The following is a 144,179-nucleotide window of genomic DNA, read 5'->3' on the forward strand; positions in this document are numbered from 1 at the left end:
GTGTCATTCGCAGCATGTTGAAAAATGAACAGCCATGAAGAGGCATTGAGCATGGCATCTGTGTAGCATGTGATGTATTGTCACACTGGTACCGAGAAACAAAATAAAATAAAATTAAATACAGAAAGCTATATTCAGTGACATGAACAATTATTTTAACCCAAGAACATTCAGAGTTTAGGCTGATGCTCTGTTTGTATATTGATCCACTATATAGTGCAGTGGTCCCCAAATTTTTACCTTGCACCCCTCCTTACCCCTGTTTGTGCCCATTCCTACCCCCACGGTTGGGTACCAGGAGCAGGCGGGGGGGGGCGGCTGCAGCTGGGAGAAGGGCCATGGTCAGGGCTGGGGGTAGGTTGCCAACTTTCTAACTGCACAAAACCGAACACCCTTGCCCTGCCCCTTTCCTGAGGCCCACCCCCTGCCCAGCCCCTTCTCCTAGGCTCTACCCCCTCACTCCATCCTCCCTCCCTCTGTCACTCGCTCTCCCCCACCCTCACTCACTCATTCATTTTCACTGGGCTGGGGCACAGGAAGGGGTGAGGGGGTTAGCTGGGGGTGCTGGCTCTGGGGTGGGGCTGAGGATGAGGGGTTTGGAGTGTGGGAGGAGGCTCCGGGCTGAGGCAGGGGGTTGGGGTTCAGGAGGGGGTGAGGGCTCTGGCTGGGTGTGCGAGCTCTGGGGTGGGGCCAGGATGAGGGGCTGGGGTGCAGGAGCGGGATCCAGGTTGAGGCTGAGAGGTTTGGAGTGCAGGAGGGGTTCTGAGCTGGGGCAGGGGCACAGGAGAGGGTTTGGGGAGCGGGCTCCAGGAGGGAGTTTGGGTGCAGGAGGGTGCTCCAGGATGGGGATTGGGTTGCAGGAATGGGTGAGAACTGCGGGCTCTGGGACAGAGTTTGGGTGTGGGAAGGGGCTCAGAGCTGGGGCAGGGGGTTGGGCCTAAGGAGGGGGTGAGGGGTGCGGGCTCTGGGAGAGAGTTTGGGTGCAGGAGGGGGGTCAGGGCAGAGTATTGGGGCATGGGAAGGGGTCCAAGGAGGGGCCTCAGGGTGGGGGAGGGGGTGTGGGCTCGGGAGGAAGTTTAGATGTGGGAGGGGGCTCAGGGATGGGGCAATGGATTGGGGTATGGGAGGGGTTTTGGGGTGCAGGTTCCAGGCAGTGCTCACCTCAGGTGACTGCCCACAAGTAGCGACATGTCTCTTGGCTGCTAGGTGGAGGTGCGGCCAAGCGGCTCTGCGCACTGCTTCCGCCCTCAGGCACTGCCCCTGCAGCTCCCATTGACCACAGTTCCTAGACAATGGGACCTGCAGAGCTGGCAGTTGGGGGCAGGTAGGGGGCAGCACACAGAGCAACCATGGCCATCCCTCTGCCTAGGAGCCGAGGGACTTGTCGCCGCTTCTGGGGAGCCATGTGGAGCCAGGTAGGGAGCCTGCTGGCCCTGCACTAACTGGACTTTTAGCGGCCCGGTCAGCGGTACTTACTGGAGCCGCCAGGGTCTCTTTTCGACTAGACGTTCCTGGCAACTCTAGCTGGGGGCTGAGGCTGGGGCTGCAGTGGCGGCTGGGCTGGGAGCCAGGGGCCACGGTTGGGGGCAGGTCTGTGGCCGGGGCCAGGGCCAGAGGCGGTGCCATGGCTTGGGGCCGAAGCTGGAGGCAGGGCTGGGGCTGGTCTGGGGTTGGGGGTTGGGGGCGGGGCTGGGGCAATGGCCAGGAGCAGAGCCGCTGGGAGCGGGGTTGGGGCTGTGGCCAGGGTTGCAGCTGGAGGCAGGGCCAGAAGCAGAGCCATGGCCAGAAGTGGGGCTGGGTTGGGCTCCCTCCCCCCACCAGGTGGGCTGACCCAGGCCCCCCCGAACTTTCCTCTGTGCCCCCCAAGGGGGACATGCCCCATCTTTGGGGGACCACTGCTATAGTGGCTAGGTGTAAACAGATTTTAAGAAACACTAAGAATTTTCCTGTCACTCTTGTAGCCTTTCTTTCCCACTTGCCCTCACTGGCTTAAGTGACAAGAACAGAATTGGATAATGGCTTCTATCTGGCCTCATCTCTTAGGAAATGTGGGTTATTCACTGTGCCACTGAGAAGTGTGCCTAACTGACTCTTCTCCCCCATTCCCCTTCCCAGGTTTCACACACCGCCTTCTGCCCTCTGTGTTTTCTCTCCCTGCATATTGGTTGCTTTCTCCTTCAGCATTGTTTCATTTCCCCCCCACTCCCCTCCCACAACATGTTATAACTCACTTCTCTGTGATGTTTCTCTTCCCCTTATAGTGTGATGTTAGTTGCATGAAGTAAATAACCTTCTGAGTTATTAAATGGGAAGCAAATGTTAGTATATGCATGCATATGTTTCACATGCATGTGTGTACACACACAGGGATGGAGGATGTTGAAGGCTGCATAGGACCCAGTTAGAGACAACAGCAAAGCTTTTGCATGTAAACATGCAATGGAAGCAGCATTAGCTAAAGGTAATTTAAAATAAAAAGGTAGAATGGGAGAGAGATGGTAAGGATATAAGCTGAATTAGCTTGAGGTTTTTAATCTCATGTCAGGGTGTGGGTTTGTGTAGGTGCAAGCTGGATGCATTTTTAAAGCCAAAAGGAAGGTGACACGCTGGCTGCTCTCCTTCCCCTTTGTCTTTTTTTCCCTCTCCCCTCAAACTCTGTCCAGTGGTTTGTCCTTCACTCTTACTTCCTCTGAAACTGCAGTCATCACTTCTTGAGCCACATCCTCTTTTTGAGCCTAAGAAGCGCCGCTGTTTTTCAGGATAGATTTTCCTTCTTCGTTCTTCTGTTGTTTCTTCCTCTCTTCCTCTGATATCTGTCACCTCTCCTTCTCTTCTATCCATTTCTTTCACTGCTGTTGTCTTTTTTTCCCTCTCTCACTTTCATCTTCCCTTTCTCCCATGTTTTTGCTGTTTTCTCCCCTTTTCTTTTCTCCCCGCTCCCAACCCTGCTCTTGTCCTCTTCCATTTGTGCCCCTGTCAATATTTCACCTCCAAGAAGTGCCTTTTGTTTCCTAGCAATGCTGGGAGCTTGCTTCTTTGAGGTCTCCTCCTCAGACTGTTGCTTTACCTCTGTCCTGCAGCTCTATCATTATGATACAAATATTAGTCTGTAGAATCACTTTTAAACCAATGGGGTTTGTCATGGTATCCATACTATAGGTACAATTAGCTTCCCCAAAATTTTCTTGATGCAGGTTTAAGGTTGCCTGGTGGTGCCTCTTGACCTTCCAGAATGCTGAGTTCACCTATGCTCAAACGTGTGAAAACCAGAATATGAAGAGTTACAATAAAGCAAACTTAAACTTCTGAAAACCAGGAAATAGGGAGCTAAGGTTCACCCCTCCTCCACAATGCAACTTGGCAGTAGCCACTGGGAATGGGTCAGTAAGAGTGATGCCATAAGTAGGCATGAAGAATAACTAAGAATATGCCATAGTTTGTGTTCCACAAGTTTGAATTCCAATATTTATCTGATTGCACTCCAGCTGCATTCACTGTGTTCTGGGGAGCTGTGCTGAGTGGTGGAGAGATTAGTTGGAGCAGGTTGGCAGAATTGTCACTGTGATATGAGAAGTCTGCCTCCTTTCAGCACTGAGTTGTGTAGGTTGTTAGTATGTGTGAAAGGGAGGATTGTCAGCAGTGTAGTGGCATACATGTGATCTTGAGGAGTAAGTGAAGGCAGTGTCTCAGAAGGAATCCTCAGGGCAAGGGAGAAGGGATGGCAATGCTTTGCAAGTCTGTAATGGGCTGGGAGTCTAGGCCATGTGTAGGTAGGTAACCCCTACACCTCACTGCAATTTAGATGGTCCAACACCTGTGGTTAACTCTGACCAGCCTTCATAAAGCAAAATACATTTATTCTTAAAGGAAAAGCATTACAAAGAAAACATATCAAAACAATAAAAGAACCTATACACATGCTAAAAGCTTACCAGATGTCAACTCTAACTCCAACACAGGGCGCTGGTAGGTGTCAATCTTTCAAATACTACAGCCACGTTTGCCCCTTGGTTACAAGTTCATGTCCATTTTTAGATCAGGAACCAGATACCAACTGGACAGTTCAGTCATACAGTTCAGGCCTTTGATTTCCAGTCTCCTGGAACAGGTAATCACCAGTCAGTGACCCTCCCTCAGGGGATAGCTTCAGAAGTCTGGGTTTTTGCATAACTGGGGTTTTCGAAATTGTATTAACCACTCCCGAGGGATTCCCCTAGAAACCCATTCAAAACTTATTGTTAGGGTGACTACCAATTGAAATTTATTAAATATTTTGGATGTTTTTCTACATTTTCATATATATTGTGTATTCTGTGTTTGTAATTGAAATCAAAGTGTATATTTTGATTACAAATATTTGCACTGTAAAAATGATAAACAGAAGAAATAGTATTTTTGAATTCACCTCATACAAGCACTGTCGTGCAATCTCTTTATCATGAAAGTGCAACTTACAAATGTAGATTTTGTTTTTTGTTACATAACTGCACTCAAAAACAAAACATTGTAAAACTTCAGCGGCTACAAGTCCACTCAGTCCTCCTTCTTGTTCAGCCAATCGTTAAGACAAACAAGTTTGTTTACATTTACAGGAGATAATGCTGTCCTCTTCTTATTTACAATGTCACCAGAGAGTGAGAACAAGCATTTGCATGGCACTTCTGTAGTCAGCATTGCAAGGGTATTTACATGCCAGATATGCTAAACATTTGTATGCTCCTTCATGCTTCGGTCACCATTCCAGAGAACATGCTTCCATGCTCATGATGCTCGTTTAAAAAAAATGCATTAATTAAATTTGTGACTGAACTCCTGGGAGGGGAGGAGAATTCTATGTCTCCTGCTCTGTTTTACCCACATTCTCCCATAAATTTCGTGTTATAGCAGTCTCGGATGATGACCCAGCACATATTGTTCATTTTAAGAACACTTTCACCGCAGATTTCACAAAACAAAGAAGATACCATTGTGAGATTTCTAAAGATAGCTATAGCACTCGACCCAAGATTTAACAATCTGAAATGCCTTCCAAAATCTGAGAGGGACAAGGTTGGGAGCATGCTTTCAGAAGTCTTAAAAGAGCAACACTCTAATGCGGAAACTACAGAACCTGAACCACCAAAAAAGAAAATCAACTTTCTGCTGGTGGCATCTGACTCAGATAATGAAAATGAACATGTGTCAGTCCTCACTGCTTTGGATGGTATTCGAGCCGAACCCGTCATCAACATGGACGCATGTCTCTCAGAATGGTGGTTAAAGCATGCTTATCTGGCATGTAAATATCTTGTGACACCCACTACAACAGGGCCATGAAAACACCTGTTCTCACTTTCAGGTGACATTGTAAACAAGAAGTGGGCAGCATTATCTCCTGCAAATGTAAACAAACTTGTTTGTCTGAGCAATTGGCTGAACAAGAAGTAGGACTGAGTGGACTCGCAAGCTCTAAAATTTTACAGTGTTTTATTTTTGAATGCAGTATTTTTGTACATAATTCTATATTTGTAAGTTCAACTTTCATGATAAAGAGATTGCATTAGAGTACTTGTATTAGGTGAATTGAAAAATACTATTTCTTCTATTTTTTCACAGTGCAAACACTTCTAATAAAAATAACTATAAAGTGAGCACTGTACATTTTGTATTCTGTGTTGTAATTGAAATCAATATATTTGAAAATGTAGAAAATATCCAACAATATTTAAATAAATGGTATTCTATTATTGTTTAACTGTGCGATTAAGCGCGATAAAAAAATTTTAATTGCTTGACAGCCCTATATTGTACTGAAGTTCCAATTCTTAACCAGCCACAAGGGCTGCTGCAGTGTAGAGTGCTCTGCAGTTCTCCTAGAGACCTTACAAATAAGGAAACCCTATAAGACCCTTTGCTGTAGAATTGTTGCTAGGTCCTAATATAATTTACAGTGGAGGCCTGTGGGCAAATAAGCTTTATTTCAAATATATATATATATATATATATATATCACTTTTCGTATGAATGGCTTATTATTATTGAAGTGTATGTATCCAGACCAACCAGAATGTCACTTAAATGTAGGATTACAGTCCATTACTATATACATAGTAATAACTTTTATAACATGTAATAGCATTGAGAAAACAAAAAGCTTTTTCAAGAAAATATCTCATTCTAAAGCAAACTATGGCCCTGATGCTGCACTGACTTATGTACATGGTTAACTTTATGCACTGGGAACAGTCTCATTGACTTCAGTGGGACTAGTTGTGATATGTAAGTCTTTGAAGGATCTGGTCCTATATTAAACATTATTAAACATTATATATTACATTAGACCCTCACTTTAACACCCTTCATAATTGTGAACCTTGGACTATAGTGAATGTGGTCCCTGCATCCACACTCAGTGGTGGAGGGGCTGAGAGCTCCTCCTTCGGCTCTCAGGGGGTGAACAGGTCCGCTGGTCTGGGGCTGCAGTGGGGACAAAGTGCTCCTCTGGACCCAGGGCCTTGGCTGGGGCAGAGGCAGGGATCTCCTCTGGCCCTGGAGCCATGGAAGGGAAAAAGTACTCCTCCAGTTCTGGGGACACGGCGGGGGAGCAGAAGAGTGTTCCTCCAACCCCAGTGCAGCAGTGGGGAAGAGGTGGGAGATCTCTGCCCCCTGCCATGGTCTCGGGGCCGGAGTAGTACTTTGTCCATGGCTGGAGGAGATCTCTGCCCTGGCCCCTGCTGGAGGAGCTACCCCCTCACATCGCTATAACGAACCTCTGGCTATACTGAACAATGGCTTAGATCCCCAGGAGTTTGTTATAGTGAGGGTGTACTGTCTATACATACTCCTAGACAAAAATTTACATTAAAAAAACATTGTTAAAGCTGCGAAGTCAAGCAGCCCAAAGTTACCAAGTACTCATGCAAACTTCATTTAGCCCCCTTCAACAGATGCATTATGATATGGTCTTTAAATACATGAACGGAGGCAACAAAAAGGTACTTTATTAAAACACATACGGTTGGATTCACAAGGGTGATTAGGTGCCTAACTGCCATTGTAGGTAACTAAGTCAAAAGTAAATGCTCAAATCCCTCACTCAGCTGCCACCTAATCCTGTGGGGAGTTTGGGTACCTAAACTGCCACTGGTAAGGTCCCCCAGGTGAATACATTTTTACTGATGGGCATATACACCTGACACCACCAGACAGCAAGGTGTGTAACTCATGCCTAAACTCCAGAAGCATTCACAAACTAAGCATTCTGCTGCCCTTGCCTGCACGGCTCAATCCAGTAGACATGCTCCAAGGCAGTCTCTGAGCATGTCTAGCAGATCAGGCCACATACAAAGCACAATCCATGGAGAAGCTGCTGCCTCCCCCACCCCCTGCTTTGTGCCCAATAGACCAATGGTTAGAGCACTGACCCAGAATGTGTGAGATAGTGGAGTAGAGACTTGGGTATCCCACATCCCAGGTACATGCCCTAATCACTGGGCTAGATTTTTTTCCTCTCTCTCTCTGGTCCAATTACTAGTTAATTACTTATCCAGAATGAAACAGTTTCAACAGCAGAGATTGACAGAGACCCACCCCAGAATACCCCAGGGCACTCTCTTGGGAGACCTGCATTCAAGTCCTTGCTCCACATCAGGGAGAGTGAGGATTTGAACCCAGCTGTCCTGTATACTGGGTGAGTTCTCTAACGACTGGGCTATTGGGTAACATGGGCCCACTACCATTTTTCTTGAAAGAGGCCTAGCTTAGGCACCTAATTTCAGGAAAGAATTCACAGCTGTGAATCCTGAGTGGCGAGAGGTGCCTCCCACTAACCCAGAGTTAGGCACCTAACTCTCTTAGAAGGGCAGGGCATAGACTCTTAGATTGGCACTGATGCATCCCCAGAATACAGGACACCATCCATTCAGTTGTCCCTGCCCCCTGCCTGTATGACCCTGATTACATACACTGCCACATGGAAGGGGTACCATTTTGCAGAGTGCACTGGCCTGCCCTCGCGACCTCGGACGCATAGTTTGTGCGAGGTCACGCTGGCAGAGGTGGCGTGACATGCTCTGTAAAATAGCATCCTCTGTGCATGACACCAGCCAAAACCATGTCTGGCTTTATACAAGTGTAATGCTGACAGACACCGATTGTCAGAATCGAACCTATGGTCTCTGGAGCTAAATGCATGAGCCTCTACTGTATGAGCTAAAAACCAACTAGCTATTATCTAACTGGAGAAAGCTAGCTCGCTCACGCACTTTCCCTCCCCCCGCCCTGGGACAAAATACCACACCCTGGAGGTGTGTGGTTACATAAGCACCATTCAGGGGACAAACCATTCAAAAACTGTACTGTCCAGCTTAAAATTAGATGACTGGCCTGCCTATACATCCCTTTCATCAGCGTTGCCTACTGCCTACCCTAGGCAGCTCCCCACTCAGCTTGCTGGCTCCTGTGAATCTGTTTTTTAGGCACCTAACACTTCCTATTCATTGTATAGGGAGCATGAATGCCTAACCTGAGCTTGTGAATTCTACATGGCAGCACGCAGCCTAAAAGTTAGGCACAGCAATCCTCAACCTGCCCTGTGAATCTCACCCATAGGATTCTATGCAGGATCCTATAGTATGTGAAACAATACGCAAAGCCTTATGTGTTAGTCTAGATATTAATGGTTTGATTTTTTTAAAATCTGCTATTCACTTGTCATTCCCATTTTCTGCAGTGGGAACTGGGTTGCTCAGCACCTCTACAAATTAGGTCTTGTGTCTTGTATTAGACCCTGTACTTTTGGAAGGGAATTGGCTTATACAACAGACTGCTTTCACCTCAGGGTCCAGTACCACCAAATTAAGGAAAAAAATGTTATTATAAGATCTGTAATGTAATCAAACAGTGAAGAAAATGGCTTAGCCTGAGTCTGCTCTTAAATCCTTTATGGCTATTACAGTAGTATTCAGATTAAACTAAAAATAATATTCCCAGCTGTCAAAAGAAAAATAAACCAACTTGAAAATAACCTAGCTTCTTCCTTGCTGGGGTTTTATGCAAATAAGGCACCAAGAGAAGGAGGTTCCAATCCATTTTGGCACAGCTGTGGACATTTAAAGCCCCTTGTCAAGCACTTTCATTGGCTGCTAACGTCCGTTCTGCATGGGGGTTTTTAATACAGTTGCAGAATATCTTCCATAATCAACCTGGAAGTGGGAAGAGAACATGGAAGCTATTTTGTTATAATAAACTAGGTTCAGCAGCAGCTGTTAGCCAAGGTATGGCAGTTAATGTCTGCACAGTATTCCAACCTGCTTCTAGCACTCGCTGAGTTTTTCTGCATGTTACACACAGTCAGCTAATTATTTACTCTTGTCTCCTCACAAACAAAAAAGGACCAGCCTCCAACACTTTTGGCTTTATTAACCCAGCAGGTGTATGTAATTAGGGCACCTATTTCACATCATGGTAACTAGCTTTTGTTTGGCAGATCGTAGCAACTCACACACAGCTGATAAAAATTGAACAGCTAAGGTCCTAGTCAGGGCCATCCTTATCCATATGCAATTTGGGGCACCAAATTTCCCGGTGCCCTGCGCAACTATATGCTGCTCCAGCCCCTGCTCCGCCTCTTTCCAGTGGCCCCCACCCCTGCTCTGCCCCAGCCCCGCCTCTTCCCACCCCTTCCCCAAAGCCTTCGCCCCAGCCTTATCCCTTCCTGCCCCTGCTGTGCCGCAGGCCCACCTCCACTCCACCCCTTCCCCAAAGTCTCCACCCCACCTCTTCCCGCCCCTGCTCTGCCCCAGCCCTGCCCCCACTCCCCTGAGGACTCTGCAGCAGGGCTGGGCCTGCATTCACCGGCGGTGGGAAGCGCAGTGGCCTGGCCCCAGCCGCGCCACTGGTGAGTGCTGGGGGATGGTTCCCTCAAGCCAGCCCCCCCCCGGAGGCCTGCCCCCCACCCCAACAGCGGGGCTGCATAGTGCCCCAGAATAGCTAGGAACGGCCCTGGTCCTAGTCCCGCAAACATGTATGCACATGCTTAACTTTAAGCACATGAGCAGTCCCACTGACTTTAATAGTGTGTTGAAAATTAAGCACATGTTGTTTGCAGAACTGTGTGGAAAGAAAGGACCTGTAATCAAGTATTAAAGAACTAAATAAACAATAGCCAATAAAAAGATTCGTATTAAATATGAAAAGGAAAAATATATAACAATAAAATGCAAACAGTTTCTCCTGTACCACTTTAACAACCTTGTTAAGAAAGAGCAAGAAAGAATTAGACCTCTGAAAGCAGTGGCAGATTTAGAGTTAGTGGGGCCCGGTGTGCAGGCTCATTTTTGGGGACCCAGCCAAGAAAAAGAACATTCTCTCTTATCTCCCCACCCTCATTTTTCATTCTTTTTTTCTTCATCCACCTACTATATTATAAGTAATAGGAAGTAATTGAAAATAAAGTGAGGTACCTTGATTGGGGCAGGGGGTTGGGGTACAGGAGGGAGTGAGGGGTGCGGTCTGTGGGAGGAAGTTTGGGTGCTGGGTGCGGGCTCTGGGCTGGGGCAGGGGGTTAGGGTGCGGGAGGAGGTCAGGGGGTAGTGCTCACCTCAGGTGGTGTGACTCCCAAAGTGACCAGCACACACCCCCACTCTAGCCGCGGCTCCTAGGTGCGCACGGGGTCTCCACACACCGCTGCCCATGAGCACCACCCCCGCAGCTCCTATTGGTCGTAGTTCCCGGCCAATAGGAGCTGCGGAGTTGACACTCGGGGCTGAGGCCACACACGGAGACACCCCCAGACACGGGAGTGGCACAGCGCGGGGGGAGGGATGAAGAGCAGGCAGGGAGCTGCCTTAGCCCTGCTGCGCTGCTGCTGGCCCTTGGGGGGGGGGAGCAGCAGGTCTCTGTGCGAGAGATAAGGATGGATATGGTTACAAAACCAAACCAAACACGCTTTCTAGTGAGTAAAACTTAGTTTCAGCTAGTTACAATCTTTGTCTAAGCATGTTTTTCACTTACATCAAGTTTCCAGTAGCTCTTGGTTTTCAGAGCAAGAGGGTGAAGCTTTCAGAGGCTCATAGGATGCTGGACTGTATTGTCCCGTCAGTGATGGGTAACTAAAATGTCTTTTTTTCCACCCTTACATTACCCAAAGTGTATTGTCTCTGTTTCAGGAGGCAGAAAGCTTCCTGGAATGCAGATTCTGTCCCCTGGCATGATTGTCTCCCCTGCTCATTTAGCCTGATTGTGTTGTTTACCTTATATATAAATGACAGGTTTCAGAGTAACAGCCGTGTTAGTCTGTATTCGCAAAAAGAAAAGGAGTACTTGTGGCACCTTAGAGACTAACCAGTTTATTTGAGCATGAGCTCAACTGGTTAGTCTCTAAGGTGCCACAAGTACTCCTTTTCTTTTTATATATAAATGTATTTCCATTGTCCTCTGTCTGTAACCAAGCCAGTCAGAGAGGTAAATACACATTCCTTTGTCTAGTGCAAGCTTTTGCTTTGTCTCCCAGACACTTTTTAAGAATATATTTCCAACACACATCTGTAACTTTTTGCATACAACCCTACATACATCACACAATGATTTTGGGGACCAGTGTGTCACCAGTTTACATAGGATACCTCACACAACGCCTTTGAAATATACATTGTGACAAAGTGGTTTAGGGCAATGAATATAGCAAGCCTGTTGTGAGTTTCAGTATGGGAGGGGCCTCTGTCAGTTGGCACTGAGGAGTTTCTGGGCTCACAAGGTCTACAGCATAAAACTTTCAATCCAGGTCTCCCCCTGGATTCAACAATTCCCCATGGAATATTTACCATTCTCTAACAACCTCCATGTATAGGATGCCACTTGCAAGATTCCAGACTTGGCCTAGAAATCAGCAAGGAGGTAAGGACCTTAAAGGATAGGCTCCCTTCACATAGAATATATTAACTTTTGGTCTCAGAAGTCCCCACCATCCCAAGATGTAGAGAGCAGTCAGCTAGCCTCAATCTACCCTAGACTGCTATAAAAATTACCCGTAACAGTATGTAAATGCAATGGTTCAGTTTCACAGCAATAATACATTGAACTTGTTTGGTGTCTCCCATTCAAGTGTCTCAAAGCATTTGATAAATATTTATCTTCACAAGATCTCTGTGAGGTAGGTTTTCAGGTACAGATAGGTTTTAAGGCATTGAGCAAGTAACTGATAGGAATACTGCTTCAACTCCCAGTCTCCAGTGTAGTGGAATACTGTTTATAATAATGTTTGTTCCATTATGGCTATGTGGAGAATACCTGGGGGTTTTTTTAAAAAGAAAAAATACTTTATTTTAAAATGTCCCCTCTAATTTTACCTTTCTAAAACCTTTCTGCTTTTTGAGTCACTCCTTTGTTAAAATTAATTCAGACTATGGCACGGTATAGGGTTAGAATAGAGCTTACTCTGGAGTCTGCTGCTTCTTTCTATAAGACCCACCTCATGCAGAGTCCTAGTATTCCCAAGAGGCTGGTTATTTGGATGAGTATCTGCTGTTTAAAACTTAACCCAGATGAGATAGAGGTGATGTTGGTTGGCTGGTGTGTGGCATCTGTCCCAGTATTGAGGGGTGTGTTCCTATGCTTTGTCAATGAGGTATGCTATTTAGGAGTCCTCCTTGACCTGTATTTGCTAAGAGTTCCAAGTGGTTTTGATAGCTAAAAGTGCATTTTCCTATCTGTGCTTGATGTGACTGCAATCTTTTTCTCTGATTCAAATGTTGCCAGAATCATCCAGGACTTTCTGACCTCCAGACTGGATTACAGTGATGTGCTCTGTGTGGGGCTACGTTTGAAGACTGCTCACAAGTTTCAGATGGTGCCTGAACAGTTGGTAAAGCTGTATGTATGGAGCACATTACATCACTAATTTAAAAACCACACTGGCTTCCTATTTGCTTCCTAGTGCAATTCAGAATGTTGATTTTGATTTGTAAAGCCTTACATGATCTAGTTCCTATAATTACATGAAGGTGCCTTTCTTCCTCTCCCGCACTGCAGTAGTTGAGATCAACTGATGCTCTTATGCTAATATATCTAGATTTGATCAGCCTTGTCAATAAGTTCTTGACGGTGGGTTCTTGTCTCTGAAATTTGCTTCCTCTGTTGTAAGCTATGTCTGCACTACATCTTTTAGCGACATGGCTGTGTTGCCGCAGCCATGCCACTAAAAGTCACGCAGTATAGCCGCTGTTTGCCTGCTCTCCTGCCGACAAGAAACTTCTACCCACAACAAGGGGCGTTTGTATTGTCGGCAGGAGAGAGCTCCTGCCAACAACGTGCTGCTCATATTGGCACTTGTTGCGGCAAAACTTTTGTCTTGGGGGGTGGGCTAACACCACTGAAAGATAAAAGTTTTGTCGTTCAATTGCCAGTGCAGATGTAGCCTTAGCCCTGGTCTACACTAGGACTTTAGGTTGAATTTAGCAGCGTTAAATTGATGTAAACCTGCACCCGTCCACACGATGAAGCCCTTTTTTTCGACTTAAAGTGCTCTTAAAATTGATTTCCCTACTCCACCCCTGACAAGTGGATTAGCGCTTAAATTGGCCTTGCCGGGTTGAATTTGGGGTACTGTGGACACAATTCGACAGTATTGGCCTCCGGGAGCTATCCCAGAGTGCTCCATTGTGACCGCTCTGGACAGCACTCTCAACTCAGATGCACTGGCCAGGTAGACAGGAAAAGAACCACGAACTTTTGAATCTCATTTCCGGAGACTGCGGGAACTGTGGGATAGCTACCCACAGTGCAACACTCCGGAAGTCGACGCTTGCCTCGGTACTGTGGAAGCACTCCGCCGAGTTAATGCACTTAATGCACTTAGAGCATTTTCTGTGGGGACACACACACTCGAATATATAAAAATGATTTCTAAAAAACCGACTTCTATAAATTCGACCTAATTTCATAGTGTAGACATACCCTAAGTTTACCTTTTTGGGTGTGGCATGAAGTCCACCAATTCACTTAGGCTGTTCTCTGAGACAGATTAGCTGTGATGGATGTTGTGTTTAGGACTGTTCATGTGTCTATGTTTCTATCACAGCAAATGATAGTGATAAACACAGGCAGTATTCTTGTTGCAGCCAATTTTAGATGGCCCAACTTTAAAAAAAAAAACCTGTGGGCTTTATTAATACAAATGTACACTTAGGCTTTTTATTGTTTTTTAATAAGCAAATTGAAAATAAAAATACATTTGTATCCAATATGAGCAGAGTAGGGGTCACAAGGGGGTTCTACAATGGAGAGGGGAGCTCTGTTCTACCTTGGTTCAACCAGCCACAACATATCTTTGTACTCCAGGAGTTGTAAGTCTCTGTGGGCTGCACCGCTGAATTAAAGTAATAGATAGTTTAGGCCCAATGTTTAGGGATTTTTTTTTTTGCATAAACCTAATAAAATTATAAACATTTAGTAAATTTAAAGAGAAAAAAATGTAAATCAAATCAGTTTTTGGTTTGCATTTAAACACTCCTTTGCAATGTTTGCAACCCAAACAAAATAGTATTACATTAATATATTAGAAGTGAAAAAAGTGAAAATGAAACTGGCTAAAAATGTTTTAAAAGGAATATGAAACTGACGACTAAATCTTTGTTAGCTAGAATAAGAAATGGAAAGTATAAAGAATAAATAGGGAAACAAATCATAAATATTTCTTCAGTTTCTTTAATCAGGGTTTTTATTGATACAGATGCACATGGAAGAAATTTAAAAAATACTTTCTCAACAAACAACTTTTGAAAGACAAGTGACTACTCTGTTCCATTTTTTGCATATGTACAGTAGGACCTCAGAGTTATGAACACCTCAGGCATGGAGGTTGTTCGTAACTCTGAAATGTTCGTAACTCTGAACTAGGGCCCTACCAAATTCACAGCCATGAAAAACACGTCAGGGACTGTGAAATCTGGTCTCCTCGTCCCCCATGAAATCTAGTCTTCTGTGCACTTTTACCCTTACTATATAGATTTCATGGGGGAGACCAGCAGTTCTTAAATTGGGGGATCCTGACCCAAAAGGGAGTTGCAGGGGGCTTGCAAGGTTATTTTAGGGGGGCACAGGTATTGCCACCCTTACTTCTATGCTGCCTTCAGAGCTGGGTGGCTGGATAGTGGCAGCTACTGACTGAGTGCCCAGCTCTTCAGGCAGCAGCACAGAAGAAAGGGTGGCAATATCATGCTATGCCACTTTTATTCTGCGCTGCTGCTGCTGGCGGTGGATCTGCCTTCAGAGCTGGGCTCTTGGCCAGCAGCCGCCACTCTCTAGCTGCCCAGCTCTGAAGTCAGTGCCGCGGCCAGCAGTACCGCAACCCCCCCAAAAATAAACTTGTGAACCCCTTCCCCCTACAATTCCTTTTTGGGTCAGGACCCCTACAGTTCCAACACCTGAAATAGCTGAAATCATGAAATTTACAATTTAAAAAATCCTATGACTGTGAAATTGACCAAAATGGACCATGAATTTGGTAGGGCCCTACTCTGAACAAAATGTTTTGGTTCTTTCAGAAGTTTACAACTGAACATTGACTTAATACGAACTTTACTATGCAGAAGAAAAATACTGCTTTCCCTTTTATTTTTAGTAGTTTACGTTTAATACAGTACTGTATTTGCTTTCTGTGTGTGTGTATCTCTGCTGTTGGCTGATTGCATACTTAAGTTCCACTTCCAAATAAGGTGTGTGGTTGAGTAGTCAGTTCGTAACTCTGGTGTTCATAACTCTGAGATTCTACTGTACTGCATCCCTCAAACTTCTGGCAAGATACTTATCTCATTGGTCATTTTTGTCTCATTGTTATCTTTGTGCTCCCCCATCTGTTTGCTCTAGCTATCTGTTATCTTTCACCTTGTATTTAGGCATTGATCCTGGAAACTCTAATGCATGTGCTCAGCTTTACCACCCTGAGTAGTCCATTTGAAATCAAGGGGATTACTTGCAGATGAATACATGTTTGCAGAATCAAGACCTTAGATGGGAAACTCTTTGGGCTGGAACTGTATCTTTGTTATTTAGTGTTATTTAGTTTAGTGTTATTTAGTTATTTTGTTAACTATATTTGTTTATATAGTGCATAGCACAATGGGGTTGGGGTATCAATGTGCTACCAGAATATAAACAAATAATGATAATGCCAAAATCACCTTTAGTGGGTCAAAATTTGAAATAGAGCCACACCCATATAAGATTATTCTGCCATGACCCCTCCTGAAATAGATACCCCAAAGTTGTGTATAAATCTGAAGTATTGCTTGGATGCTGACTCCTGATTGGCCACTACAAAGCTCAAAATCCAGAGTCCCCAGATTTAATGCAGACAGTTGATAGCTCCAAATAAAAATGATACTGGTACAACTCCCTCTTTGGACATTCTTATTCTGGAAATAAGATGGCTTTTTATGTTGTTGTTTAGCTTAAACAAAACAAACAAACAGACTTATGTTATGAGTGTCCACTGGGGAGTTACACCTGTATAACTATAAAGGTTTAAATTAAAACCTTAGCTTATATAGATATTACTTGCTTATGTAGACAAGCCCTATATAGATGAGACAAGACAACAAATAGGAGAAAGTGGCAGAAGCAGGAATTAAATTCACATCTCATGAGTACCAGTTAGTTCCTTTTGCACACCACCATCTTTCCTGAAGAGGTTCTCTTTATTTTATGATCCTTTTAAGATATATGTGTGTTCCTAACTTCTGGGATGTGTCTCAGTAGTGATACTTTCTACTGTGATGGTTCTCAAGTCTTTCCTGCTCTCATTGACATCAGCTGAAACGACTAGCATGATAGAGCTGTGTGTGCAGACCTACAGTGGGGCTTGAGTTGCTCTGAGCTGGTGTTGCTGATGAATGGGCAGCTATGACCCCAATCTTACAAAGATTTAAACAGGTGAGCAATGTTCCCCCTAATTTTTGACAGGCCGTGCGTGCAAAAAATTTCTTCTGTGCAAATTTTTGAAGCAGAATTCAAATTTGTGCACCATGAGGCAAATGCACCCAAGCGAGTAAAATGCTTATATATTTTAAAAGTTTTAATTTGCAATTTGTGATAATAATAGTTTTACACCATGTTATTTTATAAATGTCATTTTTAAATACTTAGAAAAAGGAAATTTAACCATTCTTCATGAAGCAGAAGTTAGTTTTAAGCATTACACTTTATGATCTTTTTTATAGACATCACGAGCATATATCAAGCACTTATTAATCATGATCATTATCAGTCCATAGGCTTTTGCCTGTTGGTGTCCACTTTCACCTTTCATTCTATAAACATGTCCAAAAAGATTCTGATAAACATATAATAAAGACAATTTAATAAGTATGCCATTATGTCAATTTATATGGGTTTTCAGATAGAGACATCATAAGTAAAAAAAGAAAAACAAGAGTTTGTGTTTTAAATTTAAAATTTTCCTAAAAATATCAATAAATGATTATCAGCCAAAAATAAGATATGTAATTACAAATGCATTTTAATTTCCTAATTGGTTGAAATGTCAAAGACTGCTAAACTAAGCTTACTGTTTTTCCCTGCGATCTTTTTCATTTGTCCATTCAATATAATCTCTGTCCAGATTCATAGATTCATAGATATTTAGGTCAGAAGGGACCTTTATGATCATCTAGTCTGACTCCTGAACAACGCAGGCCACAGAATTTCACCCACCACTCCTGCAAAAAACCTCTCACCTATGTCTGAGCTATTGAAGTCCCCAAATCGTGGTTTAAAGACTTCAAGGAGCAGAGAATCCTCCAGCAAGTGACCCGTGCCCCATGCTACAGAGGAAGGCGAAAAACCTCCAGGGCCTCTTCCAATCTGCCCTGGAGGAAAATTCCTTCCCGACCCCAAATATGGCGATCAGCTAAACCCTGAGCATATGGGCAAGATTCACCAGCCAGATACTACAGAATATTCTTTCCTGGGTAACTCAGATCCCACCCCATCTAATATCCCATCACAGGCCATTGGGCCTATTTACCATGAATATTTAATTGCCAAAACCATGTTATCCCATCATACCATCTCCTTCATAAACTTATCGAGTTTAATCTTAAAGCCAGATAGATCTTTGCCCCCACTGCTTCCCTTGGAAGGCTATTCCAAAACTTCACTCCTCTGATGGTTAGAAACCTTTGTCTAATTTCAAGTCTAAACTTCCTGGTGGCCAGTTTATATCCATTTGTTCTTGTGTCCACATTGGTACTGAGCTTAAATAATTCCTCTCCCTCTCCGGTATTTATCCCTCTGATATATTTATAGAGAGCAATCATATCTCCCCTCAACCTTCTTTTAGTTAGGCTAAACAAGCCAAGCTCCTTGAGTCTCTATCAGTCCTCCATCCAGCTGGTAACTCTTAATACACATCAGCATGTCCAAATGATCTACTTGTAAACGATTCTGTAGTTTGTTTTTTAGAGTGTTCATTAAGCTAAAGCCACGCTCACAGTCTGCACTTGATGCTAGGAATGTTCCTCTAATATCCATCAAGTTTGCAAGATCCTGAAACTGTTCGTTCTAATGAGCAAATGTCACCATATCCGGGAAACTTAAAACCAATTGGCTTTTGATTCTTTTGGCTACTGCAAACTTGAAGTCATTGTACTGACTGACTATAAAAATCTCTTCAGCAAGAAAGTCTTTGTATTTTGAACATAGGGATTTGACAGATGACGTTTTTAAGAAATCCAACTTCCATACATGGTTCCACATTCTTCCTGTTGAAAATTCTCCCGAAGCTCTGGCATCTCAACAGTATACACAAAGCACTCCGTTGTCTTCATCATATGTGAATATTTCACGAAGTTTAACAAGCATTACACTATGTGACTTTGGTGTAACTGTCTGTCTCATCCAGCCATCCAGATTTAAATGAAGTCGCTGTTCTTTTACACTTTAAACCTCTAGACAGTGACATTTTGGGATTGATTTTTTACCAGATTGGTTTATTTAAAATTAATACTTTTATTATATGGCTACTATTTCAATGCGCTTAACAGCGAGACTCGACAAAAGGGCAAACGGGAGCTCATTCAGATCAGGATACTGGAAGTTTGTGCATAGCGCTCATCACATCCATGAATCTGCAGCAAAAAAACGCAGGAAAATGGACATGTGTGGGTCCTGACTGTCCCGACGTGATCAATATTCCACGTTCGAAATGCTGGCGGGGAGGGTATGATTCATTGCCCTCCTTTCCCTTTCCCCCCCTTGCCAGCTAGTAGAGTCTGGCTGTATTGACAGATGGTGTGCGAACAATGTCAAAAGTCGCCCGTAAATGATATTTCGGCCTGGCTCCGATGTAATATTTCATTTTTTGTGTGTGCGGCGTTTCGCTGTGTGCGCGGGGTTTAGGATCTGTCTGCACGTGCACATGCGCACAGTTTAGAGGGAACAGTGCAGGTGAGCGGTCCCATGATGTGTAAAGTTATGATGGACACATGTAACAAGTCTGTAGGATTGGGTCTTTGTTTGTGGAGCAAGGCTAAGTGAGCCCTCACAGCAAGTCACAAGGTCATGTCAGAAAAGCAATGACAATGGTACAGCATAGTCATTGTGGGGAAGCGCTGCCCACTGGTGCTGAAGGGGTGGGGATGGTTCCCAGGCCCAGTTGTGGGTCTGGGCTATGGGCTGTTTTAAGCAGGCTACTCCTGGACACGCTGCAGGAGGACACTACCAGCTGAAGCCAAAGTCTCAGTCTGGTCTCTAGGCAAGGCACCGTGTCCCTGGTGCGTGGGGAGCTGGTCCTGCTTTGTGCCATGGGGCAGTGCCCAGAGGGCCAGGCTGTCCCGTGCACACCACTCCTGGCAGGCCCGCTGGCCCAGCACCGGCTCTTTCCGCCTGTGAGCGCCATGTCAGAGCCCCACCCCTTTCCCCACTCGCACCGCCTCACGTTGTGGCCCCCTCTCCACTCCGGGGGTGGCAATGGGGTTCCCGAGGAGCGATCCGCAGCCGGACCCGGACGCGTGGGGGTAAGGTTCCCAGCCGGACCAGGAGTGGTTGCACCACTTCCCCCTCTTCGAAGCCGCTCGTTCAGTGTCTCGCGCGGAGCCGGGCTTCCTTCCGGCCGCCATTTTAGTTGCTGTTCCTGGCCTCGGGGCGCTGCCGCTGCTGCCTGAGGAGCAGAGAGCGCGGAGCCGCCGCACCCATCTCCGCCCGAAGCCCCCTGTTGCCGCTGGTACTATGTCCAAGCGCCATCGCCTAGACCTGGGGGACGACTACAGCTCCAACAAGAAGCGCGCCACGGCTGACGGGTGAGGGACGCCGGGGCCTGGCCGCGCGGCCTGTGGGTCGGGGTCGGTCACTCTCGCTCTTGGAGCTGCTCCCGCCTAATCCGCTTTGTACCCTCGGCGCCAGACTCGCTCCCTGCTGTCTTGGGTCTGGCCGAGGAGCGAGATGGCAGGGATCGGCGGGGCGAGGGGCCGGCGGGGCGCGGCACACAAGCCGCATGGCAAGTCCCTGGGGGTAGGCGCGTGTCCTCGTCCCGTTTCGGGGGGAGGGGCGGCGGGCCGAAGAGCCCGGCGGCTTCCCAGAGCCTAGAGATGACCCCGTCCATCCTCTCCAAGAGCCGGGAGCCCCGGTGCGGGGTAGGGGACACGGCGGGGGCGCCGGGCGAGCTGGGTGGGAGCGGCAGGGAGCCGGTCCCTGCTCCTTTCCCTGCAGGAATCCGAAATCCTGGCTGGGGCGGGCTCCGATTTCCTGCAGAAATGTTCCTGCATCCGTGCAAACGGTGACCCCATCTGTTCTCTCATTACTCGGCTCCTCGGGTCACTCTGGCCGCGGCCGGGTGAGAGTCCCGTGAGCCCGGGTCCCCGCGCAGCGCTGAGCGGGGATCAGTATTTCTAAACTCGTGTCCTTAACACTCCGACATGGCCTGAACCAGATCATAGTTTTCGGCCCAAGGCTGGTCATCTTCCCTCAGTAATTTAGAGTGATCTCGGCAACTTCTGTCTGCAGTTTTGCAAACTGCTGTTTACGAGTAACCGCTATGATTATCGAAACTGAAGTTGGCGGGGGAGGGGTACGACAAAGAGATTCTTTTGTTTGTGTTCTCTGCATCTTTCAGCATTTTGTGTCTAATCAGTTTCACTGTTGCCCCTGTGTGATCAATCATTCCTCTTTGTGTGAGATTATCCACAGGTGAACAAAAGAGGGGAAAGCATTACCAAAAAAAAAAAAGTAATTGTAAAATCACAAACACTGGAAGAGATGGTAGGAGACACAGGAGTGAATTTAATGACATAATTTATTTTTGTTTTTAGCTTACACTGAAAATTGATGGGGTGGATGTATGTTCAACAACAACAAAAATTTAGGGAGTGTCCTTAAATTAGTTTACGTTTTGGTTGAAGCATTTGAATTCTGAAATTTAAAATAGTATTCTGTAGATTTTTCTTGTTTGTGTGTGGACAACAGTTTAATGGAATAATTAAAAATGATGGAGGACTAATAGGAATTGCCACATTGGATCAAATCACCGGACCATCTAATCCAGTATCTCCTCTGTGAAAGTGGTTAGTAACAGAAGCTTCAGAGAAAGATGCAAGAAATGCCAAAGTAGACACACACAGAATAGTTTTCCCTTTTGGGAAAATTTTGTCCTAATCAATGTCAGTTGGTAACTGGTATATGCCCTGAAGCAAGAGGATTCATAGTCCTTATTTAGAAACAAATTATTACCCTATCTAATGCTGGTCTGGGTGGTCTCCTTCATAAAAGTCTGATCCTAGTGGTAGGCTTATATTTTCAAAGAAAAGGTGTGAAAAGCTTCTCATTGTCATGGGGTCTCCTTCTGCTTCCAGATTCTCCCTCCAATCAAATATCTATTTTTTGCCAGGTGTAGTTTGCATTTTTCCAGATTGACATTTTTCTAGTTGTAACTAAGGATACTTTTCCTGGCTAGTGCGGGGGCATAAGAAGACATTAATTTCAGCAAAATGTAAGCTTTAATTTAAAAGTTAAGTTTTAAGCTTTTGCTATAATTATTATTGGTATTGCATTAGTGCACAGGGGCTTCAGTCACATCAGACCCTCATTGTAATGGTGTTGTTCAAACAGATAGCATGAGACAGGTGCTGGCTCAGACAGTTTACAGTCCAAGGTCCTGATGCATCATCTTAAAGCTCATTGCAGGATTAGTACATGAATTAGGATAAAATGGAACACATTTTTGAAACCAGAGGCACTGCAGAGGGAAAGTGAGGGTAACAGTGACACAAAATATTGTAAAATTTAGGTCTCTTTTAAAGATAAATAAACAACATATTAATGGTGTCAGTAATTCTTACTGGTCACCTCTAGAGCCATACAATCAATTGAGGATCTAGAGATGGTAAATTAGAGCTCTTATGGGCCTTTTCTAATAAGAGCAGGGAGTATTGGCCTTTGCTCGGTCACTCAGCCACTTTTTAAAACAGTCTTGGTCTTAGAATTTGTAAAATACAAAAACTACTATGTGCTAACTGTAGCTGGCTGCAATTTCATTTTTTTTTTTTTTGGTATGTGGAAGCTCCCATGTCTATTCATCTACTTTGTATGTTAAAAAGAGGCATGGCCAGCAGCAGCCTAGGATGAATATGAGATGCTGTGGGGGGAAGTAATTGGCCATGAGCTCTCTTCAGGAACTCTGCCTATTCTTGTTATTTCCCTGAATAATATGAGGCAGCCTGGTGCCCAATAGGAAGAGTTTCTGTTGCCCCAAAATAGAGAGGGAGAATAAGAAGAGTTCCTAAAGAGATCAGTTGGCCATTTACTTTTAGGTGAGATTATTAGGATTATTTTTGTTGTGCCATTTGAAGCTTGTGAATTGAAATTCAAAGGATATGAAGTTGAGGGAATCCTCAGCTGCAAGCCAAAAGGTCAGTAATTATTCTTTGATTTTTAAATATAACAGTTTTTTATGTAAAAAGAAAAGGAGTACTTGTGGCACCTTAGAGACTAACCACAGTGCATCCGATGAAGTGAGCTGAAGCTCATGAAAGCTTATGCTCAAATAAATTGGTTAGTCTCTAAGGTGCCACAAGTACTCCTTTTCTTTTTGCGAATACAGACTAACACAGCTGCTACTCTGAATTGTTTGTGTAGTTGCTGTACCTGACCACTGAACTGTTTTGAGGCAGTTTGATTTGTATCAACAGCATACTAGAAATTCTGTAGAAAAAATTGGGGTACTTGTAAGTTTTTAAAAAAATGATTTGTAAAAGACACAATTCCTATTTAAAATGTGTTAATTTTATAAATACCTTATTTACAACTCTTATGACCAAACGTATAGGCTAAATTATCTCTCTTGCAGCAAGAGACAATGCTGCTACCTTGAGGTACTAAACTTCAGTTTACTGGTAAATCTTTTCCAGGAACAAAACTATCAAGTATACTGTATCCAAGTACAGTTGTCTTGTTTCAAAGGGCCAGATTTTCAAAAGTATCCTCTAGATTTAGGTGATCAGCTTTCTGTTGAAGGCTTAATTTTAAAAAGCATTGAACACCTGCATCTTCAACTGAAATTAATCAAATAAGCACTGTGTAACTTTGAGTTCATGTCTACGCCACAGGACCCATGGCAGCATAGGCACCTAGTGTAGATGCAGTGTATGCAGGCAGACGGAATTCTCTTGCTGGCATAGTAACACCACCTCACCAAACAGATGTTAGCTAAACCAACAGAAGCACTCTTGTTGGCATAGTTGCATCTACACTGAGGGTTTTGTTGGCATAGCTGTGTTGGCTAGGGGGTGTGATTTTCCTCTTCCCACTCCTAACCACCATAGCTGTGCCAACATAACCTTGTGTAGTCCAGGCCTGAAAATCAGACCTTAGGTATTTGAAAGATTGGCACCCAAAACTAGTCGTGGTTATTGAAAATATGAGTCAGAAATTTTTGAAGGGAAGGGGTATGTATGTGGACAATCACTAAATTTCTTAACCTATATTACAAATGCCCTCTTGGTATTTCAGAATTATGTCTTTCAATAATCTTGCTTTTCCAAGTTTACTTTTGTTCTCATCTTGGATAGTGGAAACGTGCTTGGGTTCCAGTCCTTCAAATACTATCACGTGTGCTTAACTTTATGCACTGTGAGTAGCCCCATTGACTTCAGTGTGGTGATTCTCAGTGCATAAAGTTAAGCATGAGTATACTTCCCCCCCCCAAGTTTGGGGCCTTTGTTTTACTTGTGTTTAGTTAGTTATTTCAGCATTTGGGTGTCACTAGCACAGTCCTGCAAAGGGTTTGGTTGCAGCCATCCCAGGGAATTTTTGTAATTTAAAGGGATACTGTCAAATTAAATCTCACTTCTGGCTAAAAATTTTCACCTGTTACAGTGATTCTAAGTGGTGTTTGTCACTGAAAGATGAGCATTTTTCCAGTTTTTTTGTTTTGTTTGTCAGCTCTTTGTGGATGGTCAGTTTCTCCATTTCCACTGCATAGTCCATTTCCCCTTTTGTGTCCCTCGTCCTCCCCCTCCCATCCCCCTAAAAGGACTAGATTGTAAATTGACCATGTTCCTTGCACAAAAAACCTGGTTCTGGTGAATTGGGTAGGGGAATTAGGAGAAACAGTTTTATTGGTCTATGGTCTTTGTTCTTTTGAAATCTGAATGCGAGGCCAAATTAAATTTGATACACGTTTGAAGGCAACTTGTAAAACTAAAAGGCAGACTGAGTTTACTCCAGATATCTGATCTGAATATTCCCTCCAGCCTGATTAGGATTAATTTTAATTTGCAGTTCCCTCTTAATTTAAAGGGAATTTATCATACAGTTTAGGCCACACATTTGATATGCCATAGTGCATTTTGTTTTCCAGTTTCTCTGCCTTTAAAAAACAAATGCTTTTACCCTGATTCCTCTAGCATTATTACTAGGAAGCTTAATTATGTCTATTTATAAAGTTTGTTTTTTGTGTGTGTGTAGGTGAAAGTATCTCTGTGTGTGTGTATTCTCTCTCTCTCTCTTCCCCCCCTCCCCCCCCATTACTACAATTGGGCTGATGCTACTAGTCCACTATTCTATAACCGAGAGCACTTAACGATGCATTATACATTTCAGGTTCCTTTAGATCTAGATTTAGGGATAGAGTGGAGGGGGAAACTACTTTTAAATGCAGTTATAGTCTTAAAAGTCATGGGATTCATTTTTGAGTCTCAGTGACTTATATCGAATTTGCTCAGCTTAAGTATAAAGGGGACTTCCTATCTGCTAGGGCTAAAAACTCTTCATGGAATGTGTGAATCAAGCTGTGTTCTTTCTAGTTCATGCATCATCATCAATAACAAAAGATTCGGCAGTTGGTACAGTTCTGCTACTGCACATGAGCAAGAATAGAATCCGGCTTCCTCCCATAACTATAAGTGGCTCTGTAGTGGTAGCAAGTAAAGGACTGAGAAAGAGCTGTCAGAAAAGTAAGGAGATATATAAAGAGAGCCTGGATCTTGATATTTATTACATGTATTAGGTTAAGAAGATGCTACTCTTGTAGTCACTTTTCTGACCTTACCTGTACGTAAAGGCACATGACAGCATTCATGAGCAGTGAGTGTTTTTGTAATTTTTGCATAACTGATATGGCATATGCATCAAACATGAAATTTGGTCTTTGTAATGACGCAAGCAAGTGAACAGTGATATTTTTCCTTCTCTGCCGTACACTTAAGTGAAGCTGCTTACAAAACTATTTAAAATATTTACTGTGCATTCAGTTTGCATGAGCTGCATAATGTATTCCATGGTGAAACATTAGTTTAATACTTTCTTTGGTTCTTTTGTTCTAGATTAGCTCCTATTTCTTAGTTTTAAAACTACTGAATGTAAGGAAAAGAATCTAAACTCTTTATTTTTATCTAGTTTTCTTGACACTTCCTGCATACATTGGCGATATCCTGTCTTTAAGTATTAACTTCAACATTCTGTATTTTTCTGTGTCTGGAAATCCTTTTAGGAAGGACCGGGATCGTGACCGGGATCGTGAAGATCGTTCTAAAGACCGTGACAGGGATCGTGACAGAGAGAGAGATCGTGACAGAGAGAGAGACAAGGAAAAAGATCTGCGTCCTTCATCTAATTCTATGCTGCTTGTTGGTGGTGGATTACCACCTTTAAAACCAGCAATACTTCCACAGGGTATTAATCCATTCACAAACCTACCACATACACCTCGATACTATGAAATCCTAAAGAAGCGGCTTCAGCTCCCTGTCTGGGAGTATAAGGAAAGATTTACAGATATCCTGATCAGGAACCAATCTTTTGTATTGGTTGGAGAGACCGGGTCTGGTAAAACGACACAGGTGAGTTCTTATCCACTTGATGCTTCCTGCTTAAAGTTTAAGATTTTGTCACAGGGTGGAGTGTTTATATCCATGTTTTTTTGGATTACTATGATAAATTGTTTAGTATTGTGTTAACGATTTTATTTCAGTATCTTAGTGATACATCACAAGTCTTACCCTCTTGAGCAATACTTGTTTAATGAACTTTTCAGTTGCTTAATGCCTAAAACATTGATCTCTATTTTACACATAATTTTAATTTTAAGATGCTAGTCCAGCTAATGGGTGAAAACTAAAGGAAAAGCATTTCTCAAAAATGTGTGTACTGCTGTTTTTATGGCACTGAGTGATCTTAAGTTGAATTTAATCAGAAAATTGACATACAAAAATCTAATGTCTCAATAGTACTTGAATATCACTTTGTACTCTAAAAGATACATTTAATGTCAACACTTATGAAGGAGAGAAATTCATGCTTTAATGATAGTGAAACCGTGCTACAGAAGTTAGGTGATTTATCCATGACTTCACAGCTAGTCTGTGTTAGAACCAGAATTAGAACTCATTTCCTGACTGCTGCCCCTGGGCTATGCTCATCAAAGAAACGGAAGCTCAAATCTTCCATACTCCGGTCGAAAGAGAACATTGTATATTTTCTCTTTAACTAGTGGTGCTTCTAGTTGTTATACTACTTCTATATGTTGCTGCCTCCTTCAGAGGACAGTGGGATGCCCTTCTATATCCTAGGTAGAAGTCTCCCTGGGTTAGATTTGTACAGAATACATAGCTTTCCAAAGCTACTGGTGCATTGGACAATGTGATATTTAGGTCTAAAGGCCTCCTGCTAACCCACCAGAGATTTGGGGACTTACAAAATAAGCAAGATAGTGGGAGTGGCACACAGAAGTGGATCTGTTAAGGCGTCAGAAAATTGCTAGTTTGAATACAGGTACAAACACTATATAGCTCCTGGTTTCTCCTCAGGGGGGCTGATGTGGAAAAGTCCTTTATTGAATTACATGCATAAATCTCCCTGCATAGGCAGAAGAATTGATTCATAAAGACTAAAAAAAATTTAAGTTTTTAAACAGATTGTAATGAATTTGTAGCAGGAATTATGGAGATAGATTTTAGACAAATAAAATTTGAAAGTCTGGAAAATGTTGAGGACATAAGTACAAGATGCCCCTCTCACTGCAGGTTTCTGGAACCAGTTGTTTGTCAGTGGAAGAAGGCATGATAACATACCTCAATGATATTACATCTTTTTTTTTTTTTTTGAAGTACTTCAGCTGAAGTCAGCACTTTGTGCAATAGGTTGTCTGAGGCAACTCTGAATATACAGATCCTTTGGAAAAGAAATGTTCTCAGAAGTCCATTAAAGAAATCAGTCACTTTAATATATAAAAGTCCATCAAGTATACTAACTGCAGCCTCTGAGAATTCATCTGCAGTGGTATAAGGTGGCTTGTATCCTTCATATGAATGGCTTAAACCTCCAGTATTCTTGGTTACAATGTAGGTCACTTGGGTTAAAATTTTCAGAATTGACTGAGGGACTTAGTAGCCTAAATCTTAGGCCATGTCTGAACTACAAACTTTGGTCAACACAAGTTAAATTGGCATAAAGCCGCTATGGGTAGTACATCACTTGTGCGCATGCATGCTTGTCATCTTGCATCGGCACTGTGTGTACTTGCTAGAAGTGCTTATGTCGATGGACAGTGCAGAGCACCATAGGTAGGTATCTCACTGTGCAACCTGCCACTGTCCAGCATGGTGTATTTTGGTAAGTTTTGACAGTGCATAATGGTGCAGAAATTAGTCACGCAGGCATGAATGGGTGCAAAGGGTCAACTTCCCAGCATGAAATTGTTTCCAACCCATAATGTCATCTGTCCCATAATATTGTGCCTTTTAAAAAAATCCCATGAACCTGCTCGGCCATCCTTGCTCTCTGCCATCTGGAAGCATGGATCCTGTACAGCTCTGCTCTGTTGTCATAAGCATTGCAAGCACAGAACAGCTAATCTTCCGATATTTGCTGGGCCACAGAAGAACTGAATCAACAGGGAACATGATGATTTCTTGGAAGACAGATTGGTTTTGTACATAGCAAGAACCAATTCAAGGTTGGCAGTGGTGTTCACAGAACAGCTTCAGGTGGTGTGCTGCTTCTGGGCCCAAGAAATGAACACTGAATGATGGTAATGCAGGTTTGGGATGAAGAGCAGTGGTTGTAAAACTTTTGGATGTGTAAGGCCACATTCCTGAATATATGCGCTGAGCTCACCCTAGCCTTGCAGTGTCAGGACAACAAAGTGAGAGCTGCACTGACAGTGGATAATGGAGTGGCAGTCACACTGTGGAAACTTGCAACGCTGAGTCATTATTGGTCAGTGGTAAATCATTTTGGAGTTGGAAAATCCACTGCAGGGGCTTTTGTCATGCAAGCGTGTACAGCTGTTTCCTGCTACGCTAGACTGTGATTCCTGGCAGTGTGCACGACACAGTGGATGGATTTGTATCAGTTAGGTTCCTGAACTGCAGTAGAGTAACAGACAGTACACGCATCCCTATTTTGGTACCAGGCCACCTTGCCACAGACTACACCATTAGAAAGGGCTATGGTTATGCAAGCATTGATGTATCAATGGGGCCACTTCACCGACCTCGATGTTGGCTGGTCAGGCAAGGTGCATGATGCTTGTATCTTTAAAAACGGGACTGTTCAGAAAGCTACAGGCAGGGGCTTCCTTTCCTGACTAGCGGATTCTGACTGAAAAATTTGAAATCCCAATAGTGATCCTGGGGTTTCTAGCCTACCCCTTGCTCTCCGGTTCATGAAACTATATACCAGCCACCGCAGCTGCACCAAGGAAAGATTCATCTACCAGCTCAGCAGGTACAGAATTACAGTTGAATATGCTTTTAGTAGATTGAAGGGATGCTGGCGTTGTTTACTCACAAGATTGGATCTCAGTGAAACAACGTCTCAGTGGTTATGGCCGCCTGCTTGCTCTTAGATAGTATCTGTGAAGCAAAGAGGGAAAAGTTGATATCATGGTGGAAGTGGAGCGCCTGTCTGCTGAATTTGTACAGCCAGATACAAGGATTATAAGAAAACCTCAGTGTCGAGCTGTGCGGCTCAGAGGCTTTGAAAAGAGCACTTTAACAGTGAGCCACAGTAATGCATTGTGGTGAACTATGCTTTACCTGGCCCTGCTGTTTTGGTGCTTGGTGTACACCGATGAATACAACACTGTCAGTGCTCCTATTAATTTTTCAGTGCTTGGTGTACATTTGATTATTTTTCACTGATCCTATGAGTTTTGGATCACTGTACAGTAACAAGTGGGTACTTTCAGAACTGCTAGGCACTCTGCAGCATATGTTGTGAACTAATAAAGGTTAATTACTTTCCAAACAATAGAATTTATTCAATAACAAAACCAATGCAAAGAAAAAGTCTGTGCAATTTAAAAGCAAATACATTTAATGGAACAGAACTTAACAAGTGGAAAGAACATATATGTCCATTTTACCTACACAAACAGCAGCTGTGGCATTCAGAGGTGTATGTGAGGCGTGATTGTCCTTAATGATCCCAGAGAGGAGTGGCAGGGTTAAGAATGCGGCTCTTGATGCCATGTGGAATGTTGAGGGGGAGATGTAGGGAGGTGCTGTAATGGAGTTCTCCATGGATTGCAGTGGGAGGCGAGCCCAGGATCATTGAACCTGTAGGGCCACAAGAGTCTGCAGCATCTGTGTTTGCTGGTGGAGTAGCCCCATTATGTGCTGGAACTCCTTTTTTCTGCTGGGACTCATGGTTGTTCTCCTCTGCACTCTTTTCCTTCTCCAGGTTATCTGCAGTATTCACCTTCCAGGCCCTTTGCTCCCACTGGCTCGCAGGATCTCACTGAAAATGTCATCCCAAGTTCTCTTCTTTCTCTTCCTTATCTGGCTCAGGCATTCCACCGGTTTGGGGAGAGAACCCCTGAAGGCTGCAATGGCAGCAATTACGATTAAAGCACACAGAGGTACTGTTGTCGGTATAGTCACAGTGGAAGGTGCATGTTAAGATTCAGAGCTCCCTTGCCTTGCTCTCTTAAAGTTTATTAAACAAGATATGTTTATTGACACCTCTGCTAATAAGTGATTGCATCCTTGCTGAAAATGCAAAACTCAAGTCCACCTTAACTGTGGAACTGTAATTGGCACTTCTGTAATGCTCTTAAATTTTCCTAGTGTAGACTGACCCATAGAGATAGTAGCTGCTCCCACTAGGAGTCTCACCACACAGAACAGAGCACTGTTCAACATACCCCCAGTGATGCCTCTGCCCTGTGTATGGTTTATGAGAACTGAGGCCAAATACATGGGGTTTCTGAGCACGTGAGGCAACAATGCACAAGGAAAGAATTACAGGTGAAAACCTGGTTCTGTTGACATTAATCGTAGTTTTACAACTGACTTCCATGGGGCCAGGATTTCACCCTGTAAACTTTTAAGCAGTGAAGGTTTTTTAGTAGTTGAAGAATATCATTTAAATCCTTTAACCAGTACCTGTGTCCTTTTCCTTATCCCTGCACCAACAAAACTAACAACAGAAAAGGAACTCTTGGCTTGATTACGTTATTCATTTGGCTTGATCTGTTTTTAGTTCTTTTTTTTTAAAGAACTCTACTGAATGTTCGTTTGGTTATTATTTTGGCCTGTCACAAATGTATCCAGTGTAGACTGTTACCTCTGCAGCCCCTTGTCACCAGGTTCATGTGGTGGTTTTTGTGTTTGAAAATCTCTAGCCTCCCTTAGAAAGCCCCTCTGTGTCAAGGGGCTGACAAAGCTAATGAAAGCTCTTCCTGATCCCTTTGATATCTGTGAAATAGCTTCAGGAAAAGTCCATTTTCCTGGTGGCAGTAATTTTGGCTCCTGCAATGGCTTCAGATTCTTATCGATCCACATGATGCTAAGTTTTATAAGGAGCGTGTGATGCTAGGGATGATGACTGAGTTCCACTTTATTGTGAAACAGTCATCTTTCTTTGTGCTTGCATGCTGGTCCTGGAGAGGCCTTTCTTTGTAAACTTGATGTAAAGAAATCTTTGGTTTTTATTTGAATCAGATTAAAGCCCTTAAAGTCCACCCAGCTTTTTTCATTTAACACCATTATAGTAGATTCTGCTGTTACCAAGAAAACCACTTCTAAATGGCTGTCTAATTATATTTCTCACTGTTGTAGCCTGGCAAGCCTGTTTGCCATGTTGAGACCTTACTAAGGTCATGTTGAGACTTACTCTGTTTGTAGAGGTAATGCTTCAGCAACTAGCCTCAGACTTGCATTTTTACTGGTGTCTTGCAAAGTGGCCTCATTTCTTCTCTTCACATGTGTGAAGCTCTTGTGTGCATGTTTCTACTCAGGAATCCAAGTGCTGATTATCTATGTTAGAGAACCTATTCTTTTGCCTATCTTGTCCAAACTTTTCTGCTCCTTAGGGTTATTTTTCTGTTCAGATGTCTCTGTTATCCTTCTTCTGACAAATTTTAGTAGGTACTCTAGCCCAGTGCTTCTCAAACTATCTGATGTGGCGGACCGGCAGTTTTTTCCCCCCAGTGTGCCAGGGACCGGTACCGTATTTGCCGGGGACTGGTTCCATATTATTATAGTTTTCACATAGGCACGTAACACATCAGATCAGAAAAACTAACATCCTTCACTGTATTAATTGGAATGGGAGTGTGGCGTACATGCGGAGATGTTCAATGTATTTAAATGGGAAGACTGACTGAAAGGCTGTGTGTCTGTGCGGATAGTATAAAATGACTATTATTCATTTACGATCCAAGAAAATATTTGAACATTCATAGTAATATTAATTTATATCGGAAACAATATAATAAAATAAAAGTTGGCAGACATTTATTTTGTTTATTTTGTAAACAATACAATATTACAATACAAATAAAAAAAATTAAAATCAAACCAGCAAAGTCTTCTAACAAAGATATTATAAAAAAATTTATTAACACAATAATAGGCATATTAAAACCTTAACCTTTACTAATGTGAAAGGTGAGCTTGCTTCTTCTTTGTCAGTTTATCCAGTCGTGGTTCAATTGAGGACAGTGCCACACTCAATGGAGAATGACTATCCATACTATTCCTGTACTTTGTCTTAATGACATTTATGGTTGAAAAGCCAGTCTTGCAGAGGTATGTTGAAGGAAATGGGAGAAGAGTTTTCAGAGCAATTTCAGTAAGCTCAGGATATTCTGCTTTCACTTTTATCCAAAAGGAAGCAAGTGATGTTGTAATTTCGAAACTCATCTTCAATCTTTCGTCAGCAGCCAGCTCCAACTGTTTATCCTCCATAGCGACAGTTAAGTCATCTTTCAATGGAACAAATGGATTTCGGATCCATCCAGTCCCTTTCCGTGGATCTTTTTCTGCTGGAAAGTAAAACTCAAAACGTTCTGCCAAATTCGTCAAATGTTCACTGATTACATTTCGTAGAGATGTTACATCAAGGTCTTCACCTGCATTGGTGGTGATTGTCGCTAAGTTGTGAAACATCTCATAACAATCTCTTGACACTCCCATACTTTTAGCTTTTGTTTCTGTCCATCAATCTTGTCTGCCATTGTAAGACACGAAGCCATCCTTCCCTGCATGGAGGTGTTGAGATCATTAAAGATGGCAAAGGTACCAGCCAAATAAGCCAGCTTGGCTTTCCAATCCACATCTTGGAACAATTGTGGCCAATTTGGTTTTTTGTCCTGAAGAAACTCGGCAGGCTCGTTTTGGAGCTCAAATACTCTTGACAGGACTTTTCCCCTTGATAACCAACGTACGTCGGCATGCAATAGGAGCTCCCATGTCATCACATAATGCAGCAAATAGTCTTGAATTTAAAGCATTCGCCTTTATATGGTTCACAATTTTTATGACCTCGCTGAACACACTGTTTACTTCTGTTGTAATTTTTTTTGTTGCAAGACTTTCTTGGTGAATGAAGGAAGCAGTGCGTCGCCTTGCATTCAGGTGCAAGCACCTTAATCTGGGTAACCATTCCAGAATGCCATCCTGTCATTGTGGCAGCGCCATCAGAACATACGCCGACACAAAACTTGAATCCAGCCTACATTTGTTAATGATGTAGTCGCTCACAGTCTTGAACACTTCAGAACTAGTTTGTTTTTGTTGGTAGTGAAGCAGAAAACAAAAACTCTTCAAATCACCCTCATGTTCAAAGCGCACATACATCATCAGAATTGCCCTATTAACAACATCTGTACATTCATCGCGCTGCAAAGAAAAGTACTTTGCTAATTTAATCTGTCCTATGAGCTGATCTTCCATATCGTGAGCCAGATCGTGAATTCATTGAGCTATAGTGTCATTTGAAAGTGGCACCTGAGCCACTTTCTTTGCTGCCAGCTCACCCAGCATTTCCATGCAGACATCTTTAATACGGCGTATCACTAGTGTCTCACTGATTGTGTATGGCTTTTTAGCCTTAGCAACGTGAAATGCTACAAAGAAGCTCGCAAAGCAAAAGTATTTATGTGTGATACTTCAAAGATCTGTTTCTTTCGGCCTTTTAAATCAACATGCTTTCTTTCGAAGAACTCTTTTGGCTTTGAACTAATTTCATTATATTTTGTATTTAAATGCCTCTTGAGCTTTGATGGCTTCATTGTGTCGTTAGCCAACACATCGCCACAAATAACGCACTGCGGTTTTGGCACTCCACCATCATTCGTGGCTACAAAACAAACTGAATGTATGAGGAGTCATATTTCCGAGTAAAGCTAGTACGAATTCGTATTGTTGACAATACTTCGGTTTCATTTAGGTTGCCATCATCTGATTCAGAATTACTTGCGTGTTCAGCAACCGGATGTCTCTGTTTGATAAAGATGTTGATTGCGCCTCACTTCGCCATCTGTAAATTAGGCATAAAAATAATAACAATTCCATTACCCCAGGTATATACTTAATTTATGATATTAGGATGAAAGCCGAATAAATGCAGTGGGAATGCTTTTATTGAGAAATATGTGCGGGAGAACATTGATTAATAGGGTAAGTAATGTTAGGATAAGAAAATATAAATTTTAAAATTAGATTGCAAACAGGATAATAGGAAAGTTAAGATGGTTTGAACATATGGAAAGAATGAATAATGAATGTCAAAAATAACATTTACCTGTCTGAAAGATATGGAGTGAGAAAGCAAGGAATTTTGAGAACTTCCTGGCAGAAACACGTAGGTTTGATTCTAGAAGAGGGGGAGTGTGTATGAAATGATATATGGATATGGAGGAAGCAAGGATGTTATGCTCATACAAAGCACACAGGATCTTTTCAGTGGGAAAAGGCAGATACGCTGCATTTTTTGAAAATACAACAGTTAGCATATGCTTTTCACACACACGTGCGTGCACAGAGAGAGAGAGAGAGTCCTTCCAATTGTTGTTTATAGTTACCAGTCTGTTGTAGCTCGAGTCAATTTAATGGCTGGTTAGATTGAGCACGCGTGAGGAACTGGGCTCTGTTAGTCGCGATCCGATGCTCTGAGGCTGTGCAGGACTGAACCCAGAGTTCCATGGCAAAACACCCCAGCTTTATAGTTGTAAATTCCCATTTGAGTTCATGCATTTTGCAACGTAATCCTGTAATCATTAGTCCTTAAATGGTGTTAATCTTGGAGTTTTCTGCGCTCATCATTTGATGGTTATTGTCGGGCTTCCCATCGTTATCTCCTATTTGTTGTCTCGCCTTCGGCTGTGCCTGTCTCACCTCTGAGGTCATCAGTGCTGCTAACATGTTTAGCATCCGATACAATGGATGTTTTCTGATTGTCTCCTGGTCTTTCCAAGTCTCTTACTTTTTCTTTCAGAGTAGCAGCTGTGTTTAGTCTTTATCCGCAAAAAGAAATGGAGTACTTGTGGCACCTTAGAGATGAACAAATTTATTTGAGCATAAGCTTTCGTGAGCTACAGCTCACTTCATCAGATGCATGTAGGGGGATTTTATATACACAGAGAACATGAAACAATGGGTGTTACCATACACACTGTAACGAGAACGATCAAGTAAGGTGAGCTGTTACCAGCAGGAGAGAAAAAAAAACCTTTTGTAGTGATAATCAAGGTGGGCCATTTCCAGCAGTTGACAAGAACGTGAGAGGAACAGTTGGGGAGGGGGAGGGGGGAGAATAAACATGGGGAAATAGTTTTACTTTGTGAAATGACACAATTTCCCCATGTTTTTTCTCCCCCCTCCCCCTCCCCAACTGTTCCTCTCACATTCTTGTCAACTGCTGGAAATGGCCCACCTTGATTATCACTACAAAAGGTTTTTTTTTCTCTCCTGCTGATAATAGCTCACCTTACTTGATAGCTTTTGTTACAGTGTGTATGGTAACACCCATTGTTTCATGGTCTCTGTGTATATAAAATTTCCCTACTGTATTTTCCACTGCATTCATCTGATGAAGTGAGCTGTAGCTCATGAAAACTTATGCTCAAATAAATTAGTTCATCTCTAAGGTGCCACAAGTACTCCTTTTTCTTTTTTTCACTTTTTCTTGACCATCTGCACGTTTGTGATGGCTTTCCCAGCTTATCTTTTCCTAATGTATTCATATTCATTCACACAAACAGTCTCTCACAGAAACCTTCAAAGGTATACAGAGAGCAGTATTCAGCAGAATACATTGTAAATCAAGCCTTGCTAAATTTTATAACTAAAACAATTCACATTGGGGCTTCATGCCCTCAACATTAATCTATTTATCATAGACACAATACAAAATCCTGTCTCTTCCTAACTAAACTTTATAACAGGTCCTAATGGTAGTGCATATTGGAAAAAGGATCCCAGTCTCAGATGGTCATTCCTTTCTGTTATTCAAAAAGGGTGGCTGGCAGAATGAAATCAAAGTTTACTTCAATTCTTACAGTACAATTATAAAATCCTGCACCTACAAAGACTGTCTGTTTGGCTTTAGGTGTGTGGTGCTCAATTGTCTCCATCTACTTCGTAAGGGCTATGGCATGATAGGATAGAAAATAATTATTAAAATTTATATTATTATTAGTACTTACATTCAACGATCAGTGGGTTTGGACGGGCTCCCAAATGACAAACGCGCAGAGATCCGCATGACACTCTTTATTCAACTTCTTGATGGTAACTGCCGGTGGGGCGGGGTCTTTATATGCGAAGGAGTGGGGTAAGCGTGTGCTCGCACGTCTCATGCAAAACATGCTGTAGCACTATGGTATAATTATCAATATTATAATATGTGCTTCTGAAAACATATTTAATATTGTTGACTTTTATCAACTAATGATTATTCTTGGTGGCATTCCGGTGCCATTTTTAAATTATACTATTATTTCTGTCTTTCCTGGAAACTCGCCACGGACTGGCAGCCAATGGCTTGCGGACCGGCACCAGTCCACAGACCACCACTTTGAGAAGATCTAGACCTCTTGTATTTTTCATGTTTAATCCTAAAAATGTTGCTTTTTCAATATATCTGTGTTTGTCTCCTGTTGCAACTTGTGGATTTTTCTGTTGCATTTAGGATCTCTGGCCTTGTCAGTTTCTTCGAGTAGCAATCTATAGACAAACATTTTTGAAGAAAAAAGTACTTTCTTCTATTAAGAGAAACTTACATGGATTAAGTCATTCATCCTCCATGTTTAGTTGGATTCTGTAGTTTTGTTTGTATCTTTCTCTTTTTGCACTTTGTTTTAACTCTTAATCTAGGAGTATTCTGAAAGGAAATTACTAGGTGCCTGGTTACATTGACATTAATGCTATGAGAGTTCTGCTTGACCTCTAGACCCGTGACTGGTTATCCCTGGAGATGTCTTCAGAGAATGTGATTTACTGAACCTCTCATCAAATTAAGAGTGTAATCCAAGTATATTTCATTTACTATCTTCTGCATGTCAGATTGTTATCAGAGGTGCAGATTATTCTTTCTGTATTAAGAATAAAGTTTAATACAGACTGTAAATGGTGGGGGTGGGAGACTAAATCTCTTGGATCAGTAAATTGCTTATTAGGCAAACAAAATAAACATGTTCTGATTCCATTGGTAATACCAGGAATTCATATCTGTTTGGTAAAAGTTGGGTTCTCTTCCTGTTTCTTTAGGAACTCTAACTAAATGGAGGTGCCAGACTTTTTGTTCGTTTTACTTCTCACTATATTTTAAGGTATTTTCTGGTTCAGCCAAATTTTTAATACTTGAGTATTTTTTCAAGGATCTGCACCTGTAATAAATACTGTTTAATTTTAAAGTGCGCTTTATAACGTATTTAAACAATTTTATAGCAATCTTCAAGGGTATGTCTACCGTGTGGCCTTAGCCCATGCTTCTACATGTGTGTTTGCCCAAACCACCTTGCCATTCACATACACAGCACTCAAACAGGTGCTTATCTATATTTTGAATCCATGCTTGTTTGCAGGCTGTGAGTTTGTTTTAAGGCCTGAGCTGTGCTTTATCTCTTGCTGAACCCACCCTCTTTTCAGTGAGGACCCAGGCAATACTCTACTCAGTCCTCCAGTCCCTTTCTAAAGTTACTCTACAGGGTCTGACAAGTTTTCTCATAATTGACTGAAGAGGAATGTTAGTGTCTCAACACACAAAATCCTGGGATATGCCCCCAAAGACATCTGGGTGAGTTTGGGCAGGAATAGGAAGGACACAGTAACACGGGTAGAGCTTTACTCTTGGAGCTGTAATTCTCTAGCTGAGGTAGACTACCCGAATGCTCAGACCCAGCTAACTGCAGTATAGACACACCCTAAAATGTGTACATTAAGGCTTCATGAAACTTCATATGAGTTTACTTTTCTTAGATGCCATTGGAGTGTCAGCACTTCTGCTAAACTGAGGTCATCTGACAGTTGCTTAAATGTACAGCCAACCAATACGCTTTCTCACTAATTTGAAAAATGGCAGGTTTTGTGAAAACTAGTACTATTTAATTGTGAAGTATTTTATCTTCATTTTGAATTAATACAAGTGTACTTCTCATTCATTCCACAGCCTCACATCTATATTTGATCCAAGTTATTGGTAAATGGATTCAGGAAATATAAATGTAACTTATCCTCCTCATAATTTGCTTTTTTAAAAATACCAGTAAGCCAGCTGACTCCTTGCTTTCTCCAAAATAAAAAAAAAAAAAAATCTTGCCGTCAGTTTCTAATTGAAGTTTTAGGCTGTAAAACAGGACTTTTATCTTTAGATACCACCTGCTGCAACAACTACTGAATAAATTGTGTTGCATCTGAGTGGGCATTTAAAGTGTATTTAAATTACAAATTTGTTCTTGACAGATCCCTCAGTGGTGTGTTGACTACATGCGGTCTTTACCTGGACCTAAGAGAGGTGTAGCTTGTACCCAGCCTAGGAGAGTAGCTGCAATGAGTGTGGCACAACGAGTTGCTGATGAAATGGATGTGATGTTGGGCCAGGAAGTTGGTTACTCGATTCGATTTGAAGATTGCAGTAGTGCAAAAACAATTCTGAAGTAAGTATTGTAACAGTCAACAAAAAGTGGACAATTGCCTATCTTGGGTAGCAGGCTTGTGCAGGGCCAAAGGTTTTGATTGGGAGTCTGGAGGTAGAAAGGTTGTGAGAGAGGAGAATGGGGAAAATCTGTGGGGACAGAGGGCTATGCCCAGAAAGAGAAGGGGAAAAGTGGAGCTTAAGCTCTGGGGAACCTGCAGATCTGGTGGAGGAGAAGTGAAAGGTGAAAGTAACTTGTCTTTCAAAAATCCTATCGTATACTGGAGATGAATTGTATACTAATGAATTGCATGAGGTTCATTAGAACAGGTGCTGTCTGGAGCTACTCTCCCAGTACAAACTCTGGGTGGTTCTACCATTGTGGGTCACAGGAACAGTCCCAGTGCCTCCTCGGTTTTCCAGCCAAGACATTATGCCCCTAAAACTCTCTTCTATATCCCCACTAACTCCTCTCATCTCCTTGGTTTCTGTATGCACATCTTGTAGAGCAGCAACTTTGGAGTTGAGAGGAATGAGCAATCATGTAAAGTGGAGCAGAGTGATAAAGTGGGATGCCTGTACTGAGACATTTGTGCATCGAGGGCTCCTTTTACACTGCTCCATGGCCTCCATGGTGCACTGAGGTTGCAGTAGTGGAGCCCCAAAAGTGCTGGTGTACTTAGACACACGCTGGGTTTTCCCTCACCTAGTCCTGTGCAGATTTGGAGTCTCTCCCACTAGACTCATGGATATGCTTGCTAACGTCCCATCTCCTACAAGTCCCTCATCAGTTATGCTCCCTGGCTCACCGTGGGCATGTGCAATGGTCAGTTGGTCAGTCAAGCAAGTAGACTAGTAGTGTAAGGAAATAAAAGCTGACCATCTGAGCAGTTCTGTCCATTAATTGCGGTAAGATTCAGCTTACTTGAATAAGGAGGCACTGATCTATATATTTCAAAATTTACCTGTAGCTATGAAATTAAATGAAATCCAGAGTTATGGGGGCTAAGGTTGTTAGCTTGAGCAGGTGTGTAAAACACTGCTCAAGGGGCCCACTTATTATCTTTGCTTGAGTTGCAAGCCACGTTCAGGTAGTTCATTACCAAAACAACCCAGAGTATTTCCAGATAGGAATAGTGTGATTCCAATGTGTATCAAAGCAAATGTCAAAAACTTTCACAAAAAGATCCCTTCCCACCAAAGAATAGCCAATGGCTCACCTAGAATGTGGAAGACCAGGCAGGAGGGACTTGAACCTGGGTCTTCCACATTACAGGGGTGTTCCTTAATCATCAGGCTATTGACCCAGTCATTTTCTCTCTCTCTCCTGTTGGAGCTGTTCCATTTTGTGTAAAAATTCATTGAGCCAGATAGAGAGATGATAGCCTCGTGGTTAGTGCCCTCATTTATGATGTGGGAAGTGCAGGGTAAGTCACTGTTACAAACTTCATTAAAAGCTGTAGTGTGGACAGGGCCTAAAGATGATTTCTGTGTTGAGTTTGAAGAGAAAAATACTTAGGGGTCTTCTTTTTTTTTTAGCTGAATTATCTATTTACACTACTGGTGCATATGCTAAAAAACCTGTGATGGCAGAATTAAGCATAAATTTGTTTTTAGACTCTGGTCATTATGCTGTTAACATTCATATTCGCTTTCAGAGGGATAGCCATGTTAGTCTGTCAGCAAAAACAACGAGGAGTCTTTGCGGTACCTTAGAGACTAACAAATGTATTTGGGCATAAGCTTTTGTGGGCTAAAACCCACTTCATCAGATGCCTGGAGTGAAAAATACAGTAGGCAGGTATATATGTTACAGCATGTGAAAAGATGGGCATTGCCTCACCAGGTGGGGGGGCAGTGCTAACGAGGGTACTTCAAACACGGTGGATGTAGCCTATTCCCAACAGTTGACAAGAAGGGGTGAATATCAACAAAGGGAAAATTATTTTTTGCAGTGACCCAGCCACTCCCAGTTTTTATTCAAGCCTAATTTGATGGCGTCAAGTTTGCAAATTAATTCCAGTTCTGCAGTTTCTCATTGAAGTCTTTAACACCATCAAATTAGGCCTGAATAAAAACTGGGAGTGGCTGGGTCACTACAAAAAGTAATTTTCGCTTTGTTGATATTCACCCTTTCTTGTCAACTGTTGGGAATATTCTACATACACCCTGTTTGAATTAGCCTAGTTAGCCCTTATCCCCCACTTGGTGAAGCAACTCCCATCTTTTCATGTGCTGTTATATATATATATATACACCTGCCTACTTTATTTTTTCTCTCCAGGCATCTGAGGAAGTGGGTTTTAGCCCACAAAAGCTTATGCCTCCCAAAATTTATGAGTCTCTAAGGTGCCACAAAGACTCCTCGTTGGTTTTTATTCATATTGGGGTAACACAGTCCTAAACGTGAAGATTTCTCTTGAACTGTTTGCTTTAGGAAGATAGTCATTGTCCCAAAGAATTTTTAATCTAAGATTACATACAAGTGAGTTGTAGCAAACAATAGGAGGGAATGGGGTGTGGAAGATGAGGGTAAAAGTAATAAAATTAAGTGGATGCACAGGATAATACTATGCAAAATTGCGCTTTTTTAAAAATAGAAATCCTTATCAAACTACAACTTGTTAAGATTTAGCTCTTGTTGTACCCAATTCTCTTGATTAAAAATGTGACCCTGGGCCTCACAGCCTTTTTTTTTTTTTTTTTTTTAATTGCACCTTCCTGTAAACATTTAGCCTGGGTGGTGCTGTTTGGGGGAGGGATGGGGAAGATAGAAACTGTAGTGAGTGAGAAGGAATTGTACTGTGAAAAGTTTCTACACAGCTGATACTTCAGTATTAATTTGGAATATTTAAAATATTATTTGTCCTCAGGTATATGACTGATGGTATGTTACTTCGTGAAGCTATGAATGACCCTTTGCTGGAGCGCTATGGTGTTATAATTCTTGACGAGGCCCATGAAAGAACATTGGCTACTGATATTTTGATGGGAGTTCTGAAAGAGGTTGTAAGGCAAAGATCTGACTTGAAGGTCAGTAGCAATTATGCTTTGTAGAAGCCAGTATATACTCAGGAAGCACGGAAGCATAAAAGAAATTCTGAGTATGGATTTCACTATGCTTACTAATAGATTTGCTAATAAAGGTCATATTTACCTTCTAATAAATATATGGCTTCTTTTCTCTTTAGTGGAAGCCATGTAAATATAAAAGTAGTTTGCTATAAAACTGTGTTTTCCTAACGTTTCTTTCAACATATTAAACAAAAGAGAACTTTTCCCACAAATGCTTATTGGTTGAGTGGACCACTAAAGCAAGGAAATTTGGAATGAAATCTTCAATTTGATCCTTAAATCATACATTTTAAGTTAAGTTTCTCACTGTCTGTGTATTAAGTATAAAGTTCTGTAGATTCTTGATGTTAACTTTGAAGTAATGCTGTTTTCCCTCTAACTTACAGGTTATCGTTATGAGTGCTACTCTAGATGCTGGCAAATTCCAGATTTATTTTGATAATTGTCCTCTCCTAACTATCCCTGGTCGTACCCATCCTGTGGAGATTTTCTATACTCCAGAGCCAGAGAGGGATTACCTTGAGGCGGCTATTCGAACAGTAATCCAGATTCACATGTGTGAAGAAGAGGAGGGAGATCTTCTACTCTTTCTTACTGGACAAGAGGTATCTGTTGTATTCTTCATTGTAGGAGCTAGATTCAGAAGCTTATACATGTGAAGGGTTTAGTTTTACATTCATGTTTTATTCCCTGACTTTCAAATGTGGAATTGATTGATTAAGAAAACAGATTTTGGGGAGTGAGGCAGGAGATAAATGTTGGGCTGACTCTATATGATATGAAAGATGTTTGTTAAAACAAAATTACTAAGATTATTTAAGGGCCAAGCTTTTCTATGTAGAAACCTAAAATTAGGTTCCTAGGCTCATATTTAGGACCTAAATAACTTGAAATTGAAAAGTGCTGATCACCCAGTAGCTCCTATTTACTTGGATGGGAGCCTCTGGGTATTCTGCACTTTTGAAAATCAGATTGACTATTTATTTATGTTCCTAGATCCATTTTTTTGGAACTTAAACTTTATATTCTTGTTTAAAAAAAAAATTGGCTCTGATAGTTACAGAAATGTGTGTGTATTTGTGAGACTTAATTTTTTAAGTAGCTTTGAGAAACAGGTGGGGATATCTTTATAACTATAAATAACCAGAGTGGTATTTCTGAGGAGATTGTTACTGTACTGATACTTTGGAGCATGAGCTTTCAGACAGTAGAGTAGAACTGAAAATACAAACTATTTCACTATACACCAGATCCTTGCTAGAATGCGGGATTTGGGATCCATGCGCGGATCCAGGCACAATTAAATTACAGGAACTCCTCACTTAGTCATTCCGGTTAACGTTGTTACGTTGCTGATTAATTAGGGAACATGCTAGTTTAAAGTTGTGCAATGCTCCCTTCTAACTTCGTTTGGCAGCCGCCTGCTTTGTCCACTGCTTGCAGGAAGAGCAGTCCGTTGCAGCTAGCTGGTGGGGGCTTGGAACCAGGGTGGACCAGCAGCCCCCCTAGCAGCTCCCCTAAGTTCCCTGTGCAGCAGCTGCCTAGCAGGCTGTCAATTGCCGGCAGTTCAGCTGTCCCTCGCCCACTGCCATGTGCTGCTCCCCAAGCCTTCTGCTTGCTGTGCGGGGGGGAGGGAGGGTGCAGGGGGAAGAAGAGGGCTAATGTCAGGGTGTCCCCCTGCACCCCTCTTACCCCATCTTCCATAGAGCAGGGGGGACATGCGACAGTCCTGGAGGGAGCTTCCTGGTCTCGGCTTGCTGATCTACTTAACAAGGCAGCATACTTAAAGGGGAAATGCACATAATCTCTCTCTCTCTCTCTGCCCTCCCTCCTTTCCTGCTGCCTTGTAGAGTGTGAGAGTTAACCCTTGAGGGCTCAGCCAACTGCTAGTTCATCATTTAGCAGTAAGGCATTCCTTGGGAAATATCCCACCCTCTGACTTCACCACCTCAACCAAGCTTCACAATCATCATTAAATTGTTTTGTGTGTGTGTGTGTGTGTGTGTGTGTGTGTGTGTGTGTATTATAATATAATACCATCTTTTGTCTGGTGAAAAACATTTCCCTGGAACCTAACCCTCCCATTTACATTAATTCGTATGGGGAAATTGGGTTCGTTTAACTTCGTTTTACTTAAAGTCGCATTTTTCAGGAACATAACTACAATGTTAAGTGAGGAGTTCCTGTAATTAAATTTGGGATCCATGGCTGTGACCGCGTTATATGTGAATTTGCTCTATATAGACGCGTGTTCTAGCGAGGGTCCGGTGTATATAAAGTGAGGATATAGGTTTTTCAAAGTTTTAAAATTCTGTCTTCTCTTGTTTAAACTTAACTGTTTTTCCGACATCCTTTTGTGCCAGCCAGGACGGTGGGTGTAAGTGTCCCTCCCTGTAATTAAGAAATGGGGGTGGGGGAGGAGGTGAGGAGATGAAAGTTGTGTTATGAAAGTGGCTGGCTGGATTAATGTCCTCAAAATCTTGTGTTCTGCAGAGGGTGAGATAGTGTTCTTGCTGGTTGAACTGGTTTTTTTGGTACATATTGTGACATTACCTAGGTTACAGTCTTGACAGCTAAACGCCTGTGTCCCCTCAATTCTCCAACCTGGGGTGCCTTTTACACTGCTTTGCTGTGAGAGCAACCACTTCTGGTCTGCTGTCGCACAGCCCCCACTATGTAAATTACTCCCAGCTATACAGTATGAGTGCTACGGCCAGACGCTCTCTTGAATTACACTGCAAAGCAATACCTACAAATTCCCAGCCCCAGACTTTCCCCCAGAAATGTGCATCTTGTACTGCCCAGCACCTTCCTGGACAATACAAGCTCATATAAAGTTTGTCATTTCTTTAGTAGAAAATGATATACACAAATTCTGTTATCCCAAATGAAGCTTCCCTGCCACTTCGATCTAAATGCACACTAGTTTAGATAAAATAAGTTTATTAACTACAGAAAGATAGATTTTAAGTGATTACGAGTAATGAGGCATGAAAGTCAGAATTGGTTACAAAGAAATAAAAGGTAAAACATGGCTAATACCTAATTTAATAAGCTAAACGAATTCAAAAGGTTTCTCTCACCACTTTTCAGCAGTCTTATGAGTTGAATTCCTTTCAGCTAGGACCCCCTCCCCCAGTTCATTGTCCTTCAGGTGGTAACGATGCTGTGGGCAGAAAGAATGGGACAGGTATTTTTGGGGTGTCTGTTTTCCTGCCTTATAGTTCTTTTTCTTTGAAAATCATCTCCAGCTGAAGTTCAGGAGACAGTCTGTGGAGATGGGAACCTCCAGCAGTTTCTTTGCCAAGATGTAAATTTCTTGCTCACACGCTTTTTCCTGCCAAAGAATGGCCACTTGACCAAATGATTAGTCCATTTGAGCTTGTTGACCCCTGACCTTCTGTTTCTGAGAGAGCGGTGTGTTGCTTTTTTTTTTTTTTTTTTGCAGCCTTGGAATATGTCTCAGTAATATCCTACAGCAGAATCTTATAATTTTACATTCAATGTTGCCATTCAAATTTTACCAGGATAAAAAATCAGCAAATTATGAGTTTTCAGATGATACCTCACAAGGCATACATTGTACTAAATTTATCATAGTCTTGTAGAAGGGGTGAACATATAGATACAGTCACACACATCTTCTTTGCAAACTTCCACAACCTTCTCTGATGAGCTTAGTTTAGTGTCAGGGACATACTACTGAAGGTAATGGCTGGCTTTCACACAGGTGGCTCCTTATCTTGCTCAGCATCCTTTTACCAACACCTGATTTCCTTGGTCCTGTTTCTTCCCCAAAACCCTACTGCTTGTCTGTTTGGTTTGTCCTGCAGGTAGGCCCTTTGAAGAAAGTGCTTTTAAGGAGCACAGAATAATTCAGTTTCTTGAAGTAGTCTAATGTGTTGCTCACAATATGACTATTGAGAAACCTGGTACAGATAATTTACTTGGATGCTCAACATTCACAGGCCTCTCCTTGGATAGTCTTGCCAGTCATACAGGTTTAGTTGTGCTTTTCTCCAGAAGATTCAAAAGACTTACATGATATAATGGCTTCTGGCAGCTCTGAAGGGACCAAGATAGTGACTGTCAGTGCAGAAGCAGATCTTCTCGTGCCCTTTCCTGCCTAGATTCTCCCTCTGAGATCCTGCTCCTAGATCAGTGGAGGTGAATAGAGCAGTTCAAGACATAATCTGTCAATTTTTCTGACTCGGATAATCTGTTCCTCAATCTCACAAGGCTGTGGATGATGTACAGAGTGACCTTGAGAGGGGAGATTTATTCTGAGCAGGTCACTGTGAGGAATGATTTTCACATCTTGATTAAGTGAGACGCTTGAACCTTTTATATGACACATCTTTGCAGAAGAAGTCCATGCTGTAATTCGGTACTTTAGAAGCAGAGTGGACTTCACTGCTAAAAAAAAAAAAAGCCTCTCACTTCCTCAAGGCTCTTTCATTGCTAAATTAGTGGGTTCAGGTCCTTGTCCCCACTCAGATTCCAGTGTCTGATTTAGCCAGGAAAACAGCCCTTCTCCTGTGCATCAGCTTTTGACCCTTAAGTACCTGATGAACTGAAACACAGAAGCTTCTCTAAAAAGGTGAACTCCAAATGTTTGGGGTTTTTTTCATTAGAAATTTGCATTATGACTGATCTGAAAGACTAGTGGAGAACTAGTGAAATGGTGACATCACAAGAGTGAAGAGAGTGAAAGCCAATTGAGAGGGAAAGGAATTCTTAGATTAACACTTTTAACATCTTTAACTTAACTGATTTAATATCTTTGATAAAGGAAGCCTTTATTATAGATTCAGTACATTTGCCCTATTAATGTGTTAGAGCTCACAAAAAGTACCCCTGAAACCTCCGAGAATCCTTCAGCAAGATCGGGGAAGAGTAAACTTGACATTTCTGATATCTGAGGTAAAACCAAGCAGAAAAAAGTAAAGATACAAAAATTGAAGGTTTATTTATACTTCATAAAGAAACCAAAAAAGGGCTAAAGCTCAGCTTTAGAAATTGAAAGGTAGGTTGCCACTAAGGCGGTGTTCTGAATGTTCCAGGGCCTCGGTTTAGACAGCTGTCAAATCAGTCTATGTAGCCAGTGCGTGGGTGCAGTGGCTACAGAAGCTGGAGTCTGAGGATGTTGTAGATCAGCGATTCACAGCCTGTGGTCCGCAAAAAAACTTAGACTGAAAACTTACTGAAGAGAATTCAACTATATACAGACAGTAGATTTCCAAAGGGGTCTGCAAATGAAAAAAGATTGAAAACCACTGCTGTAGATCACTTGATAAACACAGGAGCCGTAGCAAAAGTGCTGCTCTCAGATAATGTTCCCTCTATTTTTTTATGTCCACGTGTAGAATGAATTTTGTTATGTGCACCAATATGGAGGTGAAATGGAATGGAAATGCTTCTAGTTTCACAGGAATCATTACTAGGCCAACTCCTATTAAGTGCTTTCATGAATGATCTGGAAGTAAATATAAAATCACTGTTGATAAAATTCATGGATGACCCAAAGATTGGCAGAGTGGTAAGTAATAATGAGGCCAGTCCAGTTCAGACAGAGCAGTCTGGATCAGTTGGTAATCTGAGCCCAGTCACATAAAGTGTGTTTTAGTACAGCCAGATGCAAAGTTATATTTCTAGGAACAAGGAATGTACACCACATATACAGAACCAGGCACTGTATCCCGAAAAACAGTGACTCTGAAAAGGATTTACAGGTCATAGTGGACAAGCAACTGAACATGAGCACCCAGTGTGATGCAAGAGCTAATGCAATTCTTCCTTATATAAATGGAAGTAGTGACTAGGGATGAGGATGTGATTTTTACCTTGTATATAGTATTGGTGAGACAGATATTAGAATACTGCATACAGTTTTAGTGTCAACATTTTAAAACGGATTGTGGAAAAACTGCATAGAGTGCAGAAAAGAGCCACAAAAATGCTTCAAAGGTTAGAGAAAATGCCTTCCAGTGAGAGACTAAAAGAACATCTTTTTATTTTATCAAAAAAGGATTGAGAAATGACTTGATTAGTGTATAGGAACCTTCATGGATATAGGAAAATACTGAGTGCTGACAAGCTCTTTAATTTAGCAGAGAAAGAAAATAAGAACCAGTGACTAAAAACTTGGAGGCAGACAAATTCAAATTAGAAATCACTTTCAGTTTAAGAGTGAGGTGATTTAACTGTTAGAACAGACTACGAAGGGAAGTAGTGGTTTCTCCATCTCTTGATGTGTTCAGAATTGGCCATCTTTCTAGAAGGTGTGCTTAGTCAGATGCAAGTTACTGGGTTCGATAAAGGGGTAACTGGGTAAAATAGTCTGGTATGAAGAGGTCAGTCTAGATTATTTGATTTGTTCCTTCTGGCCTTAAAATCTATAGATCTCTTGTAGTTTCAGTATGAATGGATAGTCAGGAAGGAATTGAACTAAGTTAAGGAAGTGGCCTTGCATATCAACTCAGCAAGAGTATTCCCTTTCTGGGCTTGGTGAAAGATAGTAGGGATAAAAAGGCATAAGTTGAGATGGAGACAGCATTAGTCAGTGTGTTCAAGTGTGAAAAGGAAATGTTGTCAGGACAAGAGTCTTCTCTGTTTACGCATGAGTGTTCTGACATAAATAACTTGGGTTTAGGCTAGGGAAAAATTCCTGAATGCCTAAGCATATTGGGATATGTTCACCCCCATTGTTGACACAGCAATCCTTTATTACATACAAGTGCTGAGCCTTGTTTCTGTGATTGCCATGATAGTCTTCCCCTCCCACATGCATCTTCCCACAGAGGAGAGGTTTTTTTTTTTCTGAGCCAGTATTCAAGCTAACTACTGCATTAATATAGCTCAGTAGCCTGTTAGGTGGAGTGAGGGAAACAATGACTTACCACCTTGCCTTTTATTTGGGCAAGACAAAAGAGGTTGTTTCCATCGTTCTACAAGAAACGCACACGCACACGCACATGCACACGCGCACGCGCACACACACACACACACACACACACACACTTTTGAGGACAGAATTGGCAGTGCCGAAGTACCTATGGCCCGGTGGTGTGAATTGTCTACCAGGGGATAACTGTGCCTTTCAGCCTTATAGTTAAAAGGGTTGTTTTTGATGCTAATACAAATCCCCTTCTATCACCCATTCACTGAGGCCAGGTCTGCACTACATACCTGTATCGGTATAACTGTGTCACTCAAGGGTGTAAAAAAATCCACGCCCCTGATCTGTGTAGTTATACCGATCTAACTTCCCATGTAGACAGCACTACATTGGTGAGAGAGCTTCTCCTGCTCTCTACGCACAGTTGTAGCGCTGTACATGAGGACAAGCCATGACTGTTACACTTCAACATATAAACACCTGTCCCTTCCAACCCTCTCCAATATGGAGTACCTCTTAGTTAGTCAGTCCTCAAGTATTCTCCTCTTTCCCCACAGGATGTAAACCTTCCTCGTGCCTTGGACTGATCAGTTGCCTCTTGTTTCCTTCAATATGTATCAATAGTGTTCACTTTATATTGGATAAATACAGCTCTTCTGTTACAAAGGGAAGAAAAGCTAATCATTCCTGTCTAGGCAGAGACATACCATCTTACTAGAACATGCTAGATATCTTGGTTACGAAGGACAAAAGTTAGTTGATGTAGCGAGTATATTGCTTATCAATCCACTTCTGTTCCTTTTTGCCTTTTCTTTTCTCTATCTGCTTCATGACATGTTGCCAAGGAGACAGTTACTCTATTGTAAGTTTTGTCTCTCTTCTCCATCTCTGGCTCCCTCCTTCCATCAAAGAACTCTTTTGCATAAAAGGTAACAGTCCATTCTATGGAGAATAACCAAATGACATTTTTAAGGTTTGCATTAAGGTAAACCCATATTCTAGCAGAGCAGTAATTCTGCTCTGTAGTTGAACCTCACTAACCGTTTAAAAGATGATGATTCTGAGTGTTCTAAAATACACATGCTTATTTAGACATGCTTAGATTTTCTTGAAATTTGCTGTACATCCTGGGGATGTGGGTAGGATTAGTGCTCCAAATATGGCGTCATTTGAGCAAAGGGTTCCTGATTTAGTCCCCCTAAAAATCAACTGATTACTTTTAATGTTGTTTTGCATATTTGGGAATCAGGCTATGGCTGTAATCCTACCCAAACTAATCTCACATGTTCAGAATTTCTCGTCTAGTGCCTGGCACTCACTGCCCCTTTGGGGAAGCAATATTTTCAAAGCTATTCTGGGTAAAGTTTAGAACTCAAGGTTAGGTTAAGTCTCCGTCATGAGCCAGAATGAAATGTGCATATGCTGCAAAACTAGGGCTTATTTTGAGCTAGAACATTTGTCAGCCGTGTGCTGTCAAATAGCTAAGTGACTCCAGGTGATATACTGTGGCTGTTGAACCTGAGCAACACCTTTGTACTCTGAGTTCAAGTCCTACGTATGGCAACGGGCAGAAAACGGGACACTGGCTGTTCATTGTCTGCTGTCTTTGGGAGGTTTTGCCCTCATTTGAGTTGATATTTTAAAGTGCTCTAAAGTCATAGGCTCTGATTTTACTAGTCAAGGAATTTAACATTAGAGAGAAAATAAAAGATTCTGATAAGCAGTTAAGTGAATGTAATCATGACTTGTGATCCTCAGCTGTTTCCTGAACAATGGGATTGAGTATGATCAAAAGAAAGTAAGTTGCTTGGCATTTTGGTAAGGGATTAACTGTGCCCCTAACGTGAGCTGATCATAACATTATCAGATTCTTAACTTTTTTGGTGCTGCTAAGGAATATTGGGGTTGGAGCAGTGAGGAGGAATATGGGCGTGAGGGGAATATTGAAGCAGTGCAGGAGTTGTGGGGGCTTAGGAAGATGCAAGGCAGGGAGTCTCCACCTCTGTCCCTTATTAGCATAAGGAATCATGCAAACACTGTTCTTGAAAACCCAGTTCAGTGATTAGAGCTTTGACAAAGAACAGGGTTTCCAAAAAAAGTAAGTTTTTTGAGTCCTCACTGGAATAAGGAATTGTCCTCAAAAGGACCGCTGCTATTTGAGAGCTCAGATATACTGACATAGCAGAATCATAATGGGGAAAGTCAGATATTCTTGGGGGGAAAGTGGAGCCATCTATGCCCTCCTCATCCACCACAATTTCTCTCCACAGCTGCTTTACCAAGGGAAGGAACTCAAGGGCTCCTTATTCTTCCAGTGCTCCCTGATCAGGGGAAAGAACCCAGAACTCCCTCCTTTGTGCATGCTGTCTTGAGCAGCATCAAAGGAACACCAACCTCATCCTTCACTCTTTTGCTTCTACTGGAAAAGAGGAGGTCGAGCAGTGGAAGTGTGTGGTGAGGAAAAGATATGATTAGAGCTGTGCAAGGAGGAATGTCCTGGGGGGCTACAGCTGGGCTGCTCAAACCCTCCATTTCTCTTTCCTCTTCACAACACATTCCCACTGACTCCATGCCAGTCCCTGCACTAGTCCTATATTTTCTGCTCAGCTCCTCCATTCTTGGGGCCCTGACTGATGCTTGTTCCTCTCTGGGGAAGTGCGCTGAGAAGTGAGGACTGGACTGTGCTGGACAGGCAGAGAGATGAGATGATTCAGGGGCAGTGAAAGGACTACCATGCAGCCAGTGCCCTTTGTAGTTGATTACGTCATTGGTAAGGAGCCAGAGACAGTGGAATGGGGGAGTTGGGCTGTGGAACATGGGACTACTAAGAAGTTACTTTTTAAAAAAAAATTAGAAGAAAATTAGCTGCCTAAAAACTTTAATGTAGAATTAAGGATGCCCAGTACTGCTTCATTGCCTTTCTAGGGCTTGAAGTTCCTCTACTCTCCAAAAAACAGAAATAAAAAGACTAGAAGTACATGCAACCCCTGCTACGCATCCTTAATTCTGCCCTTTCAGTGATGCCTCAACATCCCAATAACACCACTCTACCCTCTACCCGCAACTTCTATGGATCCCTCTGGAAACAGAGCACCTGAGTATGTAGGGCAAAGTAACACCTTCTCTATGCTAAGGCAAAACTTGGGTTTAGCTCATGTGTAGCAGACAGGAGCTGCCTACAGTTACTGAGCTTGCCCCATGCAAACTGGCCGCTGGCTTGCGGATTTTATCACCCTTTACCCTTACTCTGACAATTTCTTCAGAGCTATTGCTTTCACTTAACCCTCATTAAGCTGTGGAGACCCCTCATGGATGCTACCACAGTGTTTATAATCCTATGGCAAAAAGACACCCTTGTGTGCCTCTGACACAACCTACAGATCTTAGTGCTGAAATGAAGCATATTTGATCTATCAAATTACTTGGGCACCTTTCCTTTATATCGTAGTGACAACTTTGTCAATGTGCTCCAACTAATCGTTCCACCATTCAATATAGCTACTGCACCAGCACTGAACTCAACAGGAGTGCATGCAAATAAATGCTGGAATTCAAATTTGTGAAACATAACACAAGCAATGGTGCCTTCTCTTAGTCCTTCTTGTCTGCTTATCATGGCATTACCTTAGTGAGCCATTCCACACAGCTTTCTTCAACTCCAGAAGGCAGAATTAAGGTTGCATTGTGGGTTTGAGTGTCCTAACTTTAAGGTTTGAGCATAGCTGAACTAGACAATCTAGAAGGGCATGAGGCACCACTGGGCTACCTTAACTCTGTTAACTGCGCTTTTGGGCAGATAACACTACAGTCTTTGAACAAAGATTATGTATTCATTTGTGTGTTGTGACAAAGTTCCTCCTCTACCTTGGTAGGTCTTGTGCTTATTGGTGGATTTGCTTGCCTTGTAGCTTCACGACAGCCTTCAGTTTGGCCGTTTTCGTGAACCCACAGTCCAGGTCAACTCCTCCTGTGTCTGACCAGGAGTTGGGAGGTTTGGGGGAAACTTGGGCCCGCCCTCCACTCTGGGTTCCAGCCCAGGGCCCTGTGGAATGCAGCTGTCTAGAGTGCCTCCTGGAACATCTGTGGGACAGCTACAACGCCCTGGACTACTTCCCCATGGCCTCCTCACCATAGGACCTTCCTCCTTGTGTCTGATAATGCTTGTACTCGTCAGTCCTCCAACAGTATGTGTTTGTACTCTCAGCTCCTAGTGCCTCTTGCTCCCGGCTCCTTACATGCACACCACAAACTGGTGTGAGGTCCTTTTTAAACCCAGGTGCCCTGATTAGCCTGCCTTAACTCTTAGATAAAGTTACTGTAGCATTCATCACTCATTGGGGAGGAATAATGATTCAGGACTGCTGCTGTTTTTTCTTTTTATCTACTTGCATATTCACTTGTGCTGTTTAGGGTTACATGAAGATTCTTACATGTGTTTCTGTGAAGCATAACTCTACAGTCAGCCTTTCAGTATGAATCCACGTGTGGTCACAAATCAGTTTTTGGGGTGAATACTCAAAACTTAACCTTTCACCTGTATGTTTCTTAGATTTTGTAGCAAGCTCTGTGATCAGGCTTTCGTGATATTGGCATGGATTGTAGCTATAGAAAAAGAAATTGCCTTTAACTGTTTATATGAAGTGCAGATTACAGACTCACTTATTGTATTACCAGTAAAGTTGAGAATTATATGTTTGCATTGTTCAGTTATGCTTCTTGGAGTATTGTCAGTGCTTACTTGTGAGAAGCATACTGCATAAGCCCAGGGCCCTTAGGAAAGCTTAAATTATCAGTAGATGTGCAGACTTCATTCTGGAATACTCTAGGTAATGCTATATAAGGAGGCATAGCCCTCATGCATGCTCAGTCTCTTAAAGTAGCTGAACCAGTCTTTGAACTTTCAACTCATTGAAGATTACTTGTATTTTGTTTTGTTTTTCCCCCCCAGTTAAAATCTAGTTTTAATGTAAATAGTTAAGATTGGTGTTAAGTGTTAGGCACTTACATTTTTGGTTCTGTAGAAACCTATTCCCTGTATCCCTAGTTGGATTAGTTTTTTCCACTATAATGACAGGTTGTGGGGGAAATTACTAGATTTAATGACTACCTTTCGGAGGGAGGGAGATGTCCAGACTAGACCAGATAATCGTGGTGCGTAGATCAAGGAAATTTTTCCAACAGGTTTTCTGCCTGCTTGAAGTTCACCCCTCATGCTTGCAAGGACCATGTGTATCTGGTCTAGCTCCAGGCTGATGAAAAGTCGTATGAGCTTCCAGGGTAGATTCAAAGTTGGAGCAGATTCCAGGCCCTTTTTGGAAGTCTGGATCCCAGAGTATGCTTAAGTCTATTTCAGAAAGATCACAAATGCTGCCTGCCAGGTGTGGGAAACCAAGAGCATAGCTTTGTGTTCTACACCAGTGGTTTTCAAACTTTTTTCATTTGCAGACACCTAAAATATTTTGAATGAAGGTGTGGACCCCTTTGGAAATATTAGACATAGTCGGCGGATTCCCAGGAGTCCGCAAACCACAGGTTGAAAACCACTGTTCTACACTGAAACCTTCCTTTTCAGTATTGAGACTCGGCACTGGTGACGCCCCAGGTGGAGTACTGTACGCTGTTCTGGACAACACAATTAAGAAATGATGTGAACAAATTGGAGAGAGGCCAGAGGAGAGCAACAAAAATTATTATGGGTTTAGAAAATCTGACCTCTGAGGAAAGGTTGAAAAAACTGGACATGTTTAGTCTTGAGAAAGACTGAGGGGCAACCTGATAAATCTTCCAGTCTGTTAAGGATTGTTATAAAGAGGATGGTCTCCATGTTCACTAAAGGTAGGACAAGAAGTAATGGGTTTAATCTGCAGCAAGGGCTATATAGGGTTAGATATTAGGAAAAACTTTCCAACTATAAGGGTAATTAAGCTCTGGAATAGGCTTCCAAGGGAGGTTGTGAAGTCTTCGTCATTGGAAGTATTTAAAAACGAGTTGGACAAACACCTGTCAGGGAGGTCTAGGTTTACTTGGTCCTGCCATCGTGCAGGGGGCTGGACTCAATGACTTCTTGTAGTCACTTCCAGCTCTCCATTTCTGTGATTCTGTCTCTACACTTAAACTGCTACAGCAGCATAGCTGGAGCTCTGCAGACACACCGCAGGAGTGCTTCAGTGTAGCCACTCACTACAGCCACTGTAGGGTTCTCCTGTCGCTCTAGTTAAGCCACCTCTTCAAGGGGTGGAAGCTAGGTGATAGCAGAATTCTTCCATTGCCCTACTGCTGTCAACACAAGGGTTAGGTTGACTTGTCTGTTGCTCAGGGATTGTGGATTTTTCACACCCCTGGCTGATGTAGCTGGATTGATGTAACTTTTTAGTGTAGATCTGGTCTTAATGAACGGGAAAAGGATGATACTTTTACTCCTCTTCTAAGAGTCATCGTAGGCTGTAGTGGAACTAAACAAAGCAAAAGTAGGAAGTTCCTTGTTCCAAAGGAGAAGTCTTCATCCACGGTGCTGAGAATTAGGTCATATCCAAAGTTGGAGTGGTTCCAGTTCCACACCCTCATTAAGAGGGGATAGAAGTAGAGAACTTCCACTCTATCCCCATCTCAAGCTCTGTCTTTCATGCAGCCGAGTAGATGTCTACCTCGATTCTACCAAGTGTAGGATGATAGACACGGTACTTAAAATAATTCAAAGAATGAATTAGAGGGCTATCAGAATCTGCTTTGATGTCATCTGGGATGGAGCCGTTCAATTGTTCTGTGTGCCCTTTGCTTCAGATTCTCCCTTTCTCGATTCCATTTTTGGCACAAAGTAGCACAGTCCAAATTTCTTCAGGGTTTCTAGGCTTTTTTTTCATGTGGACCATCTGTTCACTGCCCTATTCTTATTCTAGCTGTATTTCTTGGGGCACTTGAGTCTCATGGGCAGCCACTTTTGGGGTCACCAGTCAGAGGTAGAATAGGAGTAGAAATCACTGCTTAGTCCTGTTTCTCCCCATTTCGTCACCCCCCCCCCCCAAGCCATGCAACTACATCTGAGAGATCAGCCTCTAACCTGCTGATTAGCCTCCATAGAGGGTCTACTGGGAGTCCACAGATGAGGAAAACACTTCAGGCTGTAATCCCAACAACATTATTTTGTCTCCAGAGGATATTATGATTGGGACACTTGCTTGACAGGTCTGGAAAATGTTTAAATCCTTTCAAGGCCTCATGAAGACTGAAAACTTATTAGATACAGAGCTTTCCAAGATTTATAGGTTGTAGTCTAACCTGGAACGTTGGTAGGTACTTGGTCTGGTTGAATTTGAAGGTTTTATGTTTCTGGCCAAGGATTTATGGATAACACCAGTCTCTGCCTGCCAATTCTTGGAAGGCAGATTGCTTAAGTTTAAGAATTTGAATTTTTTTTTCCCAGCAGCTAAACCCAACTTCTTTAGTTATATTTCTAGAAAATAAAATATGGGCTTTGGACGACCTCACAAAACTACCATAAATTACTAAGATGCCTGGAAAATTGATCTTTCAGGCTGGAATTCTTGCTCACCTTCCATTTTACAAACTATCAAGCTGTGGTAGTTTAATATGACTTGTGTGTCTAGGTCAATATCTCTTCCTTGTTACGGCGTGTTCCTGAAGAGTTTAAGAGGCAAAGGATGCAATGGCCAACCTATTTTCTTGAAGTCCCTGTATATGGTAGCCCAGATACCCCACATTTGTTAGCATAACCATAGAATGCCATTTTTTTTAGTTCTATATCATTTAGTGCATGTTAAGGTTTGAACTGAGTACTCAGGCTCCATTTAAATTTAAATAACACCTGCTAGTAGGTATATTAAGGAACTTTGAGAAATTCAGATTAGTAGTCTTTAAACATTACAGTAATATAATAGAATCATAGAAAAGTAGGGCTGCAAGAGACCTTGAGAGGTCATCTAATCCAGTGTTTCTCAACTTTTTTGATACCAGGGACCAGCTTGCTGCCTTCCTAAACTGTATCAGGGAGATCTCAGAGACCAGTGCCAGTCCACTGACAGGTTCTTGCAAAACACTGATCTAATTCATTCCCCTGTGCTGAGGTAGGACTAAGTATACCTAGACCATCCTTGACAGGTGTTTATCTAACCTATATTTAAAAATCTATGACGGGGATTCCACAATTTTGCTTGCTAACCTCTTCCAGTAGTTAAGTATTCTTATTGTTAGAAAGACTTTCTAAATCTCCCTTGCTGCAGAATAAGCCGATTACTTCTTATCCTACCTTCAGTGCATAGAGAACTCTTGATTACTGTCGTCTTTGTACATATTTGAAGACTATTAGGTCCCCCCATTGTCTGTCTCCAGGACTAAGCAGGCCCAGTTTTTTAACCTTTTTCTCATAGAATATGTTTTCTAAACCTTTTGTCAGTTTTGTTGCTCTCCTCTGGACTCTCTCCAATTTGTCAACATCTTTCTTAATATGTGGCACCTAAAACTGGACAAATTGCTTTACCCAAGGTCTCTTCAGTGTCTTAATATGACAATCCTATTAAATACACCCTGTAGTATTAGCTTTTTGCACCACTGCATCACATTATTGGACCATATTCAGTTTGTATTCCCTTTAGCTCCCAGATCTTTTTCAGCAGTACATCTGTCTTGCCAGTTATTCCCGATGTTGTATTTGTGCATATGATTTTTTTCCTCTAAGTGTAGTACTTTTCACTTGTCTTTATTGAATTTATCTTGTTGATTTCAGACCAGTTCTCCAGTTTGTCAAGGTCTTTTTGAATTCTAATCCTGTCTTCCAAAGTGTGTGCAACCCATTCCAGCTTGGTGTCCTCTCCAGATTTTTATAAGCATACTCTCCATTCCATTATTCAAATAATTAATGAAAATATTTAGCATCTGATCCAGGACAGACCTCCGTGGGACCTCAGTAGATACATCCTTCCAGTTTGACAGCATACCATTGATAACTGCTCTTTGAGTAGGGTTTTTCAACCAGTTGTGCACCCATTTAATTGTAATTTCATCTGGCCCACATTTCCCTAGTTTGCTTAAATGCTCTTTCAGTAAAGTATTACAGTATGTAACCTGCACTGTAGCTCTTGCTCTTTCTTGAATGTTTTGGTGAAAATTGGTTTTGATTTTGCCAAGCTATAAGTCTTTAAAAACTGCTCTCCACTCCTCTACAGTAAACTCATCTGCACCGGGGATAATTCTAATGAAATAGGTATGAAGTGTAACTGGCATGCACTGTGTATTTATGGATGGTAACAACAATACATGTACATAGTGTCTACTGGAAGCTTGAGATGAATGAGCATGTTGTATGATATATACATGCGGCCCAGCCTCCTTCAAAGCTTAATTTAATGTGCACCTTTAGGAGACGTCTCTTATGTGAATACATTATGGTGAAGGTTCATTGATCATATACTGTTTTTCAGATCATACATCATACCCTGTGACTTTTTATCTACAGCCTTGTAAAAATTTTTTCTGTGAAGAATGAATAGTGAATGAAGCAAGGGCTCCAGAGAAGCCTCGCTTCATCTAATGTCTCTCGTGTTTATGTAATCACTTTGCAATCCACAGGGTAGTACAAGATGCTACAATGGTTGTGTAAAAAAAAAAAAAAAAAAAAAGGGTTGTCTGTGGTACTTGAAAAATAGAGCATGGTTGTGTAATTCAAGACGTTGTAATGTGTCCACAGAGAGGGTTAAAGTTACGCCTGCAGCCTTGACTCTGGCATTTCTTGATTCTTGAATGCTTAGCTATGAATCCTTAATGCTCTCATAGCACATTTTTGTTAGTATACATTTATAAATTAGCATATCTTAGGACAACTTTTTAGAAACAAGCTCTCTTTTCTCTGAAAGAAGTCTCAGTTCTGCTCAGAGTTGGAAGTGAGTATTTTAAATGCTTTTATATGCTGCAGACCCCTAGTATGAGAAAGGCAATGATTTGGAAGAAAGCGAGCTGGTTATAGATAAGGCTAAAGTAGTGCTTGTTGGCAGGGGGGAAGCATTTAGAGAAATAATATGCCATCTATTGAGGGTGAAGACACTCGATGTCTTTCCATCAAAATGGTTCATAACCACAGGATCCTCCTGAGTTTATTATTGCTCTCAGACTAGCAGAAGTAGCCATTGTTGCCCTTCACCATGTGCAGCTGAGAAGATGATTATACGGTCCATAAGGTGACTATAGTAATGGTCATCTATGCATTTATCATTTCCATGTTATCCTAATCAGAACTCATTAAAATAGTCTTACTCTTGAAATTATATTTGGAAGCGCCAGCTGGTACAGAATACAGCTTCTACTTTTTGAAGAGAAATGTGTGGCTTTGAACAAGACACCTGGCTTTTTTGTTCGCTGCTCATTGACAGACTGCTTGCTTGTCTTAAGCCCAGTTTAAACATAAAATTATTTGTGAGATTCCGCAGTTAGTATTTAAATTTGAGCACCTTATGACCAGCAGCAGGGCTTTATCATTTGAGGGGGCCAGTCTTTGGCATTTGTTAGTGGCATCCCATCAGAGCTAGTCTTTTGACTTTCAGGGTGTAATGCAAGTTGCATTTATTTTGTTTATCATTTGACTGTTGATTTTGCTAGTGACAAATCTGATTTGTGTTAATATTTGTAATGGAAGTGCCTAGATAACATAAGTACCTTAGAAATTGGTAAGTATGATTCCAACTCCAGGGAGTGCAATGTGTCTAACAGCTTCAGACATCTGCATCGAGCTAGCTGCTACTTTCTGAATATTCACCCATTTCATAAGCTACAGTATAGGTGCTTTGAGTCTATTGAAGCAGTTTCACTTAAGACTTGAAGTTCCTCCTTTGTTTAACAGACCAGTAGGGGACATTTTAGCCCAGATTCTTGAAGACTTTTAATGAAAGTAAACCTGGAATTTGCGAGGCTTAACTTTGTCTAGAAGAGGTTTATCTTAAGTACCTACTATATTTAAACTTACAAGAAGATCTGAAACTTAAGTCTGTGTAACCAAATATCACTTCAACTAATGTCAGAAGAAAGCTGGCAAAGCATGTGTAGTTTCTGCTTCGTTGGGCCTACATAGGGTGTTCATCTGTCAACATTGTAAAATGATGTGTGTAATGTTGCAAATTGTAAATACTGAATTAATATTGAATAATATTATGCAGAAAAGTGAAACGCTAGTAAAATGTTTCTTTATTTCCTGTGGTTTTTTGTAAGTTCCATCTAATAGATGTTTCAGCAATATGTTGCTGCTTTCTTTAACATGAGAAGTAACTTTGACCTTCTTACATTTGGTTCAGAGAGAGAATTCCTGAGACTTAGATTAACTTTTTAAAAAAGCTTTTTAAAAAAGATTCTTCTTGGCTAATCAGACAATTTAACAGCATAATCCACAAAGGGCATCTAGTTATATAAGGTGAGAGATATCTAGCCTTATTGTTTAGACATACATTATAGTGATTTCTGACTTTTTTTTGTAAAACATTGTTTCCCTCTTTTAAACAAAACTTTTAAATTTACTCTTTAGTATGAGGGCTATTTGGGGGATCTCTCAATAGCTAATACTGACATCTTTCAATTATACCAGCAGGGGTTGCTATAGTTTCCTATTCTGAGAATATTTCATTGGATCAGCAGCAACCGGCCTAAAATTCTGCTGTTATAATTTGCTATTTTAATCAAACCTTCCCATAATTAGGGGTCATTTCACATATTTTAAATGAAATTTATGGTAAAGTGAAATTGAATTCTAAATGAATGGGCAGCATTAAATATTTTCTGTAGTCCAGAAGCTAGATACTGTGGTACTATAGAAATGCACAAAATATATTCTTCCAGCATTCATTCAGATTGATTGAGAATAGTTCAGTGATTTTGAGTTTAGATGGAATTTTAACAAATTTTAAAATAAACTCTAAAATATTGGACTGAGTTCTATCTGGTTCTTGAAAATCCGTGTTTATACTGTAAAGGTGTTTGTTCTCATTAGGTACAATGAAGCAAATCTTCCATATAATTGCATTAGTGATACGTGACATTAAAGCTTAATTGGCTTATTTAAAATATCTCGCACATCAATTTCTTTTAGATTGTGAAAATTGAAAAGGTCATGAGTGCAGTTTAATATTCCTGGGTGAGAGATTTCAATTTTAGTACAAATTGTAGAGAATTAATTAGGAAACATGACTAAAAGAAAAAGAGTGTTGAATGCAAATAAGGTTGTTACCTCAACTTCTGTACGCTAATGAACATGTATCATGGACTGTTGTGGAAATCCCTTTGGAAGTTCTGCAAGCACCCAGATTGGTTTTAAAAGTAAAAATGATATCTGCTGTTTTATAGCTGGAAATAATTTAGTTGCCATGCAAAGTTTTTAAAATAAAATTAGTCTTTTCATGAGGTTTTTATTTTTGCCAACTTTTGCTTTGTAGGAGATTGATGAAGCCTGTAAGAGGATAAAGCGTGAAATTGATGATTTGGGTCCTGAAGTGGGTGACATCAAAATCATTCCATTATATTCCACGCTTCCCCCACAGCAACAACAGAGGATTTTTGAACCTCCTCCTCCTAAAAAACCAAGTGGAGCAATAGGAAGAAAGGTAATAGTATCAGAAAATGTTTGTACCTTAGTGTGCTTTTTACTATCAAACTGCTTATAGTAGTAGGGGGGGATTAAATATAGTGAGTTTCCGCTGTTAATCTTAAATGTATTTGGATAGCAACAAATAGAAAGATAGGTCTCCACTCTTACTTTGAAGCAGACTTGAGCAATGTAATCAAATGTTTCTTAGGTTAAAGACTTACAGGGATGCTGTCAAATTAAATATTACATCTGCTTTGATATGCACTGGCTTTCAGTTTATTTCTGGGTGCAGTTCAAGGCACAGACTTCCACCTGCAAAGCCCTAAATTGTTGAATATTAAAGCTCTGAATCAAATGGGACCTGGCTATCAGAAAATGCTTTGCTCACGTAATACCATGATAATTCAGATCAGCTGAAACAGGATCTGATCAAATCCTTATTTTAAATACTGTGGGTAGCCAGTTAAGGGATCTTGAATGTGGAATTTGGTCTCAGCAGAATCCTTATCTGCTGATCTTCAAGGCATGCCCTAAGGTGTAAGGTCTCTTGATTCTCTCCCTCCGCCCCTACTGTCTTTTAAGAATTTGATGGGTTAAGATAAACAATCAAATAATAAGTCAGAAGCCCTTTTTTTTCTTTGGGAAATACCCTGAATTTAGGTCCCCTTTCCTCTATTATACCAACCCCTTTGGCCTATTGGGGTTTACCATAACGCTGAAAAATTACATGTTATGACCTGAGATTGGTAGTTTTGGTGCATCTGGGTATAAACAACAATAGAAGTCACTTAATTTTCCAAATAGATTAAAAAAAAACTAAGGTCACCTAAATATTGGACTCTACACTGGCTATGTTAAATTATAACATTCATAAAGTTGAACTGAAGATTTTTGAAGGTCAAAGCTGAATCATTGTATGCGCTCTAGGCAGGGTTTGTTCCTTGATTATTGCCTTTTCAGTGCAGTACAGTGCATGTAGAATACTAGTGACAACTTCTTGTGCTCTGGATGAATAAATCACTTATTAAATCTAGTGAAATGATCCTTTTTTCCTATTGACATTGATTGCAGAAAGCATACAATCTGAAATCACGAAACTAATGCTGCAACAAGATTGTATTAGTAAATGACTTAAATGAATGAAATTGCTTCTCAGTGATGAACAAGTGATAGCATTGTATTTCATTAAATTTTCCTTTATGTTTAAAATATAACTTGCTTCAAAATAGGCAGTGTCTGGTTTTCTTGATAAGTGGATAACGGATGCAGATGCACAGCTTTCAGCATGCCTTGCTGACAGACCAGTGCTAGTGTTCAACAATGCACTCTAACCTTAGCAAGTATTGTGTTACAAGTGTTGCTAGACTGGAAAAGTATAAGTTGTGAGCAAAAGCAGTCATAAAAACATGCATGCAATGGCTTCTAATCTAAAGTGTCTGTGTAAAAATGGTGCCTGTTCTCTCTGTATTCTGATTTGTGTTTGGTTGCTTTAGTGACCGAAATGTGTAATATTTTTCTTCTGCAGAGCTAATATAGTAATGAAAAAGTAAGCCTTATTCTCTTCTGGCTTATGTGTTATTAATAGACTTGTTAAATAAATTCCGATTTCTGGATCTTTATTAGTGGCCAAGATACTCAACCCAGAATGCAGCTTGATTTTCAGATCTCAGGTTGTTGACAGTTAAAAAATCACCTTTCATGTGGACATTTTGAATTTTAGCTGTGTGGCTGGAACAAGGGCCAGAACTTGGATTATAGCATAGCTTGCAGGAAAGCTATTGGTACACCCGGTATTGGTGTTTCCTGATGCATTATTGAAGCTCAAGGCCTTCTTTACTCCCCAAATCTTTTGGAAAAGACAATTGTGCAAGGCAGCTTCAGATTTAGGATGAAGATGTCTGCTTATTTAGATTTAGGTGATCCAGAGGACTCCATCGCCCATACGGAGGAACGTCAGGATAAGGATGCAACAAGGAAAGATTTCTTTGAGACAGCTGATTTTTTTGACTTAGGCCAGGAATGTACAAAGGCCACAATTGCTGTACCTGGGCCAGGAACACTCATCTAATAGGCTTGTTGTATTTTTGCACCTTACTTTTTGACCAGCTGGTAAAAGTGTGTTAAGACCCCCATGTACAACTGCTCTAGATTCTAAAGGAATTGAGAACATTGCCCTCTTTCTGGGCCATAACTTTTTAAGTTGGTAATGTGACTGTTACATAGGGTACTACTGGTGCAGGGGAAAAAAATATCCTATTTGTACATACAGTTGTAATTGTGCAAACTTAGACACAGATTTGTACAGCCTTGTATGAAAATGTGGTTAGAAAGCCTGGATTAGATCATTAAGCTCCTTGAAGGTGTTCACACAGTGCCTACGAATGAATTAATCAGGTTATCTTTCATCTCTTGCAGGCTGCGTGCAAGGCTTTTTAATCTCTTTCCAGCATTTTACACTTGGTTCACATTTTGAAGATTTTCTTTGCAACCATAAGGGCTATAAACTTCTTTAAAGGAAAACCTAGATTTGTGGCATCTGAATCTGTTATGGATGGTATTTGACTCTGCTTGCTTACCCTGGCTTTTAAATCACTCGTAGACTTGTCCTCCAGCTTACTTACCCTTCATATAGCTTTTTTTAGATCATCATACTTTTTATTAAGATATTTTTTCAAAATCTAAACCATATATGCCAAATTTTCTACTATTAACTTGTTTATCTAATCTTGAGTTATCTGAAAATGATCCCCCTTTAAAGAAGCAATGCTGCTTCGATGCCATCATGTTATACTTTTCTACGTGTTGTATTGATGTGTCTAATTACTCTGTTAAAATCCTTCAAATTAGAATCAAATTTTTAAGACTGTAAAATTCTTTAAAAAGTACAATTGATTTAGGAGTCCACATCACTTTTCAAACTGAATTTGGGCTCCTAAGTCACTTATATAGTCCCCGCCGCCCCCTCAAAAATTGCCAACAATTTCTAGTGGTTGCAAAGCAAATAAATGCAATTTAATTGTCATATCATCTCAGTTCCTCTAAAATTACTAGATTTTGTAGACACATTTAAAAAGGTTCAGTATTATTAATTAAGCATTTCATTATAGAAGATATATAATTTTAAATTCAGGTCTGAAAGTTGTAGGGCTTACTACTGTAACGAGCCTAACATTTAACAAAGCTATAGTCGAACTGGAGAGAGACTAAACTGTTTTATCCTTTGGTGTAACCCTAGAGAAGATCAGTAAATATCTTTGTTGTAGGCCCCCAGTGCTGACATAAACACAAAGTACTGTCCCGTTATTTGTTTTTATATTTTTTAATAAAGGTAACAGTTAATTCAGTAATTGCAAGGGAATAGATCTAATCACTATTCCCTTGCAATTACTGAATTAACTGTTACCTGGCGTATGGGCGAGGATGAGTATGTTTTCCTTCAGGTCTGTATGCCAGAGATCTGCTGCCATATGTGCTATTCATTCTCTCTCATGGAAGGTAGGGGTGCTGGAACAATTTTTGTAGTGGTGGTGCTGAGAGCCACTGAACCAAATTGTAAACCCTGCAGATAATGGAATCCACTTCAAGCCTGCCGCACCTCCAGCACCCCTAGTTCCAGCACCTTTTATGGAAGGATACTTTGCATTTCCTATTGGTTGATTGCTTTTCACGGATTAAATTCTTCATCTTAAATATATATTAAAAACGGAATGTTTTTATGTAACATTTGGCATAAATGAGAAGAGAACTCTGGTCATATCATGAAATTCTACTCGTCAATTAACCTGTATAAATAGAACACACCAGAATTGAAATCCCAAGTTTGTTGTATTGTCATGAACAGTTTCAGATTCATTGGAGGCACTGGGTAAAGCCACTGTATATAGAAATACAATTTTTAATTCAGTAGTCAAATAAATAACTAAATTAAGCAAGTCTCAAAAAAGAAAATTCAATGAAGTAAATTGTTAAATAGGTATTCAAATATCAAGATAATAGAACCACTTTGCAATTATAAAATCAGGTAAATTGTTAAATAGTCATAATTTATATTTTGTGTAATTTAGCAGATTTAATCTTTTAATTTCGAAACAACTTTTCATGCTTTAACTTCCATTTTGGTTTTAAGGGTAGGATTTTTTCAAAGGCTTTTACGTACTTAAAATAGCAGTTAAGCACGTCTGCTTACCATTTAGTTTCATGTGACATTCACAATAGAAAACTTACAATGGGTTTGGACTATGGAATGTTTGGGCAGTGCATATTTTTTTTTCACCTGATATGCTGAGTGGCATCTTTGAAGATTGAAGTGCAATAACTATTACTGGGTCTATATGGACCGAGCACATAGCAGCAAGGTGAGCCCATAGAATTTTCAGCAGCAGAAGTGCCTTAATTGGCTCCACCCATAATATTTAATATTCCCCTGAAGAGCCTATTGCCAACGGCTTCCACTTGGGACTTTCAGAATGTGGGCATGGATGCCCAGCACATCTGCAGAGCTAAAAAATGTTATGCATGTTAGGCTCATATAAAAATATTTGTAATAAATAATTATCCCATAGCAAGCTGGATCGGGGTGTGTATGTAGTTTATGGAGGTGGATTAATTTAACCCTTTAACACAACACTAGTTTAATTCTATAAATCATTTAAAATGTAAATTAATGTGAAAATGCATCAAGCTGTTCTGTCATTTATTTTAATTCAAGTATTTGACTTTTTTATTTATGTGGCGAGTTTGTACTGATGACATCTGGATGAATATATTCATTTTTGTTTGAACTGTTCCATATAACATACTGTTTCTTACTTAAGTTTGATACAACTCCAGTTCACTACAGAAATATTTTTCAACTTCTGTATTATTTTAACTGTCTAGTATTTAGCATTTAGAGTGTGGGCTTGTTGGGAGGAGGTAGCTGGGGTAATGAGTAACAAAGTGGTTAGGGGAAGGGGCTGCTATACCTAGTCACTGGCTTTGTTCTTATCTGGGACAAATCATTGTTTTCCTCAAGTTCCTAATCCATCAAATATAGGTATTTACCATTGTAAAACACTTTGCAATTCACAGGTGAAAGGCATGTTTAAATTCCCTTGGTGTTATGCTGGAGAAGTTCTAGAGATGTTCCTTTTGTAGTTAAACAAGTAACAAAACTCATGTAAAAGAACAACTTTTAACTTAATTTTTTCCAGTCACTGTAGTTGGATGACAACTTAATGTTTTGTGGTGGAGTGTGTTCCACTTAATTCTTATACACACAGGTATAATTGAACTGAATGGAATCTTGGCATGAAAATCAGTTTGACTTTAACACAAGTTGGACTTTAAATGTCCAGTTGTTTTATTCCAGTAATTTTAAAAATATGATCACAAAAGTGGTATTTGGACACGTGATAATTTTTTTATTTTTAAAATGGAGTAATTAAACATGGACATTTCTGGATTTTTACTTACCAAGATCTTAATTCAGGGTTCTGTGATTGTTAGAGGATTTCGTTAACACCCATAGGAGGAAAAGAAATGCAGAAAATATTCAGACCCCTGAATTCAGGTCTTGGCTGGGGAAAAAGCTTTGTATCAGTACCCTCTGTAGTGCATTGTGTAACACATGATTGCAATTCTAGTTAACTAGTTTTCACTGATTTTTTTAATCTTTTAGGTAAAATTCATTTTAATGATTTGTACCTGCATGCGTGAAACAGATGTGTAAAGCCATGGTTAACATCAGTATGAAGTATTAGCTCTTGGAACTTTAATTTTAAACTAGCATGTTTTGTAATTATATTGAGTTTTCAATGGAGAAAACAAGGGAGAGAGGGGAGTTCTTAGTGGACAAAATCAGGGCTTTCTCATCAGCAGAATGCCAGTTAATAGGTTCCAGTGAGATTTACTCTTGTTTGTGACTGTGTCCTAGGTCACAGCTCTAAATGATGTTTAACGTACTGTAACTGAGAATTTGCTCACAAGACTTCAAAAAGTTAGTGTAGGTACTGAATTACTCCTCTCATCATAGCTGCATGTATTATTGCATGTTTAAGTTGTTTATATTTACTATAGTATATGTATCTTGATGTACAAATTTTCATGTTCTCCCCTTCCCCCAACAGGTTGTCGTATCCACTAATATTGCTGAAACATCATTAACAATAGATGGTGTTGTGTTTGTGATTGATCCTGGATTTGCTAAGCAAAAGGTAAATATGTGATGTCTTAATCTAGATTGCTTCTTGCTTAATTAGGGCAGAAAATGTTGGGAATCTGGCTTGCACATAACTTTTATTTCTACAAATATTGTTTAATGTCTTTTGTAAAAGAGAAATCTCATCGTGTGAGGGGAAGATTAGGCCTTTGGTGTCTGGCTGTGAATGTCTCTACTTCTGCCTGACCAACTGAGAACAGGAACAGAGACTTCCATGTTTTCTTTTCCCTGACCCTCCTTCCCTTGTTATGTAATATCACCAATAGCAATGCAGGATTTTGTTTCTGCTGCTCTTACATAAAATGTTTTTCTTTTACCATATGGCTCAGGAGCAGCCAAATGAAACTGATTTAGTGTTTCACTCTGCTTCTAATTTTTTTTTTCTTTTTGCGAGGGAGGTGGGGTATTGGTGAGAGGTTTGGGGTTTTTTGCACAGGTGCTCAGGACAGGTATGGGGTGAAGGAGCAGCAGCACAGGTTCAGTCTCTGTAGAAAGGAGGGGTGAAAGATGTGGGCTGACCAAGTGGACAAATAGCACTGTAACAGAGTTCAGGACCCATGTTTGTAGGGGCTGAAAGTGCAGTTGTGGTAGCACATTCACCTACCGAAGGAAAGCTTTGCTTTGTTGCTTACTATAGGAAACTCAGGCTATTAGAAGGAACTGTCACTGGACTGAAAATTAGTGTCCCGTCCTACTCAATGAAAAGGAGAATTACTGTTGTGTGTTGACTTCAGAGATCGGGGCAACAAAAGAGATCTCCCTTGCATTATAGACTTGCCCAAACCATCTCCTTTTAATTATTGGTAGTTTTCTGCAATTTTTGGGCTAGAATGGTCTTCTTGGTCTGAAGTCCAGAAATGATTTTTTTGAAAGTTTGAGCAAACTCAGTTCATCCATTATTGAGATTTCTGCATGTTTTAAGAAAAATCATGAAAATCCCATCAGTGCAGTAAAATATTATACGTGCGTAACTCAAAAATGGCTGGGCTGCTTATTTGATTTCTGCCTGTTTTGCAGACTGAGATTTAAGCAAAAAGCTGTGTTTGGAAAAAATAGGGCAAGTTTTAAGTTGCATGTTCAAATATTTTCACTTATATACAGTATGACTGTGCTTGTGGCTTATTAATATAAAGTTATAGCAATCGAAAACATTGGAATGTTTTGAAATGCTTCAGTTTTTTTAAATCAATCTAAATCATGAGGGTGCCTTACAATGTGGCCCAGAGTTTCAGAAAGTTTCTTTGACATTAATGAATGCACGTAATCTACTGAACTAATTTTTTTTGTAGCACCCAAACATAGATTTTAAACAAAAATTCGAGCAAGTCTGCAGACTACATGTATTGTATCTAGTGTAAGGAAAGTTCTTTAATTTCCACTTTGTATTTTGTACTACGTGACAGATTCCTTAGGTTTTAAAATACAGTCTTGCTTTATGTCATCAGCACAGTTTTACAAGTTTTTGATTTCCTGACCCCTCGGTACTTGATTATTCAACCTTATAATTACGTTCAGGCTATCTGTTTTTACATGGAATTATTTGAGCACCAGCAGTGTGTTTAGCACCGTATAGAACAAATGGGAGACATGAGTCCTGCCATGAGAATCTTATAATCTAAACATAACACATTAAAAGTGGACAGGGAGCCTAACTGGAAAAGATGTTAACAAATGAGTTGAAAAGTAACATTTCTTAGTTTAGAGGGGCAAATGTATTTGAAGCTTTCCATTACAAATCCAGTTGTTTTCTGTAGCCAGAAAATTTCTCTGACATAAATGAATGCACATAATCTTCCAGTTAGAAGCAGTATTTGAAAATTTAGACTAAAACCTTTTTATTTTCTGCATAGCATTTTTACCTACATGTGAGTGTTACTCACTTTTCTTTTCCCTGCTTCGGACTCCACTATCATATAGGTATACAATCCTCGTATTAGAGTTGAATCTCTATTGGTGACAGCGATCAGCAAAGCATCTGCTCAGCAGAGAGCTGGCCGTGCTGGTCGTACTAGGCCAGGCAAGTGCTTCAGGCTTTATACGGAGAAGGCGTACAAAACTGAAATGCAGGTAAGATTGCTTAGTTGAATGTAGAATCTCAAAAATTGCTTTACCGTGCAAGAAACCCAAAACAACTGTCAAACACTGCTTCTCCCTGCCCCCTGCCCAAAAAAAAAAAAAAAAAAAAAAAAAACAGAACAAAAAACCAACAACAACAACCTAATAACCACTCATCACAAAAACAAAAAGTGGAACAAAGTACAACAACTCCACAACCCACAGAATTTAAAAAGAAAGTACTCAAAGAAAAGAGATTGCCTCACCCATCTGTCTCACTTTTACCAGATATTGCTAGCGTGTTTTAAGGTTGATGAAAAGGCAGGAGAATTTAAAAGCAAAGTGGAAAATAAACTTTTTTTTTTTTTTTTTTTTTTGGCCAGGACAACACCTATCCTGAAATTCTGAGATCCAACTTGGGATCTGTGGTGTTACAACTGAAGAAACTTGGTATAGATGACTTGGTGCACTTTGATTTTATGGACCCACCAGGTATGAACTTGTTATCAAGTTTGTTTAGAATTATATCTTGTGGATTTGCTTTTGTAAGAGTTTACTTTCTGTTACTCTAGAAAATTTTAATTGCAGTGGATATTGTGTAAGTAGAGACTAATAAAATGAACCAGAATTCAATCTGCCAGTTGTATTTTAACTATTTTGTGATCATCCATAATCAGCTTTCTCAGGTTATTCTGATTTTTAGTGCTCACACCCTTTTGTTATCTCCTCTCTTCCTTTCCCCCCACTAAAAACCCCCAATAACAAAACAAACAAAACACAACTCATCTTTCTGTCATTGCTTGCATGAGTGCTTTCTTTTTTATTTGAGCAAGGAGTTCCACAGTATGCCCCCTGTTCGGAGAGGATAAGGCAAAATCAAGTCATCTGTGGTAGAAAACCTATTAGTTTAGTTAATGAGGTTTTTTTACTTAACACCTTGATTACACAATCTGATTGCACATCAATTAACAATCCCATGTAAATAAGATTGGCCAGTACTTTTAAAGTTTAATGCACACTTTGGCATATTGAAGCATAAAATGAAAGTACCATCTCAATTGTGAATTTAATTTTTTGTAAACCTTTAAAAATGTAAAAGAAGCCAGTTCATATTGCTACTTAAATATCAGTCTGGGCTCTGATTTTTAAAATTATATATGGCAGTATTTTTAAATCCTCATTAAGCACTGGAATACAGTCATACAAATATGTCAGAATCCTTGTTCCCATGCAGGAGATCTGTATAATGGTAAATAGTATTACTTTATACTTTATCTATGTATACATACATCTGAAGAAATAGAGGACAAGGACAGCATTTTTGTAAGACCAGAGGATGTTTGTTGAGACTGCAGGCATCCAAAGTTCTTCTTTTCTTTTCCTTTTAAAAGTCCTGTCTTAAAATATTGGTATTCAAAAAGTGACTTTGGACTTACTTTGTATGAAACTAAAGGAAGGGGAAGACATATCAGCATACTTGGTATAATAATAGATGTCGATGTCACTAAATATTTGACACTCTTCATATCACTTGTGTCTGGATTCTGAAAAGTGCTTTTAAAAACAAAACTCAGTTAGCCTGCAGATTAAGTATCCTTAGCAATAAAAATTGAGTTTCTTGTTGGTGAAGATGGTAAACTTTTACTAACACAATTTTTGTGAAAGAATGACAAAACTGTCAAGAAATAGGGTGGAGGTGTAATATGTATTTTGAGCAAGATAAATTTAATGCATTCTTAGTTAGTTAAGCAATAATTAAACTGTGCCCTCTGACACAGCCTTTTTGCAATTGACCGCAAATAGAGAGCTTCTTGCCCTGTCTCTCATATGTATGGACCTGTTCGCATGCACTTTTTCTCTCTGTAGACCCAGAAAAACTTACAGTAAAAAAAAAAAAAAAAAATTTAAATGCCCCAAGTTAAAGGAAGAATAATAGTAAATATTTTTGAAGTTCATTACAGTTGAAACCCAGATGTCATGATAAACTTGTAACCATCTTTAATAGGGTAAATTAGCTGACTTAAAAAAAGGCTTTGAATCTTGTGTAGAAGTCGCCTATATTAAACTTTGAGTATTATGACAGGTTTCAGAGTAACAGCCGTGTTAGTCTGTATTCGCAAAAAGAAAAGGAGTACTTGTGGCACCTTAGAGACTAACCAATTTATTTGAGCATAAGCTTTCGTGAGGTACAGCTCACTTCATCGGCTGCATACTGTGGGAAATACAGAAGATGTTTGTTTTTATACACACAAATCATGAAAAAATGGGTGTTTATCACTACAAAAGGTTTTCTCTCCCCCCACCCCACTCTCCTGCTGGTAATAGCTTATGTAAAATGATCACTCTCCTTACAATGTGTAGGATAATCAGGGTGGGCCATTTCCAGCACAAATCCAGCCCTCCCCCCCCTCCCCCCCCAACAAACCCACTCTCCTGTTGGTAATAGCTTATCTAAAGTGATCACTCTCCTTACAATGTGTATGATGATAATATTATGTGATTCGTTGGTTGCTAGATCTCTATAATTGAATTTGATGAGAGCTTGTGTTCTGAATTTGGTCCGCTACAGGAAGAAAAATTATAGTGTATAATAGTTTGTACTTGGTCAGATTGTTGCTTACTAAAGGCAGCTGGACTAATAGAGTGTTTTTCTTTCAGCTCCTGAAACTTTGATGAGAGCCCTAGAGCTTTTGAATTATCTAGCTGCTTTAAATGATGATGGAGACCTGACTGAATTGGGATCCATGATGGCTGAATTTCCACTGGATCCACAGCTGGCTAAAATGGTTATTGCAAGTTGTGACTACAACTGTTCTAATGAGATCCTATCTATTACTGCCATGTTGTCAGGTAATAGCAGGGGGAGGGAAAGAGATGCCAAACAAAGTCCAGATCTCCAGTTTGAGAAAACATTTTAGTTTTCCAACATCTGTACATATAAATTACTACAAACACACCTTTTAATAAAGCTAGAATTGTGCCTTTCAGAGCTTATTTTATAGAATTATTCATAGTGGGTTAAAGTTTAGAAATGAAATTAACACTTACTAAAGCATGCAATATGCATGAAATGGTGAAACAAGAATTTGACTTCCTAGATTGTAGCTAAAATATCTTGGGTTGTTTTTGTTTTGTTTTGTTTTTAATATGGAAGAATTCTAGGCCATTGAAACAGAAATGTATATTGCTTTGCTTAGTATGGAAGAATTCCAGGCCATTGGAACAGAAGTGTCTATGAGGATTGTTGTCCATTTCTGTTGAGGACTAGGAGTATCAGTTCAGCCACTTTATTTTTAACAACCCCCATCTAATTTGTGGTATTCCTTTATATAATTTGTAAACACAACTCTTCCCAAAGTGATCTTATTTAAAAAAAAAAAAAAAAATTACTAACCTTAAACTCAGATAAATTAAATACTACATAAATTTCCCAAGTTTTCAAAGTAAAAAGGAAAGCCAAAAAGGGTAGTAGCATATTTATTCCAAAAATGGAAAAGGAAATTTCATTTCATTTAATGGATATGTGTGTACAGCTATATTTTGCTGTTGCAAAACATGAATGTTAGTATGCTGTAGCAGAGCTGATTGTCAAGAAATGTCGTCTGAGGAAAAAAACAAGAAGTCAAGCGGGTTCCATGTTCAAATCTCCAGTTCTGTAGAACGATTGACTTTTGTGCAGTCTTAACAAGATGGCAGCAAGTTTTAGTCCATTGTGGTGATGAGGATATTAATATTGGTTCTTACCATTTACAGACTTGTTTACAATACAGTTATACTTCTGATCTTTCTTGAAATGGTTCAAGCTTAATGTAGATGATTAGAAAAATGTTTTGGCTAAGTGTAAAATCTTGCTTTAGTTTAGTCTCAGCATATTAATGATGTGAAAGTTTTGTAAGAACAAGCTAAAATGTTTGCAGAGTTTTTGACTGTTCAGACTCAGAGCAGATGGGCAGGGCAGAATCTAATCATTTTTAACTAAATTGTAGTCTTATTTGCGGAGGTGGTGGTAGGTTGGTGCCTGCCTTTTCTGTCACATTTTCCTTTCCCCTTCCTACCCACCCCAAAAGTTATATTAAAGAGAAAGTATAAGGCAAATAAACTTTTGAATTTAATATCTTGCCTTTTATTTTCTACTGAGTATGTTAGGGGTCATCTTGATGAATAGCGCACAGAAATCTGGGGTGTAATTCTACAGGGCACCAGCATGTCACACACAAAACTGTCTGTGTGGTCCCTGCTACCATACAATAGAAGTTTCTAAGGGGACATTGACCTGCTGCTATTTCAAAACTGAGGGCATCTTAGAAAGCTTCTAGTGGGAGATTGTGGGGTCCACACAAACAGTGTGTGGCATGTAGTGCGCTGTAGATTTATACCCCAGCTTGTTGTGCACTATCTGTTTGTCTAGACAAGACTTTTTTTTTCTATTTAGCTTTCTCCCCTCCAAGCCTATATTTAAAAAAATCACCACCATCTATTAGGATTAATAATAATATATAGAAAGCTGGCCACTTAGGATTGTGTCTTTCTTGAATGTAGTTAAACTACTGTTTGTTAAAACCAAAAATCCAAAAAATGTTCTACAAGGCAAACAGCTGGGCTGGTCACAACATGTTTCAGAAAGCACATATAGGAGCTATCCAGTATCAATTCAGAGATTAGTTTTTCGGATTAAATGGAAGAGGTAAATACCAAAAAGGAGGAAGGAATAGCGTTATTGACCACAACAGCAAATAAGTTAGTTAAACCTTCATACAATAAGTTCCTTTTACAAAAAGCTGTTTTGAGGATGTGAAGGCTTATTTAAATTAGGTAAAGCCAGGACATTTGATATTATTCATTCCTTAACTCACTGTTTTGAATACTTTGTAGCACTTGCTAAATTGCAGGCTTATGGAGATCTCTTCCACATTTAGGAAAAACAGTGAGTCAGTGGAGTGACAGCATAATTAAGAATTTGTTTTTTATTTGCTCAAGTTAGACTTAGCTTTTTAATATTTTTTTATTTCCTTTATTTTCAAATATGGGACTTTAAAGATGTTGGGTTGTGGAAGAAACATCTTCATTTACATTGTATTTGATCCATTGGTCTTTCAGATTTGTTACCATGTGAATTGAAGAGTAGGGTTCTTCCACTAACATTGCTGTTACAATGTCCACCTTTTATTGGAATTTCATGCAGTATTCAACTCGTGCAGTATAGCCAGTCTTTAAATGTAGCATTTACTAGCTTTTATGAGAGAGAAAAATCAAAAGGTCCTTGTCTGTGTTACAGGCAAATGATATCTAGAATAGTGTTTCTAATTAGGTTTGTGGGCTTTAGTTGTGAAAAAGTGCAAAAAGTCCCAAGTGACTGGAAAACATAAAGAACATAGGCCTTCAGGGCTCTTCTTTCAGCATGTTTCATAGCATTAAATTAACTTAAAATGCATACAAAACCTTATGTTGCTGTCTACTTAAAGAAAAATCAAACTGTGGTTTTTTTTAAATGAGGTGAAGACCTTGTATAACTTTCAACCTCATGAATTAAGATAAGTGTTGCAAACCTATCAAATTGGGGTGGCTGCTTATAAAACGTTGACAGACCATAGAACTAAGTGACGCTGCAGTAAATATTTGTGCACTTAAATTGTCTATTCGTCTGTTAGATTTTTGGCACTTAATTTCTGGTTTTGAATTAAAAGTCAAAGCATGCTCATGGATAAAATCACGTGTATAAGAGAAACTGAGGATAGGCAGAATTCATCAACTTCAGAGTGGGAGTTTTATTTCAAATAGTGCCAAAGGGCGGTTTAACCTTCCACCACTACCGCTACCATCATGACCTTGGACTTCTTTATACTTTCTCATTCACATAAGTTTCTGTGTACCAGTGCTGATAGCAATACCTACTGGAGGTGACAGAATACATGTAAGGTTGAAATTACCTGACAGCAGACTAGTAGTAAAATTTCACCAGCTGCACTAGTGCAATATAGTTTGAAAATTCTCTTCTGTACTTTTGTCCACAGAGAGCCTCTCTGAAAAAGACTTCCTCTTAATTAGACAATCGTTGTCACTTTGATACTGCTGTGTGGTACAGCTATCAGCACTGGGTCTTGAACTAAGATCTGTTGAGCCTTCTAGTATATTTAGGCAATCTTGATGGCCTTCAGAATAGAGATTTTGATGCCTTCATATAGTTCTAGTCAAAATAATCAGGTACTCTGTAGCTTTGAAACCCTCTTGTCTTACAGATGTGGTTAGGTGTTGATGTACCAAATCAAGGTAGTAAACAGTCCAAGATGCAGTTGGAGGCCATCCTGCCCTGCCCTATGCTCTGTGAACTGACCTAGCTAGGCCTTGTTCCTCTATCTGTGAATGCGTGACTCATCGATATGGGCGTTTGTGTTGGGCCCATACCAACCTTGTTTAGTCCCACAGTGTTTTGTTCGCCCCACGGAAGCCAAGAAAGCAGCAGATGAAGCCAAGATGAGGTTTGCCCACATAGATGGAGATCATTTGACCTTGCTGAATGTCTACCATGCTTTCAAACAAAGTAAGTGTGAACCTAAGCATTTATATAATATGAATTAACTCTTAATATTACCATCCTCTATGCCTGGTGTCAAGTGTGAATTAAGCGAACCTATTTCAAAGTACCAGCTTTTTATATAACAGAGTATTTTTAAATAAATAAATGTTATCATGTGAGGAAAGACTGGCATCTTTTTAACAATGCTATCTCTCTTACCTTAGAACTAGGAAGTAATCTCATTTATCTGGAAGATTGACTTATTAACACCTGAACTCTGGCTGCTGCCCAGTTGTATTTCTTGACTACCAGTTCCCCTGCAGCTTTTGCTAGATCTGCGCCATGGGTTGCCTCTGTGCCTTTCTGAATTGGACTTAGGCACTGAGTTTTTCAGGTGGCAGATGCAGATAGTTTAAGAAACTATTTTAAGAATATTGTAGAGTTTTATAAAATGTTGGGGTTGTTTCTGATGTTTCTTTTCCTGTAAAATTACATGCTAAAGTTATCACAAGTCCACCTGTTGAGCTGAGAGGGAGAGAGAATAAAACCTACAAATGTAAAATCCCTTTAAGAGACACTTGAAATAGCATATCTGTATCCCTCAAACAAAATTTTTGTTTTAAAGTTGGGTATCTTGGTCTGACCCAGGTCTTGAAGTGAGTGCTGGGTAGCCTTGGACAGCAAGGAATCTACCTTTCCCAGGCATATGAAATATTAGGCATAGAAAACCTGAATTTTGCTTGTCTTGGGCAGAGGGTAATGTCTCTAGGGAGTTTTGAGGAGGGGATATTTCAGAGTTGGGAGGAGAGGAGCATTTCTGGAACCAGGTTGATTTGGGAAAAAGGCTGGTTAGGGGGCTGAAATGTTGGAATAAGTTTCAAGGAGATTAATTTTTAGAAGAGCGTAGGTGACATGTCAATAGTGAATGGTAAGTTTATCACATGGCTCTGTAATTTATCACATGGATATCACTTGTACATATATGGCTTGTATGTGTATATACAAACACAGTATACTCTCCTCCAAACCCATCACTCTTTTTGTTCAAAAATATTTCGGCAGTTCGAGCAAGATCAAATGACAGAGAGGTTAAGATAAGCAGTTCTATCTCTTTTTGAAAAATAACTATAAAAGTGGCATCCTGGGTTTCAGTATTTTCCATCAACCATTTCCATGTCAAATTTGCTTTGTTTGTAAGTAAAAAGATTAGATGAACCACCAAGAAAGCTTCACATGGAGTTTAACAGTCCATCTGTATTTTTACATAATCAGAAGAAGAAAAGGTAGATTTAAAAAAAATTTGAACTCAAGACTTGGCTGGCAGCTTTGGTGTATGATGCAAAATTGAATCCAGTTTACTCTTCCATAACCTTATTGCAGCGCTAACAGGAGTAAAAACTGTAGGTTTTTAAAGTTAAATTTGTATGTAGAATTAAAATGCCATTATTACCTAGTTGCTTTTTGACTATAACCACATGTGGCACTCCAGTAGCAAGAGAGAGTGTCCATGTTTTATGATAAAAGAGCCTACAGATGTCTTCAGATCTTCACTTTGAGCAGCAGTTAAGAGGCTTCTGTGAAAACTCACTATTAGTTTTGGAGAAGCTTGCACTGCTGCCACCTTTATGCTATCTGCTCTTTAGATTGAGGACTTGAGGCTCCAGGATTCTCCATGTACCTTTTATGGACACTTAATTTGAACATTTTTTGGAAGCCTGCAAGTGAAGGAAGTGCTTGACTTGGAGGGTGAAAACAATGCTGCTTATGAAAATGAGATTTAGAATACTCTGCCGAAAGTGATAGCAGCTTTCAGTCCTCACTTAGCATCAAAATAATATTTATTGGTGGTGTTGTGTTGGGTCCTAGGTCTATCTTGTTTGGGATCCAGCAGTTGTGGCAAATACCTTAGTGTTAGTACAACTGTTTTTACCCCCAAAAGAGAGTCATGTGCTGTTATGAATACAGTTTTTCCTCCTAAACCACTGTCTCTTTAAAAGTACAAGTACTCTGGTGAAGCATACGTTCAGTAATGATTAAAGGAAAACTGACGTGACAGTACATTTACAACGGAGCTGTGGTGATGTGTTCAGTTTGAGTAAGATGCCACTTTCTGCATGTGGAAATACCTGGGGAACCAATTATTTCTTAATTTCACAGTGTTCCTGTGGTACCTTATTTTGAGCTGCGGACTGCAAGTGGATATTCTTTTGTACAGGACATTATAAAACTCAGGTTAAGTTCAGTGAAGGGGATAAGGATTAAATGGCATGCAGTTGAGATTTTCTCTGCAGTGTTTGGCTTAATAACTTTAAATTACTCTAGGGCTAGTTTGTACTGTTCATTCTACCAAAAAGCCTCTACATTAATCCTTTGTTTGTAAGGTGTCTTATGAGAGGAAAGTATAATCTATTTTTAATACTTATAACATCTTGGCTTCTACAAAATAACTTGACAGCTTCCTCAATACGAAATTTATCTTTTTTTACTAGTCTGAAAATACAGAAAACTTACTCGGAAAACAAGTACCTTAAATTTTGCACAACTTTGTACGTTTCACCTGTTCACTTATACTTAAGTGAAGGATCACTTCTCTAAATGTTCAGGCCAGTGTCCTTTAAGAATGAAGTGATCCTACAGTCTAATTTCACTCAGCATATATAAAGTGTTCATGAACATGGAAGACTTCTTTTTAACAAATAATATATAGTAATAATACATTAAGACAAAAGAGGCAGTTCTGCTCTACTTGGCACTGGTGAGGCCTCAGCTGTGCGGTCACCACATCTTTTTTGATGTGCGGACAAATTAGAGAGAGTCCAGATGAGAACAACAAAAATGGTATGTTGAGAGAATATCACCTATGAGGAAAAATTTTAAAACAAAACAGCTGGGCATGTTTAGTCTTGAGAAAAGAAGATAGGTAGGGACCTGACAAGTCATAGAATCATAGAATATCAGGGTTGGAAGGGACCTCAGGAGGTCATCTAGTCCAACCCCCTGCTCAAAGCAGGATCAATCCCCCAATTTTTGCCCCAGATCCCTAAATGGCCCCCTCAAGGATTGAACTCACAACCCTAGGTTTAGCAGGCCAATGCTCAAACCAAGTCTTCAAATATGATAAGGGCTGTTTATAAAGATGATGTCCCTGGCCACTGAATGTACGATAAGAAGTAATCTGCAGCAAGGGAGATGTTGGTTAGGTGTTAGGAAAACTTTCCGATTTAAGGATTGTTTCAGTAGTGGAACAGGCTTCCAAGGGAGATTGTGGAATTTCCATGCTTGAAGGCTTTTAAGAACAGATTAGACAAACACCTGTCAGGGATGGTCTTAGATATACATGGTCCATGGACTTGAGCTCCTTTCAGCTCTTCATATCTATGATTAAGTAATGCTGTTTTTGTCAGATTAGTAAAGCCGCAAAGGTAATTTCAGGTGCATCTTTTGAAGAGAAACTGGCATTGCAGAGCTACTTAAGAATGAAACACATTTCTTAAGTACTTTTGGTATTGTCTAAATTGTCTAATTGATTTTTGTTATTGAAGGGAACTGATGCTGTGTTTAATGTTATCACCCTTCTTTAAATACACTGAAATGAGCTAATGTTACAATGTCTCGATAGAACCACCATTTCTGAACAGTAAAAGGAGTAAAGTGTGAGCGTACCCATGGTAGGCAACTAGTCTGGATAATCTAGAGCACTAGAAGTATGGAATTCTGGAGATGTTACTGTGATAGGCTGTGTCCAGCCGCTTATGTCTGCTTTAATTTTCCCTTCAAAAGGCAGAAAACACTTAACCTACCACTCCTCTAAGGTAGCTAAAGCATGCTTCTACTGCTCTTTAAAGATGAAAAAGCTCTATAAAAGGGCTTAATATTTAAGGAGGTTTTATTATTCATTTGATTTAGTTGATGCATCAATGCAATATAGTTGTACTAGTCTCTCTCATGCATTCATTACCCATATAACAGTAGTTAGTAAAGATTTCCACATGCTACTTGCAGCCTGTTCATTTTTCCTAGCAGTGTGGGCCAAGGTTATTTGCACTTGTGTGGCATAGTGCCTTTCATCTTAGGAAGAAAGACATTTATTGGCATAGCATGTGAGCAAGACAATAGTGTTTAGACATGTATGTGTATTACCGCACACAAAAAATGCTACGTATATTCTGTGGTTCTGGCCACACATTTTCTGAGTAGAAGACAATTTAGCCAAGTTATCTAATGTATAAAATCTATTGAAGAGCCTAAGAACGATTAGCACTTACAGAATATGGATTTTGTTTCTGGTTCATCTGATTGACCATTCAGTTGGTCACTGTTTTATTTATTTGTTTTAATGGGATAAAAAGTTCAGTTTTGGATGATTAATGATTTTTTTTTAATGTTGCAGATCATGAGTCGGTTCAGTGGTGTTATGACAACTTCATTAACTACAGGTCCCTGATGTCTGCAGACAATGTACGCCAACAGCTGTCACGAATCATGGATAGATTTAATTTGCCTCGTAGAAGCACAGACTTTACAAGCAGAGACTATTATATCAATATAAGAAAGGCTTTGGTTACTGGGTATTTTATGCAGGTATGTGTGTATCTGTATATGAAATGTGTAGACTCCTCAGTTTTTGCTGTGTAGATTTTAACTTTACCTTAATTAACTATCACCAGTTATACAACTTATATGAATATTACTTATTAAAATGTTTAACCATAATTTATTCAAATCTATTTAGTAGAAGATTTATTGAGTAGGAGTGTGCAATCAACCTGACAAATGGCAGTCATCTCAAGAAAACCACACACTTGGAAGAGAAATTGCAGTTAAACTAATCTAATTTTTTCAAATGTTATTTCTTTAGTCTTTACTAGTTACCTTGCTGAATAGCTGGCGATTAATCCCTGGTAAATATTGTAAAAGAAACAAACCAAAGCACAGTCCTAATACAGTTGTCTTTCAAATAAAATGATTTTAAAATGCAAAATAGACAGTGTCTAATCTGACAGAACTACAGAAAATGTATTTGTATAATTGTTTCTGATATTTGAAGCATGAGAAGGAAACTGCATTACAACTGCCATATTGGTTTTCCAATATGAAAGAGGGAGGATCAGGTAGCTGCTTGCTTTAGCAAGTTTAAAATAAAAATTAAGTTTTACAGTGGTAATAAGCTTCCATTTGGATAATGGTCAACTGCTTCTAAAAGCAAATGCTCTGAGCATTTTGATTAAAGTATTGACTCATTATTTTTAAATATGTAGGAATTGTTACGCTTGTCATGACTAATGCTCTATTTAGAGCTTCATTGTTGGACAGGACATTGTGTTAAACATTGAGGTTATTCTAATTATCGAATCATAATATATATGGACTGCAAACTTGTCAGCAACTGACTTATAAATACTGATAAATATTTAAGCTGAACCGGTGATTGATCATTTCAGCCTTGACACTGTCAGTGATAAACCATGGGTGGAGCACAGACTCCATAATTGATCTATCAGAGTCCCAGGGAAGGAGATAGAAAAATATTGCAAGACTGTCAACCTTTTTCTCAAACTTTTTTTCCCTATGCAGAATGGTGATATATCCCACAACAGTTAGTTCTCTTGGGAGAGTTATAGCACTGGCCCCTGTCTGCTTTTTAATTGTCCACATTTCTATAATTGTGCGCTTTGATGCATAGTGAGGAATTACTCCAGAATACCAGCAGACATAAAATTTGTATAGTTGGTACTTGCAAGGAAATCAAGCCATATTCACTGTTTACTTTCTAAAAGAAAATTTTAGCTGATCAGAAAATGCGGGAGAGCTGTATTCTTATGAGAGGACTGCTAAATGGCTACTCAGTAAGCCAGTCTGCCTTGTAGTGAAAGCGTAGTTTACATAGACTTATTTTGTGCCAGGTTCTTTCTTTTAAAAAGTTACTAACATGTCCATTGATTTTGTGTATTTTGATGGGAGAAAAGCTCATGTGACTTTGATGTTTTATGTTTGTGTGAATTCACCTTTTAGTGGGTAACTCTTTAACAGTTTAACAGTAGTATTATGATCTTTTGTTTTATTTTATATTAAAATACAAAAGATTACATTTCTGTACCATTAAAATTACATATAAACCAAAAATGGAAATCATGGTTTTCATACTAATGTTATCTGAACAATGGACTGTATATTTTAATTATAGTAAACATTTCTCATAAACAGTAATGTATTAAGACAGAAATTTAGAGAACAAACCTGTTTAGTCTGTGGTTTAAACCAAAAACAATCGCCAAAAGATCTGCCACAAGCTTGCTGTATTAAGTTTCCTATCTTTACTAATACCTGACAAGGGCATTGAGACCTGATTATTGATACTGCTTGGAAGTGGACTGGTATAAGTTACTAGAGAAGTGCAGAATTTTAACTAAGAAATAAATGGAAAATATACTGACAGATTTAATGTTACTCTTGAGAATGTTCTGACTTTTTATACTTTGTTAATTTTTTTCATTTTTAAGAGGGGAAAATGTTAAATTCTACATTAGTTAAATTTGAGTGCTGGAGAAAAAATGGTTTTATAACTGTAGTTCATAATTGTTAAAACACCTGCAGCGCACATACTCTTCTCAGTCTAAGCTTTATTTCCTCATACAAATTTCAGGCCCTAAAGTATTTAAATTCCTTGGCCTTCAGGGCGCAAATAGCTATATAGAAACTTCAGCACTTCTTTTGCACTTGCATCTTTTAATTTCTACTTTCAAATCTATTTTTGGAAAGCTGTGAGAAAATATTACATAAATATTAAAATAAATAGATATGTTCTGAACATAAGTGAAAGATGCTATTGCAAATGTGAAGTATTGGCTCGTGAAATACGTCAAAAGTAGTACTTCATGTAACTCTTTGTAAGTGTGCCTTAGGAGATGGTCCTCATAAGGGCGTTATTAGACAGACACATACATAAATATTCCTTCATTTCACACCTAGGTCTAACAGATAGTTGAGACATAAGAAGCCCTAAGAGATGAGACTATATATTTTGTATGCTTTGCATTAGCCTATAGTATTCAGATTAGAATACATAAAAATGAAAGGGGAAAATAGAAAAATGAATGGCCTTTGATATATAGGAGATCGGACTCGATGATCTAATCATCTTGTCTGGCCTTAAATTTTATGTATCTATTAGAAAAACGGCAGCACATTTATTTATTTCCCTTTTCATTGTTACCTGGTCATAATCCTGTCTGATCTGATAAAAACAGATCACGAAGAACTAAATTTTCATGCTTTAAAAAATAATATATTTCTGCTCTAATAAACAGTTTAAGTGTAAAAACTGAAATTGTGTGGCTTTAGAAATCTTTAAGGACGGAGCCAAAATAACTTCATGGGAAGTACTAAACTGTGTTAAAAGGTGGGATAATTAGCCTCCAGAAAGGAAGTTAAGGAAACAAACAAAATGGGAAAATAACTGAATTGGAAAAGTGCAAGAAAAGGAAGTAATTGCAGGTATAATTGCACTGTCCCAAAATTTGGAGGATACCTGCATCTCAGCGATGCCTGAGGAGGCAAAGGCAAAACAAATGGAATCTTCTATATAAATCTAATTTCAGAAAGATTACTAGCATCAGTGAAGTATTCAATAAATATTGACAGGTTTTATTGCAGATAGTAGGCTTTTGAATATTGTTACAAAAATGAAGGGGGGAAAAAACCTTGCTGCTGCAAATGTTTTTGTCCTGGTAAATGTATATGCCTTTACAGTGCTTAATGCATTGATGCCCTGATCCCGTTGTTGTTTATTTTATATATAGTGCATTCAAACTATGATTCTGTTGATGCTCAAGTTATAGTTAATGGCTGTAACTCAAAACCTTTTGTTAAAAAGTGGTATGTGCCAGTTGTCTTCTTTTCCCACTCCACTTCCACTGTCGCTTCAGTGGAACCACTGGCAATCAATATTGGGGAATAAAAATAGGTAACATGTCATATAAAATTGGTTTTATGCATATGTTTTATTGTATGTTTCAAAACCGTCAAGATCAATCCAGAACTTCTCAAAATGATCGAGTGTTACTGTTTCTGGCTATAAGATAAATGACAGGAAAATGGAAGTTATGATGCTAAGCATGAGGAAACCAGAAGTTGAGATTTTTGTATAAATTTAAATAGAGCCAAGAGAGATTCAGATACTAAATGTACATGTTATTAATAAGAAAATTTACAGCAAATATTCCCTAAAATAAAATATTTAAATAAATGAGGAGTTCTTCCCTTACCTTTTCTACATATGATAGAACCAGTTAAACAATTTTTCTCCCAGGAATATTTTTAACCAATATATTCCATTCCCAATCCAGGAAACAAAATTGATTAAAATATTTTATTAAAATAGTGGGAATTATCCAAGAGTGAATCATTATTGGGTGGTCATCCAAACCTGAAATAAAGTAATGGTATAATCTGTGAATTTCCTTTGTGTTGAAAATGAGAAGTTAGGTAAAAATTACCAATTCTTTAGGAATATTTTAAAAGGGATATTTCAAAACACACCACTGCAAATAATATCCCAGAGATTTTAGATAATGCCACAAAAGGTGTAAGAAACATAAGCACAAAAACTTTAAAAATATATAAGAATTTCTCTTAATATGACATTGGGGAAATATCCTGATTTGCTATAAGTAAGGACAGGTAGTTATTTCTTTCGAATACTTGTGACTTAAGCAGATAAATATTTTTAATTACTATGGTAGCAGAAATGAAAAGCAACTGTAGAAATGTGGTTGGTAAGAACAAAAGAATGAAGATAAATGAAATAATTTACTGCCTGTGCTAGATTCACAATTCAGGAAAGATGGCCTAAGATGAACTGATTAAAAAAAATCATTGATATAACTAGCTTACCTCCATAATCTAGACTATTTCAACTCTGTTATTTCCTTTCATTATTTTTCTATCACCCTTTTAATATTTGTGACAAAACAAATAGAATTGTTGATAGTACAAAATATCTTCAATAAAGGGATGATGAATTAGCTTTAGATTAACTCTGTAAATAAAACTAGTGATATAAAGATCTCTGAATACTTTACCAAATACTAATAAATTAAGTATTGCAACATCTCTGTGATGTAGGCATTATCTCTTCACAGACAGGGAACTTGGACACGGAGAGGTTAATTGACTGTACCAAGGTCACAGCAAAAGTGTGTTGCTAAACCTGCATCTCTCAGCCCTGAGTCGTATGCCATAACCACAAGACCATTCTTCCTCCTGTCATACTGGATCTCCAGCTCTTTTATTGGGCTTACGCATTTTTCAGATCCAAAGTGTTAGTAGAAACTATATTATTATAGGTCCATTATTATAATCCAAAGTACTATTGTAGTTGGTGTCAAATGAGAATTTAAGAATCAACATATTGTTCCTTTGTCAGTCCAAGAGGCAGTAGAATGACTAAAGTGCTTGAGTTAGATGTCTTCGTTGGACTGATACTGGATTTGTAAGATATTGCTATTAAAAACTTCTTCCAAAGTTTTCATATTAAAGAACTGTATTTGGTATGCTTTTGTGCTAGAGATCCTCTTCCTAAAGTAAGAACTATGAGCCAGTTTTGTATCACTTTGTCTCTTGCTTAAATTACTTATGAATATTTAAGTATGTCCTAGCAATTGCCAAAAACACCAGAAATCTTGACAGGCAATATAAATAGTTACTCTTGGCTGGCAAGTATGCAAAGTCCATATGAGGTTTAGAAAGTTAAGCTTATATATTTTAGAAAAAGAAACAAGTATTTTCAAGGTAAGACGTCTGCTATAGAGTTGTGCAGACAATAAACAGGTGAGTAGTTTTAAACAATTTCAAACAGTTCACAAAGAAGAGATTTAGTTTCTTACATGTAATGAAAACCTCTGTTTTGTGTTTTGTTTTTTTAATTTAGGTGGCACATTTGGAGCGAACAGGGCATTACTTAACAGTGAAGGACAACCAGGTGGTGCAGTTACATCCTTCCACAGTTCTTGATCACAAACCTGAATGGGTGCTTTATAATGAATTTGTCCTTACAACAAAGAATTACATCCGCACATGTACAGATATCAAGCCAGAATGGTGAGCAAAAACACTTGAACATTTTCTCTTGTTCTAAGAATCTTTTTTTTTTAAATCTGAAGATGTTTTCTCAAAATTCCCTAAAGTTAGTACTTTTTTTCACAACTGTCTCTATAAAACATGTTTTCCTATAAAATGTTTTGATGGAGTAGCTGGATTTGTGCACTTACAGGTGACTTGAGCTCCCTTGATCTGTACATATAGCTCCCATACATTAGTGGGGGCTATATGTGTGAACAAGGGGGTTTGGTTTCTGTTTTAGATGTTTATATTTGTTAGTAATGAGGAGTCCTGGGATTTGTTTTGAGGACTGAGCAGGAAGGATTTAACATTGTGTCACAGACTTGGGATGAAATCCTGGCCTCATTCAAGTCAATGGCAAAACTCCAACTGTCATCACTGCGGCTAGGATTTTTCCCTTGGTGCAAGAACTATAGTTTCTAGGCGCTAACTTCCTGGTGGTAGATGCATGATTGCACAGTCAGGCAGGCAGTGCTGCATACTTTGTGTCTCGTTATAGGTTGTCACTTGTTTCTCTGTGTGTTGTACATATGACTTCATGGTTCTTGGAATCTTAAGTTGTAGAATACAGTACTTTTTTGGAATTGTTATCTGGTTATGAAGTAATCAAAAACTTTGCAGTATATCCTAAAATGTTTACAACTTCAGTATTATGATTCAATTCAGAATGCTTTTTTGGATCATTTGAATATTAGTATTTGGCACTTGGGTCAATCAGAACTTGATTTTTCTATTAAAGGCTCAAAAGCTTGTGTCTCTCACCAACAGAAGTTGGTTCAATAAAAGATATTACCTCACCTGCCTTGTCACACTAAAAATTAGGTATCTTATTCCTTCTTAATAAGAATTACTGGGAAATTTTGATCTTTGAAATGGCCACAGCCTTGAGGCTAGTGTGAACATGTTTCATAACTTTTGTACTGCTTAAGTAAGCATTAAAACTCTGGATATTTTTGTATGTAAAGCCACTTCTATTTTTGAAAATTTAAAATTGCCTTTGTAATGCTGGACCTAGGAATCATAAGATGGATCTGCACATTTCTAGACAGTACTAAAGAGATGGATAATGTTTAATTATTTTACATAGCTGCTAATTAGGCAAAATGGCTACAGGCTGTATAATGTTCAAACTTGTATATTAGTGACAATTTTTTTCTCTTTTTGGCAGGTTGGTGAAAATTGCCCCTCAATATTATGACATGAGCAATTTCCCACAGTGTGAAGCAAAGAGACAGTTGGACCGCATCATTGCCAAACTTCAGTCGAAGGAATACTCACAGTACTGAATTTATGATTTGAACTGAAGTTATTCAGAGGACGACTTTAAAAGATGAATGAACTCAGAGTTCAAGTTGTGCTCTTCACTTCGGTTCAGTAATGGCCTTTATTTGAAAGCTTTTAAATTTTTTTTTCTTTACAGTAAATATTCCATTCTGATTTCATAAATTAAACATTTATGCCTCCCTTTTGTGTTGACACTGTAGCTCATACTGGAAAAGCTGATCAATGTTTTGCAGTTTATTGAAAGTAGTTCTATATATAACAATGTTATAAGCATTTCTTTAGAAATGGTTGAAAATGCTTCTAAAATGTGATTATCGACCATGGTATGCATGATCGTTGTAATTGTTGACATTCCTTTTAGAAGTTGTGAAATGTTACAACTTGTGCTTATGTAGACACAATCTTCAGCTTCAGTACAGAGGTACTGACTTCAATAAAGTCTATTTATACTAATTTTGTGCCACAGTACGTCAGTATTTTTATTGTTTTTGGTCAAAAATTTGAAGAATCATTCAATCTCCAATCTTCAGTTAAACTGCTTATTTTGTTGACATCACTTTAGTCCACAGTTTTCAGAGTGTTGCAATTATTGGTGTATCGCACTTACTACAAATAGTGACAAGTGAGATATTAATATATAGTGTGTAACATGAATTCCCATGCCTAATTCTTTAAATGGTTTAGTGATTTGTTGTAAATGGAAATCCCATGTAATCTTGTTGCAGTTTTGACAGAGCTCTTCCTCTGAACACGTTAGTACAGACTTTCTTGGTCAGAATTGTAATAATAAGAATGCATTTTGTTTGAGTCTTTATGGCCAGCTGGAAGTTACCCTTTTAGGTGGTGGTCAGATAAGGTTTATACTACATTGTTAAAATGCAATAATTCTTATGAGGTTGGATTCAGAGCTATATGACTGACAAACACTCCAGACATAGTAGTCTTATAGTGATATAATGAAATAAGACTTGACCGCTTTTTCAAAAGAGGAAAGTTGGAACTTGTTGATCCTAGATGGAATTCAAATGTTTGGTATGACTTAAGATTTTCCCTACTCTGAAACAAGTATTAAATTAACAGTCCTTCTGGCAAAGGAAGGTAGGAGTAACTCTCACCAGTCTCCATGCTGTAGCTGAATTGCTTATAATAGTCATTAATATTATGCTCAATGCTTTTCATTTTTTTCACAACCTAGGGTGAAGTTTTAAGTCCTTCTGGCCTTGAGAATGGAGAACTAAGCTAGTGTCCCTTGCTGGGGATACTGCTCAGACTGTCTGACCCAAGGACAATGGATCTTGAGTACTAACATTTAGGGGGCTTTGTTTAAGTTATAGCATGTGGCTGTAAAAATACATGGAATGAAGTTTATCAGGTTTCCCTCCCTCTTTTAAATTACAAATCTTGAATCCTTTTCTAAAATGTTATTGGGGGGGTGAGGGGGAGAATGTGAGATGGTGGGAAAATATCTCTTAACTGTTGCTTAATGAAAACTCTTAGCATTGTGATGGAGAATGATGCTATAACATTGTCTAAAAGTTAAATAATTCTTGGGTGTGGATTCAGCACAAGAAGCAAGATAAAGTACGAGGTTTTCTGTGAAATCTTCCCATTCCCTACAGTGGACTTTACTGCCCCCTGTCAGGATTTCTGGTAAGAGCATAGAAAATTCAGGTTGTAGGGAGGGGGCAGAGGCAGACTGTTTAAAAAGTAAATGTAAGATAAATTGAAATGCCTTAGAATAAAATTAAGGTTGCAAATTGGAAGATTAAATATGTACTTAAAATGTAGACATTATAAAACAAAATGCTTAATTTATTTTCTCCACTACTTCACTAATTGGAGTTCTACCCTCCAGAAAACAAACTCTGCTCTAAAATAACTTTAAAAATCTACTATGGGGTTCCGTTTTGTCTTGCTAATTTCCATATCACACTTGCTCAGTGCTCAGTTTGCAAGGAAAAAGATACTGGGGTCACGTTCTCTTCCACTGTTCCAACTACTGTGTACAATTCAGTGTAAAGTGGCTGGAGTCTCGCTCTAACTGGCCAGCTGAGAATTCCCCTAGCGTGGGTGGGAAACCACTCGGATAGTGCTATAAAGGCAGCTCCTATACCAGCTAGCTCTCCCTTGATGTGGCAGTGTCTCCTAGTATTCTGCCAATTTTCAGTTAGCATATGGTCCCATAGTCAGCTGGCATAGGCTATGGAAGCTTAGATGCTCCTCTAACTTTAGGGCTGGGACAGCTTGGGAATTGGGAGAGCAGCTGGTTATAGCTTCAAATAGTTATTGATATGAGAGAATGTGGCCTGTTGTTTCTAACAGCCAGCCCCACAAACTCAGCTTTGGCCATGACAGTCAAGCTGGAATCTTTCAGTCACATGCATCATGACTACTAGGGATGAAAATACTACAGGCCAAATTATGTATTCAGTGACAGCTGTGCAACTCTGTAGTCTTCCAGTTAAGTCAGTGACACCTGTGAAAACCACCTCAAGAAAATAGTGACACTTGTGCAACCCCGTCTTCTTGAGGTGTCATTGACTTACCTGGAAGACAACAGGGTTGCACAGCTTTCACTGAGTACATAATTTGGCCTGTAGTATCTCCACTACTAGTAGTGATGATGTACAAGATGGAAAGACAATCAGGGGCTAGCAGCTGGTTAAAAAAAAAAAAAAGCAGCCCATTTTCTAACTTGGAAATTTAATAGTCTTGTTATAGAAATCAGTGCTACACCTGATGCACAATGCCACTTACGCACTTTTTTAGGTTAGAACTGAACTTGGGAACGTTTTTAAAAACTCAAATGGAATTTTTCAATTCAAAACCAGCTTATCAAAGGTTTTACACGTATTTGTACATTGTCAACAGAAACATTAGTAATGCTGAATTTTATGTTCAGCTAATTTATGCTCTACGTTTAAAAAAGCTCACATGGGTGACAGCTACCAACTATGCAAATAAAACATTTTAGTACAGTTACAGTGTACGAAGTGTTACTTCTACAGTTGAACAATATTTATCTTAGCTATAAATAAGAGTAGAACTGAAGGCTACCTTTTTTGGCCTAAACTCCTTATTTCAACATTCTGACATGAAACTGTTGAAGCCACTATGCACAATTCTTAAATCACTGCATAATTCATACATAATTATTTATAATACAGAAGTATATTTGTTGTGTAAGAGACGTACAATAAAAGGGAGAGCAAGTTGACTAACACATGCTGTCAGCACTTGTGCCAATACAGGAAGTAAACTAGTCCTTGGCTCCATAAGAGAGAATTGGAAAGGAGTGAATGAGGCATACTTACTGGATGTAATGGTTAGGGAAAGAGAATTTTCAATTTCTGACAGGCCATTGCAACAGCAATAATGAAACGATCTTTTTTTGAATGAAGTGCTTTTCTTAAGGACACAACTGAGATAAATGCATAATGTTGCTTAATGCTTTTTGTATATATATATTTCAAAATCTTCACCATTTTGCTAGTAGAAAAACTGAAGGGTAATAAGGATAAGAGACTCCTTCCTCAGGTCACACAGCAAGTCAGTGACAGAGCTAGGGAATCATGTTTGTTTGGTAGTACTTATATTTTAACTGAGCATGCAAGGCTCATTGTCACTCAGGGAATGTTGTTAAAATAGCATTACCCTGTTCATCACTATAACTTTACTTTTAGTGATTTATAACAGGGAAGACAGCAAACTGAAAGAAAATATTAAATCAGGTATTAATATATGGCCAAACAATGGAAAATTAGTAACTTAAAATTGAACAAAATACTTTATGCATTTTGGGATGCCAGAGGCCATAACTGACTAAAATAATTCAAAGTTTTTTATGCTGTGTAACATTCTATTCACATTAAATAACACCACTATTCTTCTTAGGAGGCTAGACAGATCTCCTTTTTTAGTCAGTCAGTTCTGCTCCTTGATGAGCTGAAAATATCACTTCTGAGAAAATGAAATGCTCTGCAGATTTCTGCTGGTGCATGGAACAAGAGATTCTGAATAAAGTAATGCTACTGAGCACTAGTTTGCACCTGGCCAGACTCAGCTGCTTGTTGTCGGGTTGTTTTCCTTCTGCTGTGTTCTCAACCTTCATAATTTCTTGTAAATTAGTGGATATGTTCTAAACCGCAGCGAGTGTGTTTTTAGAATACTCAGAATACAGAAGAGTTGTATCAGTTAGGATTAGTTGGTTTAGCTTTTGAAAAATTACAGCAGCTGAGTTCTTAATGTGAGACTTAACTGGTTCCCTTGGAACAACTGAAGGGAAAGAAGTGCTCTATTTACTTGTAGAGTGGTTGGTTGTGGGAGGGGAGTTCAGTTGCTTTGTCTGAAAATATCAGAGTGGTGTAAAATTAACTTCAATTTGGATTGTAAGATTTTTGTTTTATAGTATGGATTAGATAAGGAAATAGTTGTACTAGAGAAAAAAGAAAAGGAGTACTTGTGGCACCTTAGAGACAAACAAATTGGTTAGTCTCTCAGGTGCCACAAGTGCTCCTTTTCTTTTTGCAGATACAGACTAACATGGCTGCTACTCTGAAACCTAGTACTAGAGAGTAAATCAAAATAATGCATTTTTTTGGATGAGAAGGAGAGCCCTCCACTTTATAATAGTGCTTCTACTTAATTCCTCAAAGCAGCTAGAGCTAATGTGGATCTGTAGTAAGTATGTTTAACTGTGTGTGGATGACTAAACTAACTTGTTTCAGAGTAACAGCCGTGATTGGATGCATAAAACTGCATTTAGAGAGATCCCTGCTAATGTTAGTGATTTGTCATACAGAAGTGACTAGTCATACTTGCTTTTCCGATTTTCTCTGTCCCCTTATAGCATTTGTTAATTTTTCAGTGTAATAGAATAAATTAAAGCCAGTTCGCACTTGTAATCCTGAATGTAAAAGTCTGAGTTTTTACTTATTAAATTTGTCTGCACATATAAAGAACAATGATCTGCAGAAATTATGCAGCTGAATGTGTTTCTGGTAGCATGATGGTGAATAATTTTCTTTAAGTTCAAATTCTTTTGGCGTGGGGCAGTTGTTTGCTGTAGATCTGGTTATTTATTATTGATCATTTTTAAATCTTCACATCTAATTAGTATAGTATCAACTTCTGTGTGCTTTTCCCCACTCTTTGGATCAAGTCTAATGTGAAACTAACACAGCATAAGTTTGAAACTTGGACTTCATTTTGTATATGCATCAAGAAAAATACTCAGAAGTACTGTATAACTGAACAGTGTAAACTGAATTTGTCTTCTATTGGAGTGTAAAATTTCAAAAAGGGATTTTTAAAAAGTCACAGGAAAACTTAGATGGCAGTCACTACTAAAGGTAATGTTTCTCTTCTGTTAGATACAAATTCATGACTAACTTATAGTCACAGATTGCTACGATTTTTCTTTTTTCAGTTACTAAAACAGAAAACTGGTCATGTATCATGACATCATGGAATTACCAGATAGTGAGAACCCACATAAATGCAGTTGGCCATTTAAAAATCTTACTTGTGTGACGAGTAAATAATTTAATTTTTATCCTACTGTTTGAGCAGTGAAAGACAATGCTTTTAAACCTTTTTAGTCCTAATCTTATACCACAGCTTTGTAGGCTTTTTAAATCTACTTTACAAGGAGTACAGTATGTCATAAGAGAATAGAAATTAGAGATAGAAAAGGTTTATGTAGTCATCTATATTTTTTTCTCTACTACTACTAGCTCATTTCAGTATTCTTTCTTGCATTTGTCCAATCAAATTTTAAAATGTCCCAAGTGATAAAAAATGTAAGTATTTTGAAGTTGAAATTGGTAGCTTTAAAGCAGTACATAAGTTTTTTCTTCCTTTGCCTTTTGCAAGTATTTTACATGGAAGAGGGATGGCTGTGTTCTGATTATGCAGTATTGCATTTGAGATAAGTAGTTATCATTGAGGACACTGACTTCCACTATCAAGAGGTTAAAAGAAAAAATGCTGACAGCCAGTGAATAACGTCACAACTGCAGTGGTCTGTAGTTTTGTTCTGACAATTTTGAGGTGGTTTAATTTTGTAGTCTCAATTAAGATACTATAGAGCCTGTCAGGTACACTGAATGTTGGAGGGGCACTACAATTTTCATATGTATACATATGGTTTTAAGTGATTCTGTAAACATATCCCACTTTGCAAATGGCAGCTATTCAGTAACTATCATTGTATAGAAAAAAATCCTCACAAATGAATGCTGATAATAAATATTTCTTGTGGCTGCAATGGTTTCTTAATTTTTGGTTGGATTTTATTCTTTTATGTAAAACATGTCCTTGCCTTCCATTTGAATTCAGTGTCTGTTTTGTAGGCTTATTGCATTAATGCTTCTAGCCTCATTGCTTCCAGTAGCATAAACAATAAACACTTAAACCATCAAGCACTTACTGGGCTTCATGCAGCGGAGGATTGCAGATAGACCTGAATGCTTTGTCAATTCAAGTTTTCAACCATACAGAAAAACCACTTCTGCTTATATTAGTGGTGGGTTTTCTCTTCTAAAATATCAAGTTTTTCAGCTCTACAACAATGCTAGTTTTCTCTATCAAAATTCATGTGCCACTTTTGAGCACTGCAAACTAAAGCATAGAGACTTGGCTCTTTAGACCTTAGAATGAGATAGTTGAGGTTATTTCATCTTCCCTGTTGAATAACAGGTCATTTATAAGCTTTTTATTATGAACGGGAATGGTATCGTTCTTTTAAAAAGCTTAATTTACTATGAACTTTTCCTAAAAGGCCTACAGTTTGTACAGGGGCAGAAGGTTAAAAGCAGTGGAATTCACAAAAAATATGGATGATAGTAGCTGTCAAAGAGGACATCAAAAACATTGTTTTAATGAGTTACTGGATTGTGCAGTAATATGGAAGTAGTCTTAAATTACTGCTACTTTTACAGAGACTTTAAAATGTCATTGGATTAGGAACAGAAACTAAAGACCAAAGATTAACAAGAATTTAGCATTCAGGGCCTTAGTGCTCAAAAATAATGAGCACCCTTTGTTAACAGCTGAGACTAGTTTTCTTTTCAGGAAATTTATGGACAATAAACAGCTTTGCCCCATAGTCAAATAAGTCTTAAAGAAAAATCCATAAAGTGAATAGAAACAAGAAAATTAAAATACTGCAGTGGCACAGGAGCCAGCAAACAGAGCTCTAAACAGGGGAGTTTGAGTGGGAGTTCTGTAGGAGGAGAAGGTATTTGTATTGGTATTTTGTAGAGGCTTGTAGGGGCAGTGTGCTAGGAGAGAAGCTGAGCCCTGATTAGGGGGCGGGGTTTCTCTGACTAGGGGTCCTATAAAGGTAGTCAGCCAGTCAGGCAGCAGCACAGACAGCTGCAGCGGCACAGGAGCCTGTAAACAAGGGAGTTTGAGTGGGAGTTCTGTTGGAGGAGAAGACTAAAAGGACTTAAGTAAGAAGGCGATTACAGACACAGAGGCAGCAGTGGTAGTGACCCAAGCAGTGAAAGACACAATGAAGATGGTGGGATGTGGAAGCTGCAGCAGGTACATGATCCTGGAGGGGGTACCTGAAAATAATTTTGTCTGCATGAAGTGCAGCCTGATAGATCTGATGGAAGAGAAGATCTGAGGATTGGAGATGCAAGTGGAGACTCTGGTTGAGTTTAGAAGGGGGTTCGAGTGGATCATTGAGCAAAAACATGAGGAGGCTGAAGGGAAAAGCTCAGACTTGCAGATGGAAGCAGGACCAAAGAACTCTGATGGGATACTTCTGGGTGAGGAAGGTGGACAGTGGAAGCATGTGACTAGAATAACCAGGCAGAGGAGAAGATGGGCCAGTGAAGGAGAAATAGCGCTCAGGAACAGGTTTGTGGAGTTGGAAAATGAACAAGGGGCACAGCAGGTGGTCGCTGAAGGTGAGAGCACAAGGAAGAGAAGAGCAGATAGTCCTATAGGAAGAGGGCAAAAGTCAATGGAGATAACACCAAATATGAGCCCCAGGAGGATACAGGATGGGTTGCAGAGGATTGCAAGAGACAATAGGAATCTAGAGGACTTGCAGCCATATGGAACGGGATAGACTGGAGAATCGCACCATCGCCAGGAAAAGGCAGGTCTACGTGATTGGGGACTCATTACTGAGAAGAGAAGACAGGCCTGTAACAAGAGCTGATCCAGAGAACAGAGGAGTGTGCTGTCTGCCGGGTGCTAAGATATGGGATGTGGACCTGAGGCTGAAGAGGATCCTAACAGGAGCGGGAAAGTATCCATTGATTATCCTTCATGTGGGAACAAATGATATGGCTAGATTCTCACTGGAACGTATCAAGGGAGACTATGCCAACCTGGGGAGGACACTTAAGGAAATCGAGGCTCAGGTGATCTTCAGTGGGATTCTGCCTGTTCCTAAAGAAGGGCAACAAAGGTGTGACAAGATTGTGATGCTCAACAGATGGCTCAGGCAGTAGTGCTATAAGAAGGGCCAATGGGAAGCATTCATGGACGGAGGACTGTTCTCTAGGGATGGACTTCACCTGAGTAAGGAGGGAAATAGACATCTAGGATGGAGGATGGCACAACTGATCAAGAGAGCTTTAAACTAGGAATTTGGGGGAAATGGTTGGGAGATGTCCAGGTAATCTCCACACCAGATTTTCTCTTTGAGAGGGAAGAAAATGAAGTAAGAAAGGATACAGCCGTGGGTAGGAGAATGGACATAAGGCAGAAGGGTAATGTACATACCAATCTAATAAGTAATATTGGCAGTAGAATGTCTGTGACCAATCGGGTAAAGAATGTGAGCAAAGCCAAACAGCAGAAATTAAGATGTTTGTACACTAATGTGAGAAGCCTAGGTAACAAAATTGAGGAATTAAAGCTACTGGTGCAGGAAGTGAAACCAGAAATTATAGGGATAACAGAAACATGGTGGAATAGTAGTCATGACTGGAGTATGGGTATTGAAGGGTATGTGCTGTTTAGGAAAAACAGAAATAAAGGCAAAAGTGGTGGAGTAGCATTGTATATCAATGATGAGGTACACTGTAAAGAATTAAGAAGTGATAGAATGGATAAGACAGAGTCTGTCTGGGCAAACATCACATTGGGGAAGAAAGCTACTAGAGCCTCCCCTGGGATAGTGCTTGGGGTGTGCTATAGACTGCTGGAATCTGTTTTGGATATGGATAGAGACCTCTTTAATGTTTTTAAAGAAGTAAATACTAATGGGAATTGTGTGGTCACGGGAGACTTTAACTTCTCAGATATAGACTAGAGGACAAGTGCTAGTAATAATAATAGGGCTTAGATTTTCCTGGATACGATATCTGATGGATTACTTCATCAAGTAGTTGCTGAACCGACAAGAGGGGATGCCATTTTAGATTTGGTTTTGGTGAGCAGTGAGGACCTCATAGAAGAAATGGTTGTAGGGGACAACCTTGGTTTGAGCGATCATGAGCTAATTCAGTTTAAACTAAATGGAAGGATAAACAAAAATAGATCTGTGACTAGGGTTTTTTATTTCAAAAAGGGTAACTTTAAAATATTAAAGAAATTAGGGAAATGGATTGGACTGAAAATTTTGTGGATCTAATGGTGGAGGAGGCCTGGGATTACTTCAAGTCAAAGTTGTAGAAACTATCAGAAGCGTGCATCACAAGAAAGGGGAAAAAATTCATAGTCAGGAGTTGTAGACCAAGCTGGATGAGCAAGCATCTCAGAGAGGTGATTACGAAAAAGCAGAAAACTTACAAGGAGTGGAAGATGGGAGGGTTTATCAAGGAAAGCTACCTTACTGAAGTCAGAACATGTAGGGATAAGGTGAGAAAGGCCAAAAGCCATGTAGAGTTGGACCTTGCAAAGGGAATTAAAAGCAATAGTAAAAGGTTGTATAGCCATATAAATAAGAAGAAAACAAAGAAAGAAGAAGTGGGACCACTAAACACTGAGGATGGAGTGGAGGTGAAGGATAATCTAGGCATGGCCCAATATCTAAACAAATACTTTGCCTCAATCTTTAATGAGGAGCGTAGAGATAATGGTAAGACGACAAATGGGAATGAGGATATGCAGGTAGATATTACTACATCCAAGGTAGAAGCCAAACTCAAACAGCTTAATGGGACTAAATTGGGGGGCCCAGATAATCTTCATCCAAGAATATTAAAGTAATTGGCACATGAAATTGCAAGGACATTAGCAAGCATTTTTACTGTAAAATCTGTAAACTCAGGGGTTGTAACGTATGACTGGAGAATTACTAACATAGTTCCTATTTTTAAGAAAGGTAAAAAAAGCAATCTGGATAACTACAGGCCTGTTAGTTTGACATCTGTAGTGGAAAAAATTTTGAAGGAGAAGGTAGTTAAGGACATTGAGGTCAATGGTAATTGGGACAAAATACAAAATGGCTTTACAAAAGGTAGATCGTGTCAAACCAACCTGATCTCCTTCTTTGAGGTGTAAAAACCTAAAAAGAACAGAAGCAGAATAGTTTCCATAGTGCTCCTGAATAGTTCTTAAATTTTGTCCTTGTGAGGTTCAGATTCTTCTTAATTAGATCAAGACAAATTTCAGCTGTGACAGTGTCTTCAGCCTACAGTCTAAATCCCTCTGAAATATTCGTCAATTACTTTTTTAGCTTTGGTGCTTCTCTGTAGAGTCCCTTGTGTAAAATGTAAACTATGATCAAAAGTTCTTCTTGTGCATAGAGCAAATTTCAATGTATTGATGGTAGTTAAGTGCAAATACAGAAACAATCTTCCTGATTTCCACTGTGTCATTGGAAGACCTTTTTTTCCAATTATGATAGTGGTTGCAGAAGAATTTTTTAACTTTCGCAGTATGCTTTAGGACGATTAGGTGTTCTAAGATTTAAATAATGTACTGACCACCCATTCAGACGTTTAGGATGTTTGTGCTTCAGAAGTTCTTGTAAACAAATGACTGACTTCCTTGTCACACCTTTCAGTTCATTCTTGGATTGCATATTCAGGAGTTTGGACACAATAGGCATGATCCTGTTGTATTGAAGTCAGTAGAAACTTCGCCACTGACTTCAATGTGCTCAGGATAAGGCAGAATATTCTGTAGTTTCTTTTCAGACACGTAGAATCAATAGCATTCAATGGGATTGCATTTATTCCATATGTGGATGCTTGTCAGTTATCACATCATGTCTCCTGTTCGACCAGCCATCCTGTATTACTGTCAATTTTGATTCTTTTTGTTTGTCTTCTCTGCTTTATCTTACAGTAGCTAGTAGTGGACTTGAGTTTAAAACTTCCTCTGTGGAGGATTAAATTCTGGATGAAGAGCTTTAATCACTTCATATTGCTAGTTGGTGAAGATTGCAGCCATCACATCAAGTTCAAGTCTTTGCCTGAGTTTTAATGGCATGTATTCATGGACTGAACTTTGCCATTTTGTAGGTGTGGAACTCTAATGGAGACTGCCCCTGGATTACAATGATATTGAACAGCTGTTGGAAGGCTTGAATTGGGAATTAAATTATTGTGGCTTTATTTCAGTGACAAAAATGGCACTGAAAATATCTTGCTTGCTGGATCACGAAAATCATCAATGTTCTGCTTTTCCACTTCAGTAGACAAAGTTTCATTCAATGGCACATATGATCTTGTAGATTCCAAAGAAAATGATTTCTTGGACTTCTTAGATGAGACATACCCATTTTATCTTGCTGTTGAATTCTTGAGTTTTCATTTTACTTTTGAAGATTCAGGTTTTACTTCAGTCCATTCAGTTGCTTACATAATGGAGTCCTGGTCTATGCTTACGGCCCATAGACACTGCAGTAATACGAATAATAAGTGATATTCCCCATCACTTCTACTACCGTCAAGATGACCCTGTGCTTGGATGAGATCAGCTCATGGTTGAAGAACATCTGGCTGAAGCTGAACCTGAACAAGACAGCGGTGATGCTGGTGGGCAGAGGAAAGAGAGCATTTTGAAGAGTACAGCCACGTTGCAGTCTCCTTTGGTTGAAGATACAAACCCACAATTGGTCAATTAATACTATAGCTTTGGAGTGTCGTGGATTCCTCAGAGATGCTAAACTCTCGTCTAGTAGCAACCAATAGTAATATGTTCTTCCACCTCCAGTGGGCTAGAAGACTGTCCCATCCTGTTGAACAATGACCTGACCTCAGTCATTTGTGCATTCATTACTTTTTGGCTGGATTACAGCATGTAATATACCTTTGCATTGAAGCCTTTCCGCATTTAGGAAGCTTCACTGGTACAGAACCCCGCAGCACACCTCATCGAAACTGGCTACTGAGAGCACATCATACCTGTCTTTTGGGCTCTGCACTGGCTTCCCATAGAATATTGAATGAAGTTCAAAGACTTGGTCCTTCTTCAAGACAGTCAGTGGCCTGGGACTAGTGTATCTAAATGATCACCGAAACCTCCTCTTTGGGATGAAGACTGTAGTTGACAGCTTTGCTCCTCTGGTTCAATGGAATGCTCAACAATAAGGGTGAAGTTCATCTGTGCAGGAGTCAATTTTCTCAGTGGGGCCAGTCAAAGACTGTAGATGGATGCCCTGATCGTCAGAGCCCTGGAACGAGCGTGTGCTGCGGACCTGTGGGATCGGTCGACGCTACGCACGGCTCATGCAGCGCCTCGTGGTCTCGGACACCATCCGATGTGGTGTCTACATCAAATACATCACCGGCCACCGACAGTACCAGGAGGTGTGAACCGGAACGACGACATGCATCAACTATGGGAAAGGGACTGAGACTTTTTCCATGGGACCATATGAACTGGAACCATAAACTCACTGAACATTAAATCCCACCATATGAGGGTAGATCCATCCTCATCATCGTATCCGCTCAATATACTCCACACCTGAATATAGCCATTATATGGACAACATACCCCCATAGCTCAATGTCTGTACTTTCCCTGATAACTAGAAACTTCTGTGCCTAAACTCTGTACCGTTTTCTTTTTACTTCAACATGAACTCCCACAAGAATTAAGTTTTTTCATGGTATCTGAGTGCCTTACAGATTTAAAATGTGTATTTGTACGGATATATTTGTCTTTCCCTGCATTCTGCAGGATCTGTATTTTGTGTAGTTTTGTTTATTTTGTGGAGGATGGGGACATTATTCAGGTAAGGATAGGTTGAAGTAAATTTTGCATTTTTCTCCAAAGGTGCTGCAGGTCATCCTGACCTCAGAGACTTCTGTCTCCTGTAAGCGCAACTTTCATGCTTGAGGTTGGCTGTTCCAGTGTGACATCCCTGTTGTGGGGGCTCATGATCACTTGAATGAGATGATTCCTTGGGTAACTTGGAACAATCCTTTGAGGGGCTTTGAAGATGAGAATACTAATCTTGGATTTGATCTGGGATATGACAGGAAGCCAGTTAAACAAAAAAACAGATTGGGGTGATATGCTATAAGTGGCATAGCATATATCTGATCCATTTGGAGCCCATGTATTCTTGGTGGTTTCATTCTTGAATATACCACCTTTACATTGTATTATGGACATCATCTTAAGGGGACCAGGGTTTAGTATGTTTGTTAGTTCTCAGGTTTAATTTCCTTACATGTTACAAGGGCATAATACTTATCCCATAAAGTGTTCATAAAGCAAAATGAGATCTTCTGATAGAAAGTACTATGGAAGCTTTAAAATATTACATTTTCATTAAGATATAGGAGGACTTTTAAAGCCTTTCCTCTTCCATTTTTATGAACACTCTTAAGTATGTTTAAAAGGCTTGTTATGCATGTACACATTGGTGAAGTGGAGACGTTCTTTTTTTTCCTGCATATAGGATCCATGGACCACAAGATGCTCACTTTGTGTTTTAGAATGTTTGAGATTATAGACATTGGTCCAAGCAAAAGCAGATTTTCAACTGTTGAGCCCTAGTAATGTTAGGAATAAAAATATGCAATACTAATGCTAGAAGCGTTTAAGAAAATGCAAAAATTGCAAATCTGGCCTAATTGACTTGGGAGAAGTGGATTTGACAAAATTGGTTTCTTAGAAATGTGATGCATGACCAAAATCATTGAGATGTTAATTCTTGGCTACAGGCTTTACATAAAGAGAGAGGAGCTGCTTTTATCCAGGATCTTGGGTACTCTGTTTAATTACCTGGGGGGTAGGGCATATAAGTACCTAGATAAAATCAACAGCTGTAGAATATGCCTCAAAACTGTACTCCAGAATCTAAGCTTCAGATGACGATTCTGGAACTTAATTTATTAAAGGGGAACTCTGATCTTCATTGAACTGTTCTAACTAATATGAATGTCTGCTTGAAGGGCACACTTGAAGTCTTAAGGTTCTATATATACATCCTACAGCTAAGACCCATAAGAGACCTTATTTACCTTTCAGAGAATTCTGTCAAGGAAACCAGTGAGCATCTGGAAAAATAATATGGTCCATGGCAGTAGTTCTCAGCCATCAAGGGCAAACCAAGAACTTCAGCCTTATTTGAGTCAAGCATCATATTCCTCTTGAGCAGACAGAAATCACATTGTTTGAAGGGCTGCCCATTTAGTGGGAAAAGTTAACCCAACTACTGGAGCTGAGCAGAAATATGGGGAACTGGTTTTCCCCATTGTAATATTTTAATCCGTAGTGCTACACAAGTCCTGTCTTGTGATCATGGATCTCTGAATTTTCCAGTGAATTTCCAGTTCTTCCAAGTTTTGTTCTAATACCCCATCATCTAGCTTATGAAGGTGTTGCCTTCATCCCATGGTCCCAGGTCCTTTTGTTACTGTCTTCCATTCTTTCCCCTTGACAGTGATTTTAAAAACAAAGTTAAAAGCAAACATTGTTATCATAGGTCTTGAATGGCCAGGCAGAGCCCTACTTCATTGACCTGGTCTCATTCTCCATAGAAAGAATGGTTTTACTGCTCCAGCTTCCCAGCCTTTTGTCTTGGTGGACTAGTGCTTTACATAGATGTTTAGGCTCTGGCCTGGATGGGATGGAAAGTTAATCTTTCTTATGCCAAATTGAGGGTACTTTGAATAGTCAGTGACCCTAGGCTAAAAGTATTCTTATTTTACCTCCTTATCTCTGTTCAAAAGTTACCTATGTGAGAAAACATCTATTTTGATACCTACTTTGTCTCTTAGAAATAAGAGTAAGAGAAATTACTTCATGGGTTGCAAATGCTCTAAGGGAATGTTTATATTAAAATTCCAAACTTTGCACTGGAATAAAAAAAATGAAATACATATGTTGATTTGTAAAAGCCTTTTCACTAAACCGAGGTTTTGGACTTCAGTACATCTAACCTCAATACATCTTTGACCTTCAGTCCAGAATGGAGATGATCACTGGGGTGGAATCTTATCTGATTTCAAATTCCGGCTACCAGAAATAACATTGAGAGCGCAATAGTGTTCTCTCCTCCTCTTCCCTCAAAATCAGAATAATAATTTAGCATGTTGAAGAAATTGCAAAATCTGGTGGTTAAAAAAAATGGTTTATTGTAACTATCTCCATAATGTCTGGTTGAGTGGCAAACCACCATATGACCTGGAGAAGCAGCATATAATACTGTAAATAACTTATTTTTAAATCTTGTTTTGATGCCAACAGAATTGTTGGAATACTCTCCTTAAATCTATGAATTAGACTCAGGTATTATACAGGAGGAGAGTGTAGAAGCTCCATTAAGCAAGAGTTTGCAGCACAATTAAGTTTCACCTCATGCTAAACAGGGACTCCCCTAGGACTAACTTGGTTGATAAACTTTAACAGATTTTAAAATGGAGGAAACAGCCAACAGCAGGCAGAGGGCAAAGTCAGAAAAAAATTCAGAACATAGAATTTGCGTAGAGCAGTGGTTCCCAAGCTTGTTCCGCCGCTTGTGCAAGGAAAGCCCTTGGCGGGCCGGTTTCTTTACCTGCTGCGTCCGCAGGTTCAGTGGTTCGCTGCTCCAGGCCAATGGGAGCTGCTGGAAGCGGCAGCCAGTACGTCCCTCAGTCCGCGCCGCTTCCAGCAGCTCCCGTTGGCCGGGAGCAGTGAACCACGGCCACTGGGAGTTGCGATCGGCCGAACCTGTGGACGCAGCAGGTAAACAAACTGCCCCGGCCCGCCAGGGGCTTTCCCTGCACGCGCAGTGGAACAAGTTTGGGAACCACTGGCCTAGAAGCTAATTGAGAATATCTTGCATTAGAGGCACAGATGGTATGTATACCTATGAGCAAAAACAAAGGCAAAGTACACGGTGGAGTAAAACCGGCATGGATAAGTCCAGAAATACACAAGTTCATTAGGGACTGGAAAAAAAAGCTCCAGCACCTTAAATGCAATTTTTGCATGAACAATGTAGGTAGGTAGATTAGAACACACACTATGCAAGGATACAAATTCAAATTCAAAACAGAGTGCACAAAGAGCCAGTAATTATCCAACACTATCACATTACGTAGTTTTAAATGTTTGAAACAAAAAGGTTGGAAAGTTGACCCTGTAGCCCACCAAAGAGGAGGGGAAAATAATTTTTAAAAGGATGATGAAACAGTAAGGAAATTAAATGAATTTTCTGCATTAGTCTTTGCGGTCTCCGATGATGGAAAAATTTCTACACCAAATGCAGTTTTCATGGGCAGCTGATGTTAATTAAAATTGAAGGCTCTCTCAAGAAAATGATAGGGCAACACATAAAACAAATAATTGGGGTAATCAGCAATTTGGTGGATAAGGCCACGTCTACACTTAAATCACTACATCAGCAGTGCCACTGTAGCACTCCACTGCAGGGATGGGAGGATTTCTCCTGTTGCTGTAGTTAATCCATCTTCCTGAGAGATGGTAGCTAGGCTGACAGAATTCTTCTTTTGACATAGTGTTGTCTATAGTAGGGGTTAGGTTGGGTTAATTACATTGCTCAGGGATATAGATTTTTCACACCCCTGAGTGATGTAGCTGGGTCGACCTTACCTTTTAGTGTAGACCTGCCCTAAGTCTCTCCCATATTCAGTTCCTGGAGATTTCTCTGCTGTATTTTTCACCTGAGCTGGGGGAGGAAGAGGCATTCTTTGACCCCGGAAGCCTTTACATCAACCTGTTTGCTTGACATAGATATGTGGGTCCAGGGGTGTGAAAAAAAACGTAGCTGCCATAGCTATGCTGGCAAAACTCTCATGACAGAACTAATGTCATTTGGGGTGGTGGCATTACTATGCCAAAATAAAAACTCCTGTTGGGATAAGCTGCATCTGTGCAGTGTTTATGGGGGCTCTGCCGATACAGCAATATCATTATGGTTACACTGGAAAAAGCATTTGTTGTGTAGACAAGGCCTGAACCTCCATCACTAGGAGGAGGGTGGCCATAAGGATTCCATGGCTACAGATTGCAAAGCCATTGGCCATTATCTTTGAAAACTCATGGTGATCAGGGGAGGTCCCGGATGACTGGAAAAAGGCTCATGTAGTGCCCATCTTTAAAAAAGAGAAGGAGGAGGATCCTGGGAACTACAGGCCAGTCAGCCTCACCTCTGTCCCTGGAAAAATCATGGAGCAGGTCCTTAAGGAATCAATTCTGAAGCACTTAGAGGAGAGGAAAGTGATCAGGAACAGTCCGTATGGATTCACCAAGGGCAAGTCATGCCTAACTAATCTAATTGCCTTCTATGACGAGATAACTGGCTCTGTGGATGACGGGAAAGCAGTGGACCTGTTGTTCCTTGACTTTAGCAAAGCTTTTGACACGATCTCCCACAGTATTCTTGCCAGCAAGTTAAATAAGTATGGGCTGGATAAGTGGACTATAAGGTGGATAGAAAGCTGGCTAGAATGTCGGGCTCAACGGGTAGTGATCAATGGCTCCATGTCTAGTTGGCAGCCGGTATCAAGTGGAGTGCCCCAAAAGTCGGTCCTGGGGCCGGTTTTGTTCAATATCTTCATAAATGATCTGGAGGATGGTGTGGATTACACCCTCAGCAAGTTTGCAGAAGACACTAAACTGGGAGGAGAGGTAGATACGCTGGAGGGTGAGGGGTCAGATACAGAGGGACCTAGACCAATTAGAGGATTGGGCCAAAAGAAATCTGATGAGGTTCAACAAGGACAAGTGCAGAGTCCTGCACTTAGGACGGAAGAATCCCGTGCACCACTACAGACTAGGGACCGAATGGCTAGGCAACAGTTCTGCAGAAAAGGACGTAAGGTTACAGTGGACGAGAAGCTGGATATGAGTCAACAGTGTGCCCTTGTTGCCAAGAAGGCCAATGGCATTTTGGGCTGTATATGTAGGGGCATTGCCAGCAGATTGAGGGACATGATCGTTCCCCTCTATTCGACACTGGTAAGGCCTCATCTGGAGTACTGTGTCCAGTTTTGGGCCCCACACTACAAGAAGGATGTGGAAAAATTGGAAAATGTCCAGCGGAGGCCAACAAAAATGATTCGGGGACTGGAACACATGACTTATGAGGAGAGGCTGAGGAAACTGGGATTGTTTCATCTGTGGAAGAGAAGAATGAGCTGCTTTCAACTACCTGAAAGGGGGTTCCAAAGAGGATGGATCTAAACCGTTTTCAGTGGTAGCTAATAACAGAACGAGGAGTAATGGTCTCAAGTTGCAATGCAGGAGGTTTAGGTTGGATATTAGGAAAAGCTTTTTCACTAGGAGAGTGGTGAAACACTGGAATGCGTTACCTACGGAGGTGGTGGAATCTCCTTCCTTAGAAGTTTTTAAGGTCAGGCTTGACAAAGCCCTGGCTGGGATGATTTAGTTGGGGATTGGTCCTGCTTTGAGCAGGGGGTTGGACTGGATGACCTCCAGAGGTCCCTTCCAAGCCTAATATTCTATGATTCTATGATACTACCAAGGGACTGCTGCTTCCTTGGAATCTGGAGAAACAGTAGGCATGAGGAGCTTGAGGGCCATCAAACAGAGAGTGTGGCCTTGCACATTTTTTGTATTAAGTGGTTGATTCAATAGTCGAAGACACTGTCCACATCCTGGAATCTCTTCAATACATTTGAATTTCTTATTCTATTTATGTCCCATTCTGTATAATTCATTATTCAGAGAGCAAAAGTTCTTCAGAAGACTTGGAGTGGTTCAAGTACACATTTTAAAAAAAAGTTAACTTTTCATGAAAACATTTAGAAACCAACTTTTCTGTATTTTTCTTCCCGTTTGTTGTTGCTTAAGGCTTTTTTATGAAAGGGAATCTTTGTTTCTCAAGAATATATCTACCTCTGCTGTGTGCTGCCCATCTGAATTCATCAGTGGCTATTTGTGACATTAAATTTGGTTGATGTGGAAGATGTTCATATTGTCAGAGCATTGTGTTCTCAGGTGTGGAGTTTACAAATAGTGCTGGTGAACTACTAAAGTGGTGATTCTCAAACTTTTGTACTGGTGACCCCTTTCACACAGCAAGCCTCTGGGTGCAACCTCTCAAATATATAAAAAAGTGTTTTTTTATTTATAACACCATTATAAATGCTGGAGGCAAAGCGGGGTTTGGGGTGGAGGCTGACATCTTGTGACCGTACTGAGGGGTCCCAACCCCCAGTTTGAGAACCCCTGTACTAAAGGATCATCTTAGTTGTCTGATATTGTTTTTACTATTGTGACAAACACCTAAGTGACTGTAACAAAGATTAGAGATTTTTTTATTCATCTTTACTTTGTTCATTTGACAGCAGTTTGTGTATAGTCAATTCTATTATTTCCTCTTTCTGATCAGAAAATGAACAGGAGTACTTGTGGCACCTTAGAGACTAACAAATTTATCTGAGTATAAGCTCTCGTGGGCTACAGCCCACTTCATTGGATATGAAGTAGCCTACGAAAGCTTAGGCTCAAATAAATTTGTTAGTCTCTAAGGTGCCACAAGTCCTTTTCTTTTTGGGGATACAGACTAACATGGCTGCTACTCTGCAACCTGTAATTAGAAAATGTTCATTGTTGACTTTGGGGGGGCTTTCACATAACCCAGAGTGAGAAACATTTAAAAAAATAGGAAAAGCACAAAATGAAGTCACATGAAAAGTAACTTCTGCAGCTACTTAAACTTTAAAAGAAAAACAAATAATTAAGTTCTTAATCCTTTTTGAGAAACAAATTTTATACACATCCCTTTGAAAGATTAGTGTGGGAGAAGAAAAAGAAAAATGATATAACACACTTCTTTTTCACTGTTTTTCCAAGATTCCCATGAGGCTTCAGGGGCTGGGAAAAGCTTCCTTATACCATGCTGCAATAGACTTTATGTACAGGACTACTTCAAATATCATCCCAGTTACTGTGGCGGCTCATACTGCTGGACAGCTAAACTGAGACCTGATTTATTTATTTAGTGTGAGGGAGAGGAGAAATGGCCTATGTGCACATGCACGCACAGATTATCTTTTTAAAGAATGTAGATTTTGCTTGATTATAGTCTGGAAACTAAAAATAAACTTTTTTGTATTGATTTGCATAAATCCCGAAGGCGGGGAGTAAAATTGGCGGCGTGTAATTCTTTCACGCTGCCACCTGACTCAATCAATTGCAGCCAAAGGGCGCGTTTAAACGCACTTGGGGAAGACGACGCCTGTGCTAGGAGTCTGCACCTCAGATCTTGGGGTGGGGGGGACGCAGGAGCCTCATCCCCGCTTCACTTGCCCGTCCTTTTTTTTTTTTTTTTTTTTTTTGCTTTGGTGCAGCAGCAGGTTCTGCAAGCGAGCGCCCTCTTGTTTCCTTGCGCAGCCCGCGGTGCCGGGGAGGAAATTGGGGTGGGGGGGCGGAAAGGTCACCTGGCGCTGGTGATTTAGTACCAGGGGCTGTAGCCACAGCCCGTCCCCGGCGGCGGCGGCGGCGGAGTGAGCGCGTACACGTGACTCCGGCTTTGGCTCCTCAGTGCTTCTACAACCAGACGCGCGCACACACACATCCCCTCTCTTCTCCATCCAGTCTCTCTCCCCCCCCCCCCCTTCCCACGCACACGCCTTGTGAGCCGCCGCCAGGGCAAAGCTCTAGGCACACGCCGGGGTGGCAGCGCCAGGAGCAGCAGCGACCAACCAAGAAGCAAGAGTTTGCAAAGGCTGCTCTGCCTGGCCGAAGAGGCTTTGCACCCGGGGGATGGCTGGCTGCGGGCTGTCAGAAGATGCCTTCTTCTCTTCCTTCTTCTACAACTACACCTCCTCCTGGGAAAGCTCCTACAACCAGGTAAGAGGTGGCTGAGCGGCCACGCGCGCTCCTCTGCACCCCCTTAGCGCCCCAGGGGACGCCGAGGTGGGGAGGGGGGCGAAGTGGTTTTGCCCTGGGTGTGGGTTTGTATTCAAAAGGGGAGGATGGTGCAAAAATGACAGAGAAGGAGCTTTTGAGCCGTGGAATGTGCCTGATCTCCGCTTCCCCCAAGCCCCTCTTGGGAGGACCGAGGAGCAGCAGCAGGAGGAGGAGAATTAGGAGCGGGTGCTGGCACTGTGTGGAGAGCGGTGCGTTACCCAGAAACAACTCACAAGACAACTCAAGCGAAGCCTTCCCAAGTCCCACCTTGGCTGCGCTCTTCCTTTCGCCTTGCACTGAGGGGTGCGGGGTGGGATGTGAGTATTTGGGGGGATAACCGTGCTAGTTGCTAAGGTGCTTGGAAGCCCCCCCAAAATGGCTGAATAGGCATCACATGCCCTAATTACTGACCCTGTCTGGATGGGAATAGTCCCGATCGTTCCTCCCTGCTTCAGAGCTCCCCGCCACCACTTAACTTTGATGACTGTGCAATGCACCCCGTGCATCCCAAGGAACCCCTCAGTCTCCCAGCCAGTGGCTTTGCAAGGAGGTGTAGGCTGGGAGGGTGCGCGGCCAGCTGAAAAGCAGCGAGGAGGAAGAAGGGTAAAAAAAAAAAAAAAAAAAAAAAATCCCAGTCTGAGGTTGTCAAGAGCTATTCTGGGAGCCTCCCGAAGGTCTTCAATTAAATAACGGTTGTCGTCTGCTGCCCCCGCTGCCGGCCTGGCGAAGTCCACAGGCGACGCGCGTGCGGTGGGGAAGGGAGCGGGTTTCTCCCGGGCGGCGGTGGGAAAAGTTGAGCCGTGGATGTCCAGGCTCCCCGGGCAGGTGAATCGCACCAGGGAGCGGGCGAGGCAGCAGCGCCCAGGGAGGGAGGGAAGGGGAGGGAGCTCTCCCAGCCCGGCCGCGTGGGGGGGGAGGGGAGCTGCGCGGCGGGGTGTGTGTGTGTGTGTGTGTCAGGTGGCGGAGGGGCTCGGGGGAGGCTCGCCTGCGTGGCTCCCGCCCTGCTGGGGGCAGAGCTGTGCTGAGCTCATGGAAAAACGTGCGGCCCACAGGGCCGGTTTCCAGGAAACTGAGCTCCCGGAACGAGCCGCTGCCGGTTTAAGGTTACCCCCCTCGCAGCCAGGGCTCCAGGCGCCGCACGCGGCTCGCTGCCTCCGGGAGGTCACAGCCCCGAGAGCCGGCGGCCGGGCTCCTCCTCCGGCGGCCGCCGCCGCAGCCAGCCCGAGCGCCCGGAGCCGGCGGGCGCCCGGGAGCCCTGCCCGCTGCGCTTGAGCCGCCGAGTGCACAGCGAGCTGCCCGGGTCTTAGGGTGGGAGCAGATATTTCTCAGCCCCAACTTGGAAGGCACTTGGTTGGGGCTAGACGGGAGCGAACGCTTGGCCAGCCTGCTCCGGGCATGGGCACGCGGGGCTGCACTGGGGCGACCAGGGACCAAGGGACCTTGTCTCTGTTGACCCGTGGGGGTGGGAGGCTTGTTGGAGTAATCGGCAGGAGCCCCCTCACGCTGTGGTGTGCTCAGGGGCAGGCGAAGCCTGCCGGCGTTTCGTGTCTGTGCGTGCGCGGAACCACCAGACCCGCGGGGCATCGGCCGCGTGAGTCAGACTGAGCGAGCCCCGTTTTCCAGGCCAGCCCCTTGTTGGAAGCATCGAACCAAGGACTGTCCGCATGCCAAAGCTTGGGTCTCCGACGGCGCAGCGCGGCCAACTAGGCAAGGGCAGCTAAAGCATGATAAGTTGCTGTGTGTGATTCCCCACCAACCAGCTGCGCCTTGCACTAGCCCTAAAAGGCAGGACCGCCGCTGCGAGTGTGTTTATATAATGCACAATGTATTATTTTCTCCCATTATATGAATCCACACCATTTAGTGTATTCTAACAAGGGTTTATGCCTGGTTGAAAGCAAGCAGTCAAAGGAAAGCTCCTTGGAAACCAAAGGAGGGGGGAAATTGCTAAGAGGGAGGCAGACAATAAAATCAGGTCTAAACCAGTTCATTTAGATAAAGTTAGTTCCACTCTATAGTGAAATGTATTTCCATAAAAGGACAGTAGTGTTAAATGCTAGATTCTTTTATGCATTTTTTTTCAAGTATGACCAAACTGCAATGAAAACTAGGGCGAATTACTGACAAATCTATAGTTGCTTTCTTTTGGAGACCAGTGTTGTATTGTATCTAAGGGGAAAACAGAAGAAAATGTGGGATGCTGCTGATCTATTTTTAGTAGGACTATATAAACTCTAAGTTATAGTACACAAACTTGAATTAAATATGCATGGTTAGGGAGGGAGTTTAGAAGTAGAAGGTATAAGCACTATACAGCAGTGCAACAAGAATAGATGGGCACACCAAGATTTTCCAAGGGCTAACCCATGAAGAATTTAAGATACGTACCGGTTTTGGTGTTCATGAGTCCCTTCTGTTATCTTATACGTCTCATGTTAGCATTTACAACAATCAGATTCACCCAAATGAAAATTAGCAATAGGATGCTCACTGCTGATACATAATCAGAAAATTAATACAGTATTGCTGAGAATCCGTTTGTATATGTTTTTTAACACTTAAAAAGTAGCCTTGGTCTAAATTTGAGAGCCAGACATATTAATGTTTTTTTTAATCTGAACTGCAGCCAAAAAAGCTTACAAACCATTTCTTCTCACTAAATATAGCAACATTGCTCAAATCTAATTTGTTTTGTTTACTCCACTTCATTTTTTTAAAAAAACAAGCCCTCAAACTTTAAAGCATTACAAAGTGCTTATGAAAGGAAGGGTTGACTCTACTTGAAAAAATAGCTTTTTATTCCTAAATCAATATGATGCACTCCCAGCATCTAGTACCATGTAAAAGGATCCTTTGTACAATATCAATAGAAGTTCAACCATACCTCACTAAGGAGATTTCTTCCTGGCATCACAAGCCATGTTCTTAATAAAATTAAATGTAATCAAAATAACACTTCTCAATATAAACAACCAAATGAAGGAGAGTAAAGTGAATTCTCCTGTAAACACCATATAAAAACTAGCAATTTTAAAATCAGAAGTAGGACAGTTACTCTATGACTTAAACCTTAGGTTTAGGAGTTTTAATTTTTGCATTTTCGACATATCATTGCAGTTCATCTTTCAGCATTGGCTGTGGAGGGGTGATTTGTTGGTAATGTTCTTAGAAATAACTTTTTGTTTTTTATATAAAACTGAAAAACATCAGGGAAGCCATACCTGGAAAATTTAAATTTGGAGACTGTACCAAGAAATCTATTTTGAATCCAGTTCCAAGGCACTCTGCATGAAAATGAAGGTCTGTTGTAGTGATGCTTGCCATATTTTTGCATTATTAAAGAGAACTCTAAAAATAACACCTATGTGCTAAAGTTTTTTTTTCTCTTAATTTTTTAAAGAGAATTTAGTAGGATTCAGAGTTCGGATTGCCAACCTTGGAGACTGAAATTCTCTACTTACAGGATGGCACAAGCTTCCCCCTGTGAAGTGAAGGAACCAGTTGTCTTTAGGTTGATTAATTTTTTGACTTCTCTGAGACTGTCAACAAAACTGGCAGTTCTGGTGGTGATTTTTATGGACATTTGTCCAACAGAAACCAAGTGAGACTAACTGGCGAACTGAAATTCTCTTTTTCATCTTATTTAATAGTCATGAAAAATTAACCATTACCTCTGCTTACCCCACCCCTACCAAAAAAGCTATAGGTTTTCTCAGAGCAAAGGTCTAACATAGTGGTGGTGTCCATAATTTCTCCTTCCCCTCGCTGTTGATTAATGTTCTGTATACTGGTTAGCTGCTGCGGTCCACCCCAGAAGTGGCTGCATTGCAGTGGTGTTGAATCTATGTAGTGATGTGAGGTGCTTTAGGATCCTTTGAAAGGAAAGGAACCATAAAAACTTAAAACTATAATTGCGGGCTTAAACCTGGTCTTTCATCTTCAAGAAAATCCCTGTAGTGGAAATACAAAACTGTGATGTTTTGAGGGAGTACTCTCCCTTATATGCTATCTCATCATGCAGCAGGCACTGATTCCCGTTGGAACTCTAAGCTGTATGCTTGTTAACTAGGCCCCCCCTTCCTCTTTGTATTATTTTTAAACCTGGTAATATTTTATATAAACCCTTCCACTGAAAGCAGTCAGTGGATATAGGTAAGTTGTTGAAAGCTTGAGCTGAGAGCTGGTTTTGTGGCTTGGCTTTGTGTGTTTATGAATATGGAATAGCCAAGGAAAAACAATCCAGTCAATACTTCCTGGGTGTTGGACTGAATTTAATACTTTGCTCTATGCATTTTCTCCTTCCTATGTTGAGAGTAACTCCAATGGCTCAGCTTGCGTTTGACCCCCCTCAGTCAAGTGATACGTTTGAGTCAGCCCTGCTTTCAGTATTTCTGGCCTTTTTGGTCTGATCCCCAGACTTTAGAGTTTCTGCCGTTTTAGAAATTTCTGTGTAAGTATTTGTGCATACTGCCAATATGTACTATATGTGTATATGAGATAACCAAGTGTTGAGTGAGATGCTGTACAGATTTTCTCAGGTTGCCCTGCCAACAAGGTGTCTTAGGTTTTTGTGGACTGGGACTTTTTATTATGAAAAAAAGACTGTGAATTGTGATACGTTTTGTGTTGTTTTTTCAGAAGTCTGTAAAACACTGGATTGATACTATCATTTATTTTCAGTTGTAATCTAAGCAAAATTTGTCCCAAGGTTTCTGGAGATTAAAAAGACAATGTCTGATAGATTAGATCCAAAGTTTAGGTTTTTTGCTTAATAAAAAAAGTTGTACATAGCCTAATCTGTTACTAACAGAGATGGGCTTTGTGATGTTTAAAATTCAAAAAGTGTTAATCTTGGATTTAAAGATTGTCGTGTGTCTTTTGCAATCCTAGTGGCACTATGTGCTAGTACATAAGAACCAAAAAGTGAAACGAAGTAAAACTGAAACTGACAAGACACTTTTCCCTTGAATAAACTAAATAGTACAAAAAGTAAACAAATAACATACTTGATTAAATCTAATTTGGATTTAAAAATCTTTCAGTTAGAATAATTCAAGGTGTCCTTAGTATCACAGTTGAGGGAATTTTTGTTTATATTTGTTTAGAACCTGAAATGATCATTTCAAAAAATAGTTTTTACTGTTCCACATAAAAGATGTATTTAAAAATTTGTGATCAGTAGTAACTGTTGATTTTAAAATTTTATTTGCTAGGGTTGTCAAATAAAATGATTGGCCAATTTTCAAAATCATTTTATTGTTTACTAAACTCATCTGCATCCTGGATGTAAAAAGGAAGTGGGTTCCTGATGCCACTTTTATCTGGCACATAAATATGATTTAAACTGGGTCCATACCATTTCCTCATGTCCCTGAGCAAAACAGCAAAATAACGGTACAGTAGAGCAAAATAATGTTGGTTTAAAACACATGCACAAAAGGGGCAAGATGTCATTTTAGAATATTGGTTTAGAACAGAAGATTTAGCTACAATTTGCAAGGTACAGTTATGTTCCTGATAAATGAATGCATTTCAGAGGTTCACACCTTAGACTGTGGTCTTCAAAAATACTGTTGCATAAAGAAGGAAAAAATGCCTGTAGTTACAGCAGCAATGCATTCTGTAGGAAGAGGGCAGAGAGTTCTTAGCTGGCCACACATTCATATGGTCTACGCAGAAATGTAAAAGTGCAGGGTTTGCATTGGAATGAGAATGGGGTCATCCACCCTTTGTACTCATCATCAGGGAAGCAGAACCTTCTTCCAGAGAGTCCATAGGAAATCAATGAGTACACTTTGCTAGTGTAGAGATAAATGTGTACTGCAGAAGGGTATTAAATATAAAAGGGCAACAGTAAAATGATTTACTATATGAAGCAGTGTGACGTGGTTTCTTTTGGGTCACCCGAGAGGATTTTCATTTTTTGAGACCATAACTATATCTTAATATTTCTTTTTATACAGATGTCCAAAAATGAGCTGATAGTTCTAACTCCTGCAGAAGGGTTTATTTATGTACCTTAAGCTTTGAGATCCTCATTTATAGATGGAGTCTTACTGAGAAATGTGTACACATTTTTGAAAATATTACCTGATCTTTATCATTTAGATTATGATCATCTGACCTGACTTACCAAAAGCTAATGGGTTTTGTAATATTTTTTTTCCTGAGGCAGTGTGGATGCCTGAGATAGGGTGAGTCTCGCCATGACCAGAAGGTATCACTGAGGGATACCAGCACAACGGACATACATAGCAGAAAACCTGACCTAAATTTAGGTGTAGAGGCTAAATGAAATGTGGAAAAACAGGTGCACATTTCTAATATCTTTTTTTTTTTTTGGTTCCATCTTATGATTCTCTTTGCTTTGTGAGCAAATCTCTTCATAGATTTGAAATTTTAGTGCTGTAAAATTGCTGAAAAGGAAGGGAAAATCATACTTTTAAAGTGCTCTGTACCTAAGAATCCCAGTGCTATTTATAAACATTTGATTAAGTTTCAGGGGCACATTGTTGGGGTAAGTAAGTAGTAGTATCTCCATTTTGTAGATGAAACTGAAGTACAGGCCGATTAAGGGCAATATTTTCAAAAGTGGTCACTGGTTTTGGGTGCCTAATTTGAGACTCTGTGGGTCTTATTTTTGGAGGAGATGCTGTGTATTTGTGGCTCCATTTGAAGTCACTGGGAGCTGCAGGTGATCAGCATGTCTGAAAATCACACTCCATATGCTGCAGTTTAGGCACCTGTAGACACTTGAAAACTTGAGCCTAAGTGTCTTGTGCAAGTGCATATATGGGAAATCTGTTGGAGAACCAAGAATAGAAACAAAGTCTCCTGACTCGCAGTCCTGTGCTTTAATCATAAGACCTCCATTCGCTCCCAAAACAGTCTGGTTCATGTCAGCATGAAGAGAAGAAGTTCATTTCATCACCTGTCATATAGTGTAAATATGTTTGAAACTTTGGTACTTTTACACACACACAAATTCTCCACAGTTTTAATTAAATTGTTCTTGCAAAGAATAAAATGAGTTCCTAATGTTAACAATGAGTGATTAAGGTTCTGTACTTCCATTTACAGCATAAACTAGCATTTTGTTTTCCAATACAGCTTTTGAATGAAGAACTATAACTTGCAGCAAATAGATATTATAAGCTCTATGGATGACGACAACCACATAAACTTGTGCAAATGATAAAAATGGAATCAATTACTTCTCAAATGGAAGTAGTTTACAAATCTCCACATACAAAGAGATAGTAGTAGCTGGTTATTGTAACAAATCAATAACTTTTTAAAATAAAAAAACTAATTAATTCCATTGACAACTTAGTAATTGTTCACAGGAGGCTGTGACCCTCCCCCTCACAAAATACACACCTATACATAATATCTGCATTTTGAAAACTGCAGTTTGCCTCAGTGTTACAAGCTGATTGCATAGTTATTTACCCATATATCCATTTCAAAATAGGGAAATACTGAGCTGCACTTTGCACAGATGCTAATTATCAGCAAGCTTTGTGATGCGTTAAAGTTGGTAGTCAAGGATTCATACTCTTCAGGAGGGAGAAATGAAGTGTGTGTACTATGGGCCTGATCCAAACTCCAGTGAAGCTGATCGGAGATTCTTCATGGGCTTCAGTGGGCTTTATATCAGGCCCTATATACGGCAGGGATGGGGAAGAGTAGGAGAGGAGGGGAGAAGATCCACACAAGAGAATACACCATTGAACTGGTGGATGCTGTCATGGCAATATGTACTATATGCCTCGTAATAACAATATTCCTTTTGTGGAACAGTCCTTAGTCACTGTATTGTGCTTATTTTGGTTTGGGTCTCACGATGAAGTGCCATTTCCTTTGTCACTTGCTAAATCCTATTCTTGTTTGTTTATACATTTGAGTGGTTAATTCTTGGCAAAAGATCAATTCATTGGCCAAAATAAACTTACTTTTCCTCAGAAACCCTCACCATTCCCACCCATTCTGTGTCACTTGTGACAAAAACACCCGTTCCATGTCATGTAGGACCATAAGCTGAGGATCATAGCTGGCTGGAAGGGACCATGAGAGGTCATCTAGTCCAGCCCCTGGTGCTGAGGCAGGACCAAGTATAGCTAGATCATCCCTGAAGGTGTTTGTCAAACCTGTTCTTAAAAACATCCAGTGATGGAGATTCCACAACCTCCCTTGGTAGTTTTTCCTAATATTTAACCTAAATCTCCCTTACTGCAATTTAAGCCAATTAATTCTTGTACTACCTTCAGTGGACGTGGAGAACAATTGATTACCATCCTCCTTATAAGAGCCTTTAACGTATTAGAAGACTACAACAGGTATCCCACCCCCCCCTTAGTCTTCTTTTCTCAAGACTAAACATATTACCAGTGGTTTTAACCTTTCCTTATAGGTCAGGTTTTCTATACCTTTTATCATTTTTTTTTGTTCTCCTATGGACTCTTTCCAGTTTGTCCACATCTTTCCTAAAGCATTGTGCCTAAAATGCATTACTCCAGCTGAGGCCTGATCAATGCAGAGTAGAGCAGGACAATTACTTACTGTCTTTCATGCAACGTTTCTGTTAATGTACCTCAGAATGGTATTAGCCTTTCTCACAACTGCATCATGTTGTTGGCTTATATATAATTTGTGATCCACTGTAACCCCAGTTCCTTTTCTGCAGTACTACTGCCAAGGTTCCTCCCCCACTCTGAACTCTAGGGTACAGATGTGCGGATCTGCATGAAAACCTCCTAAGCTTACTTTTACCAGCTTAGGTTAAAACTTCCCCAAGGTACAAATTAATTTTATCCTTTGTCCTTGGAATATCCACTGCCACCACCAAACTCTAACTGGGTTTACTGGGAAATGTAGTTTGGACACGTCTTTCCCCCCAAAATCCTCCCAACTCTTGCACCCCACTTCCTGGGAAAGGTTTGGTAAAAATCCTCACCAATTTGCATAGGTGACCACAGACCCAAACCCTTGGATCTGAGAACAATGAAAAAGCATTCAGTTTTCTTACAAGAAGACTTTTAATAGAAATAGAAGTAAAGGAATCACCCCTGTAAAATCAGGATGGTAGATACCTTACAGGGTAATTAGATTCAAAACATAGAGAATACCTCTAGGCAAAACCTTAAGTTACAAAAAAGACATACAGACAGAAATAGTCATTCTATTCAGCACAATTCTTTTCTCAGCCATTTAAAGAAATCATAATCTAACACATACCTAGCTAGCTTACTTACTTACTAAAAGTTCTAAGACTCCATTCCTGGTCTATCCCCGGCAAAAGCAGCGTACCGACAGACACAGACCCTTTGTTTCTCTCCCTCCTCCCAGCTTTTGAAAGTATCTTGTCTCCTCATTGGTCATTTTGGTCAGGTGCCAGCAAGGTTACCTTTAGCTTCTTAACCCTTTACAGGTGAGAGGATTTTTCCTCTGGCCAGGGGGGATTTTAAAGGGGTTTACCCTTCCCTTTATATTTATGACAACTACTGCCTAGCCAGTTATTTCTCATTTTGTATTCATGCATTTGATTTTTCCTTCCTAAGTGTAGTACTTATGCACTTGTCTTTATTGAATTTCATCTTGTTGATTTCAGAAATTGTCAAGGTCATATTGAATCCTAACCCTGTCATCCAAAGTGCTAGCAATCCCTCCCATCTTGGTGTCATCTGCAGATTTTATAATCATACTCTCCACTCCATTATCCAAGTCAACAATGAAAATGTTCAATAGTACTGTTGTTCAGGGTTTTCAGAACCCAAAACTGTGGTAACTTAACTTTGTTTTCTTCAGGAGGTGTCAGGAATAAATCAGTGGGGACACGGCTCCTCCATCTGATAAATGATTAGTACAAACAAGAATGCTTTAACTCAAAGCTCCTTCTTTATTGAGCCTCAAGCGTGCACGCGTGCACACACACACGCAGTAGTTCTAGAGCACCCCAAGCATAGTTACCCAAAGTCTCACATAGTTTTGAGTGGGCAACTACTGGGCTTCCAGGGAGCACTCCTTCCGTCCAGCTGCTGGGGGGAGGATGTCAGTCTCTGCTCAAAGAAAAGCTGCCACAAACTGCTCCAAGGTGTACTCTTTTACTTAATCTTATATAGCTAGCTCAGTCAAAGCACATAACTCATAGTAACCCCTAGTGGGTCACCTACCTTCAGCGAATTGCTCATTATCTTTATCAGCAAAGCATTTCTAGTCATAACAACAATAAAACTTGTATGTCAGGGGCACTTAGGTCCAAGGTCAGCCAAGGTCACACACTCCCTACCATTCTCATGGTACGTTAACTCTCTGTCCCATCCTCCCATTCTGATTGGCAAAACTGCAATCATACAGCTGTTTGGTCTTGCCTATGAAAGGCCTAACAATTTTTCCTAACTATGTGGTATTTGGTTTTCAGTGAATAGTGGCTGGATATACAAAATGGCTGCAGTTCAGTAAAATTCAGTTCTCTTGTTACACTACCAGACCCAGGAGAGAACCCTTTGGGGCTGCACCAGATGATGTCTTTCCATTTTGACAGTGAACCATTAATAACTACTGTGTGAGTACAGCCTTTCAACCAATTATGCATTCACCTTACAGTAGTATCATCTAGACCATGTTTCCATAGTTTGCTTATGAGAATTTAATATGGGACATCAAAAGCCTTACTAAAATCAAGATATATCATGTCTACAGCGTCCCCCCCCATCCTCTAGGCCAGTAACTCTGTCAAAGAAGGAAATTAGGTTGGTATGGCATGATTTGTTCTTGACAAATCCATGTTGGCTATTACTTATTACCCCATTATTGTCTGGGTGCTTACAAACTGATTGTTTAACAATTTGTTCCGGTATTTGTACAGGTATCAAAGTTAGGCTGACTGGTCTACAATTCTCTGGGCCCTCTTTGTTGCTCTTTTTAAGATGGTCTGCTCTTCTCCAGTCCTCTGGGATCTCACCCTTCCTCCATTAGTTTTTGAAGATAATCGCTAATGTTTCCAAGATCGATTCAGCTAGTTCTTTAAATATCCTAGGGTGAATTTTGTCAGGCTCTGCTGACTTGAATACCTCCAACTTTTCTTTCCCTATTCTGGATTGTGTTCCTTGTTAATATTAATTTAAACCTTTTAGTGACGACTGAAGCAAAATAGGCATTAAATATCTCTGCCTTCTTGATGTCATCCGTTGATAGCTTTCCTTCTCCACTAAATAGAGACCAATACTTTACTTCATCTGTCTCATTTTCATCTTCAGCTCCTTCCTTGCCACATCTCTTGGCACTTCCTTCTCCTCAACATTCTAATATCTGGAATTTCTTTCTGACTAAATAAAACTCTTGCCAGGCCTTCACCATTTCTCATCTTGATTTCTCCATCTCCCTCCTCTCTGATTTCCCTGACATCCACCTCACATTCATCTAGCTGATATAAATATAGCTGCTAAGATAACTTTCCTGTCTTACTGATTTGTCGGCCCCTCCCCCCTTTTTAAATCTATCCTCTGAGTCCTTCTCTAGTGCATCAAGTTTAAACTTATCTTTCTATTTGAGCCCTTGTATAATTTGCCCTCTTTGTTTCTGTAACCTTGTTTCTTGCCACCACACCTTCCATTCTGCTAGTGATGCCAGACTTGGTATCCTTTTTGATTGCTTTTCTTAGAGCTTGTCTACACTTACTGGGGAATTGACAAGCAATGATGGTAGATTTAGCGGATCTAGTGAAGATCTGCTAAATTGACCACAGATCGCTCTCCCATCGACTCCTGTACACCACCGGATCGAGAAGAGTAGGGGGAGTCGACAGGAGAGCGTCTCCCGTCAACTTCACGTAGTGTGGACTCTGTGGTATGTAGATCTAAGCTACGTCCATTTGAGTTACACTATTTATAGTAATTCAAATTGCATAGCTTAGATCGAATTTCCCCTGTAGTGTAGATAAGGCCTCAGAGCCATCTGGATGCTCTTTCCGCACTTTACCCTAGGCTTAGATACTCTTCCTGAGTTGGTCCACATGGCTAATAACCTCTTTTTCAAGATTTTTTTCTACATGGTGATTAAAACAAATGAGTCAGTAAGTTTTTGCTTATTTTTTTACATTTAAGAAACTATGGAGCAAACTAGACATGTATCAGCTATCACCTTAATTAAAACTTATATGTTGCATCCTCAGTACCAAACCCATCATCTGTTGTTTGCCCTTTTGGATTGTAAATTATTCAAGGGTGGCACTCTTCTTTTTTTACTGTTACTCCTGGGGGAATTCTGTGCTGCTGCATGCAAACAGAATTCACGTCCCCTGCAGATTTATTTGCTTGCCTGCAGAAAAATGACTTTCTGATGGAAAAGCAAAGGGAAGCCGCAAGAACAGTCACACCACTCTCCCCAGCAGTGTGGGCATGTCATTTTGGGTGTCTGGAGCAGCCGGCGGAGAGGTAAATCACCGCGAGGTTGGGGACACTCCTGCTGGTGGCTCCTATCCTGCGTGGGCTCAGCTGCTAGTCCCGGTTGGGCTGTGGTTGGGGGAGGACGGGACTTCTTCCCCTGCAAGAAGCGGGCGGGGCTGGGACAGACCCACCTCCAGAAACCTCCCACTGCTGTGCATCCCTCACTCACTTCCTTCCCCCATCGTTTCTCAGCTGTGGGAGGAGGGGTCACTATATGGGGAGTTTCTCCCTTGTGTGCCCAAAACCTGTGCATTCGGAACCCTCCCACTGAGCCCTTACCTCACCCCACCCCTATTATATCTGGACCCCCACCAAGCCCCTCCCCCTACATTTTAAACCCCACATCTGTGCATCCAGACCATCCCTGCTAAGCCTCCTGCAGTCTAACTCCCACCCTGACGAGCCCCATTCCCTGCACCTGAAACACCCCAATGAGCCCCCTGCACGTGGACTCCCCATTCCCCCAGCATCCAGACCCCCCCCCGCTGAACCTTATCCTCCACACCCAGAACCCCCCAACAAACCTCTGTGCATCCGATCCTCCCCTCCACCCATACCTATACCTGTACCTTCTACCAAGCCACCTGGACCCAGATTGCCCCACATAGAATTCTCTTGCCCTACACCTGGATCCCCCCACACTAAGCCTCTCCACACTTGGATCCTGCCAGGCTGAGCCTGCTTACTCCACACCTAGATTGGAGGCCAGGGCTAGGTGTGTGTGTACGAGACTCTGTCCCTCTTGCTTGCTATTTTGGTGCGCCTGGCATGGAGGAGCAGGGCCCCGGGGTGTTTCTGGGGCAGGCCTGGCCCATGTGCTTTGTGAGGGTCGGGTGCAGCCTCATCACAAAGTCCGTGTCTGGGATTGCAGGCCTGCAGGGTGATCTCTCACCTCCGTGCAGCCAGTGGCCTCTGCTCCCCACTGCCATGCTGGAGCCTCCACATTTACTTATTGACAAATAAAATATGCAGAATTTATTTTTTTTGGTGTAGAATTTTTTGTTTTTTGGTACAGAATTCCCTCAGGAATATGCTGTATGTTAAAGTACAGCCTCTAGCACACTGAGCTTGTTACTGTATTACAAATAAACAATAATCCTTTCCTTAAAAAGACTAAAGCCACCTTTCTTTCCCTCACCTTCTCCCCCCCCCGTGTGTATTCCCTAAATCTGAGCTGCTCCATTTAAAAAAAAAATTAGGATTAAAAAAACTGACAAAATGGGAATAGTGCAACATACAATCCAAGGTGCTGTGTTTAAACTTAAAGCCATAAAGGGTTTGGGGCCTGGTTACTGAGTAGGTGGCTGCATGGCATTCTGAGAAAGGCGGATTACCAGGATGGGGCATCTTGAGCTATGTAAATGGATGTGTTGAGTGTGAAGGTATCTCAGATGGAATTTGCTTTTCTCCTTTGTCTGTAAAGTCTGGATTTTTAAATCTTCTGGACACACTGCAAGGCCCATATTTCTTCCTTGTTTTGGGGTTGAAAGTTTATATAAATGATACCAATGGGGTTGTAATCTTAATTGTTATTAGGACACCCAGAGTTCAGGCTGGACCCTGTTGAATTATTATTACATTTTCTGTTTATTGAAATAAATAATTGCTGAAGGGATAGTTGGCTAATATTACATAAACATATACATTGCTTCATACATACACATGGGTCCCTGCTCTAAAGAATTTGAAAACTCAGAAAAATAAGAGACCTGTAAAACTCACCACAAAGACAGAAATAAATACTGTATATTTTTTAAAAAGCTTCAAACAAGAAATTGTGGCATTAAGTGATGTATGCTAAATGTTGACACTACATTCATACTCTCATTATATCTCACCCTTACCTCTCTTTGCACTTTGTTTACTTAGGCCCTGATCCAGTAAACCACTTAGCCATGTGCTTTAGAGTAAACACTTGAGTACTGCCAATGAAGTCAGTAGAATTGCACACATGTTTAAAATTGAGCAGGTGTTGAAGTGATGTGCTGGATGAGGGGTTTAGATGATTGGATCTTCAGGATGGAGATCTTGTCTCCCACCTGTTTCTTAAGGCTGAGTTCCTCAAAGGAATTAAGGCACCTAACTACTATGGGAGTGCTAGGCTAGGGAGTTAAGTGCCTAAACACCTTTGAGGAGTTCTGCCTAGCACACCACCAGTATTGTATAAATAATCGTAATATTTTAGCAAAGAGAAGATTAAGGGGTGACTTGATTGCGGTCTATGATTACCTACATGCTGAACAAATAGTTGATGATGGGCTCTTCAGTCTTACAGAAAAAGGCATAACATGATCCAGCGGTGAGAAGTCGAAGCTAGACAAGTTCAGACTGGAAATAAGACATAGATTTTAAATGTGATAGTAATTAACCATTGGAACAATTTACCAAGAGTTGTGGTAGATTCTCCATCTCTGACCATTTTAAAATCAAGATGGGATGTTTCTCTAAAAGTAGACACTCTAGGAATTACCTGCGGGATGTTCCATGGCCTGTGCTATACAGGAGGTCAGACGAGATGATCACAATGGTCCCTTCTGGTCTTAGAACCTATGGCAATAAGCCCAAAAAAGTGTGGAGAAAACAGTGAGGAGATCAAGAAATCGTAGCCTGGCTTACAGTATTGATTATTGCTAATGGTTTAAAATTTTAATCTATTTCTTTATTAGATGGATATGCAAATAAGAACCTTTTTAAAAAAATGTGTAAACTGAGACTTGTACCAGAATGAATAGGTGGCACGTTAAAAATGCAAAGTAATGTGTAATGATAAAAGCCATGCAAGAAAGATACTAGAGGATAGGAAACTTCACCTGGATCGTAAACAGATTTGAAAAAAAAAGATGACAGGAAACAATCACAGCCAAAGTAAAAAGGATCTTAAATGGGACAAACACAAAATTAAATATTTAAGCCTCTTAAAACAATGAGTAAATGAACTGCTGACCAAATTAATTAACAAAACAAAAATAAGGTTGCGCTTAAGGTTTTTTTTTATTTTAGTCCAAAAGGCTGTTAATTGCTAAAGGATTAAAATTATTCATATGCAAGGATAGAAAGTGATAACAGCATATAATTTGCAGAAGCACGGAGGCTCCAACTACACAAGAAGCTGTGAAAATAATACTTTTCTCTTTGTGTGATGTCACAACCCCAAAAAAAAAAAAGAGGTCATGTCTCTTTGATGTCATTTTTAGAATAAACGCAGTAGAAGAAATGGCATAATCTTATTTCTATTTATGAAAGACCTTTTTTTCCCTAGAGAGTTAGGCCACCACTGTTAATTGATTTTTCTGACACTCCTAATAACCCTTAAATTAAAAATAATTTACATAGGAACTTTTTTCCAGAAGCAGAGCCCTGCAGAATCTATTGTGAAAAACTGGGTAGATTAATTGAACATCAGTGTTTCTGACAGAATTATAATCTGCTTGATAGGTAAAGTACATGTTTGTGTGTTTACATTGCCTGTCCCCAACCAATGCTATCTTTCAAACAAGATGTACTCCTAACCGTTCTTGCAAGATATGGTGCTATTATCACTCATCATTTTTTTTTACTATAAATAAATGCTCTGGCTAACAGCTGTTCAAATTGTTGGGAAGCCAGTTTTTGGCTAGCTTGCCTTAACGTACTGGAGCCTTACTTTGGCTACCAATGGTTGAACTATTTCCAGCTGTGAACACAGATGTGTGCGTGTTTTGGGAAGTAGTGTTACCAAGGGAGGTTTATGCAATAGACCTTTATTTATTTATTTATTTATTTATTTTTTAATTTGGGACTGAGAGGATATATTAGAAAGGGAGGATATTTGCATGGGCAAGAAATTTGACAGATAGGGAATACCTGCATTATTATTGGGAAATTTGTGGATGTGCCTGTCCATGACAAAAAGAATATGCCCCCTTATTTTTAAGGGAACTGGAAAATAAAATAAGAGAATATTAAAACAAAGTGTTTAAAGTGATAATTTACTATTAAAAATGGTGACAAAACTAACAAATGAGTGGTTCATTTTTTCAGCAAATTACATTTTAAAATTTATTATTTGGCCATTCTGATCAGCAGACAATATTCCCTTTTCAAAAACTAGGTGTACGTATACTTTACACCTGTCACATTTTGCTCTTTTAATATTTCATTTCTGTTGTGTGTTTCCTCATTCAAAGAAATGTCTTGATGAAAACTTCTCTGGAAAATTATTTGTCATGTTTCATATACTTTCCTCCATTCTATTTTTAACATGCATATTTCTATCTCGGCTGAAATTTATGCTTTTTAAATCTATTTTAAAATTTGCTAGCAAGCACAATACAAGTATTCTGGAGAAGAGATGCCTTTTATATGAAAACTGTGTCAGTGGTGTTTCTTTCTTTTTCTTTTTAATGTCACAAATGATGAAGGATGCCAATAAAGTTGGCAGCAACTCATTAAATTTTTGTTACTCTTGTTGCAAATAAGTGTGTTATGAAAGGGAAAGCGATTAATCAGAGCATCCTGGAACAAGAAAACAATGTGCGTACACTAAAGCTGCACAATGTGGTACATAGTAAAACCCCAGATGTACAAGTGTCTTTAGAATAATCACTAAACCTTCATGCTGAAACAAAACCATAGTCTCATCCAGCAGCCGCCATGACATATGACTAAGACTGCTGTAAGTTTATGTGTAAACCAACAATACCAAAAAGATTGATCATATTATTTACAGTACATAGTTGTCTTGTAAAATAGTCACATTTTTTATTTGGAAAAAAGACTTTTAAGGGAGTGTTGCATAACAATTGCTGTGGAGCCAACCAAATCCATGTGTCTGAGATACCATGGTCGATGCTTTCTCCTCAGAGGTGTGTAAACTGTCCTGCATGCGGCAGAGTGCATTCAGAGCCTTGGATTGGCTCCCACTGGTAGAGTTTGTATGAAAAACGGTGCATCTTTTCAAAGAGTGTGCAGCATAACTAGAGTTTTGGAAAGGAGGCGAGATGATTCATTTCACTTCCGAAATAAGCAACAAAAAAGGCAGTGGTTCTCATGTTTTCCCATAACGGAATACACCTGACTGTCAGCAGTCTGAGAAGGGCAGAGAGATTACCACAATCTAACACCTGTTTGTTGTGCCAGCCAGGCACATAAATCCCATAAATAAAGCAATCTATTATAGGTTGCTCTGGTAGTGATGTCTGTAGTTAAAGTTGTCTAGCACTATCCATGATAAGATCATGTTTTCAGTTGCTTATAACTTTGCTGAACTTTAACTATAAGGGTTGAAATTTTCCATGTCAGGTATTTGCCTTGGGCTGAATTTTATGTGTGTGTGTGTGTGTGTGAAGGTTTCAACAAAAATGATTTAGCTTTTTCTGAGAATGAAATTAGGGAAACATATGTGCATATGTATGCATTATGATATGGGGTGAAATCCTGGGCCTACTAAAAGTCAATGGTAAAACACTTCGTTGGAGCCAGGATTTCCCCCAGGATTTTTAATTACATGATAACATACCTCTTTCTCTCCTCCCCTCCCCCCAAAGGCGGTTTTCAGGATGAAGCCAGATGCAAATATAATAAAGTTTATGGGGGTTTTGTGTTGTTGTTTTACAAGCATCAGAATGAATCCTCTTATAGAATCTGGAAGATGCATAATGATAATAGAACTAGTATATAAGCAGCAGGCAAAATCAGCTGTATTTGATTAGGAATCAAAAAGTTATTAATAGTGCTGATTACCTTAGCTTCGTCATCTTTCCACTGATGCTACTCTTATATCTGTTTGTGAAACTAATCAAGCTCCCTGTAAGCCCTTATCTTTGACCAACCAGAAGAAAAAAATAATTGTTTTTTTGAGACAGACTTTGATAACAGAATGATTCCAATTTGAGAAACAAGGAGCAAGCATCCATCCTGAGTGAAGTGATATACCAAAGGTACCAAAAGTGATAACCTCTGGAAGAGTTGTTTTGTCTTCAATTGGTCAAATATATAGTAAATGAAATAGCATCTTCAAAGAACTCCATATGCCTTTTTAAGAACTTGTTGAACACCCATAATATTTGAAATTAGCATATTTATGGAAGGATAGAAAGTATGGGTGTTTAAAATAGGTTTGATTTGCAAAACTGTACCAATTATTCATAGCGTTTAAGACTAGAAGGGATGATTAGATCATCTAGTCTAACCTCCTGTACACTGCAGGCCATTTAATTTCACCCAGATACTACTTTATTGAGCCCGGTAACTTGTATTTCACTAAAGCATATCTTCCAGAAAGGCATCCAGTCTTGCTCTGAAGACATCAAGAGATGGACAATCCACCACTTCCCATGGTAGCTTGTTCCAGTATTTTTTTTTAAATGTGCCTTATTTTTAATTCAATTTGTCTAGCTTCATTATCCAGCCATTGGTTCTGGTTATGCCTTTCTTGACTAAATTAAAGAGCTCGTTAGTAGCTGGTATTTTCTCCCTGTGAATGCACTTATATATTGTAATCAAGTCACCTCTCAATGTTCTTTTTGATAAGCTAAACAGATGGAGATCTTTAAACCTTTCACAGTATCTATTTTCTCCAGCACACATCATTTTTGTAGCTCTTTTCTGTGCCCTGTCCAGTTCTTAGACATCCTGTTTAAAATGTGGACACGAGAACCATATGCAGTGTTCCAGAATCTGTCTCACCATTGCCATATATAGAGGTAAAATCACCTCCCTACTTCTACTCTCCTATTTCTACAAAGATGGCATTAACCCTTTTTGCCACAGCATCATACCCGGAGGTCATGTTCAGTAGTTTTTCCACTGTGACACCTAAATCCTTTTCAGACTCACTGCTTTTCATGATACAGTGCCATATTTTGTATTCCTTATTCCTAGATGTATAACTTTGTATTTGGCTATATTACAACACATTTTATTTGACTGGGCCCATCTTTGGAAGAGATCCAGGTATCTCTGTTTGGCTGCCCTTTCCTCATTATTTACCTCTCTGCCAATTTTGGGTCATCCACAGATTTTATCAGCAATGATTTTTATATTTAATTCCAGATCATTGAAGAAAATGTTGAATAGTGTGAGGGCTGGTACTGATTCCAGCAGAAGCCCACTAGAAACACTCCCATTCAGTGATGATTCCGCATTGATAACTGTTTTTGAGATCTGTCAGTTAGCCAGTTTTAAATCCATGTAACTTGCGCTTTATTGATTATTGTATAATGTTAAATTTTTAGTCCGTATGTTGTGTGGTACTAATCAAATATCTTACAAAAGTCTGAGTACATTACATCTATGCAGTTACTTTTTATCAACTAAATTTGTAATTTCATCAAAAAATTAAATTAATGATTTTACAGTGTTAGCCAAAATGTTTAGATTACTAATAAGTAATATCTATTTTTTTATGTAGTGTTTTTTCATCAGTAACTCTCCAAGTGCTTCACAATCCTTTATTGTATTTATCTTATCAATGGTGGGAGGTAAGGAAGCATTATTTTCCATATTTTACAGAGGGGGAACTGATACACAGAGAGGCCGAGTCCCAGATCTTTAAAGGTATTTAGGTGTTAGTGCTCAGCGTTGCAATGCCTAACTGATTTAGGAGCCTAATTCTAATGTTGAAAGGGGATTTAGGCACTTTAGGAGCCAAAATCTGGGATTTTGGCACTGCAACACCTAAATATCTTTAGAAAACTGGGCCTAAGTGATGTGACCAAGCTCACACAGGAAGTCTGTGGCAGAGCAGGAAATTAAACTGAGATCTCCCACAGCCTAAGACAGTGCCTTAACCTTTGGACCATTCTTCCCTTCTAAGATTAAGACCCCAATCCTGCAAACAGTTTACATGTGTGCTGAACTTCATGGGACTAGTATTGTATGTAAAGTTCAATGGGACTACTCACCTGCATAACCGGGGGCTAAATCCATTACTGAATTTCCACTTGGTCTGCCTAAGAGGAAGAAAATAGTCCAGCTATTGTGGTAGAATCTAAGTAGGCAGTGGGAAAAAACACTACCACATGCGGACATTTGACCTGATATGCTTAAAAACCCTTCTGTCACTTTTCAAGTAGAGTTCTAATTAGAAAGTTGTTCAAAATTTGAGCAACCCAGAAATAAATTTACTCTTAATGTAACTCCACTGAAGTCAATTGGCTTATACAAAGGCTGGATTTAGGCTCCTATGTTTAAATGAAGGTGTTCTTTGACTTGGGGAATATGCTTCTGTAACTTAGTTATGAAGGCCACAGAAAAGTCTGAATAAAATTTCCTTTTTCAGAAATTCTAACCAATGTCAATGGGAGTTTTGCCATTGACTTCAGTGTGGACAGGATTTCACCTTTTGTTTACACTCATCGATTTCAAGATGAGAAAGGACCACTAGTCCCTGATCATCTAGTCTGTCTTCCTGCATAACACAGGCTATAGAACTTCCCAGGTTTAATTCCTGTTTGAGCTAGAGCATATCTGTTAGGAAAACATCCAATCGTAGAAACTTTGGGCTAGTCATCTGCCTCAGCACAGGGGACCTGACTAGGAGCAAGGAAGCCTAGACCATCCTTGACAGGTGTTTGTCCAACCTGTTTTTTAAAAACCTCCAATGACGGGGATTCTACAACCTTTCACTGGACTCTCTCTAATATACACTTTCCACTGGACTATCTCTAATTCGTCCACATCTTGCCTAAAGTTTGGTGTCCAGAACTGGATACCAGTGCCAAATAACCTCTCAGTTCTGACTTGATATTACCCTGTTTATACATCCAGGGATCTCATTAGCCTTTTTGGCCACAGTGCTGCACTGGGACCTCTTTATCAGCTGATTATCCACCGTGAGCGCTCAGTCCTTTTTCAGAGTCACTGCTTTCAGGATAGTGTCCCCCATCCTATACATATGGCCTGTATTCTTTGTTTCTAAATGTATACATTTGGCCATATTTAAAAACAACACTCTTTGCTTGTGCCCAGCTTACCAAGTGATTCAGATCCGTGACCTATCCTCTTCTTTGTTTGCTACTGTTCCATTCTTTCTGTTATGTTATGTGCAAACTTTATCAATTATGAGTTTGTTTTCTTCTAGGTCATTGATAAAAATGGTAAAATAGCATAGGGCCAAGAGCCAATCCCCACTAGAAACACACCTGCTCAGTAGTGATTTACAATTATGTTTTGAGATCTGTCAGCCAGTTTTAATCCTTTTAATGTGTAGCATGTTAATTTTATAGCATTCTAGTTTTTGTGCTGTGCCATGTCAAATGCTTTACATAAGTCTATTACATCAACACGATTATCTTTATCAGCCAAATTTGTAATCTCATTTAAAAAAAGAGATATCAGGCAGATGAAATTCAGTAAAGACAAATGCAAAATACTACATGTAGGAAGGAAAATTCAAATGCCAAAAACAAATTGGGGAATAGCTGGATGAACAATACTGCTGAAAAGGATCAAGAGTGGGGGTTACAGTGGATTACAAACTGAATATGAATCACAGTGTCATCCTGGGGCGAAAAAGGCAAAAAGGAGTGTTGTATGTAAGATGGGGGAGGTACAGCTGGAGTACTGTATCCAGTTTTGGCACTTACTTTAAGAAAGATACAAGTAAACTGGATAGAGTCTAGAGGAGAGTAATGAAAATGATCAGAGGTTTAGAAAACATGACCTATGAGGAATGGTTGAAAGAACTGGCATATTTAGTCTACAGAGAGAGGTGGGGGGGGGAGACAACTATCTTCAAATATGTAGAAGCTCATTACAAAGAAGATGGTGATCGATTGTTCTCCATGTCCACCAAGGATAGGACAAGGTATAATTGGCTCAGTTTGAAGCAAGGGAAATTTAGGTTAGATATTAGGAAAATCTTTTTCACTATGATGATGATTAAGCTCTGGAACAAGTTACCTAAGGAGCCTTGGAATCCTTGTAAATGGAGGCTTTTAAGAACCAAGTAGATGAATACCTAGACAATCTGTGACAGGTGTACTTAATCTGGCCTCACTTTGGGAGAATAGAGGAGATCACCTCCTGAAGTACCTTCCAGCCCCACATTCCTATAATTCTTTCAAGTTAGTTTGATAGGATCTGTCTTCCATAAACCCAAGTTGATTGGCATTAACTATGAGACATAGGTAAATTAATCCAGTTCTTTTTAGGTATTTAAAGTTGAGGTTTTCAAATGACTAATGATTCTGGGTGCCTCCATCTTGCGGGGGGGGCTCAGTTTGAGACACCTTAAAGGGGCTGACTTTCAGAGAGTGAATGCTCAGTGCTTTCTGAAAATCAACCCCCTGAAGATATTTTTAGTTTGAGCAATCAAAAAATAAGGCACCCAGAATCACTTACTTGTCTGCTTTGAACATCTTGGCATGGATGTCTATAACATCTCCTAATGAATGTCAAGAGATTTCTAATAGACTGTGGGGAAGACTGGAGGCAGACCTTGTCAGTACTAGTTATCTAGAGAATTGATTGTGGTCATGGAGAAGCTCATTGCTATAAGCCAAGATGTACTCTTAATGCAGTATTTTCACAACTTTCAGTAATCAGGGATCGAACTTAGAAGACTTTGTGTTTAAAATGTATTTATGATTTGTTTTGCAGTAGTGCGTAGGACTGCCAATCTTGGATCAAGATCCTTCTGTGATAGGCTATGTACATCATGTACTTTGTGCCCATGTCTTTTCTAGAAGAGATATTTTGATTGTGGTATGGTTATTTTGCTGTTAGAGATACAGTGACCATGTGGAAAAATCTCTCTTCTGGTTTATACAGATAGTTATCTTGGTAGCCAAAGCTGTTTGATGTTTCAGTGGCCAAGACAATTGGTTACATTTGCAACCCTTTCAAGCATAGGTTGAATAATAGGGGAAGAAGGGGGCAGTGCTTGACAAATGCTCTAATGTGCTTCAAAAATTAAAATGGCCTAAAATAGTATCACTACAAACAGTGAGTGACCACTAAGGATTTTGTAATAGTGATTAGAGCTGGAGCGAGCTGGTTTCTACAGACTTAGGGTAAAATTGCCAAAAGCACGTCAGTTCCATTTTCAGAAGTGATTTAAGCAGTTTGAACCCTAAGGGCTAGTCTACACTAGCTTTGCTGATAACCCCCCATCCCATGGAGACATGGCTTATAAAGACAAAAGGAGTGCTTTTTTTCTGGCTTGGGATATGTCTACACTTAAACTGCTACTGTGACACAGCTGCAGCACGTCAGTGTGGACACTTGCTATGCCAATGGGAGAGGTTCTCCTGTCAGCATAGGTAATCTGCCTCCCCAAGAGGTGGTAGCTTGGTTGATGGAAGAACTCTTCCAATGAGCTAGCATGGTCTCCGCTGGAGGTTAGGTTGGCATGGCTATGTCTCTCAGCAGTGTGGATATTTCTCACCCCTGAGAGATGTAGCTATGCTGATATAAATTCCCAGTGTAGATCAGCCCTTGGCTAAATCTCCTCCCCGCACAACATAAACTATATTGGCAGAAGGACTCTCTTGCTGGTAAAACTACATCTATGCTAGGCCTTCTGCCAGCATAGCTAGTTTGGTTGGGTGTAATTTCCCTCCCCCCCCCAGCCCCCCCCCCCCTTCTAGCCAGTGTAGCTATGCCAGCAAAACTTCGTAGTGTAGACCAGGCCTAAGTCTCATTGAAAATTTTACCCTTAAAATAAATCAGAAAATCTCTGCCAAATCCTTCCAAGCTAAGATCAGAAATTGATATTTAATTATTTTGAGGTCAGGTTGAAAGGTTCAGAGCTAAAACTGCTTGAAGAGAGGGAAGGTGACAGTTGAGTTTTTCAGCTCACCTAATAAAAATATAAGTACACATTAAATGTACTATGTTTTAATGTGAACATAGATTTATTAGAACATGTCAAAGACCACTCAGTATTTTCCCACTGGGCAATAAAAAAGCAGTGTTGTATATGCCTCTATTTTTAAGTGATTGTTTAAAGATAAGAGCAGTGATTCTTTATTAATACAACATGGATAATATAAAACAAACAAAGCTGAATGTAGTGATTTCAAACATCTAACTTAAGAATTGACTTAAAATATGGCAGTAGTCATTTAAAAATGCAGGCAAATTAAAAAACTCCACTAACTATATAGCAGAGGGGCAGATGTCTGTTTTTATTTTTCAGATAAATCCCTACTAAAAGCCTTTAAAATAGTGGTTTACTGAGTCTGAGCAAAATGTTCCCCCCCGCCCCCCGACACCCTTTTATGGAGTAAGATAATGTATGGCATTTAGTAACCATCTAATCTTTACCAGATATGCTTCAACTGGCAGCAGGTTTAAAAAATCTGTGAGTAGTGTTGTAGAATTGACAGGAAACTAAAGAAAATCATGTTATAATGCTTTGCACTTTTATACCTCTAGTACCTTTTTGTTTGAGGATCTCAAAGCATTTTACAAACATTTATTAGCCAAACGTTAGGGTGATTACTTTCAAGGTGAAGCTGTTTTGGGCTGCTTTGAAAAGATACTGCATGATTAAGGTAATATAGTAAATGCTGCTTAATTGCTACACACTTGATCAGAAGACATTCCAGGTAACTGATTTAAGCCCAACAATACTTAATTGCAATGACTGCTGCTTAATGGGGATGGTAATTACATGCAATGGGGACACCTTCAAATGATTTATTGGTGCTCCATCTTGTGTCTCCCTCATGTGTGGCTCTGTTTGCTCTTCTACAAACAGCTTCCAGACCTTCAATATTGAACTATGATACATTCAGCATGAGTAGGAAGTGTTGCCTGTTGCTGGCTGTTAGTCTGGTCCTTTCAGGTTAGCGACATTGTCAACCCAAAATGTTTAAAAGTCATGAGCCAGCCCCACTCCCCCACAAAATACTGAGGTTTATAATAATGGATTTTGGGTTCTTTTGATTTGTCTTCTGGTTTTTGATCCTTTAAGGTGTTGTTGGGTGAAAATTTTCAAGCTTTTTCTCTGAAACTATGAGGGCTAGAAATGTAAATGAAAGCTGAGATTTTCTTGTAATCACCTGTCTCCAGGAGGCGGGGCTTTATGTAAAACATAAAATAGGAGACTCGTGATAAAATCACAAGGGTTGACAGTACTATGTTAGCTACACATGCAGAGCAACCATGTTGTGTGTCCAAGGGCAGAACTCGGGTTTGGTTCTGTCTTAATACCTTCACTGGGATGGCCTCTTTCCTTCTGTGTGGGCCTGACCCATACAGGTTCTTAGGTTCTTCAGCTCCCTGCAATCTGAAGCCTCTCCATAGCTAAAGTTATAAGCAGCTTCCACTTACAGAGCCCTATTTTATTCCCCTCCATTTTCCCCTTATTCCTTATAACTTTGGTCTGGAAAAACTTGTTGGCTTCTTCAAAGTTTAGCCTGGCTCTTCCTATCTGATCTGTTAACTTTTCACATCAATTTATCTCCTTAGCTTTTTGAAGACTTACAAGGGCCCTTTTAGAATGTTTATAGCGTATCTAATGTTTCTGTGTCCTCGCGTATGTTATGCTACAAAACTTGAAACATAGGTAGGTTTTGACATTGACTCCTGCAAGAAGCAATTTTCAGTGATAGCAACAATAAAATGTTTAAGATATTGCCATTATCTGAAAACTAGACAAGAGTCTATGTCAACAAAACCTGTGGAGATTTAAAAAAAAAACCTGCACGATAATGGAAAATACTTTTGTCATCAAGCTCAGAACCAGCCTAGGCTACCCTTTTTTCTGAAGTGAAAAGACACTTCAGGTCTGGTATAATTACTCCTCCTCCAACAATCCTCCCCTTTTTTTTCCCTTGGCAGAGCCAGGAACACACACCTCTAAGGCGGAAAAGGCTATTCTCAGTGGTGGCAGATGATAGAACAAGGAGAAAAGGTCTCAAGCTGCAGTGGGGAAGGTCTAGGTAGGATATTAGGAAAAATTATTTCATTAGGAGGGTGGTGAAGCACTGGAATGGCTTAACTCCGGAGGTGGTGGAATTGCCATCCTTAGACGTTTTTAAGGCCTGACTTGACAAAGCCCTGGCTGGCATGATTTAATTGGGATTAGCCCTGCTTTGAGCAGGGGGTTGGACTAGATGACTTCCTGAGGTCTCCTCCAACCCTAATCTTCTATGACAGTGGTTCTCAAACTAGGCCTGCCACTTGTTCAGGCAAAGCCCCTGGCAGGCCAGGCCGGTTTGTTTACCTGCCACGTCCACAGGTTCGGCTGATCGCAGCTCCCACTTGTCGCGATTCGCCGCTCCAGCCTAACGGGGGCTGCAGGAAGGGCGGCCAGCACCTCCCTTGGCCCGCGACCCTTTCCGCAGCCCCCATTGGCCTGGAGTGGTGAACTGCGGCCAGTGGGAGCCGCGATCGGCCGAACCTGCGGACGCGGCAGGTAAACAAACCGGCCCAGCCCGCCAGGGGCTTTCCCTGAACAAGCGGCAGCCCTGGTTTGAGAACCACTACTCCTATGATTCTTCTCTGATTCTATGAAAACTTATGTTTCCTCCACCAGCCATATCAATTCTCATGCAAATTTCTTAGCCTGATTTGAAGCATTCTTTCTTCCTTTTGTAAACAGCTTTGAGATTCACAGATGGGAAAAGTACCACAAGTGTAAAGCATTATTATTAGCCATGTTCTTCAGATAAGGTAACTACAGAAAATACAGAGACTGTCAATGACTTGACTAGGATGCCCAGTGGCCTAGTAGACTGACCAGTGTCTCACTGACCTTAATATTGATAATGTGGTGATCTTTCCATCCATGTATTAAAAAATTGTGGCCAAGATTTTCAAAATGGCTGCTGTTTTTGGTGTCTCAAGTTTGTCCCCCACAATCTCTATCTCTGCTTACCTACATAAATGAAAATTAGAAAATAATTTAAGACAAAAAATTCCTCATCATCTGGGACATTCCAGAAACGCACAACTTCGTTTCAAAGTCTAGTTAAGAGAACAGTGTACTTGCCTATATCACACTTTACAAAACTCAAGCACTTGTATTAAAAAACAAAAAAGAAGAAGCAATTGAATAATTAAGAAAATAAATCTAACACTACCCAGATAATCAAATATTTTAGTCTTCTCAATTATGAAGAAATGTATATTTTTCCACAGTTCATTTGACCAAATAAATCCTGTTTCGTCAGTAATCTCCAAATATAAACAACATAAATCTCCCCAGTAAAAGAATCATAAAAATTATATATGTACACACCAATTATTTTATATATAGAGAGATCAATCTCTAATTTAAACCAATATGCATACATACTTTTTCATAAATAGGTTATGCACATTTCCTATTAAACTACAAAAGAAATATTCTCAAAAATAGTAATAAGTAATGTATAAAACATTCTATCAATAAATATTAACTGATGATAATCCCAATTTATCAGAATACCTTACAAAATATTTAGATATCAAAAACACAGTGCTTTTAAAAAAAAAAAAAGTCAGCAAACTTGGAGTCAAGGTTGAGGTAGTTGTGGTATGGATGAACTATACACTTATAATAATTAATAAATTGGGCCAAATCTTAGCTGGTGTAAATCAGGGTAGCTGATATACTCCAACTGAAGTTTTGGCCCAGTATGTGTGTGTTACGTAGTTTGGGTAAGAGATATCCAGTCCTAACTATTCATTCCCATGTTTGTGAGTACTGAAGTTGTGAAAATGATCTTCTCCATCACATCATTGTTATTGCCTAGTAACATTAACTGTTGTTTTAAATGAAATATTTAGTTTTGGGGATTTTATTAAAATGGTGTCTTTTTGTTCATTGGGGATTCCTTATCATGGGGATGGAAGACCATCTGGCTAGGTCCACTGCCTGAGGGTTCTTGTGCAATGACCAGAGAGAGGAAAAGAATTACAACAACATAGCATGTGTAAAGCTATTTAACAAAACTTATTCAGGTGCGAGACACTTTCTTTGGCTGCATGTAACTATTTTGAAAATGACCTTTTTCCCTTCACCCGAGAGCTGTGAACTTCCGTCTGCAGCTCCTTCTTTCCCTCCACCACATGGTGGCGAGATTTGGCTATTCAAAGTAATGAGGTGAGAGAATTGTGGCAGCTCAGCCTGTAGGCTATTGAGGCAGGGTGCGAGGGTCCTGTTTTGAGCAGCACTGACCTGTCACTACCCTAACTTTCAGAGGAAACTGCTGAGTGCTTGTACAATTGTTCTAGTGTCTATTACTGATAGCACTAATAGCCTCTTCTGGTTTGTTTATTGTTCTGCAGCACCCAGAAGCTTGCTAGGCACCTCTCAATATAGATAAGAAAAGTCCATGCCCTGAGAAGCTTTCACATTAACTTATATGTCATGTGTAGGGTCATACCAAATTCATGGTTGTGAAAAATGCATCTCAGACCAACACATCTCCCCTGTGAAATCTGTCTATTGTAGGGGAGACAAGATTTCACAGAGCTGGGCCCCTGGAGAGTGACAGCTGCTGGCCGGGAACCCAGCTCTGCAGGCAGCACCGCCACCAGCAGCAGTGCAGAAATGAAGGTTGGGTGGTATTGGGGGGAGGCCGGCCGCACAGGAGGGCGAGTGGGTGCTCTGATCACCCCCCCACCCACATACATAGCCAGCCCAAGGCCACTTTAACTCCCAAGCGCTGGGCCTGGAGCTGGAGAGGGGCAGGGCTGAGGGCACCCCAGCCGGGGGCTCCTACTGTGCACTGGGCTCTAGCTGCTAGTCCTGGATGGGCTGGGGAGGGACAGGACTTCCTCTTCCTCTGCACGGGCCGCTCCTGAGGCCAGGTCAGACCCATCTCCGGGAACCTGCCCTGGCCGCAGGAAGCTCTGCGGCTGCTGACTGGGAGTCCAGCTCTGAAGGCAGCGCTGCCACCAGCAGCAGCACAGAAGTGAGGGTGACCTGGTATGGGATTGCCACTCTTACGTCTCTCCTGCTGCTGGTGATGGCGCTGCCTTCAGAACTGGGCTCCCGGACAGCGGCTGCCCAGCACAGAAGTAAGGGCGGCAATAGCGTGATCCCTCTACAATAGCCTGGCAACTCCCCCCGCCACCCTGTTTTGGGTCAAGACCCGCCTTCCCCCCCTCCCCCTGTTACAATACCGTGAAATTTCAGATTTAAATATATGAAACGGTGACATTTATGATTTTAAAAATCCCATTACCATGAAATTGACCAAAATAGACTGTGAACTTGGTAGAGCTGAATGTAGGAAGCAGAATAAAAGGGATGGGGAAGAAAACGGGTTACAGCAACAAGTGCTGTCCAAGCACCTCACTCAGCAAAGGTGTGTGTGCATCATGGTGGGGTGGGGTTTTTTCCTACACATAAAACAGACTAAATTACTTTACCCCACTGTTTGTGGGAATTGCAATAGAAGTAGAACTTAAGGGGGGATTTAAATGAGAAGGTAAGTGGCCCTAAGGACTAGTTTGGGAAGGGGTGCAGGAAAAGAGATGGAGAGACTTGTGGGAGAAACGGGCCGTCTGTAATGTCAGAGGTGCTACTACTAGATGGTGGTAGTTCTTCTAGTGTCATAAACTGATAACGCTATTAGTGTTATAACTGTTTCTAGTGTTTACCACAAGAAGTGATTTCTCTACTGGGACCATGAGTCATGCTGTCTCTGTGGAGAGAAATGTATCGAAAACATGGAAGCTAGTGAATTATGCTGTGGTTTTTTTGTTTGGGTTGTTTGTTTGTTTTTTATTAAAGAAAATGCTGCAATATATCTTATCCGAAGTCTGCATTCTTGCATTCTAAGTAGGTTCTTTTCTGTAACCGAAAGAAATAGGAGAAGAGAGCACACGGGTGTAGTTTTCATTAGATGTAGTGGTAATGTGTAAAAGGACATCTTCAGGAGAAAGGGGAAAGACAGACAACAAAGGATTTGAGAAGGAACTATGTAAGTGAAAAGTTAGGCCTGGCTCTTCAGCAGAGATGTCGTCCTTGAAGCAAGGGAATACAAAGTGTGCCTTCTCCTCCAAATGCATGATAATGTCAGGAATGGAAGGACAACTGAGTGACTTGGTGGCTGGTGTTGCACACAGCAGAACAATCCATTTAAAGTTCTTATACACAATGCACCTGTTAGAACCACTCAAATGTAATAGCAGCAGCTTCGATTCGGAGTTGCCAAAATTTAATCATTATTGATCACAGTAGCGATTGCAGTAGTGCCTAGAAGCCTCAACCAGGCCAGGGCCCCATTGTGCTAGGTGCTGTACAAACACCTAGTAGCCCAGTCCCTGCTCTCTAGAGAGCTTACAGACCGAAAGATGAGATGTAACATGTAGATGAGAAAAACAAGCAGGTGGAACGGAGGGCGGATGAATTAACAAAATAATGGGATGTTTTAGCACACAGTAGCTGTGTATGCAATTTGTAGCCAATCAGTAGCAGCAATCACTGTAATCACAACTCGCCACCTGCCTAGCTGTTATCAGATGGCAGCTTTCTGTATGCATTACATTCAGAAAAAGTCTCTTTCAGACATTGCACCTGAGGCTGAGGAGTTGAAAGAGGAAATATTCGGGGCTTTGAAAAATCGGAGGAGCTGCAGGGGGAGAGCTGGGAGAGGAAGGGAGAGGCTAAAACAAAGGGGAAGTGTCCTGATGGAGCGGAAGGAGTAAGTGACATGATCAGGAAAGTTCCCCCAGAAAACTCTCTATCCTAGAACAGAAGGGAGTTAGTGGAAAAAGGATCGGTGGAACTGAAAGTGCAAGTGTGGCCGTGCTGCTACTCCTGCCTGACTGGGAAAACAACCTTTGGTTGCTCTAAAGAATCATGAGAATAAAAACATCTGCAGGTGTCATGGCAAGGCTAGAACCCGTCCTAGCACAGCTACGCTTGGCCATCATTTCCAAACAATGTGGTGGTGGTGGTGCGGTAGTGCTTAGGAGTCACCATCACGGATCAGGACCCCATTGTGCTAGGTGCTGTATAAGCATAGAATGAAAAGAGTCTGTCTCCCAATGAGCTTATAGTCTAAATATACAAGAGAGAGCAGGTGGAGATAGACAGATGGGGTAACAAGGAAATGGTGAGCTAATATTATGTAGTCTCTACAGCCCTTATCATGCAAAGAGAATAGTGAGTGAAGACCCCCCCCTCCCCTCCTGGGCCCTATTGACTTCAGTGCTTGGCTAGCAGACACTTTCCCTTTGTCCTCAGTGGGGCTCCTTGCGCATACAGAGGTTTGCCTATGCAGTTCCTTTATAACTGGAATTGTGGGGAGGGAGAGATTCAAGAGACGGCTGCATCACCCACAAGAGTCTGCTTGCACCAGTTTGACACCCACATCAGCAAAGCAAACTTGGAAGGAGGTCATGGCATAGAAAGTAAAATAACTGCCAGTTAGCCAGATTATTACTTCAGTGACTAAAATAATGACTGTGGCTTGTGGTTACTTGCCACTTTCTTTGCTGCGGAACAGGGAGCTCAATCATTCTGTTGCTTGTGTGGTTTTAGTTTAATATTTGCCTTTGCAACTTTGACAATTGCTTCCACGCACTTCTAAAACACTGTATCTAACTTTACAAAAGATGCTTAATAATAAGAACAAATGTGTATGGTAGTGTTCTACCACGAAAAGACTGATCACTACTTAACAGAAGACCAAAATACCCTCTTAGGTCACCAAGCAACGTGTAGCATGACTGTCTCTTGAAAACATTAATATATACAAACAGGCGTGAAAGTGAAGAAGTCAAATGTATTTGACTCCACTTCAGACTAGTTTAAACAAACCCAAACCCCAATCTGAAGAGTTATAAAGGGAAGCTTTTACAACAGGATGGCCTGCTTTTACAGTGCTTGGGGTTTGAACATCACCACCAGCTAGGTTCTTAGCACCATCAGATCGGGCTGTACCATCCAGTTCCTCTCCACCTCTCCCTGTCCCTCTTCATGGACCCTTCTCACGAGATACTACTCCTCAAGCAGGTTCACTCTCTACTGGCTTTGGCACTGGTGGAGGAGTTTCCGCCAGAACATTGGGGTCACGGCTTCTATTCCCAGTATCTTCTGGTGCCCAAATTCTTGACCCATTCTTGACCTTTGCAGCCCGAACAAATATATCAGATACATGAGGTTCTGAATGGTCACTCTATCGACTATCCTCCCTGCATTGTCTCAGAGTGACTTGTTTGCTGCTCTGGATCTTTAGGACGCCTACTTTCAAGTGGCAATTTTGCCAGGCCACTGAAAATGCTTTTGATTCATCATAGTGGAGTGCCATTTTCAGTACACTGTGCTTCCATTCAGCCTCTCTTTTGCCATTGGGGTTTTACCAAATGTATGGTGGTCATGAGAGTGTATCTTGGGAAGAAAGGAATCCACATCTTCTCGTATCCGGATGACACTGAGAAGTAGGTCCAGAGAGGAAGTTCTTACTGACAACGATGCTAGACTATGCTTGCTCAACTGCCTGAGTCTCATCCAGGAAGTCAACTTTGGTTCCCACTTAAGTCCCTAATGAACTAGATTTTGTAATAGACTCTACAAGTTTGAAAGTGTTTCTGCCGACTGACGATTTGCAGGCTGAAGCACAGGTAACAAATTGCCTAAAGTCTCAGCCTTCCACAATAGTGTGGATGCGCCTGAGGTTCTTGGGCTACATGTTCACTTGCTTGCAAGTGGTCCAGTTTGCAAGGTTGTGCCTTTGCCCTCTCCAAATGTGGTGCAGGACAGTTTACCATCTCACTCTTCACCCCCTGGATAGATTGCTCTGTCTACCTCCTCTGGTCCTGGATTCCTTGCAGTGGTGGACATATCCAGAGAACATTTGCCATGGCATTCCCTTCATCCGGCCCTTGCCAGCCAGATCTGTTGTCACCAACTCCTCCCGGATGGGTTGGAGAGCACGCTTTGGGTTCATGGAAAGTTCAAGGCCTGTGGTCAGTGCAGGAGTCCTCACTGAATATAAACGTGCTGGAGCTTTGGGCCATCTACAGTGCACATCATGTTTTTCTGGACTGTATCAGGGGCTTACCGACAATACCACAGCGATGCATTATTTGAACAGGCAAGGGGGAACACACTCTCTAAGATGCTCTGCCAAGAGGCAAGCCAGTTGTGGTAGTTCTGCATCGAGGAGAGCATTAATCCAATAGCCAGCCACTTGCCCGGGGTCCAGAATCATCTCATGGACCATCTTAGCAGGAATTTTTCCCTTAGTTATGAGTGGTTTCTCAAGACAAGTGTCCTCCAGGTCATCTTCACAGCTTGGGGCATTCTAGCAGTCAACCTCCTTTGCTCTGAGGGACAACAGGAAATGTCATCTAATCTGCTCTCAAGGGGCCTAATTCTGGTGTCCATATCCAACACTTTCCATCTCAGCTGGCAGTCGGCTCTCCTGTATGCTTTCCCTGGGTCCCAGATCATCCCACAGGTCATCCTCAAGCTGAAAACGGATCACGCAAAGCTCATTCTTGTTGCCCTAGTATGGCTGAGGCAGTGCTGGTTCTCCGATCTTCACACTGTCATTTCAGCCTCCCATACCCCTTCCTCTTCATCCCGACCTACTTGCACAGAATCACGGTCACACATTGCGTCCCATGCTCAGCTCCCTATATCTCGTGGCGTGGTTGCTATGTGGCTGAATGGGGGGCGGGGGGAAAGAATGTAGTTTGGTGGCTGTTTGAACAGGTGCAATTCAACAGTTGAAAACCCTCTACTAGAATGGCGTATTCAGCAAAAATGGAAGCCATTTTTAGTGTGGTCATTGGCCCATGGAGCTCGACAGACTCTGGTTTCTGTCCAAGACATCTTGGTGTAATGGCTGCATCTTCAGTTGTTGGGCCTTGAGTGTAGCTCACTGAGAGTGTATCTGGCAACAATTTTAGTATTTCATTCTCCCATTCAGGGAAGATCCAGTACCATGGTAGCAAGATTCTTAAAAGGGCTTCTTTGTCTCCATCCTCTGCTCTGAGAGCCAGTTCCTCTGTGAACCTTAACACAGTCCTAGCGGCTTTAATGGGACCTCCGTTCAAGCCCATAGGTGCTGAAACTAGGAGTGCTGGGGGTGCTGTTGCACCCCTAGCATGAAGTGGTTTCCATTACATACAGGTTTACAGTTTCGTTAACTATAACAATTTGTTCCAGGACCACTATTGGCCCCTGGCATCTTGTCCCTTTCCACTTTTTGTGTCAGAAAACCATATTCTTGGTAGCATCCAGAAGGAGAGTATGTGAGCTGCCAGCTCTGATAGCAGGGCCTCCTTATATGCAGTTCTCTAAGGGCAAAGTGACTTTATGACCGCACCCACAACTTTTGTCTAATGTGGTCTTTCAGTTTCATTTGGCGGTATATTTACCTGTGGTTTTTTTTTTTTCATAAGCCACATACATCTCTGGAGGAGCAGTGCCTCCATACACACGATGTCTAGCTTTCTATATGGACAGGACTGAACCGTTCTGTGCTTTGCCTTGCCTGTTTGTGTCATATGCAGATCGTATGAAGACATAAGCGGTCTCCTCACAAATGATTTCTAAATGGATAACAGTCTGTATTAAGAGGACATATGAAATAGCTTCAGCTATGCCCCTCAGCGGGTAGAAACTCATTCTCCAAGAGCGCAAGCAAAATCAATAGTGCTCCTAAGTGACGTCTCAATATTGGACACTTGCTACATGGTCATCCATACATGGATTATGCCATTTCCCCATCTTCCAGGGCAGATGCAATTTTTGGTAGGGTTGTCCTGCAATATCCTTGTTTAGATAGACTGAGCCCCGCCTTCTGGTACTACTTGTGAGTCACCAAAATGGAATATATGGCTGCATCCAGGGCTGGCTCTAGGATTTTTGCTGCCCCAAGCAAAAAATTTTTTGGCCACCCCTGCTTTTTTTTGTGTCTCCCACCCCCTGCCCCGCCTCCTCCCCTGGGCGTGCCACATTTCCCCCTCCCCCCCCATTGCTTCCTGCGGCTCCCCCCCTGCCCTAGCTCATCTCCATTCTGCCTCCTCCCCTGAACATTCCACTGCTC

General features: G+C 40.5%; 1 protein-coding gene across 1 annotated transcript; it reads left to right on the top strand.

The window, feature by feature from the left end:
- Positions 1 to 20,093: 20,093 nt before the first annotated feature.
- DHX15 (DEAH-box helicase 15) lies at positions 20,094 to 88,003 on the top strand. Its single transcript, XM_077815798.1, has 14 exons — positions 20,094 to 20,273; positions 25,958 to 26,306; positions 38,658 to 38,851; positions 41,703 to 41,862; positions 42,291 to 42,509; positions 61,228 to 61,395; positions 67,487 to 67,573; positions 69,496 to 69,645; positions 70,017 to 70,125; positions 72,292 to 72,483; positions 76,049 to 76,171; positions 80,538 to 80,728; positions 86,076 to 86,245; positions 87,435 to 88,003. Exons 1-14 carry the CDS (start codon positions 20,203 to 20,205, stop codon positions 87,550 to 87,552), a joined length of 2,301 nt encoding a protein of 766 aa, XP_077671924.1. The 5' UTR covers positions 20,094 to 20,202; the 3' UTR covers positions 87,553 to 88,003.
- Positions 88,004 to 144,179: the final 56,176 nt, after the last annotated feature.

The sequence above is a fragment of the Eretmochelys imbricata genome, chromosome 4 (genome assembly GCF_965152235.1).
Source record: "Eretmochelys imbricata isolate rEreImb1 chromosome 4, rEreImb1.hap1, whole genome shotgun sequence".
NCBI lineage: Eukaryota > Metazoa > Chordata > Testudines > Cheloniidae > Eretmochelys > Eretmochelys imbricata.

Bases quoted from the DNA above. Each gene is read 5' to 3' on its own strand.
- DHX15 (XM_077815798.1), top strand. From the start codon at position 20,203: ATGTCCAAGCGCCATCGCCTAGACCTGGGGGACGACTACAGCTCCAAC. The intron at 72,484-76,048 runs GTAATAGCAGGG...AACCTTGTTTAG, and splicing joins TATTACTGCCATGTTGTCAG to TCCCACAGTGTTTTGTTCGC. The intron at 80,729-86,075 runs GTATGTGTGTAT...TTTTTAATTTAG, and splicing joins TTACTGGGTATTTTATGCAG to GTGGCACATTTGGAGCGAAC.